The sequence below is a fragment of the Arachis ipaensis genome, chromosome B3 (assembly GCF_059453495.1).
Source record: "Arachis ipaensis isolate K30076 ecotype BB chromosome B3, ASM5945349v1, whole genome shotgun sequence".
Classification (NCBI taxonomy): Eukaryota; Viridiplantae; Streptophyta; class Magnoliopsida; order Fabales; family Fabaceae; genus Arachis; species Arachis ipaensis.
The window spans coordinates 141719817-141846451 of NC_142438.1; the positions used below are offsets into that span (position 1 = coordinate 141719817).

At 35.4% G+C, this 126635-nt stretch overlaps 12 protein-coding genes, 1 non-coding gene and 2 pseudogenes across 16 annotated transcripts; 5 read left to right on the forward strand and 10 right to left on the reverse strand.

Annotated features, from left to right (window-relative positions):
- The first annotated feature begins 4334 nt into the window (after positions 1-4334).
- LOC107631735 (acetolactate synthase small subunit 1, chloroplastic) lies at positions 4335-8112 on the forward strand. Its single transcript, XM_016335274.3, has 12 exons — positions 4335-4822; positions 4907-5120; positions 5229-5312; positions 5473-5541; positions 5820-5903; positions 6029-6181; positions 6439-6525; positions 6649-6753; positions 6847-6969; positions 7104-7256; positions 7748-7813; positions 7900-8112. Exons 1-12 carry the CDS (start codon positions 4590-4592, stop codon positions 7981-7983), a joined length of 1455 nt encoding a protein of 484 aa, XP_016190760.1. The 5' UTR covers positions 4335-4589; the 3' UTR covers positions 7984-8112.
- Positions 8113-10389: 2277 nt separating this feature from the next.
- Positions 10390-14382, reverse strand: LOC107631733 (guanosine nucleotide diphosphate dissociation inhibitor 1). The gene is made up of 13 exons (XM_016335273.3): positions 13941-14382; positions 13762-13824; positions 13590-13673; positions 13335-13442; positions 13044-13216; positions 12591-12702; positions 12386-12466; positions 12225-12287; positions 11993-12094; positions 11610-11734; positions 10938-11148; positions 10778-10852; positions 10390-10658 (listed from the first exon to the last, which is right to left on the reverse strand). The coding sequence occupies exons 1-13, from the start codon at positions 14025-14027 to the stop codon at positions 10608-10610; spliced, it is 1335 nt and encodes a 444-aa protein (XP_016190759.1). The 5' UTR covers positions 14028-14382; the 3' UTR covers positions 10390-10607.
- Positions 14383-20362: 5980 nt separating this feature from the next.
- LOC107631732 (zinc finger transcription factor YY1) lies at positions 20363-22970 on the forward strand. Of its 3 annotated transcripts, none has more exons than XM_016335272.3 (6): positions 20363-20652; positions 21093-21195; positions 21311-21510; positions 21591-21680; positions 21984-22127; positions 22231-22970. In XM_016335272.3, the coding sequence occupies exons 1-6, from the start codon at positions 20650-20652 to the stop codon at positions 22777-22779; spliced, it is 1089 nt and encodes a 362-aa protein (XP_016190758.1). In that variant the 5' UTR covers positions 20363-20649; the 3' UTR covers positions 22780-22970. The 3 variants fall into 3 exon arrangements, with proteins under 3 accessions (XP_016190758.1, XP_016190757.1, XP_088365666.1); XM_016335271.3 differs by having other exon boundaries at positions 20403-20652; positions 21137-21195; XM_088509540.1 differs by having other exon boundaries at positions 20516-20652; positions 21148-21195.
- Positions 22971-23660: 690 nt separating this feature from the next.
- On the forward strand, positions 23661-25889 carry LOC107631731 (ubiquitin family protein). Its single transcript, XM_016335270.3, has 6 exons — positions 23661-24050; positions 24154-24298; positions 24391-24505; positions 24609-24672; positions 24756-24921; positions 25330-25889. Exons 1-6 carry the CDS (start codon positions 23776-23778, stop codon positions 25573-25575), a joined length of 1011 nt encoding a protein of 336 aa, XP_016190756.1. The 5' UTR covers positions 23661-23775; the 3' UTR covers positions 25576-25889.
- An 879-nt stretch (positions 25890-26768) lies between these two features.
- On the reverse strand, positions 26769-30295 carry LOC107631730 (uncharacterized protein At4g06598). 2 transcript variants are annotated; one of them, XM_016335269.3, is made up of 6 exons: positions 30017-30182; positions 29840-29901; positions 28180-28916; positions 28002-28077; positions 27731-27857; positions 26769-27475 (listed from the first exon to the last, which is right to left on the reverse strand). In XM_016335269.3, exons 3-6 carry the CDS (start codon positions 28896-28898, stop codon positions 27264-27266), a joined length of 1134 nt encoding a protein of 377 aa, XP_016190755.1. In that variant the 5' UTR covers positions 28899-28916; positions 29840-29901; positions 30017-30182; the 3' UTR covers positions 26769-27263. The 2 variants fall into 2 exon arrangements, with proteins under 2 accessions (XP_016190755.1, XP_016190754.1); XM_016335268.3 differs by lacking the exon at positions 29840-29901 and having other exon boundaries at positions 30017-30295.
- Positions 30296-33539: 3244 nt separating this feature from the next.
- On the reverse strand, positions 33540-35908 carry LOC107631729 (magnesium transporter MRS2-4). Its single transcript, XM_016335267.3, has 4 exons — positions 35342-35908; positions 34592-35034; positions 34084-34353; positions 33540-33951 (listed from the first exon to the last, which is right to left on the reverse strand). Exons 1-4 carry the CDS (start codon positions 35700-35702, stop codon positions 33673-33675), a joined length of 1353 nt encoding a protein of 450 aa, XP_016190753.1. The 5' UTR covers positions 35703-35908; the 3' UTR covers positions 33540-33672.
- Positions 35909-40568: 4660 nt separating this feature from the next.
- On the reverse strand, positions 40569-43071 carry LOC107633908 (magnesium transporter MRS2-4-like). The gene is made up of 4 exons (XM_016337499.3): positions 42682-43071; positions 41843-42285; positions 41491-41760; positions 40569-40882 (listed from the first exon to the last, which is right to left on the reverse strand). Exons 1-4 carry the CDS (start codon positions 42995-42997, stop codon positions 40604-40606), a joined length of 1308 nt encoding a protein of 435 aa, XP_016192985.1. The 5' UTR covers positions 42998-43071; the 3' UTR covers positions 40569-40603.
- A 1312-nt stretch (positions 43072-44383) lies between these two features.
- Positions 44384-45309, forward strand: LOC107633907 (GDP-fucose transporter 1 pseudogene; annotated as a pseudogene).
- A 1342-nt stretch (positions 45310-46651) lies between these two features.
- TRNAR-UCG (transfer RNA arginine (anticodon UCG)) lies at positions 46652-46725 on the reverse strand. Its single transcript has one exon. It is a non-coding gene; the product is annotated as a tRNA-Arg (tRNA).
- A 307-nt stretch (positions 46726-47032) lies between these two features.
- On the reverse strand, positions 47033-51265 carry LOC107631728 (phospholipase D delta-like). The gene is made up of 10 exons (XM_021119803.2): positions 49956-51265; positions 49758-49874; positions 49471-49665; positions 49061-49339; positions 48897-48965; positions 48669-48816; positions 48437-48585; positions 48165-48338; positions 47845-48042; positions 47033-47616 (listed from the first exon to the last, which is right to left on the reverse strand). Exons 1-10 carry the CDS (start codon positions 50856-50858, stop codon positions 47323-47325), a joined length of 2526 nt encoding a protein of 841 aa, XP_020975462.1. The 5' UTR covers positions 50859-51265; the 3' UTR covers positions 47033-47322.
- Positions 51266-52004: 739 nt separating this feature from the next.
- LOC107631727 (2Fe-2S ferredoxin-like superfamily protein) lies at positions 52005-52779 on the reverse strand. Its single transcript, XM_016335265.3, has one exon. The coding sequence runs from the start codon at positions 52703-52705 to the stop codon at positions 52256-52258; it is 450 nt and encodes a 149-aa protein (XP_016190751.1). The 5' UTR covers positions 52706-52779; the 3' UTR covers positions 52005-52255.
- Positions 52780-56303: 3524 nt separating this feature from the next.
- LOC107631726 (transmembrane 9 superfamily member 1) lies at positions 56304-61962 on the reverse strand. The gene is made up of 12 exons (XM_016335264.3): positions 61660-61962; positions 59998-60196; positions 59809-59913; positions 59299-59316; positions 59084-59181; positions 58750-58902; positions 58488-58622; positions 58209-58375; positions 57942-58036; positions 57445-57818; positions 56952-57225; positions 56304-56781 (listed from the first exon to the last, which is right to left on the reverse strand). Exons 1-12 carry the CDS (start codon positions 61744-61746, stop codon positions 56714-56716), a joined length of 1773 nt encoding a protein of 590 aa, XP_016190750.1. The 5' UTR covers positions 61747-61962; the 3' UTR covers positions 56304-56713.
- A 1093-nt stretch (positions 61963-63055) lies between these two features.
- Positions 63056-71417, reverse strand: LOC107633906 (uncharacterized; annotated as a pseudogene).
- Positions 71418-76399: 4982 nt separating this feature from the next.
- Positions 76400-77251, forward strand: LOC110269539 (uncharacterized). Its single transcript, XM_021117464.2, has one exon. The coding sequence runs from the start codon at positions 76400-76402 to the stop codon at positions 77249-77251; it is 852 nt and encodes a 283-aa protein (XP_020973123.1).
- Positions 77252-91253: 14002 nt separating this feature from the next.
- On the reverse strand, positions 91254-92609 carry LOC107633905 (uncharacterized). The gene is made up of 2 exons (XM_016337497.3): positions 92091-92609; positions 91254-91982 (listed from the first exon to the last, which is right to left on the reverse strand). Exons 1-2 carry the CDS (start codon positions 92448-92450, stop codon positions 91332-91334), a joined length of 1011 nt encoding a protein of 336 aa, XP_016192983.1. The 5' UTR covers positions 92451-92609; the 3' UTR covers positions 91254-91331.
- Positions 92610-126635: the final 34026 nt, after the last annotated feature.

A 126635-nucleotide genomic window follows, 5' to 3' on the forward strand; every position in this document is an offset into this window, starting at 1 on the left:
AATTTACGTCCAACTTCGAGGGTTTTAAACGATTCTAGCAAACCCCAAAATTGAACCCAAACTGAAAAATTGAAAATAATATCTTCATCACAGTTCTGATCTTCCTTCCATCTCTTGACATGGAGCACATAATCTTTGAATAGCCATGGAGAACCACGTTCAACACGCAAGACATCCACTTCTTTATTAAAAAAGAATTGGAAGGAATTATCCCTTTGTCACGCTAAATCCTTCCGGGTTTCCCCATATAACCTTTAAAGCATTCCCCATGGTTCCAATTGAGAAGGTTTTGGAAGCAAATATTCTGCCATAGAGACTATTGGAGCAAGCGTTAATACCTTCTGATATGTCTGCCTCTTCTAGTAGAATCACATTCCTACCTCCTTTCCGGTTGTCTTCCTCGATCCGATCTTCATCCCTCGTTGTCTCAGCCATGCAGATTACGTAGACTTGTATTGAAATTTAATTGATGTTAATAATGTAGCCTTGACGGCACTAGAAACTCCGTTAAAAAACCCTAACAGAGCACTAAGAAACCCTAACAGAGCACATACTTAACCTATTATTATTATTATTATTATTATTATTATTATTATTATTATTATTATTTGAAATATACATAGAAGATTAATGATTAAATTATATATATAAATAAAATATATATTAAAAATTTATAAATAATATATATTTGTTTATAAATATATAATAATTAATTTGATGTGTAATTTTTTTAAATACATAATGTTTTTTTATTATTTATTATTACACGTATTCAAGTGCCATATCGTTGTATTTACTAGGCTTAACTAGATCCACACATATCCTCTTAGTTGGCACTTATGAGTGCGATTGAATTGACCTATTTGTAATGAAACAAAAAAGAAAAAGCAAATTGACCTATTTATATATGGAAAAAGATAGCAACAAGATTGATAATTGTAACTTTTAAATACGTGTAAATTTTATCATTTTAATTAAAAAAAAAATAACTAAACTCTCACTTGTTTACTCTATTAATTTCTATTTCACTTTAAAAGAGTTTAATTTTTGTAAATTACCAAAAAGTATTTCCATGCTTTAAAACAATTATGTAACAAAATTTATAATAATTAAATTTACCACTCTCTTAAATAAAGAAAGTTCAAATTGGATAATAAATTGTCTTAAAATAACCATATAATTAACTGAAAACGTTGATAATAGTTTTATTTTGATAATATCATTTTTATATAAATTTGTGCAAATATATAATAAAAAATTATATATAAAACAATATTATAAAAAATAAGAGCGATAATATTATTTTTCTAAATTATGTCCTACTTGGTACTTACGTTAATACTTAATAACTTATAAGTGCTCTTTTATTAGCAAACACTTATCCTTTTATGTAATGAAATAGAGTCAATTTAGATGCATTTTAGAATCGTAATTTAAAACAACTTTAATTTTAATAGTTCTTTTTTTGGTCTTTTATAATATTTTTTTAATTTAATATGTCAATAATTAATTATTTGTGAATTTGAAATCTATTTAAAAAATTTATAAAGAGGAGTGCTAGGAGACCAACAGATTTTATGATTTGTAGCTATCAGTTAGTCATTATTAGTGATTTTAATAGTGTGAGATTACATCTAATGGTGTGAAATTATTCACTTTTCTTTTGGAGGCCTGCTACACATACAAGTCTTTTTGACTTACAAATCCTACAAGTTGGCATAAGTCCAATAAAACATACGCATTACACTCCCACATTCAAGAGTAAATAAACGCACGTTATTCAACCACTTCCTGTTTCCAAAGTGCGCTACTCACCATGCATTATGAACGACTCTTCTTCTTCTTCCTCCATGAAAATGATTTTTTTGCCAAATTTAAAGATAATGGAACTTCCGAAATACACCCAAACGATTATAGAAATACACCAAAAGGATTATAGAAATACACCCAAAATTCGTTGAAGTACACCTTATGCATAATTCAGAACTCTTTCTCTTTCTCCTCCTCATCTTCTGCAGCTTCTTCTTCTTCAAAAACGATTTCAGAGCTTGATGTCAAAAAACAATAGAAATCGATAATAATGAAGAAAGAAAACAGAGAGAAAAGCACGTAAATAAAGAAGGAGAAAGAGAAGGCAATAAACGAAAGAAAAGAAGAAGAAGAGGAAGAAGAACGTGCAACAAGAATAAGAAGGAGGTGCAGTGAAAACGTGCAGTAACGATTGAAGAAGGATTGAAGAAGGAGAAAGAGAAGGCAAGAAACGAAAGAAAAGAAGAATAAGAGGAAGAAGAACGTACAGCAAGAAGAAGAAGAAGGTGCAGTGAAAATATGCAGTAATGGTTGAAGAAGGAGAAAGAGAATGCAAGAAACGAAAGAACAAAAAGAAGAAGAGAAAGAGGAAGAAGAACGTGTGTAAGAAGAAGAAGAATTGGCACTTATAAAGACTTATAAAAAAATACTTATATGTGGAGAATTTTTCTTTCTTTTAATGGTTAAGTACTTACTAAATTTTAATAAAAATGCTAACTTCATAGATTTTCCCATTTATGAATCCGTCCCTATCCATATAGTGTTATTTATATTTGTAAAACAATGGAGAATTTCTTTTACCACATGGTCCCAATTCACTATGGTGTACTTGCTTATAAATAACAATGTGATTTATATTTGTAAAACAATCCCAAACTCACAATATTTAAATACATATTCGTTAATGATCTGGTTCCATACTAGTAGCATTAGTAAGTATAATTGCTTCTACAAAATATTCAATATTCACTATCAATATCAAATACCATGGACAAATGCCAAAGCTTCCACAAATTATAGAATATTAAGTATTAATTTTCACAAAAAAAAAAAAAAACAAATGTCATGAGTTGTGCAAAATACATGGACGGTTAATAACCAGTATCATAAACAAATTACATGAATTCCAAGTAAGCTTAATAATGATCATGTTTCGCAGCGATAGCACAAGTAAATGTCAATGCTTCCACAAATAATAAACTGTTAACATTTAGTTTTGTACAAATATTCTTTCTGTTTCAGATGTTGAGTATGCTAATTCCCCAATTTGACAGCTATTGTGTTTTTGGAATTTGAAAGTATTTTCTCTTGTGAATAATGGAAGATACCGAGCAAGCATTCGGAGAGAAATTTGATTCAGAAGGTATTCCATTTGAAGCTTCGGCGACGGCGAGGATCTACTGCACCACTGTCAGCTTCGCCTTGATTTCCCGTGATGCAAATATGGCCGCTGAAAATTGTTTTTTGGGTCTTGGGCCAGATCAAACAAAGGCCCGACCCGGGAAAGTACACAACCGGTGCGACCCGGTTCATCCTCCTTCAGAGTTCTCATGCGCCGCACCATATCTCCATTGGTGAAGAGATTCTGATCGCAGCTGCCGCTCCGATGCCACCGTTGCCATATCCTCCGCTAGACTAGCCTTACGATACCGCTGAGCTATAGATCGTTTTCTTAATCTAGATCGATGCGTCACGACTGTTTGACTGTTTCTGGCGTTGCCTCCACTACTGGTTCATGCTGCCACTGTTGCTCGCTGCAAGGACTGTGTTCCTTATGGGTTGATGAACGCTCTCCGGCGTCAGTCTCGGCCACCTCGTGGATTAGAATAGATTATCCAACAAGACTGATTAGGGAGAAAGACTCTTGTTAGTCACAAAAAAAAAAATGTTTGAGGTTGTTTTACAAATATAAAAAATTTTGTTGCTCATGAGTAAATATACCATAATAAATTGGATCACATTAATACATTATAAATATTTTAAGCAGTTCCATCAGGATCAGATGGAACTTTTTTTTGAGAGCTCCATCAAATACTTTGCCTGATTTGTTATTGAACCCATTAAGAGTATATTAGCTTATTTTGAGCTATGATCTTATTCATTTGGACCATAGTATGAATATATATAAAATTTATTTTATTTTATTTTTAATATATATTTTATTTTTTAATATATATTTTTTAATATATATTTTATTTTTAATATATATATTTTATTTTTTAATATATATTTGATTGATATAAAATAAATTATGCACAAAATAGTTTTTTATATACAGCAATTTAAACTTTAAATGTCAAAATTGTAAGCTAAAATTAAAATAAAAAATAAAATTATATATATATTAAAATCAATTATTACATATTTATATATAAATATATGTATTATTTAATTTATTAAAAATTAATCATATTAAATATATATTTAAAATTGATTTTTAATATAAAACATACTTAAAAATATAAAATATATATTAAAATTAAGTTAAATTATATATATATATATATATGATAATTGGTTTCAGGGGGCAGATTTTATTATGCAAATATTACTTTTGGTAAAAAAAAAAATGATGGGAAGTAAGTATTTACCACTAAACCAGGGGCTCAACTATTATTTTGCCAGTTAACAATTATTTGAGGCAGAGTAGCAGTAGAAGCGCCGCCTCTTGAAACCCAATATCGGAAGTAGCACCTTACTACCGTTAGAAGCAGAACTAGCAGGATAGCAAAGTAGCCACCCTACACTCACTAACATCATTTTCTTACACACTGTTTGGCATGGCTGTAGCTTCAGCTCCAATCCATGCCTTCAAACTCCATTCCTCATTCCCTCAACCAAACAAAACCTTCTCCCTCTTTCCAAACCCACCTCCCGCTCCTCCATCCCGCTCACTCATCCGCCACAATAAACTCTCCATTCGCGCCGTCAGCTCCGGCGGCGCCGGAGGAAAATTCGCCGAAGATGCAGCTCTCTCTTCCAACGGCCCTCCCCCTCCCGCCGTCCGATCAAAGCACGTTCCCTCCCTCTTGTTCCACGCTCTTGTTTGGCGCGTGTGCGCAATGTCGTGATTTCTTTGATTGTGTCTGTGATGCAGGGTTAGGCGGCACACGATTTCGGTCTTCGTTGGTGACGAGAGCGGAATGATTAATAGAATTGCGGGGGTTTTCGCGCGAAGAGGTTACAACATCGAGTCTCTCGCAGTTGGTCTCAACGAGGACAAGGCGCTCTTCACCATCGTCGTCTCCGGCACCGATAGGGTGCTCCGGCAAGTCGTGGAGCAGCTCCACAAGCTCGTCAATGTTTTAAAGGTATTGTTCATTTTGTAATTATTATTGGTGATGTTGGATGAATTTAATTTAAGCGAAACTGAACATGAGTGGTTTGTGACTGCAACATGTGTCAATGGTGTTGATTAGGTTGAAGATCTTTCGAATGAGCCACAGGTGGAACGTGAATTAATGCTCATAAAAGTGAAATCCGACCCCAAATACTATAATGAGGTATAAGTTATATGTGTCTGCGTGCATAATTTGTTGCCAAAAAGATTCATGTTCTATAAAGTAAGATTCTAGGGGAGTGCGCACGTGTGGTGTTTGTTTATTTTCCTAGCAGAGCTTTTTCTTTACTATTTTTCTTTTCCATCCGCTTGGGAATTTTCAGATAAAGTGGTTTGTGGACATCTTCAGAGCTAAGGTCGTGGATACCTCGGAACATTCTGTGACGATTGAGGTTATTGCTGAACAACTTTAGATATGTTATTATTAATGTTTAACCACTGCTTTTTTAAGTGTCTGATTTATTCTATGCATGTGAATAAACCTTATTATAGTTGAAGGCTGGTCTTGGCTGGGCTCTTTATGCATTTCATATACTTGTTACTCTAGTTTTTTTTCAATTATTATCCATCACATTTACCAAATGATCCTAAAATCTCAGAAAGCTTAGTGTCTCGATAAACTGTCATATCAAGTCACAGTTTCAAGTGAATTTTCTTACAAATGTTACAGGTCACTGGAGATCCAGGGAAGCTCGTTGCATTTGAAAGAAATCTAAGCAAGTTTGGAATTAAAGAAATAGCTAGAACCGGAAAGGTTGGGAAGTTCAATTTAGTACCTTAGAAATTTAGTTTTATCTTGGTTACTTTGACATACATTATATTGTTGGGTTACATAAAATTTAATAATTTGTCATTGTGTCATGTTGTAACTGCAACTAGATTGCTTTGAGAAGGGAGAAGTTGGGTGCCTCTGCTCCATTTTGGCGGTTTTCAGCTGCTTCTTATCCGGATCTTGAAGTAAAACCAGTTGTTAATGCCCTTGAGGCAGCCAAAACTAGCAATCCTATTACCAACACTGATACACCTGTGGGGGTACTGTCTTCATGCTCTTTAGTTGTTCCATTTACCTTTCTAATTCCATTTTTGGACCAAAAACTTTAGATTTGTAACATATTGACTTGAAGCTATAATGACTTAAATATGTTCCACTGTGTTCAATATTTTTCATCCCTTCTCTACTTGGATTTATTTAAACCCTAATAAACTCTACTTGGATTTATTTAAACCCTGATAAATTCTTATCTAGTCTCTGTCCTTTTCTTTTCTCTAAAATTTTTGCTTATGTGAAGGGTGATGTTTATCCTTCAGAGCCTTCAGATGGCTTTATAGTCAAGCAAGTACTTGATGCTCACTGGGGTGTTCTCAATGATGATGATGTAAGATAGTTAACTCCCTTTTTATGTATGTATAGTTAACTCCCTTTTTATGTATGTACTGTAGATGCAATAATGTTTAGTTCATCCTCCCTTCTAATATCTTTGATGATATGATGCCTTCAGACCACTGGAATTCAATCACACACTTTATCCATCCTTGTGAATGATTCTCCTGGAGTTCTCAACTTAGTCACAGGGGTTTTTGCTAGAAGGGGATACAACATTCAGGTTTGCTTCCTCAATTTGATTTCTACTTATATTTAGGTGTAATATTAGATATACTTGTAGTTTATTTGTTCTCTCATGCTCATATGTTGCCAGAGTTTAGCTGTGGGACATGCGGAAGTTGAAGGACTTTCTAGAATTACAACCGTGGTTCCAGGGACAGATGAGTCAATTGGCAAGTTGGTGCAGCAACTGTATAAGCTAGTAGAACTGCATGAGGTTCGAAATCTTTACCAAAACTTCTCACGTCCTAAACTGACTTCCCAGCTTTACAATATTTGCAGTGGTGTTTGTGGCACTGCATTTTAGAATTTGCTCACTATTTCGGTCATATTTAATTTACTTTTCTCCAGGTTCATGATCTCACCCACTTACCATTTGCTGAGCGAGAATTGATGCTGATAAAGATTGCTGTCAATACTGCTGCACGACGTGATGTCCTCGATATCGCCACCATTTTTAGGGCTAAAGCCGTTGATGTATCTGATCATACAGTAACCCTTGAGGTGATATTTTTTTTTGTTAGAATCTTTAACCAGGGGCATGATCTCATATTTGGCATCAACTTATATTGATAGCTGAGAATACTATGTATCCTTAAGAAAAAATAATAGAAAGAAAGATAGAAACTCAACTCAATGCTACTTTACTAACAAAAGAATGTTGAATTAGCAACTACAATGTACTTAAACGAAAGCAATTTATTTTAGTTGAATTTACTATTAATAGGAAAGTTGAGACACAAGATATGTTTCTCCTGGACGACTTTGATGACACCATATAGACACAAACTTGTTGATATTTGCTTCCACGTTTATTAGTTCTAACCCCCAGTTGGGGTTATGTAATGGTTATCAACAGCTTTGCATTCAAATTAATAAGTATTGGCTGATAGACAAAAAAATGTTATCCTAGTGAAATTTCTCTCTTTTATTTATTTACTTCAAATATTGTTTTTGCAACCTGTGAAATAAATCTAAATATAATTTTGTTCTAGGTTACCGGAGATCTGGACAAAATGGTGGCGTTGCAGAGAACGCTGGAACCGTATGGGATTTGTGAGGTTTGTGCTTTCATCAGCATTGCATTTAGAATATGGTGCTTTTTTTTCAACCAACAAAACTTGTAATCATTGTGTGTTTGTTTCAGGTGGCACGAACTGGGCGCATAGCACTGGTGCGCGAGTCAGGGGTAGACTCCAAATACTTGCGTGGATATTCCTTTCCCTTGTAAATTGTAATTGTTTAAACTGCGTTGAACCTTGTGTTTTTCACTTTCTAAGTTCGGCGTGTTTGTTCTTGACTGGAAATTTTGACGGTAACTAGTAATTTCAAAGCTGTTCTCTTTGGTCAGGGAAATCTAGCCTAAATTGCATTCAAATAAAATGCAACTAGGAAAAATGTTTTTAAACCATTGACGGGTAATGTAGAAAGAACAGGAACAATTACTTATAGAATTAAGCTATAAAGGTAGTCTAAATTAAATTGTTGGATAAATAAAACTATAGATAACTGAGTTATCTAACTTTAAAATTTGTCCAGTCTCGAGTTCCTTTTTTGGTCTTTTCCTTTTTCCTTTGATCATTGTCTAGGTTTTCTTCTTTTTATTTTAGGTGGTACCACTGTCTACACTATTATGAAGACATTGGCTTATTTAACTTGAAGAATTGTAGTTTTATTTTTCAATAAAAACTGTTTTAAAAAGTTGATCTCTGGATTATTACCATTGAAATGCCTAGCCAAGGATTCATCAGTATGAGACAACAAAATATCATATGTACACAAAAATTAACTATTAATCAGTCACTGTATTTATGTATATTATATATATTTTGCTTATTTTTAATATATATTTTGTATTTGAATATATATTTTATATAAATAATTGTTTTTATGCATGTAACAGGATTGATTTAACTATAGATATTTCAGTTGACAAAAAGACCCCTCAAGACCATAATGAAAAAGGAAACAAGCTTGCATCACCTTTAGAGTGCATTTGAACAGGTAATTAAAAGAGGGAAAGTAACTTTAGAGAATATTAAAAATTTTAAATGATAAAATAAGTTGTTTGGAAATATTTTTTTGGAAAAAATTTTAAAATTCAAAAATTTTAATAAGAGATCTTGTTAAAAATGAGAAATTTTAATTTTTCTAAAGAAAATAATATCCTTCCTCTCTACACTTAAAAAAATATGTTTATATACATTAATTCATACGTAAATTTATAAATAATAAGATTAACTACATATTTTATGAATGAAAATAATCTATCTTTTTCAAACAATATTTTAAAATACAAGTATAGTTATCTCAACCAAACAAAATTTAAAATTTAATTATAACATTTAAATTTTCCTATACTTAAAATATACTAAAATCTAAGAATATTTTAATAGAGGCCTGCTACACATACAAGCCTTTTTGGCTTACAAGCTATACAAATTACTCCAAGTTCAAGAAAAAAACGTGCGTCCCTTCCACAATACGTTTATTCTTCCTCTTCTCCCTCAATCAAAACGCAAACCATCAAAATTCAAGGGACATTCGAAACAATCTATTACGATTCTGGAGAAACGTTCCAATTCCTCGCGAAGAGTAGAAGAAATCAAGAAGAAAAGATACAAATCTCCATAAAAAATCACCAGAAAAAAGGAAGAAACATTATTCAAGGTACTATTTTACTGTTCTTCTAGTTTTTTCTTCTAGATTTCCTTTGTCATGTGCCTCATTCTTAACTAGCAAAATATTAAAAGATTTCAAAAAGAAATATATTGTCTTCCCTTGTTGTGGGTGTATTTCTGTAATCATTTGGGTGTATTTCTGTAACTGTTTGGGTGTATTTCTATAATCCTTTCTGTAACCGTTTGGGTGTATTTTTGTAACCATTTGGGTGTATTTATGTAATCGTTTGTGTGTATTTCTGAAATTCCATTATCTTCAAAACGATTTCAAAGCTTAATTTCAGAAACCATGAAAATAAAAAAAAAAACGAAGTAAAGAGAGAACGCATGAAGGAGATCCAACAAATTTGGCAAGAAACTCGAAAAAAGAAACGAAATCTTTTGAAAAATGGAAGTTATATATTTACGCGTTAATTGATTTGAATTGATTTAAAATTCTGTTAAAAAGGCACGTAACATAAGCAGCGCGATTAATGAGTGGATTTCGTTCAGATTTGTAAAGCTTGTAATTGCAATTAATGGGTGAATTTCGTTCAGACTTGAAAGCTTGTAAATGCAAAACACTTGTGCGTAGATATTAATCCATTTTAATAAACCAGATGTTGGATCCAAATTCACAATTACAATAATCTTGTGTTACCAATTATATATAGTAATTATAGTATGAGCCCGTAAAAATGTAAGTTCAATTTTTATATATAATTATATACGGTACAAAAATACTGTGAATAGTAAATTGGTACTAGCAGCTTAAATAAGTTGTTAGTAACAAATTAAAAAAAATGATCGAGAACATAATGAGTGACGATGTTGCTAATAAAACTCCAATTAACTGTGTCAGGTCGATAGTATAGGAATGATATAGGAGCAATCGTCCACTAGGTTTTTGAGAAGTGCAGAACCAACTCCTCAGTTGGAAAATAACAAGCAACAATGCAAAGCAGCACCTGAGATCATATAAGAACATAAATGTATAAATGTAGTACCATGGACAACCCCACAAAGTGTGCTTGGGTAAGCGTTTTACAAGTCGACCTTCACTGTTTACTTCTTTTTTCTTTTTCTTTGGAAAACAACAGCATAAAGTACTTATTATAAACGTTAATAACAGTTGCCAAATAGATAATACATTTCATACACCAGCAACAGAACTTGATAATCCAGTGTCCTCTCTTTACTCTTCAGCAGCACTAGCAGCACTTAGATCCACACTGAGGTCAACAACCTATTCATAATCATCCAATAAAGAAATATATCAACCATAGAATACCCCGGAAAACTATCAGGAGAATATCATGAGTAATGGGATCATAAATACAAAAGGAAGTAAGTGCAAAAAACAACCTTTCCAGTTATCAATGTATACATGTTGAGAACGTCCACTACTGTTGACTCAAAGTGAGTAGTAGCATCATAACTCTGCCAAAGATGTTAAATATATTGATTATCGACCAATCAACATAACATGGAAAAGTATATGGTATACAAGACAGAGTGAACATACAGTTGATATAAAGCAGTTGTCCAAAGAGGGTTCATTGACTGGTTCATATCTGTCATATATATCGAAAAATATCTCATCAACTGGTCCTAGAAGTTCAATTCCTGCCCTTAGTTCACTCTCAGGATTATCAGTCTCTGCCTCTGCTGATACAAATGCAATAAATTTTCCTTTGGGGGCAACGTTGTGAGTGTACGAACAGCAAAACACATACCTGCCAGGACAACAGAAATTAGCATCCAATTAAAAGGTAAAACTGAAATCTGTAATTAATAGGATATCAGATGCTCCGATGTCAAAAGATTACTTATTTAGATAAGTTTTGAAGATGACATGGTTGCGATTTTAGTTCTTCACTCAATCACAACGCTCATTATGAAGCAATTTCGTTAAATTTAGTAAATGTTGAAATTATGCTTTTTAGGTGAAGAGTACTGAAAGTGAGATACAAGCCATATATATGATTGACATGGCTAGTTTTTTATCTTTGCTAATTTAATAGACTTTGAAATTTCCTTATTAAGAAGTTCTAAAGAATAGTCCAAAATGCAGAGCTCAGGTTAATTAACAATCTCTATATCAGCATACATATTCTTGATTTACTGTATGTTCATTGTAATGAATTGCACAAATTTAAGTGCATTTTTATATTCAAAGGATTGCATGAGAACTTACATGTCAGACTTCCGTCCCAACTGCTTCTGAGGTAGAATAATTTGCACTGAATGAGAATCACCAGTGTTGGGGATTGGGTGGCTCATTATGGCTATTGCCCTTGCAACCCTTCCAACCTTCCTCACCTGTTGAAATGGTTAAATTTTTTTTAAAGGATGCAATCTCCAATCAATAGAAAGTGAAATGATATTATCACCTTTCACCACTAATTTTATTTATTCTAACAAGGACATGGCTGAATACAATCATAAACTGATCAACAGAACCAGTATCATATTTTAGCATGGATATTACACTTTAAGAGAAATTTTTAGGACCAAACAATATTCCGTACACTTATCATCACCTGAATTGGTTACAAGTAGTTATGATGAAAATATTACCTTGTTGGGCAAGTATGACGGATCACAAACAACTTTTTTACACTTTGCAGTTTCACCTTCAGATGTTACCCCTATAACCTTTCCTTCCTCATTAAATTCTACCTGGCAGTCCAGCAAAATAAATGCGTGTTAAGAAAATGCTAAAAAAAAAAATCAAACAGAAGAGATAAATTTGCTGGGTCAGATTCTTTCCACGGTTTTGAAATATTCATAGTTGTCATATAGGATCTACCTTGCATTCAGGTTTATTCAACATATATGTTCCACCATACACAGCACTAAGACGTGCAAATGCCTGAAAATAGAAATGAGTTTTCAAACTGTAAGCTAAAAAAATCCACATCCCCCCAAATAGGTAAACAGATGGATAACAAGATATGTATACAAGGATACCTGGGGAAGCTCTCCTAAACCATACAAAGGATATATGTAAGGTGATCCTCCTTGAAAGCGTGCTAGAGACTCAGAATATAACTACAAGTAGGAAACACATGCATGATGACGGAGACAAGAGAAGCTTCGAACAAAATGGAGCAGATGAATCATCAATTTGAGAAAGATCCATAGTAGGAAAGATGAAAAGATCCTGTAGACTTACCTTCATTCTCTTCACGGTGTCCAGTGCTGGCTGATCCAAATAGCGATCATCTCTATGAAGGGCAATAGCATGACCGATGAAGTCAACAGTGTCATCACTGAGGCCATATTTTCTGTTACAAGTCAACAAGAAAAGCAAGGAAACCTCAAAATATTTTCTATGCCCATCAACACACCATTCCAATTTCTTTTTCATCAAAAGGATAAAGAAATCTATATAATATATGGTGAAGGATGTATATAAGTAACATGCAACAAAAATTTTATATGCTATAACATGAGTACACAAACAAAAATACCAAAATTTGCAGTTAACTATGGTGCCAGTTCGACTTCAAAATGTTGCAGTCAAAATGCTTAAGCAGGGAATCAAGGCAATACAAACAGTTAGATCATAAATCTAGAAATGAAAACCCTGATAGTAGACACAAGACGAAAACTAGAGTACACATACTCTATCAGTTCTCTGGTAGACACTCTTGTCAAGTCCATCCCCTCATGAGTTTTAGGATCACTCTCCTCATAATTTTGAACATAGATGAAAAACTTGCGTGCTCGACGCTTTTCAAACAAACCCATGAGTGGGGATTTCAAGGCCTCCACATCATTTGATGGCACCTTGTAAACCTATATGGAAACCATGGAAACAGTTAATACACCAAAATAATAATCTAGAGAGAGAGAGAGAGAGAGAAGAAAAGAAATCCAAGTACAATGGATGATGTAAAGTAAAACACAAGCATACCTTTCCTTTATTAAAGACATAGCTTCCATCCACAGCTTTGAAATAGAGATACTTAGTGACATCAGTGTGTATGAGAACCCTCACCAATGTTCCATTTGCCATCATAAACTAGCTCCCCCCAAATATGAAGAAAAAACAAAACACGGATCACAGAAACTGAAATTGGTCAGCACATTTATCGAAATACCCAAAAATGGTCAAGGGTACATGTTAAACAAGTAAAAAAAAAAAAGATGAAAATTGAAAATGACGAACCTTAGGGATCATATCAACATTGTAGTCTCTGCTTGAACCCAAATGCGCAGGGGGCTTGTCTTCTCCCCTGAACTTCTTCCATAGCTGAACAACACACACAAAAACATCATCCTTTTGCCCTCGATCACAGTTCACAAAAAAAGATCTTATTTACATAAAATAAAAACAAAACCTGATTAAGATTAAGGGAAGTGGATTCTCCTCCGTAATAGTCATTCCTATCCATGTGAAGAACCTGGCGCAGCGAACACATCAACAACAGAATCATCAAACACTACACAATTATGCATATCATAACAAGAAGTAACAGTGATCTGAAGTGAAGAAGTTGGATCTGAGGAAAGAAGAGACCTTGAGGCCATCAACAGAGAGAAGACCACTGAGGATGCATTCTTTGAGGCCAGTACCCAAAACGATCACATCGTACTCTTCATCCATCTTCTTTCAATTTCGATTTGGATTCAATCAAAAAAAGCAAAGAAAGAAAGAAGCTTGCAAGTCAGAAGAGAGTTGAGAGAAGGTTGACACCAAATAAAAAGGGGGTTTAGGGTTTCCTTTTCTACCGGCTATGGCTCCGTGTAATTTTAATAGTAGTCCCATGGAACAAGGGATTGCAACAAAATCATTATTAATCAATCATCTTAAAATATGAATTAAAAAATAAAGAAAATAAAAACCTTAAAATAATACATATGTTTTAGTCAAATTTCTCTATCTTTATGGGTTTAAACTTTAAATTGGATTTAGTCTATGCAATTTCTTTTAGTCTAGCACGTCAAACAAATTTCCTTTAATTTAATGATGATTGTATATTTTTGGAAGTTATTTTTACAACACAAATATGATGACATTGTCTAAAGATGGCAAAAGCTTTCTATCTTCTTATGATAATATTTTTTTTAGAGGAAAGTATTGTTTTTGTCCCAACGTTGGGGTAAATTCTATTTGTATCCCTAACATTTAAATCGTTCTATTTGTATCCTTAACGTTTATAAAAGTGATTCAATGTTATACTGCCGTTAATTACACATCATGAACGCTTTAGTTTGAGTTTTAAAAATCTCTTCTTGAAGTTAGAATATAAATGTTTGGGATAGAATCGATGATCTACTTCGAAAAATAGCTCATCAAATGTTAAAACTAATTCCTATAACATTTACATAATTCACTTTTCTAAGGACATGATTGAATCTAAACACAAATAGTGGGTATAATATTAAAATCGACCACATCTAAGTGAGTCCTAATTGAGAATGAATACATCCAAGTAAGAATAATTGAAAAATATAATCTGATTTGTTAATATAATTAATAGTAGGATACAATTAAATCACTTTTATAAAGGTTAAGGATACAAATAGGACGATTTAAACGTTAGGGACACAAATAGGACTTACCCCAAACGTTGGGGACAAAAACGATACTTTACTCTATTTTTTTATCTTCTATTCTAATAATAATAATAATAATAATAATAATAATAATAATAATAATAATAATAAATAATAATAGAAAACCAAAGAATTATAACTTAAATGACATAATCTCTCTATCCTCACATAAAAATCTTGAATTTGAGTCTTACTCTTAACTTAAAAAAAATAAATAATAATAATAATAATAGAAACAAGACCATTACAATACAAATTTTGGTCTATCTCTCTTATATTTATTTTACCGAACACTCGATATTAGTGTAAAATTATTTTATATTATTATCTCATAAAATAATTATATTTGTAAAGTTTTTAAATAATAAATAATTAAGTTAACTATTTTTATAATGTAAAATATAAATTAATTATTTTGTAAAAATATTTTATACTAATGCATATAGTTAAATTTTTTTAATCTATTTTTTATTATAAAATTCCTTTTCACCAATGTTCAATTTATAACTGGTTTTTAAATTCACTATATCAATATTTTATAATAAAATTTACTTGATTAATATTTTTTTAATTTTACCTTAAATTTTATAATAAATACACTAAACATTTATACTATACATAGAATCAAACCATACAAATTAAGACAATTATTGTAACTATTTTTTAAATTAAATGAATAATATATTTCTTTTGTACATTAATCATATAGGATCAAAGCAGTTTACCACGAATAAAGTTGCTTTTTTTTTTTTTATGAGATAAAGTTATTTGTTAAAAATTTTACATTTGGTCACTCTTGTCAAAGTCACTCTATTATGGAGAGAATAACTTTGATTCCTAATTGATTGATTGAAGAATGAATGCAAAGAAGAAGAAATGGATCTGAGTTTTCTTAGCATGGTTGTCACCCGTATCATTCCCGCTTTAAAAAATAAATAAATAACAAATTCTTTCCTTGTGGCATCTACTCTACTTCTTTACAACCCATACCACATTATTAAATCTATTAATATTTAAAACATTAATAAATTTATCTAAAAAAATTAACTTTATATCCATAAAAAATTGACTTCTTTAAATAAAACTATTAAAATTTTAAAAAATCATAAAAAATTATCAAATTATCTTCTAACATAATCTAATTGAACCCTAACTCTAATTCTATTCGATCGCTAACTATTTTTCTACTTCTTACTCTCCTTCTCCCACCTCTATTTTCACCAATCTTTTTGGTCCTTCTTCTTCTTCTACACACCTTCAATATTTTTTCCCTTCATCAAACTCATTTGACATGTCTGCCATGCCTTCTTTTTATGACTTTGCTTTTTGTCTTGACCCCATCATCATCAAGGTTCCATAACCACGACCACTACTACTATTTTAATTACTGATTTCGAAGAATTTCATCAAAACTTAGAAGAATCAAGTTTTTATTTTTCTTCTGGAACAATCATAGCACCACCACCATTATTCTTGAACATATTTAAGATTCTGAAAATAGAACTATACCAAAATTATTTTAAAAGAAATAACATCATTATGACATTATCATCCTCGTCACAACAAAATAAAAAGTTGGTATAATAATAATAATAATAATATGAAGAGAAAGGTGATGGAGATAGAAGATAATGGAATCCTTAATGGGTCATCGAAGTTCAACTATCATTCAAGTGATGACTTGATTGAAACCAACAAGAAGGATAATAGTGAGAAAAATTGGGGTTTGGGAATGGAATAGTATTATAATTGGGGTTAGAGAATAATATACAGATTTTTAATATTTGTTAGGGATGGTGTAGTTTTATAGAAAAGAAATTCATCTTTTGTAAATATCATGTTAGTTTTATTTTTGGCTTTATTGTTTTAAGGTATAGGTTTTTTTTTATCAAAAATAGAGAGACTCGAACCTACGACTTGTTAAGTGAGTATGAGGAGATTATACCATTTGAACTATAATTTATTGGCGTCTTAAATTTTATTATTATTATTATTGTGCATTATTTTGTATTTATATTTATACGTTCGTTTTGTTATGCTTTTGCAGTTTGTGTGGAACCATATAGTCATGAACGTATGAGAAACATTGTAGTTCCTAATGAAATCTTGCAACATCGCTTAACATGGAGTGTAACCGTGCCACTGATATCTGATATCATTTGAGTGCATTGAATAACATGCATCAAATAGGGTCAAAAGACAATTCGATTTACAGCAGGAAGTTCCTAGAGAACCTAGTAGACTTGCAGAAACTCAACACCATCTCAAGTCACCACATGTGTGCGCAAATGAATAAGAAAGAAGTGTTATGTATCAGAAGTCTCACCCTCAACAACGGCAAATGCAAGAGGCACAATATTGCCATTGCCATCTTGAGAAACTGCAACTAAAAGAGTTCCTTTATATTTTTCGCACAGATGTGTGTCATCTACCTGTATAATTAGTTTGCAGCTCCTAAATGCTCTGATGCAAGGACAAAAGCTCCAAAATATATGCGTCAGTATCCTAACATCCTGGACTACCTCATCTCCTTGGTATGCTGGTGCAGTTTCGATCTCGACTGCTGCTAATGTATATTTTTGTACCATTGCTTCAAACCACGACGGCAAAGCTTCATAAAAAGCTTCCCAACCACCAAAAAAGTTCGCAATTGCCTTTTGCTTAGTGAGTCATACTTTGCGGTAACTTGTCGTATAATTGAATTTTGACTGCAATTCAGTAATCTCGTATTTTACTTTCAAAGATGGATCAACTTGAACCAATGGCTTTATCACCTTTGCAATCATGTCTGAATTTAGCTTGGCATGATCTTGAGAAATTATAGTTCTGGTGCATGTGTAACTACCATTGTATCGCCTTATAACCCAACAAAACTTTCTCTTAATAAGACTAGCCTTAATAAGCCAATCGTAACTTATTCCGTATTGTACACACTTAGCATAAAAAGTGATTGGCTCAGATTCACACACCTAGTAATCAACTCCCCTGCGAACGGTATAATCTTTTAATTGTTGCAATAATAGTCTCTCTAGAACTAAATTCCATACCAACAACAAATTTACTGTCCGTAACAACAACAAGATCTACAGCAATAACAACAAGAAAAAATTCTAACTATTGCTTTATGATTCAATAATAATAATAATAATAATAATAATAATAATAATAATAATAATAATAATAATAATAATAATAATAATAATAATAATAAGGGTAAAGTATATTTTTTGTTGCTGAAGTTTGACAAAAGTTTTAAAAATATCCCTAAATTTTATTTTATTTTATTTCAATTTTGTCCCAAAAATTTTCGATTTGCATTAAATATACCTCTAACGGTTAATTTTCAATAAGTTTAAGACCAATACAACAACAATTTCATAAGAATAACCCTCAACACAAACAAATCAAACATAATTTTCATGCATTATTGTTAGATTGGTCTTAAATTTTTTGAACATTTAGGTGTAGATGATATATTTGATGCAAATCGAAAACTTTTGAGACAAAATTGAAACAAAATAAAATTTAGGAGTATTTTTGAAACTTTTGCCAAACTTCAGGGATAAAAAGTATACTTTACCAATAATAATAATAGACTACTTACCTGAATTGACATACTTAGGAAACTCTAGTGCATTCATAGCGTCTAGATCCAAAATGTGCATAAAAGAAGGCTCTCCAGATGGATGTTGGCTCACCAGTACATTTGCCACATCTGCAACGTTAGACTCAACTATTATATCATCTTCATCCACTTCTTCAGTTGGACCAACAATATGGTAAGTGCCCTCAAATTCCTCTTCGCTTTTAGTGTTATAAACTGTCTAGTCGATATTAGCCTCTGGTAAATCAACCTCAACTAATTCTTCAAATTCAACATACAATTCGATAACGGACATTTGTGTTCGTGTTTGCTATTAGATTGAAAACATCCCTTGCATACTTGCTTCATCAGCCACATGCATTATTTGAAACTGAACAAAACTACCAAATACTAAAACAGACTGTCTACAAAGAATATTTATGACTCTCTTTAATATTTGATTATCAACACATTGACAAAGTATACTCTTAAATTTCTCATATGTTATTGCAAAATGAATAACAATGCCACATGGATTTTCACATACAAAACTCACATCCTTAAATGTTTGGGAAAAGATTTGACCGTTATAATATATTTTCAAACTAATACCTCTCTCCATTTTTTATACTCTTACATTCTCAAGAAAATAAAGCATTCTCACACTCAATCAACCTAATAGGGGTGTACATGGCCCGGCCCAGTCCGAAGATCCGGCCCGGTCCCGAACACTTTAGGGCTGATTTAGTGTGATTTTATCGGGTCTAGGGTCGGATAAGGGTCTCAAAAATAGACCCGATCATTGTTTCGGGTCGGGTCCGGGCCATAGATCGGGTCACCCGAACTCAGCCCGGTGGCCCAGTCATTATACACAATTAATATTTTGTGTTATTAGTGATGGATGATAGCTATTCTTATGTGAAATTTAAATATTGTAAACCTTAATATTTTGTGTTATTAGTTATTATAAGATTATAAGTTAATGTTTTATGTTTAAAATGCATAAGACTTTAGACTAATGCATAATATTGTGTTATTTGTATTGATTTTAATATTTGGTGTTGTTAGACAATATTAGTATTGATTATGGTTATGCTTTAATTTTAGAGAAGGGTTAGTTCTTGTTATATTTTTTTAAGTGAATTTTACTATGTGAATTGTGAAATAATTGTTGGAGATTAGGTGATTTTTATATGCTAAACACTCGGTTTTTATCCGGTTTTCATCCGCTCCGAAGGTGCGTAGGTTTCGTTGGGTCTAGGATCGGTTAGAATCTAAAAATTAGACCTAGTCTATATTTCGGATCGGGTCAGAGTTGAGCCAAATTCGGTGTGGCCCGACCCATGTACACCCCTACAACCTAATACCGTTCCTCCTTTTATAATACTCTAATTATAATTTTTTACTCAGAAAATTACAATACACAACCTATGTATTCACAATACGCAGTTTGTGTCTTTACAATACACAGTCTGTGTATTGTGGTGTATTATGACTTTAATATTTAAATAATACAATACGTATTCTGCGTATTGCTTTATAAATATTTAAAAATTAAATCCGCCCACTGCGTATTGTCTTTATAAATATTTAAAAACAGAATCCACCTTCTAAAAATTTGTCCTCTGCAAATTTTACAACCACCATAAATTTGCAAAATACCCTAACTTCCAATATTAAAAAATTACACTAAATCTTTGTCAATATCTAAAAAAATGAACCGTCAGATTTACCTATGAACCGAAAAGGAAAAGAAAAACAAAATCTATTTCGGTCTGGTCGGTTCCGGTTCAATTTCTGGTTCGACAGATCAACGAACCGAAGCTGCTTGAATTCGATGCGAACATGGAACCCCAAAGCCGACGCTCTCTCTGTTCTTCGCTTCCCAAAACTCTGATCTTTTTCTTTTCTTTTCCTTCACTGCTTCCCGCTGACCAAACCCTAATAAATTGTCCGAACCAGATAGCGTAGCATCGGAATTTTTTACCCTGGTCTAGAAATCGATGGAGATTCACTACAGTAGCAGTTACTTCGAAAGGCGCCCCATAATCAGGTCCAAGGCGCCAGCTGCTAAATGGGTTAAAGAATGGTACCATCACTCTCTTCTTCAATCCAATGTCCCTTTTGTTATTTATTTTCATTTAAAATAATTGTGTTTCTATGTTTATGGGGTTTTTAAGTTCATAAAAAATATGCTGCTTCTTTGAATTCATTTTTGGTGCTTATGTGTGCGATTCATTCGTGTTACTGTTCTGAGCGTGGTTTTTAGTGTGCTATACTGAGATTGATACTATTCATGTACGGAATTTGGTGTGAAGTGTGAACAAATAGTGGTTAATTGGAGAATGGAGAATGCAATTGTCTTTGTCTGAACAAATTGAAGTTGTATTTTATTTATTTATTGAGCAGGCAATTTGATATATCTAGGATCAAAAAGTAGTTTTCTTGAATAAGAAGTGGTTTCTTAGTTTGCAATTAATTCATATATTGCTTTCAGTTTGCATTTTATAGTCTTCTTTTTGTCATCAGTTGGACATGTATTACCCTAACGATCGGCGCAATGTTCCTGCCAGGGTTCCCCAAGATGTTGTAGCCACTGGGGGGAAATGCATGCTCTTAAGATGGGTTAGAGGTTAGTACTGTAACTTGTGCTGCTATTCTATTTTTGTGTAGCTTCTAGAACTAGTATTCAACCTATGTATAGATGTGACTGTTGCCTAACGTTTCTCTTGTTTTACTTTGCTTAGAGGATGCCTCGAAGGCATTGCAGGAAAAGGAAAAAGAACCGGCTGTACCTGAACCGGAACCAGAGCCAACTACTGAAGTGCTTTTTCTTTGCAGCTATGAAGGATGTGGAAAGACGTTCATTGATGCCGGTGCATTGAGGAAACATTCTCACATTCATGGAGAGAGACAATTTGTTTGTCACTATGAGGGGTGTGGAAAGGTACTGATTTTGTTACTTGGGACACACATGCATCTCTTGTATCTATATACTGTTCTATTGATAAATTGTTTGTGTTTCAGAAATTTCTTGATAGCTCAAAGTTGAAAAGACATTTTCTCATTCACACAGGGGAGAGGGATTTTGTTTGTCCCCATGAAGGCTGTGGTAAGGTAATAATCTATCCATTGAAAGGGCTTGTTCTTATTTTTTTTGAGGACTTTCTTTTTTCCCTGGTTGCTGTTACATGTACTGTTTTTAGTATGACAATTGTTGATGGATGACAAAACTTCTTCAAAGTCTGCATTACTCTTCACAATGGATAAAATTGTGTTTGTGTATGTGTCTTGATTAGTCATTTACTATTTCGTTCTCTGTTGAACTCCATTATTCTTTATCTTGAGATAACAAGCCTTTTTGTGAGTTTATGTGTATGCATTCAACATCTTTGTGACCAAATTTATTGATCTATATAGGCCTTCTCTCTGGATTTCAACTTAAGGTCTCACATGAAAACACATTCACAAGAGAACTATCATATCTGTCCGTACTCAGATTGCGGAAAGAGATATGCTCACGAATACAAGCTAAAGAATCACATTGCCTCTCACCATGAAAAGGTAGGGTAATCTTTTCTGTTTGTGACTGGTGCATATCTCTAATTCAAAAGTCCTGAAATATATCACCTTAGACAATCTTTTGGTTCACAATTTCGACTTACAGAACACAGCAGTGGAGGTGCCGAAGTATACTCCGCCTTCAGAAAGACAACCAAAAACTACTAAACATTCTGGCGCAGCATATGGTTCTGCATCGTCAGATCGCCCCTATGCATGCCCTTATGAAGGATGTGAAAAAGCCTACATTCATGAATACAAGCTTAAACTCCATTTGAAGAGGGAACATCCTGGGCATATGTCTGATGAAAATGCAGAGCATGCTCAAGCTAATCTTGATAATGAAATGGATGAAGCAAGCGATCAAGATGCCTATGGTGGCAAACGGTCAAATGGTAAAATTCAGAAGCAAAGTAAGCTAAAACCAAACCTTAAGTTGCCTCCTTCCAAAATCGCCAAACGCAAAGCACCGCTGCCTACTCCTGCCACCATAGCTGTAACAAAGAAACCTTGGTCTGTGAATGGGAAAGGGGAGGCTTACAACGAAGAAGACAGCGAAGAAACAGAAGAGGAGGATCGCGACAATGTTGAAGATGGTTGGAGATATGCTGGCAACAATGACGACGATGATGAAGAAACAGAATATGAAGACTGAGATACTTGTGGCATCCTCTGCCACTATTTGAATATTTGTCTTTGTTTTGTTCTTCTACAAATTTTTTCCCTCAATTCATTTAGTTCACCAAAGGACAGTTTCATGTTATACAAGACTGTATTTGCTGTTGGAAAATTAGAATTGTTAGGAAGAAGAATTATATTAGTTAATAAAACGTGAATTTAACCAAAGTCTTTATTGTCATTCTTGTCAATAAGCCTATACATAGGTTATAAGTCAGCAACCAATGTAGTTTATAAGTCAAAGAAATCCGACATTGAGTTTATCAGAATCTTAAGGAGAGCCTTAAGAACAGTTTGAACTTTGAAGTTTAGGTGTTTTTTGGTCCGCTTTTAGAATTTACAATTTTGGTTCATTTAATAAGAATACTTTTTTAAAAAATAAACTACTAAATATTTTCAATTGAGCAAACAAGTGAAGGTTCCGTTTTTTGTATATTATAAACTACTAAATATTTTTGGTCCGTTTTTTGTGTGAATTTTTTTTTTATTTTATTATAGGCAAAACGTCAGTAATGTATTGTATATGGATTTATTTTTTTATCCACGTGTTAACCATGCACGTTTTGTGCAAAACGTCGCCAACGTTTTTTCTGTAGCAGTCAATAATCCTCCACAACGACGTTAAACACATTTTTTTGGACATTTCAGTGGATTATACCCATCTAGGCCTCAATATTAAAAATAAAAAACTCACAAGGGAACAACCATTTTGTAGCATCATAAAATGGACTTCAAAAAAGGCAAATAACAAAATAATTTCCAAATATATATTATGTTTTACAAAATTAACTAACGTTTAGTTTAATTTCTCAAACAGAACACATTTTAATTTTTAATATTTATTTTGTAACGTGAAAAATGACTGTTTACTCCATTTTTAATCAAAACCCTCGGTTCTGAAGAAAAGAAACCTAGTTTAGTTTGGGTGAAGGGAAGCTGGGGAGTTGAGTACTGGACAGTGCAGAGGACAAGCATGGCTTCTTCAGCATCGCCGGCGGCAACGGCATCATCTTCTCTGTCTGAGGAGGAAGTGACGCTGACAGTGAAGTGGAGCGGCAAGGAGTACACAGTCCGGGTTTGCGGTGACGACACCGTTGGGGAGCTGAAGCGGCGCATCTGCCAGCTCACCAACGTCCTCCCTATCCGGCAGAAGCTTCTTTACCCGAAGGTTGGTTCGAAGCTCAACGACGACAACCTCCTTCTCTCCACCCTCCCCCTTAAGTCCTCCTTCAAGATGACCATGATCGGGTGCGCCTCGCTCTCTCTCTCTCTCTCTCTCTCTCTCTCTCTCTCTCTAGGGTTTCCGATTTTCCCCTTCTCTCTCTCTCTCTCTCTCATTCCTCAAATGCAGGACCACCGAAGAGGACATTCTTGTTGATCCCGTGGAGGCTCCGGAGATTGTTGACGATTTCGAGCTTGGTCGGGAAGACGTTGTGGACATCAAGGACATGGAAGTCAACAAGCAGAAGCTCAGAAGACGCATCTCTAGCTTCAAGGTTACTACTACTTTCTTCCATTCTCACTCTAATCTATTTTTTTGGAATGTGTTTTCTGATTATTTATTTTATACATACACAATTACGTGAAGATTGAGCTTCAGAATCCGTGTCGGAAAGGAAAGAAGCTCCTGGTTCTTGACATTGATTACACCCTCTTCGATCATCGTTCCCCTGCTGAGAACCCTCGTCAACTCATGAGACCATGTATAACTATAACCTCCTTCTCTTTCTAAAATTATTCTTTTTTCTTTTTGTTTCAATTTAGATTTGTCATTTTCTTATTCTTCTTATTCTGTTTCTTCTGCAGACCTTCATGAGTTCCTTACATCCGTTTATGCTGAATATGACATAATGATATGGTCTGCCACCAGGTCAATGTTCATTTGATGACAATTCTCTTCTCATGGAATGTGGTTACTATTTCATGGAATTGAATTATTTTCTCTTGCTGCAGCATGAAGTGGATTAACCTCAAGATGGGACAACTTGGGGTGCTGGACAATCCCAACTACAAGATCACGGCTCTTCTTGATCACTTGGCAATGATCACTGTTCAGTCCTCATCTCGGGGGGTCTTCGATTGCAAGCCACTAGGTTTGATATGGGCTCAATTTCCTGAGGTATAGTACATACGAAATACAATGCTCCTTCCATTTACTCTATCATTTGATAAATAGAATTGTCTTAAACATTTTCATATCAATCAGGCAAATTAATAGTTTACTTTCATTCTGGGGAGAAAATGGATATCCAGAAAAACAGTAAAAGACATGTAAAAGTGCAATAGATCCATGTATTGATTCAGTTGGAAATACACTATTGCTGCAATGTCATCTTCCTGAAATCTTTAAAAGATGTTTTATGTTGTTTCATGCTTTTGAGGATAGTAATGGATAAAATGTATGAAACATAAAAGTACCTGTTTAATGTGCTGAATTATTGCAATCTATATCTGTTTTTCATTGTTTTTTTTTTTATTCTCAACCGTATTCCACTTGTCTCATTGGTGGGTTTTAATTTCATTTCAGTTCTACAATGCTTCAAATACTATCATGTTTGACGACCTCAGAAGAAATTTTGTGATGAACCCACAGAATGGTTTGATAATTAAACCATTCAGGAAGGCTCATGCTAATCGGGACAGTGATCAGGAGCTTGTGAAACTGACTCAATACTTGTTGGCCATTGCGGAGCTTGATGACTTGAGCCACCTTAATCATAATAATTGGGAGTTATTTGCAGAAGATAATACAAAAAGGCGCAGGCAAACATAAGTGACGACGGAATGCACTTAAAGGAATGTGGTAAGCAAGATGCAGCTTCTAAACTATTCAAACTGCCATTTATAGACTGTTAAGCTAGATTATTTCAATTTTTCGTTCAAGTGGTTAGTTTAGGAAACGGTGAATGAAAGAAAATTCCTTGTAGCAGCCGTGTGGGGTTATCTAAGATGACTGATACTGCTTGAGCAATCTCTATGCACCAATTCCAGAACAGATTTTGAATTGATGCCAGAGAAAATGATGTTTCCATATTGGATATTGTGGCTATTTCTTAATATATATTGCTTCTTTTATATTGGATTATGGTTGCCATGGTCTGGCCATAATGCATGTTATGAAAAACTTGCAAAATCAGAATGAGGTACTTGTGAGAATCTCTCCCTTGTGGCTTTTTATCTCATTCTGTCTTATGTTTACGTTATATCATTACTGAAAATGGTGTTTGTTAGTAATCCACATCCAAGTAGGAAAACTTCAATATTGTCTAGATGAGCAAAGGAAGCATGTAGGAAAATTTTCATGTAAATAAATTAAATGGAAGTAGATGCTATGGTCATATATGTTTTGGCGATGACGAAAATTTAAAACTTCTTAATAAAAAAAATAATTAGTGGTTGTATCAACGCTCTTGTTTTATATCTAATTGAATGCAAGTCTAGATTGTACTTAAAATTAAACAATGAAGAATCAAGAAGGAAATGATGTGTTGATAGCTTTATCCATTTTCTTCTCTTTTGTTTGCGAGGATCTCTTTTCCTCTAATATTCTTGTACCATTCTTCTTCCAATCTTATGATCTTAATAATAAATTAATAATCTATTAAGAGAAAGAAAAAAACTGTTCAACCATCATCATCTGCATTGACCCAAAAAATAGCAGAAAGAAAAAGAACTGTCACCATCGGCAATGTCATTAAGTCTAAGCAATGTTCATACTGTATAAATAAAACACCAATCTACAAACTGCTTTTTGAATACCCGAGAGCAAAACTTACCAATTTTAATCATGATTAATACTAGACTCGGTAAAAAATTTCGATCCATTCAATATATACAATTTTGTGTACTAAAATTGCTTGTACATCATCATTTGCTTACAATTTACAATTTTCAAAGCATTGCCTAAATTCCACATTGTGAATAAAAAATGTAAAAATGGTAAGTGCCCTTCCCCAACATCTCAATGCATCAAGCAAGATATGTTGAAAAATCATAAATATCAATAAGATCATATTACACAACATTAGCTTAACATAATCCATACAAATAATGCACAATCAAACAGCAAGGAGATATCAGCTATTTGCTATTTGCACTAGGCTAAATTCCACAGCAGTGGAGATTTTACAAGAGGGGAGCATACAGTTACACAATTATCACTGAAAATATAGTGAAGGCCATAGATTTGAAACTGTTGCGTTACCACCTCTGGCAGGTCAACCTGACCGAAACTAAGATTTTGGTGATGACCACTAGGCACAGATTAAATGGCAATAATTTAAACAAGCGGGGAAAGAGGGAAGACCAAGAGAACTTAAATCTGCAAAGCGGGCAGAGAGAAGGCATATGCTGTATAAAATCTCTGCACAATCCCGCACCAATAAGGGGATGAGTCTGTTGCACGTGTGCAACACCTGTTGAATCTAGGCAAAACAGAACAAAGCTGCAGTCACTGCAAATTTAAATTCTAAGCGCACCAGTTGCAGGGTCATGCCCTGAGCCGCTGTCCTTGTGTTTGAGAGAAAGGTTTGTAAACTGAGACTCAAGGTCTCTGCTGTTGGTGCGTCTGTGACTAGCAGACGGTTGTTGTTGTGGCTGGTGCGAGAGCTGTTGTTGCTGCTGATACAGTGCGCGTAATCTTCCAATCTCTCTTTCCAGCACTTCCTGCTCCACTGAATTTCACATTGCACAAGCATTAGTGTCCCAAACAAATACCTTTTATATCTGGTGAAACTGAATACAAATAAACTTGTATGCTGTACAGCAAAAACTTGGATATAACGTTTCTATTAATATATCTATGCAATGAAATGTGCAACTAACAAGGATTCCTCTAACAGGGAGATGTAAGCAATAAGTGCAATTACTTGAAGTAGTACCATTACTTGAAAATTGAAACGGTCAATTCTCATGTTATGGAAACTTACAGTATTTGATAAGCTGCTCCTGCGCTGTACTTTCTAAACGATGCTTGAGTGCTTTATTCTCCATACTCAGTATAAGATTCTGCTGGTTGAGAAATTCCAGTTCAGCTGATATTTCACACCCTTCTGCCTATGTATTGACATATAAAGAACCAGAATCAGAACTCTCAAGTTTTCCAGGGTGTATATAAAATGCATTAAAAAAAATAAACCAAAAAAAAAAAAAATTGTCAAACAGCAATCACGAGGAATATTGCCATATGCTGAAGCTTACCTGTAGAGCTTGTACATTTCTTTCCAGCTCAGCTATATATTGAAGTTTACGAACCCTTGAACGTTGAGCAAATTGCCTGCAATTTAACAGAAACAGTGCAAGAATTAAACTGTAAATTCACCAATAGCAAAATCAAGTAATAGGCACAGAATCGGATATAGAGAAAATAACTACATACTGTTTGGCACGTTTTGTATCTGTTTCAGAAGCAGATGACTTTGCATGTGAACCATCCTTTTTCTCAAAAGATGATTTTGAATCCTGTATGCCAGATTCCGCTGCATCATGGTTTTCATTTGCAGTTGACGGAAGCCCCTCTGCTTCATGTGGTGGGGGGCATAGTGATCCCGAACCCTGGAAAGCAACACTGTCTTTGCCAGAGAGAACACCAGCTGGATGATTTGTAATATTTGAAAATGAGTCCCATGATCTAATGTTCTGTTTTGCTGAATTCATCTCAGCATGCATGAGTATATGATGAGCATCTTTGTTATGATCAAAGTCTTGAGATGACCAAGATGGGAAAGATAATAAGTTCTTATATTTATATTCATCCTGATCTCCATAAGTGATGTTAGACATATTGTGTGTGTCTACGTATGCAAAAGAATCACTCGATGAGCGCCGATGGACGCCTCTTCGAACTGGTGTCTCTGGCTCATTAAGGAGATCATCAAGCCATGAAGGTTGCTCCTCTATGACAAGACTCTCAGATGAAGTACGATGGTGCTGTATGTTTCCTTCTCTAGGTTTCTGACCAGAACCAATCGCAGGATTTGGGATATAATCAGCATATGCTTGAGAAGCACTAGGAAATGGGATTTTAGGAGGAAGCAGGGCATGTTTTCCAGGATACATCAAATTCCTATAATTCGATGAGCCTTTTGAATTTGCCATAAGAAGCAGAACCAACACCTGTCAAATATCATGCTTTGAATTACCAATGAATGCAACCAATATGTTAAAGAACCAATAAAATAGAGACATTATGGAATGATATTCCAATGGAAATTTAAACAAGCCTGATTCAAATACGATCTGCTGTTTTCACCGAATGATCTAATATACTTACAAAAAATAGTTAAAAATTCCGTTTTTACTCAGCATAAAGGTCCTACAGCACTTTAAGTATGCCTGTAAAGGCTTACAAAATTTTATAGTTGGTGCAAAAGGATCATCTCAGCTCCCCTATAATCTTCAAATACTAGTGCACCAAGGAACTCCCATCACATGTAGCCAGGCAGTTTCGGAACAAAATAACAATAATAACGTATTTTGCCAATCTTAAGAATTTTGAATGAGTAAAAATAGATACTTTATTAAGAAAAATTCTTGTGTTAAGCGACAATTAAAAATCCCATAGCTCCACAAAGTGTATATTTCCTAGGATGAAGTTCTGAAAAGAAGAAGGTCCAATCATCCTGCTACGAAACCTTGAAAAACAACAGTTCGCTAATGGAACAGAGAAGTTTTTGGGAAGAAGAATTTTCCAAGCTTATATAAAGGGATAAAAGAAATTTAATAACCCAGAAGCAACTAACAGAAAAGAAAAAAAAGGAGAGAAGGGGGGGACGTTGAAAAATGCATAGATTGATTAAAATAAATGGGAGATACACTTCTGTTCTATTTGAGCAATTAGCTGAAATTCCTGTTTTATCCTCGCAGGACCCAGATGAGAAAAAATTCAAACATAGAAACTTTAATTTGCTTCCTTTCTTGTACAAACTCAACGAAACATGCATATGCATGCATTCAGAAAATACGAAACTCCCACAAAAAAGAGGGAAAACAGAGTTCATGGAAATGAAAATGCTGCAATGTACGACAGATTCTGGCACCTAAGAGCCAATGGTTCCAAGCTGATTGAACGAATTGAGATTGGAAATGGAGATGGATTCGTCTGGTATGCAAACAATGGACCAATAATTCGCTTAAGCTCGGAAGAAAAAAAAAAATCTGAACCAAAAACTCGAAGCAGAAGGAACAAACGGAAAGAAGGGGGAAAAATATCTGACCTTTGGTGACTGAAGATTCGAGATCCCAAAAATGCAATGCTAAAAGGGGGGGCTTGAAATCAAAGCAAAGTTTTTCTCTTTCTCTTTCCTGGTCTCTAGGGTTCGTTTATTTTTCTTCAAACTACCTTTGTATTTCTCTCTCTTCTTTCTATATCCCAATTCCTACGAATACGATTATGTGTCTCTCTCTCTTCTATATATCTCTGTCTTCTCGTTCAAGCTGGGGCTCCATTTGTGAGCCCTTGTTGACAAGTAATACTGTTCCTTTATTTTTTTCTCATTTCTCATTTTCACCCCTACAAATCTTACTTATTTCAAAATGAGTCAAAATTTTATATAAATTTAATTTTGATCAAATGTCACTCTAAAAAATTCATATGTAAATTTAATTAAATGATAATATATAATTTTTTATATTGTTGATATATTAAAAAATAAATTTTTTATATTTTTTTTAGATTGTGTGTATAGTTATTTAGTTTGAGATAATAGTATCTCTAAAATACAGAGGATAATTTTTGACAAAAAAAATACTTGTTAAAAAAAATAAATTTAGCCTAGGAAAAAATATTTTAATTGTGTTTCTTAAATATGTCACGAGATATAATGTTTATCCAAATCAAATTAACTAGGGTGGATAAATTGATCTTAAAAATGTAACAAAGAAAATTGATAGTTTTATTTATTTTTTAGTCAATACTAACTTAGCATATTTAGTCGCAATAATGTTGAAGGACAAAACTTTAATGACAAAAAAAGAAAAGATTTTATTTTTACAAAATTCGGCCTATTTAATTATATTGCAAATTTTAGTTTGGTCTTTATATTTAGGCATTCACCATCTTTATTTGTTTAAGTTCTTATAGTTATCTTGTCTAATTTATAGTTCTTACCAAAAAAAAAAAAAAAAAGATTTTAAGTCTCTAAAGAATTAGTACAGTTTAATATTCTTGAAACTAAATTATCATATTATTTCAAGGATTAAACCAAATATATTTTGAAAAACCTTGAGTCTGTATCAAAATATGCTTTTTATAATGATAAAAATAAAATATTTTTGAAATGTTTAGACTAAAATCAAAATTCAATATTTACTTTAAAAAAAAAAAAACACACACACACACATGTATTAGACCTAGGGGTGGCAAAACGGGTCGAGTCCGTCGGGCCGATCCGCTAAACCCGCTAAAAAAGGCGGGTCGGACTAGGAATTGGAGCCCGCCAAATTAAAAAAACCCGCCAACCCCGCACCGCCAAATTGGCGGGTTTTGGCGGGGCAGGGCGGGCCGGTCCGCCGTGCTGAAGATTTTTATTTTTTTTTTTTTAATTAAATAAAAGAGTGATTACTATTATAAAATTAATAATTATAGAATTTTTAAACACTTTTTTTTCATTTTTTTTATTCTTTTTTGAGTTATTAATTTTATTTATTTTATTTTACAATTTTGTATATATGCTCAAATTATGTGACTTATTTTTTAAAATAAAGATGATTCTATTGACAAATATTATTTTGAACAATTTTATTGAAGTTAAAAATTAAAAAAAAATAGTAAAAAAATCATATTATAATTTGACTATTTTTTATTTGTATTTGATTTTTTAATTATTATTTTTTGGTTAATTTTAATGAATTTATTTTTCAAAAAAAAGAAAAGAGTCAAGCGGGCTAGCCCGCCAATCCGCCATAAAACAGGGCGGGCTAGCATTTTGAACCCATTTTAGTTGGCGGGGCGAGCCGGTCCGCCCCGTTTATGTGGCGGGCCTAGGCGGGGCGGGGCGGGTTGGGGCGGGCCATCCCGCTTTGACACCCCTATTTAGACCTTTCTTCTTCTTTGAAATCCTTATCATTGCATGCATGTATATGCTTATATCCTATGCCTAAATTCTCAACTGTTAGATCAACAAATTAAATCCATATTGATTAATTTCGCAATAACTGAAATGTCTTGTTGATGCCATATTGGCCTTTCTCATTGCAAAATGAATCTCTTATCTCTTATATATGCTGTCTTTTCTAGGAACACAAACCTTAGAGCCATTTGATTCATTGTAAGTGCCGTTATGAAATAAAAGAACAATTAACAATGCTCAAATCCAGATTGAACAGTTTTTAGGATCTTGCCCATACATATAGGAAATGTCAAAAACCAATATGTAACATGCTACACGTCAACCAATAAATCATTACATAAATTTTGAAATTAAAACCAAACAATAGCTTAAATCGAAGCATGTGTATGATCCAATTAGTTTGTACTTTGTACCACCATTTTGCATAGGCAAAAAATAAGTATGAGAGAGCAATATCCTAGGTGTAGATATGTTTCCAATAAAGATAGCATGTCAGCATGTGTTCCATTTATATCATATAGTAATGGGCACTGAAGATTCATACTAAATACACCAGAAATTAAAGCTCTAGTGGCTATACTATAATAAATTAATGCAATGGTCAATGTCAAGCTGTCAGCTTTAGCTGAATTCCTAAATTGCTGAATACTTTCATTTAGTTTCTATAAATATATGGTTTTCAAAGTTGGACGTTGACATGGTCTTCTGTGTTACCAATGTACTTCCTTACCTCTAAATCAATAGCCAATAAGAATCAAGAAATATTACCAATTCACATAATTTGGTGTCTCACTTGTTTGAATCCAAACTTTGCTGACATTACAACAATTCAATGTACATGCATCACTATGGCCAACAAGTTGGTTAACTAAACGAGTTTCCTTCACCTAAAATTTTGAATTAAAACAGCGACCAACAAGAATTGCAGCCTCTATCGAGGGCTATAAATAATTTCTGAAATTGTAAGTAACTAATACTGTGCAGATCGAGTCATGCATGTAAATAAAATTTGTCCATGAATTTCATCATCTAAAAGTACGAGAGGATAGTATAAATTGGAATGTGACTGATAATAAAATCAAAATAACGCATGACAGTTTCAGTTTTCAAATTTGGACAATGGCATGACTTAACTAGAATCTGGCCACAAGAAAACACCTATCTAACACTGATCAATATATGACCCTTACAGACAATATTTTGTTAGGAGCTGTATCTAACTGAATAAATGATGCCTCAAGCAACATCTCAATATCCTTTACATCATTATCATTCTAATTCTAACTAAAATTTAAAACATTCTTGAAATTTCAAGTATAAGTAGTGAAACCACACATTAATTAATAATAGATTGAGTGAGTATATAATATGGAGAATTGCAATGTGATATCCAACTCACTATTGGTTTTTTTTTTTTTTTTTTAAATTGTATCCATTGATATTGTTCAGGCACTGATAGTGGTTATGGTTTCTTCTTTCTGGTGTTCTGTAACAGAAAGAAGCAGCGGAGCATATTTGATGTCTTTCAACCAAAAAAGACACCAAAAATAGAATATTGATATTAAAAGGACAGTTGACTCAACCTCGTAAGTTGCATGCATCATGATGTCATGCATATCTTGAGCTACTAAACACGTTTTGAGGTTATTTTACAGACCAGTAAACAAACTTGTGACAAATTGAGATTATTATAAATTTCACAGTACAGGTAATCCAGGCTATGTTCGCATCTATAATCACTGATTGCTGAGATTAGTATAGTCAATTGTAATGACAAACCAACGGTCAATATCAATTTACACTTATGTTCCTAGCAACTTTTTCCATCTTGCATATGCCAGTATAAGCAGGAAAATCAAGAAGCAACCAGCACAAGTGCTCAAAACAAAGGGCCAAAATATTCCATGTACGTTATAAAGTGAACAAGGAATGTTCATACCAAATGAACCGGCAATCGCAGTCTCAATAACAATCGCAAATGATGCAATTGTCAATGTCAACTGCAGCTGAATAAGTTCGTTTCTGTGATTATCAAGTTGGATGTTGACATAGTCTTCTGTATCATCAATATACTCCCTAACCTGCAAATCAGGACTTTATCACTTCACAAGAATGATATCATGAAAAAACATTTTCCAGAATTCAATATGCTTCACTTGACATCTTGGATGAAGAGATATGATTTAATAGAATTTGGTAATAGGTACACTTACAGACAATATCTTGTTACGAGTTCCATCCAACTGCATAAAATATGCTTCAAGCAACATTTCCAGATCCTCCACGTCATTATCATCCCCCAAGTTACTAGTTACCAGACTTCCACTTCTGGTAGAACCAAGTCGACGAGTACTAGAAAGGTTGTTCAAGGTTGTGGCCCCCACATGAGCATCAAGTTGCTGATTCTGCAACCACTTCCTTGTCAAATATAGTTGCGCCATGTCTTCGTTGTCATCTAACAGATGTTCAATTTCATCCCGTACCTGTAAAAATTGGGCCATAAAATTCCTAAGAATGATATAAGTATACGACTTGGTTGATGGAAATCATCGTCAGATAAAACTACTGCCTATCATGGAGAGTTCTAGGTTCAGGCAACATTGGAAATATGAAAATAAGGCATAGAGACAACTCTAACAACAAATGAAGAAGGAAAAAGAAACAAAGGGATAACAACAGGAGCAACAAATGGGAGAAGATTATGGTAATTATGCATTGTACCTTCTGCACCCGTGCCAGCAAACGCGTAAGATTGCTCTTCAAACTTCGCACATGTTCAAGATTCTTGGTACTAACATTTCTAGCCAAATCATCTAATACAGGGTAAGCACCTCTCTCAAGGTCTGCCACACTTGAGTCCAGAGAGGTACACACAACTTCTAAAGCAATCTCCAAAACCTGAAACTCAAATGGAAGCTCAGATTGCAACCCTTCAGCAGACTCTGGCACAGGCAACCACTGTCTGCCGGTCGGAACCTGCATTTCACTTTCTTGTTCACCAGCAGGCCCACGAAGTTGAGGTTGAGTTTTATGTGGAATTTGTTGCCTGAGTTGTTCAACGAACGGAAGAACTTCCTGGCGTAGAGGATCAAGCAATAGCACGTCTTCAGCTGTGACTATAGCCTTTATAAACTCCAAATTAACCACCATAGCTTTCTCTCTAGCTGCAGAGAACAGGGAAGTATGTGCATGTTAACAAAGCAACTAATTTCCTCATAGTTGAACGCTACATAGGTGAATCAAACCTATTCTGAATAACAAGGTTCCAGAAAATTATTATCCTAATTCACCAAACCTATTCGTATAGCAGGCAATGAATCATAGCGTCAAACGTGTAAGATGGCAAATAATCAAAGTGAAATCTTTCAATACGAAGACCAAACAAAATTTCAAGATCCAAACGTTCCATAAGAAGTCAAAACAATCACAGAAACCCTAAAAGCCAGATAAAATGAAGAAAACCGAAATTACCAAGAATATTGGAGGATTGGGAGAAGACAGGGCCCAAGATCCTGAGGTCCCGGGTAGGAATTGCGGCGTGGCGGATGATGGCGTTCTTATCAAGCTCAACCAGCTCCGATCGCCCCGACCGATCAAACCGCATCCACAGCCTCGCTCCGCTGGCCTTCTTCTTGACCTTCGTCATCGCGACGGCACCGCCACCGCCGCCGCCGCCGGAGATCATTGCGTTACTGGCGTTGTCAGCGGGCGACATGGCGGTAGTGGAGGTGGGAGGGGGAGGAGATTCGGGCGGGACGATGATCTTCCTGTGGCGGCGGCGGGAGCCGGAGCCAGAGCCGGAACGGCGAAAGGAGAAGGGGCCCTTGCCCATGGTTGAATCCTGATTAGTAACAGCTAATAAGAGTGATTAAGTGATAATTAAATAATAATCAGAATTCTTGGGAGAGTAGGCCTGACACACACAACACATCACATCACATCATCGTTTTCTCAAACACCTAATTTGTTTGTATAAGGCCTCAGCAGCAACCTGCAGCTTTGTAACAGATGACACTACCACCCTTCCAATTTTGACATAACTTGACTAGAATTTCCCCACAATAAATAATAATAATAATAATAATTAGTTTTTTTTTTTTTGAAAAATCTAAAAAATGGTTTTCTATTAAAATCAGTTTTTCAGTTTTTACTTTTTATTAACTATATAGAATTATTTTTTAAAATAAAAAACAAACACATCCATAAAAATTCACTCATTTAAAGTTGATTTGATAAAATTTTTATATTTTTCAAGTAGTTTCTTAAAATTTCTTTTCTTACAAAAATTATAACACTGTTTATTTAATAAATCAAATTAAAAATATTTTTCAATAAGTAAAAGCAACAAAATTATATTTGATAAAATAATTTAAAAAATTTAAAATGATCATAATAAATATAGAGAAATAATTTTGATTGTGAATAAAATTTGGCATCAATAATTTAATTAAGGATAAATCTAAGTATTTATTAATGTTTAAAATTTTATTAGGCCAATAAGTTATAACTCAAATAACATAATTTTTTTATATTCACTCAAAAGATTGCGGGTTCGAGTCTCTCTATCTTTGATTAAAAACAAATTAAACTTTTTTAGTTTTGATAAAATAAACTTGAAGGTTATAGAAGACTTAGAGAGGAGGAGTTGAATTTATAAGGGGTAAGTACGATTTTGGTCCCTTAAGTTTAGTGCCAGAATCGAATTCGTCCCTCTTGTTATTTTGCCATTAAAATCGTCCTTAATATTTTTTTTCGTATTAAAATCGTCATTTTTAATAAAATTTTTTATTTTATTCCTAAACTACCCCTATTCCTATTTTAATAATAATAATTATAAAATAAAAAAAAAACGAAAACACAGTGTGGGGGGGGGGAAGAAAACGCGTTGTGGGAGGGGAGGGAAGGGGAGGGGAAAGGAAGAGGGGGGAGGGGGAAGGGGGGGAGGGGGACGGCGCCGGGAAGCCTCCGTTGTCGCCGCCATGACCTCGTCGTCGCCGTGACCTCTGTTTCTGTTTCTGTTTCTCTTGAATTTCTGTTTCTCTGTTTCTGTTTCTGTTTGGGGGTAGGGGAGAGGGGAGGCGGAAAGGAGAAAGGGGAGACGGGGAGGGGGAGGGGACGCGTGGGGGTAGGGGTGGGGGGGGGAGGGGACAGTGGGGGTGGGGGGAAGGGGACAGTGGAGACGGGGAGGGGGAGGGTACGCGTAGGGGTGGGGGTGGGGGGGAGGGGACAGTGGAGACGGGGAGGGGGAGGGTACGCGTAGGGGTGGGGGTGGGGGTGGGGGGGAGGGGACAGTGGGGGTAGGGGGGAGGGGGAAGGGGACAGTGGAGACGGGGAGGGGGAGGGGACGCGTGGGAGTGGGGGTGGGGGGAAGGGGACAGTGGAGACGGGGAGGGGGAGGGGACGCGTGGGGGTGGGGGGAAGGGGGAATGGGAGGCAGGGAGGGGGAAGGGACAGTGGGGGTGGGGAGAAGGGGGAAGGGGACAGTGGAGACGGGGAGGGGGAAGGGACAATGGGGGTGGGGGGAAGGGGAATGGGAGGCGGGGAGGGGACAGTGGGAGTGGGGGAAGGGGGAATGGGAGGCGGGGAGGGGGAGGGGGAGGGGGAAGGGGAAAGGGGAGACGGGGAAGGGGAGGGGGAGGGGACAATGGGGGTGGGGGGAAGGGGGAAGGGGAGGGGACGGTGGGGGGAAGGGAGAAGGGGACGGTGGGGGTGGGGAGAAGGGGGAAGGGTAGAATTGTCATTAAAAAAAATTTTAATTACAAAGGACGAAGTTAAATACAAATGCAACATTAAGGACGATTTTAATTACAAAATAACAAGAGGGACGAATTCGATTCTGGCACTAAACTTAAGGGACCAAAATCGTACTTACCCCAATTTATAACATTCTTTTACTTTAATTGATTAAGCCTTAAAGCTAGTATTCAAACTGCAAATCTGTTTGAACTGTGCAGCGGAAAATTTATAAGACAATTTTGTTTTGTCTCATGAATTTTAAAAAACAGAACAGAAACAGAAAAGAAAAAGATGACACAGTCATGTATCCTGGTTCGGCTGCTCTGTACAATGCAACCTACATCCAGTTTTCACCATAATGTTAGTAGAATTTTCACTATGTTAAGATTATTACATACACCAATTCCCTAAGACTTACGTAATCCTATTTAGACACACAAGTTTTAACCTAAATTTGACTTGATTATGCTAATACCTAAACTCTTTATACTAAGTGCTTACCCAACTTAGCAAGGAGCACCTCTCAAGTACATGACACAAGACAAAAAATACAACCAAATAATATCTGAGATTACTTTTGGTTTTTCTCTCAAGTGTTTCTCTCAACCTTTTTCTCTCTATGATTTTTTCTCAATGCCTCTCTTTCTTACTTTTTAGTTTTTACCTCTCAAAGAAAATACAAAAAAAAATATATATTGAAACTGAAATATGATATATGAAGGAGATTGATGATTCACAGCTTTAACTCTATGCACTGAACTCAGCATCTGAACTCATAACTTTGTTCTTCATCTTGGCGGAGTGCTCCCTATAGTGTAGATGCAATATTTCCAAGACTTCAAACTCAATAGTAAGGATTCACTCTTTACTCTCTCTCACGGGTTCTCTCTCCTTGAGTCCTAGGCCCAAACATTTTTTTCTTTTGTACCTTATTCTAAGTCTCAACTCGAGTTTCTCTCAAGTCAATTTCTTAGATTTTGAACTTTGTTAAATCATCCCATCTCTTTCTTCAATCAATCCATAAATTAGGGATTTTAAATCTGATTTTCTTGTTTGACCGAGGTCAGCAGAGTGGCAGAGATGATCTTCTTCAGTAATAATCCCAAATCCAAACCTTTGAAAATGTGCTTTGACTCCAAGTAATGTTGTAAGCCATTGATTTTCAGCCGAAGTAACTAAACATCACTTTCTTCATTTATCTAAGAATGGTGTCGTAGAAAGTTGGAAAATGAGTGAAGAAATTAATATGCATGCAAATGGAAATAAATTACCTTTATCTTCTGATTTAGCTTAATTTTGATTAGGGCGATTAGACATTTGCTTTCTTGATTTACTTTTCTCTTTTTTTCTTCTTCGGTGAATGAACAAAAAAGAAGAAGCATTCTCTCTCTTTCTTCTTGAATCTGTCTAAAAAAAGTTTGTGAGTGTTGGCTTTGGTTTGATTCATCTTGGATGAGTTAATTTGGGTTTGGATTGACTTGACTTTTCGCTTAACCCAATTGATTTGTTTGTTTTTATTGGGTTTGGGCTTCTGTTCCATCACCTGGGCCTGCAACACTTTAAATAAAATATTCAAACCCAATTAGGTGTTTAACCCAATAATTCGTCAATGAGTCTTAGTTACACGGCATTCCGCCCCTCTTCATCTCAAAGGTCTTGGGCTCAACTCCTACCAACGGCAACCGAGGAAGAAAAAATGGTAAGTATGTAAAGAGTGTGTGGGTGTGTGTGTTATAACGAGGATTGTAGGTTGTTCAATCCATTTGAAGTACCTAGGATTGGGGGTTGTCCAATCCACCTGATAAAAAAAAAAAAAAGCCCCCAATAATTCAATATTTGTCATCATTATTTAAGTTAATTTTATTTTTAACTCAACAAAATTAATTTTAAAAAAAATTAAATACTTTAAGAAATATTTCTGACTTTTTAAAATTATAAGCACAAACATATGATTTTGATTTATCAAATATAAAGTGAAAGTGATTGTATTTTCACAAAAAAAAAAAAAAATACCTCTCCAACAAGTAAACCTTGCCTTAGTCTAAGATTTGAACAAAAAGGGATTTTTAGACTTGCAATTATGCGTTCTCACTAATCCATTGATTTAGGTTAGCGAAAAAACTCAAAAAGTAGTGCTGCGGTATTTATAATTATTGATTTATTGTTAATATAAGTTGAGTCAACCTCGTAAGTAGAATGAATCTAAGACAGCATGAAAACTCTTGTAAATTACTTAATTTCTGAGATAAGATGTGTTATCCTTGTTCGGACTCCAGCTTTTTTTCTTTGATCTTGGTTCTTGGATGTGATCTGCCTCAGCTTTTGCATTTAAAATTCTACCCTTCTAATTGTATGATACATTTTTTTTAAAAGCAAAAATATGTATAAATTTACGTAGAATCGCGAGCCCGTAAATTGAAAAGGTTAACCCGAAAAAAAAAAAAAACTATTAACAGAGATGCAAACTTGAAAAATAATACCATATAGTTCTTTGAAGATCCATATACCGAGCTACTAACTTTCACATACATTGTACTATCCAAAAAATCTTCACATTGTGTGGTTATATAAAGTATAAACTGATGATAACAAGAAACATATTATTTGACCCCATAAATTTGGCAAGTGAGAAATTACAATGACTATCACCTATGTATACAGTATACGAAAATAGATCATCTTAATTGTTAAAAAAAATTGAAAGAATAAAGTGTGATCTCTAATATTTTAATACTCTCCCACTTATAAAATTAATGGTAAAAAATCACACTTTATTCTCTTCAATTGTTAACAAAAATTAAAAGAATCCATTCCCTATAATACAGTGTCGATCAATGTTGGAAGTTTGGAACATCCGAAAACACCAACTAACAAAACTTGTATCAAATAAAATTACAAACTTCACAAGGCAAATTATATTGTACTTCGTATCATTGATTTGTGAGATTCGTATGGCCAATTGTAACAACAAACCAACGATGGGTATCAAATTTACAATTATGGCCCAAGCAATTTTATGGATCTTGCATATGCCATTATAAGCAAGAAAAGGATTAATGAACCAGCATTAGTGGTGCAAACAAAGGGCCAAAATAGTCCTTGTACTTCATATAGTGAACAAGGAATGTTCATACCAAATGTACCGGCCAACAAATTTTCAATAGAAATTGCAAATGAGGCAATGATCAATGTCAATTGCAGCTGAATAAGTTCGTTTCTGTGATTATCAAGTTGGATGTTGACATAGTCTTCTGTGTCATCGATATACTCCCTAACCTACAAATTAGAACACATTATTTGCAACATTGCAAGCTTCTTAAAATAATAATTAACTGACATTTCAACAATTTAATATGTTTCACTCATGATCTTGGTCCATGATCCATCAACATAAAATTGCTTCCTCCTTTCACGCCATTGGTGATCAAGATAACAGCATTATTTCTACTTATTTAATAGAAACAAGAAATGGAAATCAGCTAGACAATAGCATATTTCCTAAATTCTGAATTAAGACAAATTTGAGAGCTACCAATACCACTTTCTGGTATGCATTGTCTCTCATAGTAGGGTAACAAAAATTTGATGTCCCCTAATGAGGGCTAAATCTAATTAGTTTCTAAAAAAGCTTGTAAATTGAAACTAAAATAAAATAAGATACTGTCCATCCTCATTACAAGAGAAAATAAAATGATCGCCGTATTATTACTAACTACATTAAGGATGATAAGTGTTTGTCTAAACTAAGTCATACAAATAGAATATATGAATGTGAAAATTTATCATCAAAAAGTGCCTAAGCATATAATCCAAATCAGTTAGGACCATAGAATCAAAATATAGAATGGCAGTTTCAAATAGAATTTGTTTATAGGAACACTTACCGACAATATCTTGTTGCGACTTCCATCCAACTGCATAAAATATGCCTCAAGTAACATCTCTAAATCCTCCACGTCATTCTCTTCTCCAAAGGTGAAGTTTACCAGACTTCCACTTCTTTTAGAACCAATTTGACGGATACTAGCAGGGTGGTTTGAGGGTGTGGCCCCAACATGAGCATCAAGTTGCTGATTCTGCAGCCACTTCCTTGTCAAATATAGTTGCGCCATGTCTTCATTGTCATCTAACAGATGTTCAATTTCATCTCGTACCTGCAAAATTTCATGGAGAATCCTTGGTTCTGGCAGCACTAGAAATGTGAAGATAAGCAGAATATGGTGTAGTGCATTGTACCTTCTGCACTTGTGCCAGCAAACGAGTAACATTGCTCTTCAAACTTCGCACATGTTCAAGATTCTTGGTACTAACATTTCTTGCCAAATCATCTAATACAGGGTAAGCATCTCTCTCGAGGTCTTCCACACTTGATTCCAGGGAGGTACACACAACTTCTAAAGCAATCTCCAAAACCTGAAACTCAAATGGAAGCTCAGATTGCAACCCTTCAGTAGACTCTGGCACTGGCAACCATTGTCTGCCATCCGAAACCTGCATTTCGCTTTCTTGTTCACCTGCAGGCCCACTAAGTTTAGGTTGATATTTATGTCGAAGTTGTTGCCTGAGATGTTCAACAAATGGATGAACCTCGCGGCGTAGAGGATCAAGCAATAGCACGTCTTCAGCTGTGACTATAGCCTTTATAAACTCCAAATTAACAACCATTGCTTTCTCTCTAGCTGCATAGAAGAAAAATACATGTTAATATGTTATTCCATTCTTCATCACCAACATAATAACTTCAAATGTGAGTTAACCATTGTAATCTACAATTCTGAAAAGATTTGAATAACAACAGAGAACAGGTAAGCATCAGTATGTTACTTGCGGTTGAAGAATTCATAGTTCAATGTTCCTCTTGTATTCTTCACAACAAGGTTTCATAAAATTATATTATACCTAACCTTACAATACAGCAGGCAATGAATCATAGCATAAGCATGCATAAAAAGTGGTAAATGATCAAACACATGGAGAGCAATGTACAAGGCATAATGCGAATTTCAATTTTTAAATTGCAATAAACTAAATTGGTTCCATCAAAACAACTACAGAAACCATAAATCGAAAATTACCAAGAATATGGGAGGACTGGGAGAAAACAGGGCCCAAGATTCTGAGATCTCTGGCGGGAATTGCGGCATGGCGGATGATGGCGTTTTTGTCAAGTTCCACCAGCTCCGTCCGCCCTGTCCGGTCAAACCGCATCCACAGCCTCGCCCCGCCGGCCTTCTTCTTGACCTTCGTCATGGAAATGGCACCGCCACCGGCGATCATGGCGCTGCCGAGCGGCGACAAAAGCGGCTGGGGAGGAGACTCGGACGGAATGACGATCTTCCTCTGACGGCGGCGAGAGGCGGAGCGGCGAAAGGAGAAGGGGCCCTTGCCCATGGTTGAAAATTGGTTAAAAAATAATAATAGTAATTAATTGATAATTGAATAATAATTAGAATTCATCGAATCGATCATCATCATCAACATTATCTTCATTTGAATCATCCGATAAGCTGAATGAGAGGTGTGATGTGCGTCTTGAAGCTCAAACAGCTAAATTGGTTAGTTAGTTAGTTAGTAAAATGGCGCTAAAACGGAAACAGACTTGCTTGTTAATTTATTATTCATTTTCTTTGTTTGAGGAAAAGACAAATAGATTTTTTAAGTTTTAATTTAAAAATATAAAAATATTTTTTATTTTTTAAAATAAAAATATTTAAGTTTTTTTATTCAAAATATATAACCACAAATAAATTATTCGTAAGAACTTAGATATTTTTTTAAAAAAATATATAAGAAATATTTTTTTTTTATTTTTAATTAATCAAAAATTTATTTATCATCAAAATAACAAATTAAGAACCTATTTATTATTTTCTCTTATTTTAATGTAACTCAACTTTTTTAATGATTTGATGTGATTTAGTCTGGATATGTCTGTTTTTTTTTTTTAACTCATTTATCTACTTAATTTCACTTGTAAATTTTAAAAAATTAATTAAATTGACGTAAAAAAATGTTGGGAAATTAAACTATGTAAACATATATCATTTAGGAATCAAGTTGATGTAAATTATTTTTGAAAGACTAAATGAATATCATATATTTGTGGAACTAAATTACTGGTGTATTAGTTCATCAATTATCATTCATTGTAGATATAAATGATGCATCAAGGTATACGGTTAAAAATGAGCTCTAAATAGCGATGCTATTCGAATTTGCTATAACATTACAAGTTACAACACAAAAGAACTATTAATCTATTATTGTATCAATAATTGAATAATCAATAAAGTTATGTGACTAAATAATTTATTAACTTAGTCTCAACTAAATTAGATAGGCACTTTTTTTTTTTAATGTGATAATTTTTTTTATTTTTCTTTTTCTGCAATTTTTTTTTTTAACAATGTCATCCTCATCATCATTTTCTTCTTCCTTTTTAAAGTTTTTTTTATTTAATTTTTTTCTCCTTATCCTTTTTTATTATCATTATCATCATTGTTTTTATCATATTCTTCTCTTATATATATTCAAAAAATTAGAACACAAAAATTTTGATACACAGTACAAAAATTTTGATGCAAAGCACAAAATTTTAGTATACAACACAAATTTTTAAATGACCACATATCTAAAACATTGATATTCAACAAATAAAATATACACAATATAAAAATTTTGGTACATATGAAAAATTTGGTGCGCAACACAATTTTTGAAATACTATGTATCTAAAATATTAACACTCAACTAACGAATAAAGTATCATTTGTACCCATGAACTTTGCGAACAGTAACAAAAATATCCATTAAACAAAGAAATTAACGTTGTATTCATGAAAGATGAGTTCCGTGTGGCAAAAGTATCCAAATCCTAATATTTTATTAATTTTTTAATAAAATTTCTAAATTATCCCCACATTTTATTTTCTTCCTTAAATTTTAAACTTTCTCAATCTTCACCACTACCAACACCTTTCTAATTACTACTGCCTCCCCTCCTTCCTCTCCACAGAATCCCCTTTTTTTGTGGTCGGTTACGCACTCTGCTCCAGTCTCCTCGCCATCATCAATAAGTACGCCATCATCCAATTCAACTACCTCGGCCTCTTAACCGCACTCCAATACTTTACTTCCGCTCTCGGCGTCTACCTTATCGACAAACTAGGGTTCCTCCACCACTACCCCTTCACTATCGACATTGCCAAGCGCTTCTTTTCTGCCGCACTCATCTTCTTCCTCGTCATCTTCACAAACACCAACCTCCTCTGCCACACCAATATCGATACCTTCATTGTCTTTCAATCTATCGTCCCTCTCTTCTAGTCCTTGTGGACACTATCTTCCACCATTAGTCTTGTCCCTCTAAGTACACATTTTTCTCCTTTGTTGTTATTCTCGTCGGGCGGGGTATGTCAACACTGATTCTGTTTTTACTCTCACTGTTTATTCTTTGGCTTTTGCTTATCTTGTCACAAGCATATGGTCATGAATTTAAGGTTGAACACTCGAATTTTTGTTTTGTATAACATTTTTTGTCTCTCAATATTGCACCCTTATTCTGGTTCCTTACCAGTAATAATCTTAAAGTTTTCAATGCTTTGAGATATGATTTCGAGTGCTTGTTTGATCCCACAAAAAAAGAGATAATGATGACAAGAGGTAATGATGGTGGTGTTAGCGGTGGTGACGATGGACGGTGACAGTAGAGAGAGAGAAGAAGAAGTGGTGATAATCAGGAAAAGGGTTGGTGGTGGTGAGAATTGTAAAAATTTAAAATTTGTAAAAAAAGATAAAGAATGGAAATAATTTAAGAATTTTATTAAAAAAGTAAATAAAAAAATTAGAATTTTGATACTTGTCATACGACATAAAGTTCAAAGTACAAAACTACAAATAATAATTTATTCCTCAACTAAAAAAATACATAAATTTTTGATGCATTATAATTAAACTATTGAATCATAGTTATTAAAATCAGACCAAATTAACCGATTCAACCAAAAAATTGATAAATCGAACCTAACATTAGTTCGGTCCAAGATTAGGACTACTTAAGATAAAGAACCGGTCAAATTCAAAGTGAATCGACAAAAATCAGACCAGACCGAATCGCTCGGTCGCAGTTAAAGACAAATCTACGATGCACCAGCGTTCTGCAAGTCCATCGTGCTCCATGTACTCCACCGCTGCCAAGTGTCAAGATTTGTAATTTTTGAAAATTTTTCTAAAATATCTCACATGGATTTGAACCCTTTGCCCCAAGAATGCAACAAGGATGAGTGTACCACCAAACTGCAATGCTTCCTACTAATATATATATATATATATATATATATATATATATATATATATATATATATATATATAAATTATGATACATATAGCAATTTTTTAGTTTACTTATATTCAATTTATTTTAATTTTAAAGTTAATTATTTTTAAATCAATTATATTTTATTTGTGTTGAGGGTTGTTCTTATGAAATTGTTGTTGAATTAGTTTTAAATTTTTTGAAAAATTAGCCGTCAGGAGTATATTTGATACAAATCGAAAACTTTTAGGATAAAATTGAAACAAAATAAAACTTGAGGGTATTTTTAAAACTTTTATCAAACTTTAATGACAAAAAATATACTTTATTTTATAATTATATGATATCTATTAATATTATTTTTTCAATAACTACTTGTAGTATATAATAATAGATAAAGACTCCTATACAATTATACAAAATTGATAATTAAAAATTATTAAATAATATTTAATTAAATCTATTAAAATATTTAACAATTCTTAAATATCAATTTTATATAAAAATAACTACTAATTTTATATAATTATTTAATTATACTAAAATAATCAATTTAACTAATGATCCACCAAATAAACCAATAATTCAATGAGCCAATAATCTAATAAGTTCAATCATGGATTCGTTCTAATAAGTAATAACTATAAACTGAACCAATAAATATGACCGGGCTAGATGAAATTCATAATTTAGAGGTCACATTATCCTGACATTAAGGAAATTACTAAAAACGACCACAGTGGGAGTCGAACCCACGACCTTCTGATCCGAAGTCAGACGCGCTAATCCACTGCGCTATGCGGTCCTGCGTGTTAGTCATTCCTAGAAACTATATATTATAGAAAGATTCATCTTGAATTTCGAACACGAATGTAAGTAGTATATGGTGATTAAACCATTCCTTTCTTCTCATTGCCAAAATTTACCACCAAAAAGAAAATACAAAACAAAAAACCATATTCAATTAAATATAAGCAACAGGTATAACTTTAGAGAGACAAGAGACAATAATGCCATGACGATCACATTTCTATTGTTAAATTTTATCATTTTTTTAATGTATGAACAATATGGACAATAGATTTATTTACACTATGTAAATATTTAAGAAAAATCTACATACAAAAAAACAATAAATTGTGACATCCCAGTTTACTCATTTGTGATATTGTACACTTAGAAGTCCCTCACGGTTTTAAAATGTGTCACAACAAAGAATCATATATACCCTCATGGCCTCGTCATGTTTCGTTACCCTGTCCAACCAACTTAGGATATTATGTATTTATGTTACACCTCTAATGTTTTCTTCAAAGATACTCCACATTCTATATTACAATTTTCTTGTGCTGCAAGCAATTCTTGAAGAAGTTTTGGTTAATGATCATTGACGATTATTTCATCACGTAGTTAAGGTGTCTGGAAGAGAATTTGCAGCTCCAAGAATTTTGCCACCAACATCAGGAAATGAATCACAATTATCAAGTGCAGTGACTTTTCCATCTCTGCCAACCTTAACTGGATACAGCATCAAATGCCCTTTCATATGACTGATTCTATCGGATGCAAATGTGTTCCAGTTTTGTTTGGCTATGTTGTTCATAGTCCTCACACATTCCAAGCTATGGGGCTCTTTGAATCTGTCATCAAGACTGCCAAGGTGCTCGGCCCACAGCGACATCCGGTATCCATACACCTACACCAGTTGATAGATTTATAGAATTGATAGCATGATGTTGCTTAACCTCCAAGTAATTGAAGCATGCTAGTTCGTATTTGAACTATATGTAATGTAATGGACTAATGGGTGACTTTGGTGTTTGATTTTGCTAAGATTGGCATGTTTTATAGATTGCTGATACTTAGTGTTCTTTTCCTTTTTAGTAATGAATTTGCATACAATTTGTCTTAGAGAGATTCAAACCTGGCCATGTGGCTGCGACTTTTTTTCTTTCCAAGTATATTTTGGTTGATAAGCACCCATGGCTATTTCTGTGTCTCTTGAACCATCCATTGATCTCTGGTTAATGTTTGCTGATCCAATGATTACGTATTGATCATCAACTATCATTCCTTTGGCATGAACATAAATCATGAAACGTTTGAATTTCTTGACTGATCCCTGTGTTAGTAATCATCATAAGCTTGAGTGGAAAATATATTTTTATGAAATCATGGCATTTTGGTTGAGAAAATAACAAAAGGGTATTTGATATCATATCATAAATTATTCATATTTCATACCAAACCACGGTTTTCAGATGATTCTCTATGTGGTGATGGAGTTGGTGTGGCCTCAGGTTCTCTATTTCCAAGGCAGAAAAAGTTGAGAAAATCATGTGGATGATATATATGGGAGACTTGAGCATCTTTAAGTGCATCTGCAATGATCTTATACATCATAGCCATTGTTTGTCCCTGTATACTCATTCAAATTCCAAAAAGAGAAGGTTGTTATAACCACCTTCAATGGTATCCATTCATGATTCCACATTTGCTTAGAAAATTAGACTAACCTGCCAGAATAAGATTTCCTGAACAGCATTACTTGTTGGAACCCCCTCTGGCCACATTGGTATAACTATGTATACAGCAAAACGTTCATTCGCTCGGATCTTGCTAGAAATTTTTAAGGCCAACTCCATTGGAATCAAGTGATTTGCACCTGCCCAAGATAAACAAAATCATTAACTGAATTATGAATACTTGCTAGCTGAACATCAGAAATTACTCAAATTCTTAATGTACCTGCTTTTTCATATGAAGGCCAATGATATGATGAGCCCAGAAAATACTGATTCTCAATATAAATGAAGTGTTGAGCTGATCTTATTGCTTTAACATAAGCAGTATGAATGCTTTGGTCTACTTTTAAATTCTTTCCACATAAAAGATTCTGCAGTACATTAAGGTTACAACTTACAAGTTAAGACTAAGTGAAAATCAGGTTAGATCAACTAAAAAATAACTAATCACCTGAGACTGAGCCTTGTCGAAATCCTTTGGAAAACCCTTCACGGATCCTGAATCTATGGACCGAAATACCTGTATTAAATGCTTGTTCATAACCTTTATTTAAGTTTTTACAAGAAGATTTTAGGACATGGCATGAGATTCTATCAACATATTTTGCTTCTTACCTGCACATTCCAAGTTTCAGGATCATTTTCATCGGTCACCTGGATAGCTTTATCATCACCAGAACTCGAAGATGGACTGACAATCCATGATATCCGGTCTAGCCTTAGCAATGCATCGTCGTGCCAATTCGTGACCTTGTTGAGTCTAAAGTCTCGCCATTTTTTGGCTTTCCTCCATCTTTGTTCAAAATTGGTTAATATATCATAAGCTGCTGGCCCTTCAACCTTGCAATGCATGTCATGCCATGGCTCTCTTGGTCCACCTCCACTAGAACCTACCTGCATCATATGATACACAATTTCAAACCTAAGATGTGAAAAACTAGTCCTCTAAGAAGGAGGTCAATGTTTTATGAAAGAGTTTGATTGAATAACAAACATGATTCCAAAGAAGCAAAGTAAGCACTAACTTGAAATGTAGGATTATGAAAATCCTCTTTGTAAACGGTTTCTAAATCGCGAAATAGCCTATGCTGAGGTGTATCATATCTGCCATCACAGAGATCCAGACCACCAATAAAAGCAGATATTTTCCGATTATTCCCTGCACCTTGTGAGTCAACAAGCACACATTTCTGATGATGAGTAAAGAGGGTTCCCACAACCTGAACCAAGAGACTCAATCAATTAAACTAGTACTAATGTCATAATGTGAATGTGAATGTGAAACAAGATATCAAGTGCAGGAAATCCATGCCTGTTGCTTGAAAATACTGAGCTTATTGCTTGCATAACGCGGAGATAGCACGCAATGAACAGCAGAGTTTTTAAAGAACTTTTTGGTCTCCTCATCATGAGTTTGCATCACTCCATCCTGCAATGAACAAGATCAGCTTTAGAACCCATCTTGCACTTGAACAAAAATGAATGAATGAATGAATGAAAGAGCAATTACAGTTTTGATAAGGAACTTGTCATGTGAAGTTCTGTCATCCCAAATGAGCATAACAACTCTAAGACCTTCTTGTGATTTGTACTTCAACAACTCTCCAAGTGAAAGCTCTCCACCACAAGGCAATGGCCTTGTTGGCTCTCTAACAAGCTTTATTGGATGATAAACTGACCAACCAATAACATATATCAAATGATGAGCTTCCAAAATTGCATGGCAAATGTCCTCCCAACATTTACCAGCTTGAAACACTTTCCCACCATCCAATTCAATATCAGGTAGCATTCCATCAGGAACATGTGCATCTTGATACAGAGTCACATTCCCTCCTTTCCTCAATGGAAAATATGTCTTAGGAACTCCACTATCACCACTACAAATATCGTCTTTAACGCCTCCGACCGGCCAAAACTGAATCGAAATATGCAGCTCAGGATAAGCCTGCAAGCAATTCGAGTACTGTCCGATGATTGGAAACCAATCATCTATGTTTTCCCCTGAGACTACCCTCTGAACAGGAATATCAACTACACCAATTAACTCAGCACCAAGAACATCATTGTCCTTCACAATGAACTCAATCTTGTGAGCAGGGTGAGCAACCGGCATGATGAAATGCTCGTCCCAAATCGGGTTTTCGCTGTTTGGAATCACTCTAGTTTGAGCTATGGTAGCACCTGCTATGACTACAGAGACATAAGGGTCACTTGTTATCATCTTATCTTTCCCTGAACTCCTCATTTTCTTTGAGAATGGTGATGTGAAGAAGTTCCCCATGCTCAGGCATCTTCTTACTGCTTCTGAAGAAAGATCCAAGTTTGGAAGAGATTTTGCTTCTATTACATAAATATCCAAGTCACCATGTAAGAAGACTTGTTCTTTCTTGATATTATTATTATTATCCATTTGAATTTGATGCTTGGATTCTCAATCATCACATCATGATGATGCTTTTTGTCAACTTTTTATCATAAAACAGAATCTGCTAATCAACAATTTCTTGTAATAATGCAAACATGGATCAACCCAACCTAACATGTCTCCTGTTTCTAACTGATTCCAAGGTAACTGAAACAAAAATCTAGGGTTACCTGGAAAACTTAACAGATATGATGAAGAAGAAAATGAGAAGAAAAAATTAATAAAATGTCGAAAAAAGAAAAGAAAATGCATGGTTTTCCAGATAACAAATTTGCAAAGTATGACGCAACACCACATCCACAAGGAGGCCTAAAATAGTGCCAGTTTTCTTGGAATATGTGACCCTTTTCTTAGTCATCTTTTTAAATACTCAGTAAAATTTCAGTTATCTTATTAAGAATTACGGACAGATCAATATATCACACAGATATGGAATATGTTCCAGTTGTTTTACCCATCGATCTAAATTATAAAAGATATATATAATATATATTAATTAAAATATTTTTAATACATTTAAAATTTTTCCTATGAAATATACTTAATGAATCTCTGCAATTATATTTTTGTTTTTTTTTTTACATGTTGCAGTTTCATAACAGAAATTGAAGATAATAGTTCAAAACAGTTATATAATTTAATTTGACATGTTGACTAAATTTATACAAAAATATTAGTTATATACTAAAATATTTATGTATAAATACATATTAATTTAATTTATTTTTAATATGTATTTATATTTTAACATATATTTTATATTAATGAATGAATTTGCTAACGTAATATAATCAAAACTTATAACATAATGCGTATTCTACGTTTTAACTACCATCTTCGCGCGAATATATCTTATAAGAGGAAGTATAGTACAATAGAGGTTTAGGACGTATTAGAGATATAACCATTAATATTACCTTTTTCTATCAGCTTAAGCATGAGCTCTATTCGATAATACTGGCGATATTCACTTTTTAACTTATAGCCCATTATACACATTCTACAAATATTTCATTGGCTCCACGAGATTCATAGTATAAAGTAGCCAACCAATAACAATTGCCTTATTTCCCCATTTTAAAATAAGAAGATGCCATTCAATTTCTACCAAATTGTTGTTTAATTTGTAGATTACTGCCTAACTCAGAACTCTTATTAAACCTCATAAAAGAGGAAAGAAGAGGAAGCAAAACCAAAGAAACAAAGATTCCCTGAACCTGCCTCATACAAGCATGTGCAGAAACAACTACAACAGCTTTCACTTAAATTTAGTAATGTAAAATAAGAAAGTCAACCATTCATTCTATAACAACACAAGAGATAGAAGAACAGAACAAAACAACCCCATCAAAAGCAATATAGCAATATTCATTTCTGTGTTCTTAGCCAGTGAGTTCTTCCTCCTTGTGAGTCTCAATGACAACATCAGACTGAGGGTAAGCAACACAGGTCAGAACAAAGCCACCATCAATTTGATCATCATCAAGGAAGCTACCATCAGATTGGTCAACCTTCCCGTTGACAACTTTTCCGGCGCAAGAAGAGCAAGAACCGGCCCTGCACGAGTATGGAAGCTCAACACCAACTTCTTCAGCCTGGTCAAGAATGTAAACATCATCAGGGCAGTCAAATTCTTGAGGACCTTCAGGGGTGATCAGCTTCACCTTGTAAGATGCCATGGCGGTCACACGGCCGCCACGGCCGCCCTTCACGCCAAACAGAGCCTGACCCACGTTTGGAAATGCCTTGAGGCTTGTGGTGGTGGCCACTGGCTGCCTCCTCAAGAACGAGGTGCTCACCATGGTTCCAGAGAGTGCTGGTGTGGTGGCCATTTTCTCTTCTAACAAACAAAGACAAAGAAGAGAAGTAGTTTAGATAGAAGGGTGAGAATGTGGAAATAGCGTGCTCAACACAAGTAGTTGAAGGCATGAAGAAGCCTTATCTGCTACGTGGCAGCATGCAGGACCTTGTTTTATTTATCTCTATTGTCACCACTTGTTCTTAGTGAGTGACTGTGGTTGCCACAATCCTCTTGTCGTCCGTGAAAATTAGGATTGAACGTTTTTGTGGTTCTTATTTGTGTAAAATTTGTAGCCATTGGATACGAAGAAATCTATGCGACACTTTTGGTTTTCATAACTTCACTTCAGTTGCTAGCAGGGAACTAAGTATATTGGTGCCACAAAATTTAGAATTGCAACTAGTAATCGTCACAGTAACAAATATTTTTCAGATGTTAAAATAACATACAATTAGAAATAGATAAAATAATTTTATACCTAAATTCAATTACTTAATATTATATCAACTAAAAAACCACATATTATATTAAGAGCAATGTTAGGACCAGCAACTTTTGTGATTAATAGCCATCAATGATAATTTAATGGTGTGAGATTGGTGTGAGATTTCATCTAATGACTCACCTTTCTCTGTTAGTTACACCAAAATTCAATAAAATTGCTGACCCTAGACTTTTTCTTATATTAATTATATAAATAGTCTTTTAAAATAACGAATATAATAAACTAATAACGGTGTAAAACGTTTTATAGTTTATCAAAATTAAACTCCTAAAAATAAATTCAGGAAAAATGAAGTAGGAGCACAAAATGAGCCAACCTGTCAAACCAAGCTACCAAGCTCGCCAAAAAACCATGTCGAATTGAAATTTTGAGCATATTGTCAAACGGGTTTTGACGGGGCGGACCTACAGATCGGGTCAATTTTTTTTAGAAGAAAATAGAAGACTATATGAGTATTTATACGAAAGTTTTTTTTTTTTCAAACATATCTTTTTCATTATCGTTCTATTGTTTTCTTTATTTATCTTGTTTTTCTGTTATTTATTTATTTTGAACTTCCATATATATGTTTATTTAGCTTGTTTTCTTAAAACAAAAATGGTTCTCTTGTTTTTTCTTTTATCATAAAATCTTGTTTCTGTTTTCGTGTTATATTATGCCATAAATTTTAATTTTGTTTTAAAATTATTTGTTAATTGAAAATTAAGTTAAAATTGATATTTTTTATTCTTTGTAGTAACTTAAAAATAGATATTATGATGGATAGTTCTATTAACATTAAATTTTTTTAAGAAATTTTGAAAAAAAAATTGTTATAGATTTAATATTTTTTATTTATATTTAAAATATAATCAAATTTTTATTTATTATTTTTATTATATTAATTTTAATTAATTGTCTATATATATTAAAAAAAGTTAAGCATACTAGCCACCAATCCTCGATAAAACAACAAAGACTAAGGTTCAGTTTGGCTAAAAGACTTAAATAAGCTCTTTTGAAAAAAGAGCTTAAAGTATAAGGATTTTTATTAATAATAGTTTATAAATAAATTATTTTGTATTTGAATTTTTAGTTATAGAAGTACTTATTTTAAAGTTGTAACTCAAAAAATACAATTTTTTTTTCACAAAAAATGGATGTTAAAACCATGATGATAACAAATACTTTTCAATATTGAATATTGATTTTCTATAACCTACTCACTAAGATTACAATTGTTTAGATAATTAATTCTTTATTTGCTCTCTTATTAGTTCCATTTTTTAGGTAGAAACTGGTTCTTCTACTTCATCTTTACCCATAACGGTGTTCTTGTATATGGTAAATAGTAATAAAATTTTAATTTACAATAATCTTCATAACAATGCCAAAGAAATTATTGTGTAATTAGTGTTTGCTATTTTATTGTGTATGATATGGTAGTTAAAAATAAAAGATAAATGTGAAATGTGTTTCAATGTATATTTTGTTGCTGTTTTTTATTTTTTTATTTTTTTACTTCTATTAAAATTCCCTCCTCTCTTACTGGCGTCAAGAACTTGCTATAACTAACTATAAAAATAATAGCAGTTATATAAAAATAAAATCACATGGAAAAAATAAAATTAAAACTGAGATGTTATACCACACACAATGTTAAATACAAATTTAATAATAATAATAATAGAGTGGTAAAATGATAAAAAAAAAAAATTAAAACTGAGATGTTATACCACACACAATGTTAAATACAAATTTAATAATAATAATAATAGAGTGGTAAAATGATAAAAAAAAAAAAACTAGAAGGAATATATGCAATAGATAGTTCAAATGGAACATTGTTTTAAAATGGTGGTGGAAGGTCAATATTTTCAACAGATAAATCATTACATGAAAATGATAGTGGAAGGCCAATGCTTCTAGCAGGTGGAACTTTGGGTGAAAAAGGTGGTGGGGGCAACATTTCTAGTATTTTTTTACAGAGACAATAATGAAAGTAGATTTTTTTTGTTTTGAAATTTTTTTTTTTACGAAAATAATAGAATGACTTATCGAAAAGGAGAAATCATATATTTCTACTTCTTCGTAAAGCTATAAATTAACTTTTCGAAAAATTAAAAAAAATTTTTAAAATAGTGCCAAAAACACACTTACTGTAACTTTTCATAATTCACAAGTAAAAAAAAAAAAAAAAAAAAAAGTAGCTTCTGTTACTTCTAAAGGGACTCTAATACTTAGACTCATCTTACTTTGGTAGGTCCATTTTTAGTGGTGAGTACCTCTATTTTGTCACCTCTAAGATTAGGGGTGTTAAAAAGTAAAAATCTAGTCCAGCTCAAACACAACATATTTTGAGTTTAAATTTGTCATTTTTATCAGTTATAATTTTTAGACTCAATTTGAGTCATGTTTCGAATGGACTTGGCTCCGGCCGAAATCATGTTTATAGTTAAAATATATATTTTGCGTTAAGATCAGTAATAAGGTATTATTTTAGTTAATATTTTTAATATATGATTTTTTGTTTTAAATTAATTGACTCGATATAGATATTATGTAACATTTATTAAATTTAATATTTAAGGATAAGATTATATTAATGTTATATAAAATTTGCAAAATTATATCCATTAATTATAAATCGAATCAACCCAATTTATTTTGAGTTAATTTAAAAACGAATTTAGATAATAAAATCCAATGGTCCATCTTTAGTCGTCGTAAAATGCCGTCCAGAACTGCACCATTAGTTGCCAGTTTGCCACCCCTAAAATGACCAATCAGCAAATTTATAATAACCTTTTAACTTACCAATTCAAGCATAATATCAGCAAGAGAAATAAGCCTGGTTACAAAAGTTGGTGGTAGTGCAGTACACTCTAAAGAACTGCAGCATTAATTGTTTACATAATAATAATAATAATAATAATAATAATAATAATAATAATAATAAAACACTGTAATATCACTATTAAAGAGCAGAGCATATTATAAGATTATCTGTGCAGTGTCCTACATTTCCATCCAGAATGCCTTTTGTTAATTCGATTATGGGCAAACTAAAAACATTTTACACAGCCAAAAGGGTCAAATACATTGGAAACTTGGAAGCATTAAACTGAAATGTAAACATATGGGGTGTGCGAAGGAAGCAGATAGGAATGATATTCAGATCTTCATACAAAATTCAGACTTCATCCCCCTCTTACATACATTGAATAGTTAACCACTTAACCATGTAGGGGAATCAAAGACCAGTTCTTGTTCTTGAATTGGCACCTATCTTATAAAGGGATGAAATAGTAGGCCACAAGAGTTTGATATTAAACTATCTATCTAAATTATAAAGACAATCAATTACAGCCGGGGAAAAAAAATCTCAGGGCCCAATACAGAAAGAATTCATCCTCAACATCCTCAAAACCCTGTGATTCTACCTGTAAATGTTGTTAGGTTCCCCACATATAACCATAGGCCCCCTCCAAAGTGTTCATTGTCTCCAACAACAAATTAATGGAAGTGCTCCGCGTCTGAACAAAGAAAAAATCCTTAATCGCACTTGATGTTTCTGTAAATCCTCCTCACAAACAAATTTGAACCAAGAAAACCCACAGCTCCTGCACATTAGATGAAAGTCGGAAACTCAATGCAGGTGACAAGAACAAAAGTATATATCAAGGAAGTAGGACAGGAGGACATGGGGTTTTAATCCTCCATTTTTCATCCCTGCAGAGTGAACATCTGCCAAAACAACAAAGAAAAAAGGAGAGATTTATAGAGAACTTACCACATAGAATTCCTAGCCCAAGAGAAAACATCAAAGTGTATCCGAAATAGAAGCTCGTCTGGAAGAAGCCTGACATCTTCGTCTTCACATAGTAGTAGTATATTGAGTACAAATACACATAAACAGCTGTCGAGGCAGCTGAAAAGAAAGACGTCCATTGCCAGTGATAGTTCTCAGCATTTAACAAGAAGTATGTACCCACAATTGTCACACAGACAGTAACGATCATAAGAATCAGAAAAACCAGTAGCATGAAGCCGTACACATAGTAAACCTGTCACCACAAGGGAGGAAAATAATAGGTAAGCTAACTAACAGTGCATGCTCACATCTTTCACTTAACTATAACTATTTTTAATTGAAAACATCAACATCATGAAATATTTTCTTGATACTGCTCTTCTCTCCAAGGCGATAGTAACCTTTCTAATGATGCCAAGTTCAAAACCATCAGTGTTGGTATTAGCAAATAAATCATCAGGTTGTAACTCACCTTGTAATTCCAGAAGGAAGTGAATACGAAATACATTTCAATAAATATGCTTCCAAAGGGTAGCAGCCCTCCCATCATAGAAACCACAGATGGTGTGAGGTACCACTTCTTCTCAGGAATGGGGCGAGGAATGGTTTTCACACGACAGGGATTATTTGGAACACCACTCCAGTTCCTTCCAACAACTGTACCAAGAAGTGCTAGAGGGAAAGAGATAAAAGCCCAAATAACAAAAACCACCACCATTGTGCCAAATGGGATGGCAGCTAGAGACCCATAGAATATAGCAATTGTGTTTAAGATAAATCCAATTCCAAAGCACATGAATGGGAACAGTGAAGCTGTAAGAATCATTGATTTAATCCAGCTTTTCCCTACCAAGTAGATGACAAAGTGTTATAATCAGAGAAACAAAATTAAGAAATTGAGAAGGCCGAGACAAAGTGACCCAAGCAATCTTGAAAAGAAAACTGCAGCAGCTTAATCTAAGATCTTACCCCCATTCCGAGAATACATTCCCCCACTTACGTAACCAGAAATGAATGATGTGAGAGCATAACACACAATGAAGGTTGTGACAATTGCTCCTCGCCTGTGATACAGATGGGTAATGAAAGAAATTAATAACAAGGGACAAAAAACATAAATTTTATGACAAAACCAGAATGATGAACAAATAGCCAAAATATGCCATAGCAGTGGAGGCTGTGCACACACTAATGAAGTAAAATTCGTTGCCAAGAAGTCAAGTTTCACGTACATACCCAACATATAACATCCCAACAATAGCCAATAAGATGACAAGAAGAACCAGCAATGCAAGCTGGGCACCTGTGCCAACAACAGCGGAAAGAATAACTAAACCGCGAGGAGGGCGAAATACATCACCATGCACAAGTTTCCAGCCAGATTCTTCACTAACATCCCTCTCCTGTAAACATGCGAGTATTGACCAAAGTTTTACAATCAGATCTACAGATTTTTCTAGGAAGACTCCATCCTCCATAAATACATAGAACATAAAAAAGGGAAGAAACTATCACCAGAGTTTCAAGATCATCATCTTCCCGAGCATATTTGGCATAGTCATTTCTCAGAGTTCGCATTAATATCATTGACACCAATCCAGTAAGGAAGATGACCATCATAAAAGAGTTAAAAATGGAGAACCAATGGATCTGGAACAAGGCCAAACGAGCAAAATTCTCAGAGGCAGGGCCAAACTAGGATCTATACAGCAATGAGAACAATTGAAAATAACCAATCATAGAAATTATTAAAACAAAGCTGTTGACATTTATTAACCTGATGCTCAAAGAAAGGATAGTCCAGGTAAACATCAAAACGTCGTCCAAAGGTGATATTAGTAGGAATCCATTTAACAGCATATGTCATGTCCAAATGTCTCCCTACTTCCAAAGGTTTTGGTATATCCTGAGTGAGATTGACATGAATGATCTGCAAGTCGAGAACAAAATATGACACTTCATGCATACCAGAACTTCTCGCAAGATAAATTTAGAGTATAGTTTTTCACTATTTTCAGTTTTCCATCATAATCCGAGAACAAAAAACACCGGGAAAAAATGAAAATGAAAATAGAAACCAATCACCCTTAGATGTCAAAAAATATTCTGACCTGATCTTTGTTATATTTCACTATAATATTCTTGTGTGTGTAGAGAACATGCTTGCCATTATCACTGTTTTTGTCAGGATGTAGCTCACCAACATATCCTTAAAGATTGGGGGAGGGGGATAAAAAAAAGAATCATTGATAATGATTAACAAATAAAATGCGAACTCAAGAAATCACATATAGGAAAAAGAAAGAAGTGGTTGTTCTAGGCATACCCCACAAAGGAAGGTCATCTGAACTTGTGTTTAGCACATAGTATCCCAAAGCAATGACCATGGAAAGAACAAGTGCACGTCAGTTAGTCAGTGAAATAATGGAAAGGAAAATCAAGATATGAAAAATAAACAATAAGGAGAAAACCTGCAGAACAAATCCTCACTAACATCATTATCTTAATCATTATAGAATAATTCAATTATTAATGTTTAGGTTACTAAAAGATGCTTAATAAATTACTTCACACAAAATCATTAATTTGCTCGCTCCAGTTCCAAAGATAATAATCTGTAATTATATAACAGTACGCGCAAGTCTTTGTTTATCATGTTTTACGTGTTTTCTGGTGGCTTATGTATAATATCTTCGTTAATGTGTTTTAGCTATGTCATTGATCAAGTTAATGCCACAGCAAGCAATGGATTCTGCCAGCGTCTGGCATGTCTTGAACAAACAATCATGCTATCAGTTTTCATATTAATGAGTGCAAGAAACAATGCAAAACATACCCATGAAGAATTCAAACCAGTAATTATTCTCTATAGCATCCTTGAACTGTTTAACCTTTGCCTCATCCAGAGCTATCTGGCAGAAGACAGTCTTTTCCACATGTTCTGAATACAGGAGTATTTGTTAATGTTAGTTTGGCCACTGACAGCTCTTCTATAACATAAATGGAATAACAGAAGCCTTCTTACTCTGGAATTTTATCTCAAGTTGGCTATCAATGAGTTCATTGCCACCAAGGACCTCACCAAGGCCACCCCACTTGTGTGCAGCTTCAGAAGTACTAGATGGATGACAAAATGGGAGGCTGTAATAATTATATGTTTCTTGTGGATTGTTATAAGGACCAACTTTATTCACCCAAAGGGTAACCTGTTCATCTTGTTGATACTGCAATAAAATGAAATACATCTTACTATTATAGAAATCATTGACTCACAGTTATGAGCAAGAATATATGTATCAGATGATAAAACCCCTTAGGACGAGTAACAAAAACTTAGATTTCAATGGATTTATAGCTTAGGTTGAATGCACAATAGTTAACTACTCAAGTTAAGGTTGATTTCTAAACAAATATTTAAGCCACCGAAAATTGGAAGTTTGGAAGAATGTAGCTTGAGGCTTAACATTTTAAACCTTCCAACGAACACATGATAGAATGATGTTGTGGCTGTCTAAATCAAGTCAACATGTCAAACTCAAATTCTAGCTTTAAAATTCCAAAATTTAACTGAGCTAAAAGCCAGATTTAACGGTTTATATATTCAGAGAATAAAGTAACTTTATTGTTACACGAACCAATAGACATCACAAGTACTGCACATTCAAAACTAGGCCAGTAATAAAAACCTGTCACATAAGTACAGAATCTGGCATATAAAATCTAGTTCCCCAGAAAACCTAACACACTGAACTCTTTTCAAATCAATCTTTCCCATTTATACATTTTCAATTCTGAAATATCATTACCAGACAACATAAGTAAAGAAAATAAATAGGGTTGTCAGTTTCCCTAAATACTGAAAATATATCCACGGATAGAGCAGAAGAACAAAACTATTTTGCTTCTATACTGCCATTATGTGTACAAACTATGACTAAATCTAACAACAGAAACATGTCGAAATTCAGCAGATGCTCTATAGCACTCATCCATCCTTGAGTCAAATAAAAAACAATTGATAAGAAACTATATCTTGGAGATTAATAATCAGCCAAGTCAACCTCACCTCACACCTCTATACCTCTTCCTTAAGTCTATTCTCAAATGGAAACCAAACAATTGCTACATGCTGAACTAACACATTAGCCGCCTAGCTCAGCGTTACATTCCATCGTTACAAAAAGAATGAGGCAAATCATGAAGAGTTGTCAAACCACTACTCTGGAAGCATTAAGCATGTACATGATAAAAGTAATCAGCTTAATTTTATATCCAATCACATCAGGAAATACCTGAAAACATCAATTAATGATAGTACCATTGGTGGGATAACAAGTTAAATTGAATCCTATAAGCAATGAAAATGCTCAGCATTGACCCTAACATGCATTAATCACAAGCACAAAATGCACGGCAGCAGGCAAACACAAAAAACCTAGTTGAGATCTAAAAGATACAACACCCATAACCATTTACATTCTGAAACAAACCTAGCACACAATTCAAAGAGAAAATTTTAAAGCTAAGGGATTCAAAGTGAGTCGTAGCCAGTGACCAATAGCAGCTGAAAACCCACACGCGGTGCAGATCCAAATCCCAATTCAGCAATCAAAGTGCAGATCGAAGCCAAAAAAAAAAAAAAAAAAAAAGAAGGGTTCAGCGGATACAAGAAACGAAGTAAATTTACCTTGTGATCTGATTCGGAAGCAAACGCTGAAGAAAGGAAGAGAGAGAGGAAGAAGAAGAAAATGGATCGGGATTGGAAGAAGGACATGGTGGAAGGAGAGAGAGTGAGAGAGGGTTCGGATCTCGGAACCTCTCAGATTGGGGGAGAAGACTTGGAGAGAGAAACACAGACACACAAGTCTCACACAAACACAACACAGTATATTTAGTTTAGTATTATTAAAAAAAAAAAAAACGTTGTTTTGTTGAGGATTGAAGAATTGATGCAATTGGCGAAACGTTTCAATAAAGAGAAGAGAAGAACGTAGATGTTAATTTTTTTTATGAATTTCAGGTATGAGTTTCCAGATTGGGCTTTAAAATTTTTCGGTAAATCGCATTAGGCTTTTCTGTCTGTTTACTTCTCGCCTTATTCTTACGGGCCATGTTTACATTTTGGGCCCTCCACCTGCAATCCTAAAGAAAAGGGTTAAAACTTAAAACTTGGCAAATTATTCACCGAAAAAAAAAAAAAACTTGGCAAATTTTGTAGCTTTGATTTTTCTTTTTCTAAATTATTTTCAGTTTTATGATTTTATCTGGTAATTCTGGTTCGATTAACAAAAAGAAATATTTTTTTGAAAAGTAAATATTTATTTTATTGAGTCATTTATTCGTATTTTAAAAATAAAAAAAAAAAACAAAAATAAGCAATTTTTTGCCCTTTTAGAAATATATGAAAAAATAATGTAAACATTTATTATCATTATTTGTGTCTTGTTAAACAATATTTATATTTAACTATTGAATATTATTTTAAACTATTAGCATTATTATCTTTTTAACTGAAGTATTTGGAATATAAAATTTATAAAAAGAATTGTTTATTATTAGTTATTTAAATGATTAAATTATTTATCGCAATATTAAAATGTAAAATCATTAAATAATTATGTAATACAAATTACATTTGTCATAACCAAACAAATTAATTGCTTTTAATTTTAATGAAAGGTATTTATATAAATATATTTAAATATATACAAAATATTTTTCAATTTCTATTTCCACTTCTAAAAATATACTTTTCTTAACTACACAAACAAATGAACCCAAAATGTATTTCCAATTTAAACAATTGTATCTACATATTTGATTCTTTTACATTACGAAATATTGGAATATCTTATTAAAAGTTTTAGGTTTAATTACTTTGTAAGTCTCTATAGTTTTACCGAATTTTCAATTAGGTTCCCATACTTTTTTATCTTTTCAATTGGGTCCATATACCATAATTTTTTTTTCAATTTAGTCCCTATCGTGATAAAAACATTTAAAATAACAAAATATTCTGTTAAAAAGATGAATATTCTTACCATTAGGGTTGAAAACCTAATTGAGGACACCTCCATATTTTTTTAATTCCAAGATAACCTTTGGAGGAAGCTTGTAATGTTGAAGTTCACCCGATCGTTCAAAAAAGTCTGCACGGCACAGCGTGCCGGAGAAAGAACGATGGATACTCTCTAAACCGATTCATCATTATCTCGTCCGGCAGAGCCAAGAACGACGCCATGGCGGTGTACCCTCCAAATTTCAAGGTTTCGATGGCTGGGAAGGAGGAGTCAGAGAAATTATTTGCGGTTAAGTTCCTCACTATGCAAGAGGCATTGGAATTAGGTTTCTGGTTGGATCCGCTGTTGTCCTCGAAATTTGGATCGAAGAATTGATCTACGTCAAAGACGAGGAGAATGTCATCATCGTAGATCAGAAATCCGGTGATTCGGATGTTGTTGAGGGAGGTAATGCGGTAGGAGAGAGAGGTGGTGACGACGAGGGACTGGCCGGGGAGCATAGTGGGAACCTTGGCACTAGCTGGGAGGAGGCGGAGTGTAAATCCCGTAAAATTAGCGAAGAATTAATCAATAAATTAATTTTTAATAAAAAATTAGAAATGAGAATTTTATAGTTTAATTGGATAGAGCTAATTAAAATAAAAGTTTTGACACTAATTTAAAAAAATTTAGCCCAAGATTGAGCTGACAGATCGAACCGGTTGAACTGAGCCCATGGGCCCAACCAACTCATAAAACAAAATGAGCTCGACTCATTCTTCATCATTCAAAGCTGCTCCATGCTGAAGAACACAAGGGAAGGTGAAGAAGGGTTTCAAAACCCTTGAATTCAATTCAAATCATTATATCTTTACGCTCCGAGCTCCGCTCGCCGCATCGTTTGCAGCCACGCGTCCGCGACGTCGAACTCTACAAGGTCCGGTGCATAATTTAGTAAGGAACTTTCATTCTTGTTCTCAGCCTTACTTTCCCCTAAATTTTCGAAATTAAATAGAGTGGTGTTGAGATTTTGGTTCTTTGATGTTATAGGGTTCGATTAGCTCGAGAAAATCGCTCACTCTTGCTTCTTTGGTGCTTGGGTAAGGTCAGAATCTTAGAACTCTAGCTAATTCCTTAATTTAACGTGTTAGGTATTGAATTTTGGGTATGTATATAAAATTATGTGTATTAGATGTGTATATATATATATATATATATATATAAATTGGAGCTTGGGTGTAAACATTAGAGACTTGTGGAGTTTGGGTGTCATTGCTTTGGAGATTTTGGATCCTTGGGGCTGTGTTTGGTGTCTTTTGGTGGTGTTTTGGGTTATACATAAAAATTGGTCAATGTATGATTTAGGTTTCTCTTATTTAATATATAATATCCTGTGAAAACTTAGGTTAGAGGACCATTGGATATGTTGGAATGATTAAGTATGTTGTATGTTTAGTACTTGTGATAATGATTGTTGATATGGATTGAACATGTGTTGGAGATCATTGTTATGGTGGAAATAGGATGCTAAATGGTGAATGAATAATGATTTACTAGTTGATGATATTGAATTATGCAAGTAAGATAGATTGTTGATTAAAGTGAGAAATTTAGGTGTGAAGTTGTGTAATATTGAAGTATGATTGATTGTGGTATGATGTGGGGATTTTAGTGCTGTGTTGGTATGCTATGATATGTTGTTATGCTGAATATATGTATAGGAGGTTAGATTTGAGTTTGTGTTTTAATGAAAATTGAGGTTTGGTTTGAGGTTTTTGTGTAAAATGAATTTTTAGCCGAACTTCAGCGAGCCATAACTCGGCTTCCGAACCTCTAAATTATTTTAAACCTATTTCATATGAAAATTTAGTCAGTAAAATTTACGGCATTTGAAGAACGGATGAAAAATATTTTAAAACGAGAAAGTTATACGCGTCGAAAGTTCGGTATGTAAAATTGAAATTCTACAAACTTAGCCATTTTTTACTAATCTGCAATGTATGCGTACGCGGACCCCTCCATATGCGGATGGGCGTTTCTGTCTGGCATGCATGCATACGCAGACGAGGTAATGCGTGCGCGTGATGGGCAAATTGCACTCCCACGCGTACGCGTGCCCCCTCCCCCCACCCCCGGTTTTCAGAAAAAAAATGCACGCCCACGCGTATGCGTGACCCCTGTTTTCAGCAAATGGGATTTTAGTGTTTTAAATATGATTTTAAACCTCTAATTTCATTCTTTTAACCCTAGATCTTAGTAGTATGCCTAGTAATTAGATGAAGGTAGGAATAGGTAGTAACTTGGAGATAAAGAAAGTTTGAGAAGTGATGATTTAGGTATGAGGAATAGGTAGTAACTTGGAGATGAAGAAAGTTTGAGAAGTGTATATATATATACACTTCTTATATTATAAGGCTGATTAAAGAAAGGAATAAAAGTTACATCTGAACACTCTTTCTTGAAAATGCGACCCCAGGAGATGGTGGAAGGTGAGGATCTCCTTCTTTGTTCGTCCTTGTATTGTAAAATCGCCCTCAGCAAGATGGTGGGAGGTTAGGATCCCCTCCTTTGTTCCTCCTGGGCATATGAGAATGTACCTCCTAGGTAGACGCAAGGGTTGTGGTTTCGCCCCACTTGCTCTAGGTTGGTTGGTATAGAGGCTCGCCGGATAGATGCAAGGGTATGGTTCGCCCCACTTGCTCCAGGTTATGATGAACTATGTACAAAAATGCAAATATATGATATATAAGTAAAGTTATGGCTATAATGAATGATTATGAAATGATAATGAATGATTATGAAATGATTATGAATGAATATGAATGAAACGAGGCTTATGCACTTATGTTATCTGAGATACGAGTGTCCTTGGGTAAAGTATCGTGACTTGCCACCACGTGTTCCAAGTTGAGACTTGATACTCTGTTGACCCTACGACGTAAGAGGTGACCGGGCACTTATAAATTCCCAGGAAGGTTAACCCTCATTGAGCAATTTTATATATATGAGAAAAAGTTGTGCATAGACTCTTGGGGATACGCATCGGGGGACAGTTCAGGGTTTAGCAGCCGGACTTGTCGGGTTGGCTTGATAACCGACAGATGAGACTCATCAGCCATAGGACAGGCATGCATCATATGTATATTGTTTGAATTGCTTGCTTGTGCATTAATTGGGATTGCCTAAGTAATTATAATATGCTATCTGTTATATTTGCTATCTGTATTACTTCTATTCTACCTGTGTTTGTCATTGTTTGCTTGTCTGTATGTGCAATTTCATCGGAGTTGGAGGAACGGAGAAAAGGCGGAGAGATTGGGGGTTTTAGTTCGGATTTGGTTAAGTTAGAACCTTAGAGAACCACCCGTTTATGGTTTTTGTTTTAGCTCTTTAAATTTTATAATCTGAGTGTTGGTGTTCTAGAATTGCCTCTGGTATTCCTAGGGCCTTATATTTTATGTACGTGGCACCTTTACCATGCTGAGAACCTCCAGTTCTCATCCCATACGCTATTGTTGTTTTCCAGATGCAGGTCGAGATGCACCTCGCTAGGCTTCTGGAGTTCTCCGCAGCGAAGTGGGCTATTCGAGATTCTACTTTTGTTCTATTTTATTATGTCTATATGTATAGACTCTCCCCATGTATATATGCTTTACTGTTGCACCTCATAGAGGTTTATGGTGAACTAGGGTTACTTTTATGTATTTTGGGTTATGGTTCCTTATATGTATATATATGACTATTCTCTGGCCAGCCTTAGTTTCGCAGGCTGAGTTCGGAGCTTGATATTTTGTACTTTTGACCCTCTACTCTTGCTTTTATATATATGTTTATGAACCTTAGCTTTCTTCGTATGCAAGTAACCTTTTCTTGAGCGTTGCGCTTTTAATGTTTACGATTTTGTTTTACCTATTCTTCAAGGCTCCTAGTATACTATATTCTTTCGACTATTATACGTATATATATTTTATTTTAGAGGTCGTAATACCATACCACATCTGTTTTATGATTTAAGCGTAAAGTTCTGTAGGTGTTACACGGAAGCTCTGCAGCGGTAAGGGAAGAGGAACAAGGTGGAAGCGGAGGAGGTCAAGAAAGGGCTAATCGGACTTCTTGAAGACAGAGTTGGTGGGGGCGAAGATGGTGACGGAAGCGGACTGCTCCAAGAGGGATTCCGCTACAACTTGGAGGGTGAGGGCCATGGAGACGAAGCTTGAGTCGGGGGAGGATGTCGGTAACGTCGGAGATAGCTTCACTTGAAAAGGCGGTGAAGAGAGAAATGAGTAATGACAGAGAGACTAAAGATTAGGAGGAAAGGAGTGAAGAAGCTAAATGGAGGTTGAAAGCCTCTGAAAATAAAGACAAAGGCACATAAATAAATTCATAATTCATTAATATTTTTTGGACGTTTAATGTTAACAGGAACTAAATTAATATATATATATATATATATATATATATATATATATATATATATATATATATATATTTTGGTGACTTAAAAGAAAAATAAACAAAAACTAAGAAAGAAAAAAAAACAAGAAACTGCTTAAGAAAGGCAGTCCCGCTGAATACTACTCTCAAACTCCTTCCAAGGCAATGGAAGCTCCACTTGGGGAGAAATAGTCCTCATTGCAGTCTTTGCCATGATGTCTGCTACTGTATTTGCATCTCTCAAGATCAACCGAAGATCAGCACGCTATTTCCAAGACATGATATCTCAGATTTTTAACACCAAGGGATCAGTAAACCCAGAGCAATCTTGTAAATTATTGACAATAGTAAAAGCCTCCACACAGTCTGTTTCACATATAATGTCTCTTTGTCCCGAGTCCCATGCTAAAAGAAAGCCTCTCCAAATAGCAAACAACTCTCCTTGTAAAATGCTACGACTCTCAATTGTTCCCAGACAGCCTCGTTGCCACCTTCCCTTCCAATCTCTGCTAACACAAGCAAAACCAACTCGAGCACCACTGCCAGGATAGCTAGCATCACAATTAATCTTAAAGGTACCCACTGAGGGGTGAATCCAAGAGCCACTAATGGTTGAGGGGATAGATAGTCGTTGCAACTCAAAAATATTTCGGAGCTCCTTTTCTAAGGACAAAGCCATACCAATCACCTTGTCTGTGGTCCAATGCTCGTGAGGATGAAAGATCTCGTTGTTTCTCGAACACCAAATCCACCAGAGACCAGAAAAGAATCTAAAGGGGCGCTGTTTGCTATTATGTAAGAACCAACTCATCAAATCCACTGGTTGATCGGAGATCCCTAAAGCTTGCCAAACAAGTTGGGCTTTTGGACAATCCCGAATACAATGTAAAACCGACTCCTGACTTGAAAAACATCGTGGACAGCTATCCGTGTGCGAAATGCCCCTTCTAAAACGAAATGCAGCAGTAGGAAGAGCCTCCCAAAGACATAGCCAGGCCAAAAATTTGTGCTTTTCCGGAACATGTTGACGCCAAAGCCAAAGCCAATTACCCCTATCCTCCCAACTAAACATCTTCTTACTGAGCCATAAATAACCACTATGAGCATCATAAACCTTTGAGGCCGCACCAGTCCAACACCAACCGACCTCTGAACCAGCTTGAACATCTGGGTTGTAAGAATTAATGTTGCTCTGCAGAGACTGATTCAGAGGAGAATAGATATTCTCAAGGTTCCACTGTCCAGATGACCAAAGGTCCAAGATCCTGAGATCCGAATCAGAAATGTGAACATAATCCATCTCCTGACACAATCGCCCCTCTCTTATCCATTTAGAAAACCAAAAGTTCTGTTCCAAATCCCCAATGCACCAACTAAAACCTTCCTTTAGGATATCCCAAGCTCGACATATACTCTTCCAAACATAAGATCCACTTCCTCGAGACCGACTAAAATAATCATCCTTAGAAGAATGGTATTTCTCCGTCAACAGTTGAACCCATAGCTTGTTGGGATGGTGAAAAAGTTGCCAAACTAGTTTTCCAAGAAGAGCAATATTGGCACAAAAGGGATCTCTAATTCCCAGACCTCCAAACTTCTTAGGAGTGACCAACACTTTCCAGTTAACTAGATTCAGGCCTCTACCATCAGCTTGACCCTTCCATAGAAAGTTTCGCATCATGGATTCTATCTTATTAGTTACCCCTTTAGGGAAGAGAGATACTTGCATGCGATAAGTAGGAATCGCAGTCACTACCGAGTTGAGCAAACAGAGTCTGCCTGCCTTATTAAGCAATCTTCCTTTCCAGCTGGCTAGCCTTCCCCGAATCTTGTCCAAAACATCGTTGAAAGTTGCGCGTGTCACCCGAGAGTGATTAAGGTTCACCCCTAAATACTTGCCCAAGTTCTGAACGAATCTGATGGAGGAGACTCCAGTGAAAATCTCTTTTCTTGTAGCTGAAACATTCTTGGAGCATAGCGCTTTAGATTTTTCCACATTAACCTTCATCCCAGAGGCTCTGCAGAAATTTTCCAAAGCTACCATTACAGTTTGAACTTGCTGTTTTTCAGCTTTACAGAAAAGAAGCAAATCATCGGCAAACATCAAATGAGAAATTCTTGGACCCCCTCTAGAAACCGCAACTGGCTTTCACATGCCCTTATCAACTTGCTGATTAATAGAACAGGACAATCTCTCCATACACAACACAAACAGATACGGTGATATAGGATCTCCTTGCCTAAGACCCCTGCTCGGAGTAAAGCTATTTAATCTATCCCCATTCCAGAGGATAGACAGTGAGGAAGCAGTGACACAACGCATAATCAGATTGACTGTCGGAGGAGGAAAGCCAAAACTCACCAGGGTTTGTTTCAGAAATCCCCAATCCACTCTATCGTACGCTTTCTCCAAATCAATCTTAAAGGCCAGGGTGCCTTTCTTTGACTTTGTCTTCTTCATGAAATGGAGAACCTCTTGTGCTACAATGATGTTGTCAGGGGTTCCTCTCCCCAGGATAAACCCCCCTTGAAGGGGCCCAATAATCTCTTTGAGATGGGGACGAAGTCTATTGACCAGGACCTTCGTTATAACTTTGTAAACCACATTACAGAGACTAATTGGTCGGAAATTCTTCATGGAAACCGGGTTTTCTACCTTCGGAATAAGAACCACAAGAGTTTCCATCATCCTTGGATCCATATCCAAACCAGAGAACGCATGACGAACCATAGTCCAAACATCAAAACCAACAATCTTCCAGTATTCTTTAAAGAAGAAAGCCTGAAACCCATCAGGGCCCGGCGCCTTAAAAGAATGCATACTGAAAACAGCCGACTTAACTTCTTCCAGAGTAACTGGCGCTGTGAGGCTACAACAGGCTTCATCATTCAGGGAAGGCAGTGGCACATCACCAAGACAACCTAAGTCTACATCCTCCGACTGGCAGAATAGGCGTTTATAGAAGGATTCAGCTTCCCTTCTAAGGACATCCGGGTCCGTTTCCCACACCCCATCTTGAAGAAAGAGACCATGAATCTTATTATGCTTTCTCCGCAAAAGAGTCTGGACATGAAAGAACTTGGTATTTCTATCCCCAAATTTTACCCACTGCTCTCTGGATTTTTGAAACCATAGAAGTTCCTCCTGCACAAGCGTGTTATTAAATTCCTCAATCAGCTGTTTTTCTTTTTGCCGCATAGACAAATCTTCCATTACTTCAAGTCGCTTCTGAAGGAAATTAATCTGTCTCTCCAATTTGCATTTCCTAACGAAAATATTGCCGAACACTTTAGAATTAAACTCCAAAGAGTTCTTCTGCACTTCTGAAAGCTTGCCGTGCATCTCTCTGTAGCCAGCCTGCCATGACTGGTTCACAATATTTCTGTACCCCGGATGAGTTGCCCAAGCTGCAATAAACTGAAAAGGTCTATTCTTTTTCGGTTGGGGACGACCTGTACAGCGTACTAGGATAGGACAATGATCAGATTGAAGCCTATTTAAAATTTCTGCGTAAGCCTCTGGAAATAGAGATAGCCAGCCACTATTGATACAAACCCGGTCAAGTTTTTTCGCCACCTCAACACCATTTTTAACCCTTCTGTACCAAGAAAATTGTCTTCCAATAGTCTTCAAGTCAAACAGATTACTATCCCCTAGAGAGGCAGCAAGCCGATCTGCATGATGACTCGAGAAGAGGCAACCCTTAGATTCATGAGAGAATAGTACTTCATTAAAATCACCAAGAACAATACATGGCCCGCAGAAAGACGAAGACTGAGTAACAAGATAATCCCATAGCAAAACTCTGGTATTAAATTGAGGACTACCATAGATACCACTGCACCTCCAAATCACATTATTTACCTGAACCTCAACTGTAACACACTGATCGAAAGCATCAACCCATTTGCAGTGAACACCCTGTATTGCAGAAAGGAACCAAATACCCCCCTTGTGTCCTGACGCCTCCACTATACCAATAGGGTGATAACCAAGTCTTTCCCAGAACATTTTCAAGTGTTGAAAAGGACAGTGAGTTTCAACCACAATAAAAATTACAGGTTTAAATTTCCTAACCAGCTCTTTACAATTCACCCGGGCTAACTTAATAGAAGCACCCCTAATATTCCAAGCTATTATATTTAAACTATCCATAATATAAAATATAAAAATATAAAACAAGGAAATCAAAGTGCTTCACCAACCTCAAACCGAGGCTTGCCCAGCGGAAGTGACTCCCGTGACCTTCAGGTTTGCCGGATCTCCCTGGAATATCTCCTTAATCCCGCCTACCGACGCAGTAACAGCCGGCAATGTGCCTTCCTTCTCCAATGGAACCGCCACGGTAACACCCTCCTTCACGGTTGCAGGAAGACATGACGATGCTTCCACCACCGTGCCTCCATTCTTCTCAACTGGCGAGCTCTGTAGGGACCCCGGCCTTGGTCGTTTCCGGAGAGAGGACCCGCAAGGCACTGGGGTGTGTCGGGTTGAGGAGATCGACGTCTCACCAACATGGGAAGCGCTGTGTCCGACCTTGACTCGTGACCCGACCCTAGCACGATAGGAGCTTGATCCATTCGTGTGAGAGAAGTGAATGGTGGGCCTGATTACTCTACCCGAATCGATTCTGGATTGAATGCCTCTTTGGACCTTGTTAGATTGCTTCTGACCCAGCTTGGTTTTACCTTTCCTCACAACTTGCTCCCAGCCTGGTTCATCATGCATGCAAGCCTCCTCAACATTATTTCCTTCCAAATTATTAGCCTCCAAATCTTCTTGCAAATTCAATGCAGGATTCTCGCCAGTAACGCCACCTACCACATTAGGTTCTACTTCATTTGAATTGTGACTTTTGGTCTCAGGATGTGGCACTGCCTTTGTACCGTCCCGTGGCTTGGTGGCATCGGAATCAACACTCTTTCCTTCCCTAGAGTCTCTACCCAAGCACTGTGCCATATCGTGACCATAACGTGCACAAGAGTTACAAATTAAATTTAAACTTTCATACTCCACTACATGAGTTACGCCTTCCACAATGATATGCTTGATCACTGGCAGTCCTAAATTTATTTGAACACATACTCGGGCATATCGTCCTCTCTCAGCCAATTTAGTGGCTAAGTCCACTTTGATGGGAACTCCTATTGCAGAAGCAATACGCATCATGGCCTGTTCCTGATAGCACCAGATTGGGAGCCCCGAAATCCGAACCCATACAAGCGTAGACCCGAAGGATCGCTCACATGGCCGAAAATCTATATCCCACGGTTTTACAGCAACATAGTGCCCCTCAATCAACCACGGACCACCAAGCATGACCTTCTCACGATCTTCACATGCATCGAATTTTACCATGAAGTACCCAAACCCCACATCAAGCAGATCAAAGCCACCTTTGATGCGCCAAACCATCCGAAGCTTGTGTGAAAGAGCTGTGTAACTATAATTTTTATCAAGAACCTTAATCACTAAAGCTTCTCGATAAGGCTCTGCCAAACAAAGCTTGGCTTCTTCAGTGAAGTTTACACATGGAGGTTGGGAATCGCCCTGCTTGCCCACCACCGTGGCTATACTATCCCCAGATAGAGATCCTGCAAGTGCAAACGCCTTCGATTTCTCTGGACCAATGACTTTATCTCTAAAGGAGATCTTTGTAGGATTTAAAAAACCCCCTCGTGAAAAACCCTCCTTGACACCGGATGCACCCCCACCCACACTCTCCCCCTTATCTCTTCCGACGGCATGGCCGCCATGCTCACTGTGTTTCGCCCTCAAACACTCGTTCCCGCTCTCTCCTTCTCTCATTCTCTCTGAGTCTAGTTAAATTAATATATATATATATATATATATATATATATATATATATATATAGACTTAATTAAAATTTTGATAAAATTATAAAGACCTGCCAAATAATTAAACCAACTTTTTAATTTATTCAAATACAATGACAAATGTATTCTTTAAGCAACTACTCTAAGATTCAAGTTCCCTTTTACTTTTGTTGGATGCAGTCAATTTTCCTTCTACTAATATATTATATCAATTGGTTTGAAAACTTGATTTTCTAACAAAACCGTTTCATGTCTCGCAGCCTCGCAGGTGGTTTTGATTCCATGGCGAATACTAATGCATCCAGGAAAAACTAAAAAGTATAAGGTTTTTAAATTTTAAATCATAAACTTTAAATTCTCAATTCTGAGTTTTATATTTTAAATTTTAAATCTAAATTCATAAATTCTAAATTTTAAATATAATTTATTGATATAAAATATAACAAATAAAAAAAATAACATTTGTTTAATTAATAACGTGTTCAATATTCCTTACTTAAAAAAGAACGAACTTTAGAATACGTATTTGGTATTGATTTATTTTACTGACTTATAGCACATAAAAATGTTTTATTACTTAAATGATATAATGTATTTGACTAAACTATTTAATATAATTTAAGATAAAATATTATTTTAGTCTCTAACTTCTCAATCAAATACTAATTTAGTTCTAACGTTTTAAACGTTATATTTTTATCTCAAAAAATTTTAAGTAAGTTTTATATTGTTCTCCTATTAAATTTGACATAAATAATTAATAAAATAAGTGAATAAACATTAATAACGTTATTAACTAAATTAGAGTCACTCTAATATACAGATTGCAGATATACAGAGATATATGGTTCACCAACACGTGTTGTGGATGTGTGGTGTCAGGAAGCAGGTTAATAGTAATATTACATCTGCAAGACTTGGTAGAGGCTCGGCTTAGGCGGCTTTTCTTTATGTGTAACGGGATTTCTTTGGGTCGTCTCTATCCAGCTTCTTATTGGGCTCTTTGGGCTTGCTTATAAGATTGTATGGCAAGGGTCAATTTGTGTTGGGACAGGAGGAAGAGTATCCAGCTTCTTATTGGGCTCTTTGGGCTTGCTTATAAGATTGTATGGCAAGGGTCAATTTGTGTTGGGACAGGAGGAAGAGCTTGTTTGAAATAGCTGCTATTAAGTCGGTTTCGGAGAACCGCCCTGTTTTCTCTCATGGAGAACTCTTCTCTTGTATGGAGTGTTTCCTTGTAGTTAAGCTTTGTGCTTACCTGTTTCTTATTCACTCTGTTGTGCAGTTTTTCTATTTACCTACCTTTTATATTATTACAATTCTACATATGGCCAATCACGAGGACCAGTCCATTGAGGGCAAAGTTATCTCTATCAATCCTGATGAGGATGCTAGTTTTGCTGCTGAAAATCTCAATCTGGTGGGAAAGATTCTTTCTAACAAAGAGGTTAGCTTCAGCACCTGCAGAGCAGCTCTTTTGGGAATCTGGGGTCACCCGGAAGGAGTTACCATCTCTGATGTTGGCAGGAACAAAGTACTCATCAGCTTCAAGGATGTCCGGAAAGGGATCCAAATACGGAATGGAGGACCCTAGAGTGTTCGAGGCAGTCTTCTTAATCTGCAAGTATGGAACGGGCGTGAATCAGTTTATGAAGTGGACCACAGGTATATGGAGTTATGGGTACAAATACATGGACTTCCACTCAGTTATATAACAAGGAAAACAGCAGAAACTATTGGTAGAAAAATCGGCACTGTAATGGAGGCAGAAAATCCTAGATTGAATGATACACTGCAGAGAACATTCTTGAGGGTGAGGGTAACAATGAATATCACTAAACCTCTGCCAACTGGGTTTTGGTTAGCGGCGCAGGAACATCAAACTCTTTGGGTGGACTTCAAGTATGAGAGGATCCAGGATAGTTATTGTCTGAATTGTGGTATCCTAGGCCATACCAAGAAGGAATGCAGAAACCCTATGGCAATGGCTAGCTGGGACCACATGAAACCGAGGTATGTGCTTGGTTTAGGAGTTAATCGAGCCAGGGCCATCTCAGCTAGGGGAAAAGCGGAGGATGAGAAGGAAATGTATAGGGAGGGGACTGAGGCTAGGCAGGAATGGCAGGAAGAGCGTGCTAGAATGGAGCACATGGAGGAGCATTTGGCAGCAGCGCGTAGTATGAGCAGGGGATTACGATCAGGGGTTCTGAGAAATCTTGAAGTAAATTCTGATCAGAAGTCGGCATTAGGAAGGGAAAGCCAGGGATCTAGAAAGCATGGTGAGGATGTCTCAGGAAATCTGCTGATTGAACAAGCGGTTTCAGATAGGGAAGCTTTGGGAAGGGGACACAAGTCGGTAAACACTAACACTGACATCAAGAAAGGCAGCGACAAGTTTCATGAGATAGGCGAAGTTAGTTCCGCATTTAGACCCAATGCCACTTTGTCTGTGGAGCAGGAGGCCTCTGGACCTTGTAATTCTCAAAATATTCATAAGCCGTGTCAGGAGCATCTTGAGGTTGGGAAGAGCGAGGGGCGGCAACCTTTTCATAACAATGCAAGGCTAAATGAGACATGTGTGAATGAGCTCAAGCAGATAGAGGATTGGTTTCAGCACCATCAAGTGGAGGGTGTTGCTTGGGGGAGTCCTGTAAAGCTAACAATCGCGGAAGAATTGCAGAAGTTTTTTGGTAAAAAAGAGGCCCAACCTGAGCAGCATAGCGATATGATAATCAATGAGCAACCAGAAAAGGGGGCGCAAATTGTTAGGCATGGTGCAACCCAGTTGTGGAGCTATAGGGAGAAACCGAAAATGAAGAGAATTGTCATTGCAGCTGGTAGAACCATCATTCAGCGAATGGATAATGGGGAGAAGTATTATGTTGAATTACCGGAGGAACACCAGGACACGGAGGAGGCGACTGCTGCTGCGTCGGAGCAGAAGGACGTGAGTCAACGTGGGTTGGAGCTGGCTTTTGATGTGGGGTTAAATCTGAACTCTAAAAGATTTAGGGATGCAAGCAGCCTAGCTGTCTATGTGGACTCCTTGGAGGATGGTGCACAGCAAGGTTTGGAAAAATCAGGTAAGAAGCTCAAACATGTTGCTGGACTCGTTATGGCTGAGGAGGCGAGCCTTATCATGCCCCACCAACAGCCATGATCGTTGTCAGCTGGAACTGTCGTGGAATGGCGGCCCCATCGGCAGTGTCTGAACTAAGGAGTATTTGTAAATATCTTAGGCCGTCTGTTTTGTTTCTTATGGAGACTAAAGCTAGCAATCTTAGCTGTGTTAGGCTTAAAAGAACTTTGGGTTTTGATAATATGTTTTGTGTTGAATCCCGGGGGTTGTCCGGGGGGCTGTGTCTGTTTTGGAAAAATAATCTAAGTGTTAATGTTTATGCCTGGTGTGATAGCTTTATTAAAGCTCGGATAAGCGTTACTAATGATATAGATTGGGAAGGGATTTTTGTTTATGGCCATCCCAATTATATGAGAAGAAAGGAGTTATGGAATGAGTTAACTTATGTAAATAATAATCTGCATGTACCAAGGGCTTTTATTGGGGACTTCAATGATGTAATTTCACAGCATGAGAAAGTGGGTCTGCATCCAAAGCCGACTAGTCAGATTGATACTTTTAGGCGTTTTGTAGATAAGAATGCTCTCATGGACTTGGAGTTACAAGGGACAAAATATACATGGTTTAGTAACCCTAGGAATGGTTTTGTTACTAAAGAAAGGATAGATAGAGTGCTTGCTAATTGGGAGTGGAGGAAAGCTTTCCAACATGCCACCCTTTCTGCCTTACCAGCTGTTTCTTCTGATCATACGCCTTTAGTTCTCAATGTCAAACCCAGGGGAAAAAGGAGTGGATGCTTTAAATTTGAGGCTTTTTGGACTGATCATGCTGATTGTGGTAATATCATAAAGAGAGGATGGAACAGTGTCTGTAATACTACAGTTGATCATTGGACCAATTTAACTCGAAGGATGAATAGTTGTAAATAAGAATTGGTCAAATGGAGCAGGGTTAACTTTAAGAGGGCAGATGTTGAAATTCAGAAGCTAATGCATAGCCTTAAGCTAGCAGAGGAAAGAGATTATTCCGATACTCGCAGCAGGAAATTAATAAATTAAAAATGGATATTACTGCACTGTGGAAACAGGAGGAAAAGTATTGGGGGCAGAGATCTAGAGTAAAATGGCTGAAGTTTGGCGACAAGAATACTGCCTTTTTCCATGCTTCTACCATTCAACGTAGGGACAGGAATAGAATTGAGAGGCTAAAGGATACTAGTGGAGAATGGGTGTGTGGGGAGAATGAGATACTTAAGTTGGCTGTTCTTCATTTTCAGAATCTCTTTAAAGCCTCTGATAATCTTGTTATGTCTGAATGCATTAGCAAAATCCCTATTAGAGTCACTGAAGGCATGAATCGAGAGCTAATGGAAGACCTTTCTGATCAGAAAATCAAAGAAGCTACGTTCAGCCTTGGAAGTCTTAAGGCGCCTGGCCCAGATGGATTAAATGGCCTTTTTTTCCAAAAGCATTGGCCAATTATTGAGAAAGAGGTTTGTGCTGTTGTTAAGCATTTCTTTCAGGAAGGGGTCCTACCAAGTAGCATCGGTGACACTATTATTGTTTTGGTTCCTAAGGCTAACTACCCGGAAACGCTTAATCAGCTTCGACCGATTAGCTGTTGCAATTTTATATATAAGATCATTTCTAAGGTGTTGGTTATTAGGCTTAGAAGGATAATAGATATGATTGTTTCACCTATCCAGAGTGCTTTTGTGGGGGGACGCCTCATCCAGGATAACATGGTAATAGTGCAGGAAATGTTTCATGCTTTAAACAAAAAAGGGCAGCATGCTTCCAGGAACTTAGCTGTTAAGATTGATATGAACAAAGCCTATGACAGGGTTGAATGGCCTTTCCTAGAGGCTACTCTGAGAGCTTTTGGGCTTAATTTGCACTGGGTCAGGATGATTATAATGTGTGTCTCGCAGGTCTCTTATAAAATCAAGATCAATGGTATTCTGTCAAGAAAGTTTGTGCCACAGAGAGGACTTAGGCAGGGAGACCCCCTTTCGCCATACCTGTTTATCATAGCAGCTGAGGTTTTTACTGTCCTTATGGACAAGGCTAAAGAAGAGGGTAGAATCTCTGGTGTCAGAATTGCTCCTACTGCTCCTGCCATCTCTCATCTCCATTTTGCGGATGACTGCATCATTTTCTCGAGGGATAGTGAGGAGGAAGTTTATCAGCTTATTACTATTTTAAATATGTATACAGAAGCCTCCGGGCAGCGAATAAATGTTGACAAGTCTGGGATTACTTTCGGCTACCAGGTTCCAATTAGAAACAGAGTAGAAATAGAAGAGATTTTAGGATTGCCTGCTTGGGATCAACCAGGTAAGTACCTTGGTCTTCCGGCTCAGTGGGGCAGATCTAAGAATAAAGCTTTGAGATGGATTGAGGAGCGAGTGTCTGATAAGCTCTGCGGCTGGAAAGAAAAACTTCTTACTCAAGCTGGAAGGGAGGTTCTCATCAAATCGGTTATCCAAGCGATGCCGGCCTATGCTATGAATGTTGCTCTCCTTCCTAAAGGTTTTTGTCACCGGCTATGTCAAAAAGTGGCTAAATTTTGGTGGGCCTCTTCTGGTAAGGATAGGGGTATTCATTGGAGGAGTTGGGATAAAATTTGCGCGAGCAAGAGGGATGGAGGAATTGGTTTTAAGGATTTTTATAGTCAAAATTTAGCTCACTTGGCAAAGCAAGCTTGGCGGGTTTTTGAGTACCCTAATGCGGTGTGGGTGCAGGTGCTTAAGGCTGTGTACTTTCCGAATGAGGACTTCAAAATGTCTAAGGCTGGCAAAGGAGCATCTTGGATCTGGAAAAGTATTGTGCATGGTAAGGACTTCCTCTTGAGAAATGGTAGATGGTTGATTGGGAACGGAGATAAAGTGAGGATTTTGGAAGATAATTGGATCTTGAACATGAATACGAGCCCTGTTATTATGAGCAATGATGTCACGTTTGTAAAGGAGCTAATTAGTGAAGGACAGGGGTGGAATATAAGTGAGTTAAGGAAACATTTTGATAGGGATACCATAGGGAAGATCATTAGGACTCCAGTGAGTGTTATTGGTAGAGAAGATAAATTTAGTTGGCCTCTAAAAGCAGATGGGAAGTACACCATCAAAACGGGATACCATGTTGCCAGGAAAGAGCAGCATATCGACAATGGCAGTATTCCATCAACTAGTGATGACTTCAAGGACCTATGGAGGGACATTTGGAAACTGAAAGTGCCTCAAAAGATCATAACCTTCCTATGGCGGGCCTCGCATAACATTTTACCGGTCTTTCAGAATCTTTATAATAAAAAAATTTCTAACACTTCTAGTTGTCCTATTTGTTTGCAGGAACCAGAGTCCACGGAGCATGCTCTGCTGCTTTGCCCTTGGACAAGGGCTGTGTGGTTTGGAGCCCAAATTCAGTGCTGTCCTACGGCCAATACAGTCACATCTTTTGGAAAATGGATAATGGATCTTTTTAGAAAAATGAAGGTATGCACAGGTACTGATTATGAACTGTGTTGTAGCAGAGTAGGTTTTTTGGCATGGGAAGTGTGGAAAGCAAGCAATCTAGCAGTGCATCACAGATCCAAACCTAACCCTTTCCTAGTGATTAACAAGGCCAAACAAATGGAAACAGAATTTGCAGATTTCGTAGAAGTTCCAGCAATAACTTCTATGGGTGCTAGGAGGACAGTTAAAAGGGTTACCTGGAGGCCGCCTCTGCCAGGATGGATTAAGTGCAATGTTGATGCAGCGTTTCTTGAAGTGTTCTCTGGAGGAGCAACAGCAGCAGTATTCAGAGACCATGCTGGAAACCTTCTCATAGCCTCAAACTCTAGAATTGTGGCCTCCTCGCCTTTAGCTGCGGAAGCTTTAGCGGTTAGGGAAGCATTAATATTAGCTCAGAACTTTCAACTAGAACGAGTTATTTTTGAATCCGACAGTTTAATACTCATCCAAGCTCTTAAATCAAAGGCATCAATTGCAGAAATTCAAGTTATCTTGGATGACATTTTGGATTTAGTGCGTAATATCTCAAATTTTGGGTTTACCTGGGTGCCTAGAGAAGGGAATGCCCTAGCCCATGAGGTAGCTAAGCTTACAGCTCACGGCTCTCTTGGACAGAATTGGCCCAGCTGCAAGCCACAATCCATCATGAAAATATTGAATGAAGAGCGTTGCTTGTCGCTGCATTGGGCGAGCAGATCATGAGCATGGCAGTTTATTTTGGACTAACTGAGTTTCAATTTAATTAGATAGTGACTTACTTTGATTGCAGGTTGAAACTTCCAGGGCTTGTTGAAAGCAGAGGTTGGCACCTTCCTTGTCGGGAGGGGATGGAATAGCAAGCATGCTGTTTCCTTTTTCTGTTGGATAGCAGATTGGATTTGTTGCTTTGTTGAATGTCAGGAGCCTTGTAGGGTTTGTGTCCTGTTCTTCGCTCTTCTGGCTGTGTTCTGCATTTTCTCCAAGTTTAGTGAATTGCGGTCCCCACACATAATACAGGAATCGAAAGGAAAAGGGAGGTCAGAGTAGGAGGAGTAACTGACCGGTTGCCATGGCGGAAGAGAGATCATTGTTTTTGAGACTAGGAATAGAGGCGCAATGAATGCGAATGATGATGGAAGTTCCTCACGGCGGATCCACCACCAGGGGCTTCAACTTTTGGGGTCGGCGATGGGGAGCGGTAACGGACATCCCAGGATGATTCCAGGCAGGCTCAGCTCGAGATCAACGATGACAAACGAACGCTGCAGACTTCAGATCCATGCATCAATATCTTCAATCTGTATTGGAGCTTCCGGCGACAATGGCAATCTTAATCCGAGAGCTTTCGAACAGGATGAGTGTTACTCCTACAGTCTGGTCAAATGGTTTCCTTATTCTGGTGTAGCAGAAGCTGTATGAGGGGCAGCGATGGTGAAGCAGATTTGCGGCAAAATTTTCAGCGACAAACATTTCTCCGGCAACTCTCTCTGTTAGTATAACAGCGAAGTCCACGCGTTATCCTGCCCAACTTATTCAGATCTGAAGACAATGATTTTTGCTTCACCGCATTGGAGGGGATGTATCTTCAAAAGCCATGGGAAAGCTTGAATTGGTTACATCTATGTTACGAACTTAGAATAGGGAACAAGGTTCTGGGTCTGGGTGGGTTGTGTGTTCGGGTTTGGGAAGGGATCATGGGCTAGCCCAAGGTGTCAAGAACTCAAGATGCAAAAACAATCATGACCAAAAAAAAAAAATAGCTGCTATTAGAATATTGTTCATATTTCATATTTCCATTTCGAAGGGAAAAAAACATTATTCATATGTGTTAATAATGGTGACATGTATATAATAAGAAGGTTTTTTTCTTTTTTCCATTTTAACTAGGTATCCTTTGACTCTCATAATAAATATAATTATACACACTAATAAGTTATTTTTTCATTTCAACTAGGTATTTTTCAAATGTAATCTTTTTTCAACTTATTTTTAAGTAAATTAAAAAATAATTGTAACAAACCATACATAATTTAATGTTTCATGCATTATCTTTTCGATATTTATATTTAAAATTTTAAAAATCTTGTTTGTCTAAAACTAAATTCAACACTTAGAATAATAACCCAAACAAAATTCGAATTACAAAAACAACATCATAATCAAATCTTAAATAAACTAAACTCTAAACTCAAACACACTCCAAATTACAAACACAACATTAAAATTGCACAATCATCATCATCCTTGTATCCTTTTTCACATTGCATATCATACTATAAACTCTCATCCACTCATAAGGCACTGTCATTAGCTGTTTCAAATGCATCTGAACCTTCATCTTATGAGAAAGCTATAACCCAAAAGATGTTGGGAAGAGGCCATTAATGTAAAATTAAATGCTTTAAAGTCAAACCAAACATGGAACCTCATCCCTCTTCCTTATGGCAAGTCTACAATTGGTATTAAATGGGTTTTTAAACTGAAATTGAGGCTTGATGGATCTGTTGAACGCCACAAGGCCCGGTTGGTTGTAAAGGGTTACACCCAAACTCCTGGTTTTGATTTTTTTGACACATATAGTCCCGTTGCGAAGATGGCAACCCTTCGGACTCTCTTGGCAATTTCAGCAGCTAAGAATTGGTATTTGCAACAACTCGATGTCAATATGGAATTTTTACATGGCGATCTAGATGAGGAGATCTATATAAGACCCCCTAAAGGCCTTCATCTACTAAGACCGGACCTAGTCTGCAAACTCAGAAAGTCTCTCTATGGCTTAAAACAAGCCAGCAGGTAATGGAATGTGAAACTGACTTCAATGTTAGTTAGTTTGGGGTACAAGCAATCCATCAATGATTACTTTCTCTTCACTAAACAATCTGCCAAGTCATTTACTGCTGTTTTGGTTTATGTGGATGATTTAATACTGACAGGGGATGACCAAGATGAAATAAGAAAAACAAAGATGGCTCTAGACAAAGCATTCAGCATCAAGGACATAGGTGATCTCAAATAGTTCTTAGGATTGGAAATAGCTAGGAGCAACAAAGGTATCTCTGTTTGTCAAAGAAAATATGTCACTGATTTGTTGAAGGACTATGGCTTGAGTGATGCCAAACCAGTTAGTTCTTTTATGGAGTATACATCAAAACTATCCAGATCAACTGCACCTCCGTATGATGACATTTCAGCATATCGCAGACTGGTTGGGAGATTGGTGTATTTGACCACGACAAGGCCGGAAATTTGTTATACCTTTAGCAAGTTAAGTCAGTGTTTGGACTGCCCCACAACAGCCCACTATCAAGCAGCGATTCGTGTGTTGAAATACCTCAAGAATGCCCCCCGCTATTGGCCTTCTATTTCCTATCTCTTCTGACCTCTATCTGAAAGGCTTTACTGATGCTGATTGGGCATCTTGTCCAGATACCAGGAGGTCAATTTCTGGGTATTGCTTCTTTTTGGGTGATGCTTTGGTTTCTTGGAAGAGTAAAAAGCAACCTACTATAGCGAGGTCATCCTCAAAAGCCGAGTATAGAGCCATGGCAGCTGGTGTGTGTGAGGTTCAATGGTTGTCATATCTTCTGTACAATCTTAATATTCCTATTACTTAACCTATTCTCTTTTATTGTGATAACCAGTCTACCCTTTATATTTCATGAAAGGACTAAGCACATTGAGGTAGATTGTCATGTGGTGCAAGAAAGAGCTGTGTCTGGGTTAGTTAAGTTGCTACCTATCTCAAGAAAAAATCAAATAGCGGATATCTTCACCAAGGCCTTAGCACCTGGTCCTTTTCAGAATTGTTTTAGCAAGTTATGCCTGTTCGATTTGTATGCTCCTCAATTAAGGGGGAATGGTACCATTGATTTTGTTACTTGATGATTGACATCTTCCCTTATTGCAAGTTAGTGATATGAAATTCTCCATTTTCCCAACTTGAGGGGGAATGTTAGTTAGTTAGATGGTGTCATAGTTAGATTGCAGTTTTTTTTTTTTTACTCCAAGTTGATATTATGACAGTATGCATAACTATCAACTTAAGGGAGAATGTTAGTTAGATAGTTAGTTTGTTAATTATAGAGATTAGTTTGTCATAGTCAGGTTAGTAAAATTAGTTATTCTCACTTACATGTATGTATATATATGTGACAGCAGGATTTGTAATAGTTAAGAAAAGTAAATAAAAATATTGAAGGCAGTTTTGCTCCCAATCTTCTCTCTCTCTCTCTCTCTCTAACTGTCTCTCTCACCTTCTACAATCTCCTTCTTCTTCTAATCAACAATTGATTCAGCCATGAATGTAGAACATAACAGTTTTAACAGGAGGAGAAGCCACCGCGATCTGAGCCAGAGGGGTGTCAACGACGGAAGTGATGGAGCGCGGATCGTCCAGAATCCCAGCGCGGCTTATAACTGTCGTTCATGTTGAATGACCAATGCAAAAACTCTAGTTACTGAAGGTAATAGGTCAAGAAGAAGTATTTGAGATCATACCACCAAGAACCGTTCATCCAATCCCTTGAGAAAACGAATTATGAAATATTGTGATCTGTGTGATGTTGCTGGACAGAAACAGACTAGGAAAGGGCAAGAATTGACAAGTTTCTCCTAGAGAGACTTCAGTGTCCTACTTGAGTATATAGACTTCTTGTAACTCAACAATCCGAAAAAGATTACTTTGATCAAATCAATCCAGACAGAAGAGGCAGTGGCAAAATAGATAACACTTTGGGTTATAAAAGAGGATAGAGAATAAAACAGTCAAGACAAGACCAAGTTATTGTAATGTTCTCAAGTCGAGAAAAGAGGATTAGACAGAGGAGAGGATATAGTAAAATTCATATTTATTTTTGAAATTCATAGCCATAGTGAATTATTCATTGTGATAGGGAGGTTGAAGGGGTTTTAGGATTTGAATTGATTAGTTTATTCATGAATGTCAACAAAGTTCATCAAGAGAAGTTCTGATACCATGATTATGTATTTTTTTAATTGAAAAATTAAAAAGGTGAAACTAAATATATATGCTAAAATTGTAATCGAATTTATGTATTCTAAATTTATGAGCTGTGAGATTTTTTATTGTTGTCATGAACTAAGGAGATTTTTTTATTATTGTTGTTATAAACTAAAGTTGAAGAGTGGTTTAATAACACTATAGGTCAAATATTAGGTTAAATTTAGTATGGATCATCATAACCCATTTTGGAAGATGAAGCATGTAGGGTAACGTACCTATATTATGGATTCTCTGTTGTGTCAAAGAAACTTCTATATTGGCCACGTTTTCGTCATCATATCTTCCTCAAAATGATTTCACCAAATTAAAAGTTGTGGCCTCCATGATATTCCTTTCTAATTATTTTGTTTTTCCGTTTAGAATTCATCAAGATACGTATCTTAATAAGTAGACTTTTACAATAATGCTCATGACAACCTATATAGCGAGCAAATATTTGAATATCCATGCCACAATACCATGTGCTTATTTGTGTTTGTACTTGCATTTATTTATTGATTTTTTTTCCTTCTTCCACAACCATTTAGGTGATATGATGATATGATATAAATACTACTTAACACTTGATCGGTTTTAAAAAAATATATCTTTTAATTTCAATATTTATTGTTTAAGAATTTTATTAAAAAATATGTTGAAATATTATTTTTTCGAAAAAAAAAAAAACGAAATTTCAAAAAATAAAACATTAAATAAGGGCTTTTCCTTTATGTGCATATATATATATATAGTTGTAGTAGTTTAGCTTAAAATCTGTTTTGGTGTCATGGTAACGTAAGCATGCACCAAAGGAAATGAAATGAAAAAAATATCATTGAGGATGGATACCGAGATTTTAGTGTATTGGAAATTGAAGAACATATCCATGGACTAATTATTTTAAGATTGAGAATATATTAATTGAGGTGTATACAATATAAAGGAATTTTGTGATTTTGTTGTCTTGAAAGTTTGGATCAAAATATGGTGTTTCACGACTGCACTTGTTTTAATGATTACTCATTTAATCTATTAGGTGTGTTTGTGAAACACGTTAGAAAGGATAAAAGTGCGTTTCAATGCTTTTAACGCTGTTCTTTAATATTTGGCAATTTTTTTTCTCTAAATGCCAATGTGATTCTGCATCCCAAGAACAGTAAGAAATTATAGCTTATGCGTTTACTCAACTTACGTTTAGGTTTGTTGTTAGTTATTATTGGTTTTTTTATAATTTTTTCTAAATAAATACGGAGAATATTAAAACAATTATTCTAATTTGTGTGCACTATTTACTATTTTAATTTTTTATAATATGTATTATTGTTCCTATTAAAAATGATAAACTAAATAAAAAATTAATTATAAATAATAATAAAAATATAACTTTTAAAAAATTAGAACTTAAAATAATAATAAAAATAAGATTATTAAAAATACTTAAAAAGAGTACTAAAATATGTTATTTTATATATTTTTTAATTTAATAAATAAATATTAATTTTTACTATAAAAAAATATTTAAAAAGTTATTAATTTTTGTATGTTATTTTTAATTTCATAAATAAATATTAATTTTTATTATAATAATAAAAAATTATAATATACTAAAATAGAGTATTATAAAAAAATATTATATAAAAAATACTAAAAATATAAAAAAAATAAATATATTTAAAAAAATAATATTATAATTTAATATTATATTTTTTAGTAATTAATTAATTATTTATCTAAAAGTGATTTTAACTAATATTATCTAAATAATATTTATTTTATCAAAATCAATTTTATTAAAAAATTGCCAAACATAAATCATGTTGACATAAATTCACTTCTATTCAAAATCAATTCTATAAAATCACTTCCATCAAACTCTAGTTTGTCCAACGTAATTATTCAATACTAGTTAACCATCACTTAATTAGTTAATTATAAACAAATTCATTTAGTAATAATTGATGTTCACCACTACCGACATATTTTTTTCTTATTACCACGTGAATATTGAATTCATGCCGACACATTTATTTTTCCCACCCTTGTTAGGTGAATTTTATTCACTCTCAAATAATACTCTGCATATATATGATAAATTTCTTGCACGCATAATTTATTTTAATATATTATATATATTTGATTTTAAAAAATACTAAAAGATCAGCAGTGTTTATTATTTTTTATTAATGATTATATTGTTAAATTATTAAATTAAAAGAATTAAACTAATAATTAAAAATAATAAATTCTACTGTCTGACATTTTTATTTTTTTGTTTGCAAAACCTTATAAATTTTGATTACATGATGCATGATCTCGTATATATATATGATAATAAGAATAAATTGAATAATGATTAAGAATGGAGGGAAAATTGGTGGTAGTCTCCATTAGGAGATATGAAATGTCAACCTCATTTGTCACATGAAAAGTGATTTCCACCATACTCCATGCTTATTGACAAGGAAAATTAATTAAACACTTTTTACAAAATTTAATGGAGCCACCAACATGACTTCGATAGTGACCTTCAATTCATTGACAAAGACAAGTGTATGTATATGGTTTTCGAATGAATCCTGGCATCTTTTTTTATTAGTTTAAATTTTTTTAAAAAATAAAAATTATAATATAATATTAAAATTTTAGATTTTAAAAATAAAAAAATAATATAAGACAAACAAAAAAATATATATACAAAATCAAATAATTTTTTTTTATTTTTATTTTAAAAATTTATTAAAAATATAATTATTTATATTTTTTTTATCAATTTAAATTTTTAAGAGGAGTAGAATCACGATAGATATTTTATATATGCATGTGCTTGGATAGCTGATCTTTGAGATAAGAGAATGAATGTGTCATATCTATTATTCTGATCTTCCACGTTTGAGATTTTGTTATGCTGAACCCACAATTCGTGTCCATTTTTATGGATTTTATTTTTCTTCGAAATGATAGTGAATGTGTTTTTAAGAAAAAATAAAAAAGAATAATTACGTCTTTATTTAATATTTACAAAAAAAAAAAAGTGAAACTATATACGTACTAGTTATTAACGATTCACGTGGACTTCATATTCTGATTAATGATTGATAATTTAATTTCAACTAATTGTAATGGGCTATTATTATTATTATTTAACAGCCTTAAAAGAAAGCCCTAGATAGTTACTTTCCTTGTAGCCAAAGTACCATCATCATCATTTTAGAGTGGATTTTTTTCAATGAAAAAAAACTAGATGCTGTCAAGTATTCAATCTAATTTTTTATTATTTTTTTTTATTTAATTTTGGTTTCATTTAAAAAATAAAAAATAAAAAATTACACTTTATTTTTTTAAGTGTTTTTTCTGCTGAGGAGGATCCATTTCTATCATCATTCATAGTATGTATGAAACAAGTTAACCTCTCATTATTTTAATTATTGGTTATAGCTGGTGGAATGAGAAAGGGACTTTTCAAGGCACTTTATTCAGTTTGATTCTTGAGTTTTCATTCTTTAATTTCCTCGACCATCATAATTGCTTTGGTTATACCATGCATGCTCTATATATTTGTTTTTTTTTCCTTCTTATTTTGTTATTTATATATAATTTGTATCTACATTTACTCACTTAAAACTGTGAAAGAAAAAGAAGAAATTTTTGTATTTCATTAAAAGATATATGATGTTTTTTAAGTTAGTTTATCACTAAGCAGGCATATTTTTTTTTGTGAATGCTACTATACCTTCTCTAAAATAAAAGGTAAATTACTCCTGTGATATATATAGTATTTATAATTACAATTAAGTTGAATATTAACCATAATAATTAGGTATATGTTCTTTTTTTTTCTCTTGTGATTATTTAAATTTAGTTTAGTTTATGGTGTGGTGGTAGCTGTCACCGCGGGAAAAATCTCTTTGCGGTGAACTCACAAACCCATCAACAAGGTGCAAGTACGTATTCAGCTCGTTACACGTGGTAACATTTGTGCTACTGAGGTACGGAGAATTCCTGCTACATAGGCGCAACTCTTTCCCAACTAACTTAGCATACACCCATTGCGCCTTCTCCACCCTCTTCTGTATGGTGATAACATCGTTGGAGTTCACTATCCGCAAAATTTTTGTCCCATGAAAGTGATTAAATTCTTGTGCATAATTGTCGCCTCATCTTGCAAATCCTATTGTCTACAATTGAATTCGACTTGATCTCCACCCCATCGACAATAATGTCTTTAATCTCATGAGGATCCGAATCTACCATCCATTGAAACTTATATTTGACATCATTAACAACAATGTCTTTAATTGTGTTTATGACTTGAGGATATGAAAAATCTTTCCAAATGTCTTTATGACTTCTATCATTACGGATCATAAGCTCTCCTCTATCTTCAAGTGTATCAATTGCATTTGTAAAGATCTCTTTCCTTCATAAAACTCATCTAGTAAATTACTTTCAATATATATATCACAAAGAGTAATTTATCCTTTATTTTAGAGAGGGTATAATAGAATTCACCTTCTTTCTTTTGTGTTATACTCATATTTACATTTTTTATTTTTATATTGGGTTGACAATAGTATTTTTTTTAGATTATAAATTATTAAGAGTGTTAATCTCAAATATGGCACCATTTAATTTGTGGTAAAAAAATTAGACCTCTAATTTTAAGACATCCAATTTCTAAAATACAAAATCGAATTATCCAATTTATATTTTAAAAATATTAAAAAATTTGAAATATAAAAATTAGATTTTTTAATTTATGTATTTTTTATAACTTTAAAAATACTAAAAATTATAATATTTAAATATATCACTCGTTTTAGGCTTTATAGGTTGGTCAATTGTATGAATGTTATAATGATATGGACAATGTTGTCACTTGGCACTTTATTCTTTACCTAGGAGGAATCAACTTTAAACCGAAAACAGGGGGAAGATCTCTCTTCTTGTAGTTTTCACTTTTCACATTTGCATAGCTGTTTAGGCTTTATTGGTAGTCAATCTTGTGAGAAAGTTTTTCACTTACTATGTCTTAACCATGTCGGATACTGTTAAATTTTGTTTGTGACTTCCATTCTTTATAGAAATCAAAGGTTCTATTCACTCACATTTTGTTCACTATAAAATCAGATATTATTTACACTATTTACACAATTAATAATAAATGTGATGTGAGTAATTGATTTTGCTGTTTTTCTTTTTTTTTTTTTTTGTTACTTGCAAAAGATCATTAAATTATTCTTACAATCAAAAGAATTGAATTGTAATTTTATTCACACTTAATATTCTACCAATACATTTTTATTTATTATTAATCAAATAAAACACAATATTTTGATAATTATCATTCATCAATGGTTTCTTTAATTTGGGAACATAATATTTTGATAATTCAAACGTTTTTGTCCAACTTAAAATAATTTAGAGACCTAATTGAAAAAAAAAATATAAGAATCTAACTATAAATTTGGTGAAACTATATAGATCACAGAGTAATTAAATTTTAAATTTTTTTATTGTAAAAATATTTTTTAACCTTTATTTTTTGAAGGATTTAAAATTTAAAATTTAGAATTTAAAATATAATGTTTATAATTTATAATTTTAAAAAATAATTGATATTAAATGAAAAAAATATATTGCTAGTTGAACTCTTTTATCTAAGAGTATTACATTTTATCTAAAAGTAAAAGTATGTAATAAGGGAGTGAGAATATGGCATTTTATCACTTTTGAGTATAAAGAAACTTGTAAGAAAAGCCAAGTGTTCATTGTGTACATATGACTGCTCCATTCCCTGTTTCATTCTTGATAAATCTAAATTCGGTTCTATATATAGTGGCAGATTATGCTATTAGATTCATCCACAATAATGAAACATTTAAAAGAAAATCAATATAACTTTTCAGAGAATACAGAATTGTAATTTGTGATATTTGATGAGGGGAAACTTTAATACACAACAATAGAAGAATAATTAATACTGATCTGTAGTTATTCTTTACAAATATTCCCATTGACTCCATCAATATAATAAGGGAATATAAGTTTCATTCTTTAACTCTATTCAAATTGTATCAAATTCTATATTATAATTATTTCTCTGTATTCAAGTCATTGGCTTCTAAACAAAAACCTCTGGTTTTTCTCATCTATCTATTTGGAGCAGAATAATAATGTTGCTTTCCTTCAAAGAAGGAATCACATTCTCTCTTGAATTTTTCTTTTCCTTTTTTCGGTTTCATCGGAAAAGCTTCTTCTAGGTGGCAAACACCAAAAGGCTAGTACCATGCAAATCAATTCACTACTGTCGAGTTTCGAATCTCGCCTTGTGCATGTAGTAATTCATTGGCTAACGATAAATTCTTAGATAAAATTTCAATCTGCAATGAATTAGTCCTTAATCTATCGAGTTTGAAAATACCGTAGGGAAAAAAAAAACTAAAATGAGATGTTTTATTTATACTCAATTCAAATTTATATAGAAGAGAATGAGAATGCAAAAAATTCTTAAAATCTAGTTATGGGTGCAAATATCCAAAAGCATCTTCCTTGATTGAACAATGTCATCAAAGAAATCATCAAGTTGCCCTGTTATGGTCTCAAGCCCACATCTCAAAAACCCAAAACAATGCTTCAAATTCTCAACTTTCTCTTCAATCACAACCTCTTCATATTCTTCTTCATACACCATTACTCTCTCCAACTCCACTTTCACTTCCTCCATGGCAACCTTTGCTTGTGTGAATTCATGTAGCAAAATCCCTGCCTGCCCATTATTATTAATCTCATGTTCAATCTCTTCTGCAACCTTGTGCTGCAACCTTCCCATTGAAGCCATGAAGTTTGATCCAAAACCCATGTTGTTGTTGTTGTTGTTGCCTTCATGATGATGATGATGATCATAACCTGTTTGTTGAAATGCAAAGCAAGAAGAAGAGCAACAATATGCAACCCCACATAGGAGAATCATGAGGAGCAATGAGCTAACACTCTTCATTGCATAAAGAACACCTCTGAATCCATTGAACTCATTCAACTTTGACTCACTTGTGATATTCTTGTTTATACATTCACACAATGGTTGAATCCTTGCCTCCATCAAGCTCTTGTTCTCCTCTTCCAATCCTAGAATCTCCCTTTGACAAACTTTTATTGCCCTAATAACCTGCACATACATAAGAACATTAGACAATATTGTTAAAAAACTATATATTTCTATGTGGTCTCTGCTGCCATGATTGATTTGATTGTAAAGAATTGTGATCATGGCAACCTGATGTGAAAGCTCAGGAGTGAAGTGATGGTAGTTATCCATTGAGGAAGCTATATTGGAGGCAGAAGAGTAATAGTTTTCCATTCCAGAGATGGCAGATTTGAGGGCATGACACACATCCCAAAGCCTAGAGCTTTCATCCATGTACTCATCAAGCCATTTTCCTCCAACAGGCAAGCAAAGCCTCTGGACAAGAATGGTTAACTGTGAATGAAAAGATTGTAGAGATGAAAGAACCTTTGACATGAACTGCATAGACATGAAGTTGTTGTTGTTCTGGTGAAGGTTGTTGAGTCCTTGAGTAAGGAAGTTGTAGAAGCCATTGACAGAAGAGTTGTTGTTGTTGCATGGAGAAGCCATAAGCAAGATTAATAAGAGAAGAAGAAACAAGAAAAGAGAGAGAAGGGTTTTGAAGGAAAGTTGATGGAGATTGATGGGGTTTATATATAATTGGAAAGGTTAAGGAAAAATGGGATTGAGGGCAATGGAAGAAAACAAAGTTGTTAGTTTTTAGAGAGATTTCATTGATTTAACTTTGTATGGTGAAAGTTACTCTATGTTGGGTGCAATTATGGCTGTTTCCTTTAGAGAGTGGAGAGGATGATTGAGAATCTATTGTTTTCTTAATTTTTTTTAGTTAAAACTTAGTTAATTTTATGTTAAATTAATAGTTGGTGGTTGAGAATTATTTAAATAATAATTTAGTTAAATATATCAAATTATTTAACGACTTTTAAAGTTTTATATAAAATTGATTGTACTTAAGTGTTTTTTTTTTTTTTTTTATGTAAAATAGTCTTCTATTAATGTAAAGAGATTGTGAGGGAAAATAAAAAGAGTAATTCCTCTTACAAGACCCAAAAAAAAGGTATTAATTCCTTAAGAGTAATATTATTACAAAATGTAAAATGCATGTGTAATGGAAACATAACTATATATATATATATATATATATATATATATATATATATATATATATATATATTTATATGACTCTTTTTTTAATTAGCAATGGAGCAAAAGCTAAGAGAATCTAATTACATAGACATTGTTTTAGGAAAAGATATCTCTTAATATCGGGGAAAAAAAAGTAAAATCATAAACAACTAAACAAAAAATTTGGGTGTATCTATTATCTAAATTTATCTTGATACAAGACTATCAAATATAGGTAGATAAAGAGATGGAGAAAAAGAACACACACATACCTTTTCTTTCGCATATAATTGTAATATATGACCAGTTGTATTATGTCATCTCTGCTAATAGTAATGCACTAATGCTGACTATGTCTATGAAAGTAATTAAGTTTTTACTATAAATTAGAAATAAATGTGGCATAATTTTATCTTTATATATAAGTAGTGTCGTTTTTTAACTATTGATTTAATCATTATAAATTAATAATAAATATTATTAATTAATTATTTTAACAGAATATTTTTTTAATTATTTAAGAAACTGAATTCAAAGTAAGAACAATAAGTTATTTTTCTAAAGCTAAATATAGCTATTTTATTAATTAGAATTTTAATAAATTTTAAATTTTAGATTCCAATTTTTAAGTTTTAAATATTTCAAAAAAGTGAAGGTTACAAAAATAATTTTATGATAAAATATTAATAATTAATATATATAGAGAGAGAGAGTAAATTACCAATTCTGTCTTCAAATTATTAGAACGTTGACAAAAATAACCTCCACTTTTATTAACGACAAAAATACATTTAAAATATTGAAAAGCGCTACAAAAATACCCGATCGTAAATAAAAATCTATTCCGTTAATAGAATTGGCTGAGCTGTCAAATGGATTCCGTTACACCTCTTCCTCTACTTTTTCTTCATTCTCCCTCACTCCCTCCCTCCCCAATGCAACTACAACAAAAATAAACATCATCTGTTGTCACTCTTTTCCTCCTTCAAACCTCCCAGAAGCTGCTGCAAGCTGCAACAACAACATATCTCAGCCACTCCGAAATTGCAACAACGACAACAACATCATCTTCCTAGTTGTAGCTCCTGTAACAACATCTTCCTCATTATTTCTCTCCTGAAATACGATGTCGCCTCTGTTGAGTTAAGAAATTAACTAAATTAATTAATGATGACAAACATTATTTTTGAGCAAAATAAATAATTAGTGTTGATTAATTATATCTACCTATTAACTAATTGTTTATTGTTGCAGACCAAATGTTAATAGCCCAAATGGAATAAAAGGCATTCAGCAAAGAATATTGGGCTGAAAGTAAAATAAAGAGCCCAAGCAAAAGCAAAGGAAGAAACCAAAGAAATTAAAACGGGCCATGCATACTAATAACCGATCCAAGCCCGAACTGATTTCAGAATTGAAATTCCCTCTCTCCTGCTTAACCAAAAGCAACGTTCTTCTTCCTTCTAATCAAGTCACATCAAGATTTCAGAAAAAGCAAGAAAGAGAAAGAGAAGAAAAGCTTCTTCCATAAGCCATTAACCAAAGAAGCAAGAGAGAGAGAGTGGAAGCTTGAAGCACAGAAGCTAAAACAGAAATCCCAAGCTAAATCAAGCTTAAGAAAGGTAATCCATCTCATCTTGCATGCATCAAGATCCTCATCCCTTCTTCCCAACTCTCTGCACTACTCGAAAATGGCTTTGAAGGGAAAGTTGTTTTCTGCCCCATTCTGCTGTGTATCTACGGACTTAATCAAAACTTGGGGACCAAGTTGCATCTCTATGGTTCAGATTTGGTTGACCAGTGGAAAACAATTCCGGTTACTTCTTCATGGCTTTCGGTCAAGTTGGAAAAGTCAGAAGCAAAGGTTCTACTTTGATGCTTGAGAAGAAAAAGTAAGCTTGTGGGTTGGTGAAGCTCAAGGCTCAAGGTGTTGACCTTGGAAGAAGAACTCAGCCACATGCAAGGAGATATAAGAAGTTTGCTGTTCATTCAGAAACTAAGGAGAGAAAACCAGAGTGTAAGAACAGTGTTCTGTTAAGAAGTTCCTCTACTTGGATAATGCTTTCTTTCAAAGAAGCATTCGGCCAATACTGAAGAACTCAAGCTGAGATTTGTGAATCTGGTTTTGCACATAGCAAAGAAGCTGCTGATGAAGTCAATCTCCTTCATGTTTTACTGATTGTAATGTTCTTTTCAATGTTTATCATTCTGTAATTTCTAGTGAGAAAAGGCATTGTGAAAAAAACTCAAGTAAAAGCCATGAGTGAAAAAAGGCTGAGTGAAACACTTGAGAGAAAAGCCTAGAGTTATTTTCAGATTTCTTTAAGTGTGTTCATGTCTTGTATCTTGTACCTGTGAGGTATCCCTTTCTTAGTTGGGTTAGCACTAAGAGGTATAGTTAGGTATTAGCATAGCCAATGTCAAGTTAGGTTAGAACTTGAGTGTGAAAGGATTGGGTCAATCCTGTGTTATTGGTGTATGTAATACTGTTTACTATAGTGAAATTCTTCCATAGTTGTGGAGGAGACTGGATGTAGGTTTCATAGCACAAGGCAACCGAACCAGGATACATGCTGGTGTTAGCTTTTCTCTTCTCTGCTGTGTTCTGTTTTTTGATATTCATGAGACAAAAATAAATTGTCTCATAAATTTCCGCTGCTAAGTTAAAACAGAATCAGAATTGCAAATTTGTTCTAAAAGGGTAACAACAGTAATTAAAAGGAAGGCATAGATTCAACCCCCCTTCTCTAAGCCTACCACAACCTTCAATTGGTATCAGGAGCTAAGGTCACAAGAATCAAGCTTAACCGCTTGGAGCAAAGATCCAATGGCGAACAATTTGGGCACAACCACAATTGCCTACACCCTCACTGAAGGCCAGTCAAACAACCGGCCACCTTTCTTTAACGGAAAGAACTATTCCTACTGGAAAGAAAGGATAAGGATCTTCATCCAATCCATTGACTACAACTTATGGAAGATCGTTGTGAGTGGTCCCAAGATCCCAACAAAAACAAGTGCTGATGGAGTGGTGACTCCGAAAGAAGAAGCTGAATGGAATGAAGATGACAAGAAGAAGATAGAGCTGAACGCTAAAGCAATCAACCTTCTTCACTGTGCTATCAGCTTTGAAGAGTACCGGAAGGTGTCTAGATGCAAGACAGCCAAAGAAATCTGGGAAAAACTCCAGGTTACACACGAAGGCACTAAACAAGTCAAAGAAACGAGGATTGATATGCTGCGAAAAGAGTATGAGATGTTTAGCATGAAGGATGGAGAAAGCATTGATGAAGCATTTGAGAGATTCTCAATCATAATCAACAACCTTGATGCTATGGGTACAAACTATGCAGAACAAACCTTGGTGAGAAAACTCCTTAGAAGCCTCACAAAAGAGTGGGAAAACACTGCCACTGTCCTAACCGAGAGTAACAACATAAGTCCCATAACCTATGATGAGCTGAGAGGAAAACTCCTTGCCTATGAAGCCACACACACAAACACAGACTCAAAGAAAAAGGGAATAGCCCTCAAGTCACAAATAGAACCGAAAGAGAGTGAGTCTAGTGATGGTATTTCAGATGACGAACTTTTGTTTTTTGCTAGGAGATTTAGAAGGATGATGAAGAACAAAGGCAAACACAAGGGTTCAAGTTCAAAGGAGCACAAGATAGACTTGAGCAAAGTGACGTGCCATCATTGCAAGGAGGCTGGACACTTCAAGTCAAACTGTCTAAAGCTCAAAAAGGAGGACAAAGGCAAGAAGGAAAGGAAGAGAGTACTCATGGCAGCTTGGGAGGATCTTGAGAATGACTCAAATGAAGAAGAAGAATCTGAAGGAAATGACAAAGACTGTTTCATGGCTGGAAACAACAATCTTGATGAGATTTGCCTAGCATCCAAGAACAAAAAGGACATGTGGTACATGGATAGTGGATGTTCAAGGCACATGACTGGAAGGTCAACCTACTTCATCAAACTAAATAAGTATAATGGAGGTTTTGTGACCTTTGGAGATGATGGTAAAGGTAAAATCATTGCTGTTGGAAAAGTAGGTAATGAGCAATCTACTTTCATTGATGATATACTTTTGGTTTGTGGTTTAAAGCACAATCTTTTAAGTATAAGTCAGCTGTGTGATTTGGGATATTTAGTTGTTTTCAAAAGGCTTGAATGCTGTGTTGTCAATGAAAAGACAAATAAAGTGATGTTTGTTGCCAAGCGTTTCAATAATATGTATGGACTTACTCTTGATGAACTAAAGAATCAAAATGTAGCTTGTCTTCACTCTAAAGAATCTGAAAAGTGGTTATGGCACAAGAGATTGGGTCATGCAAGTATGTTTCAAATAAACAAACTTGTAAAGAAAGAATTAATAAGAGGTCTTCCTTTGATAAAGTTTGACAAAGATATCACCTGTGATGCTTGCCAAATGGGAAAACAAACAAAAAGTTCTTTTAAACCAAAGGAAGACATCTCCACTAAAAGACCACTTGAGTTGCTACACATTGATTTATTTGGTCCAACAAGAACTCAAAGCCTAGGTGGTAAACATTATGGTTTAGTAATTGTGGATGACTACACTAGGTTTGGTTGGGTTTTATTTCTTGCACACAAAAATGAAGCCTTTTCGGCCTTTGAACCTTTTTGCAAGAAAATTCAAAATGAAAAGGATTTGAAAATCTCATCTATAAGGAGTGATCATGGAACTGAATTTGAAAATAATTTGTTTGAATCCTTTTGTGAGGAATTTGGAATATCTCACAACTTCTCTTGTCAAAGAACACCACAACAAAATGGTGTTGTGGAAAGAAGAAATAGAAGCATACAAGAGATGACAAGAGCTATGCTTTGTGAGAGCAATGTTCCAAAATTCCTTTGGGCTGAAGCAGTTAACACAGCTTGCCACATTTTAAATAGAACAATCATAAGGAAATTTTTGAAGAAAACCCCTTATGAACTTTGGAAAGGCTACCCACCAAACTTAGATTACTTGCACATCTTTGGATGCAAATGTTTTGTTTTAAATAACAAAGAAAATTTGGGAAAATTTGATCCAAAGGCTTATGAGTGTTTGTTTGTAGGATATTCCACAACTAGTAAAGCATATAGGGTTTATCATCAAGATGCTAGAATTATTGAAGAGTCCATACATGTTACATTCTGTGATACTAACTTGGTGCAAAGCATTTTGGAAGATAGTGATGCAGGAAATCAAGCTCAAAATGAGGATGAAACTGCTCAGAATCATGGAAAAGAAAATTCTGGACAATCTGAACCAGAAACAGCAAACGCTGAAAATTCAAGAGATAATTCCATTTTGTCTTATGAATCTGAAGGAAATTTTGCAGACAGCAGCACACAGAATCCCTTGGTGACTGAATCTGCCTCCAAGTCCACCAGACCTCGTGAATGGAGATTCTTGAAGAATTATCCTGAGAAATTTGTCATTGGGGACGTCTCTCATGGAGTGCAAACTAGGTCTTCCACTAGAAAGGCAAATGAAGGTTCAAACATTGCCCTTCTTTCACAAATAGAGCCTCAAAACGTCAAGGAAGCCCTTAGTGACCCCTCTTGGGTTAAGGCTATGGAGGATGAGCTTCTTGAGTTTGAAAAGAACCAAGTGTGGACGTTGGTTCCAAGGCCAAATGGAAAGAAAGTGACCGGCACCAAGTGGATATTCCGGAACAAGTTGGGAGAAGATGGTAGCATTGCAAGGAACAAGGCAAGGCTGGTGGCACAAGGATATGACCAAGAAGAAGGAATTGACTTTGATGAATCCTTTGCCCCTGTTGCCCGAATGGAAGCCATAAGACTTCTCTTAGCTTATGCTGCATTTTGTGGTTTTAAACTATACCAAATGGATGTGAAATGTGCATTTTTGAATGGTGTGATAGATAGAGAAGTTTATGTGGAACAGCCTCCTGGTTTTGAAAATAAAGAGCATTCTAATCATGTTTTTAAATTGTCTAAAGCTCTCTATGGTTTAAGACAAGCTCCTAGAGCTTGGTATGAGAGACTTAGCTCTTTTCTTTTAAAAAATGGTTTTCAAAGAGGCACCACTGACACAACTCTATTTATTAAGAACTCTAATGATTCTTTTATTCTAGTCCAAATATATGTTGATGACATTATTTTTGGATCAGCAAATGAATCCCTTTGTTCTGAATTTGGAAAACTCATGACAAGTGAATTTGACATGAGTATGATGGGTGAACTTAATTTCTTCCTTGGGCTGCAAATTAAACAAACTGAAAAAGGTATTTTCATTCATCAAGAGAAGTATGCCAAGGAATTAGTTAAGAAATTTGGTATGGAAAATGCCAAACCCATGGGAACTCCCATGCATCCTAATTCTAAATTAGATAAAGGAGAAAATGAGAAAGATGTTGATGAGACTAGGTATAGAGGAATGATTGGTTCTCTTATGTACTTAACTTCCTCTAGACCCGATATTGTGCAAAGTGTTGGATTGTGTTCTAGGTTCCAATCCAAACCAAAAGAGTCACATCTTTCTGCAGTTAAAAGGATCATTAGATATGTTCATGGCACATCCAATTTTGGTCTTTGGTATCCTAAGATTGATGATTTTTCTGCAGTTGGTTATTGTGATGCAGATTTTGCTGGTGATAGAGTTGATAGAAGGAGCACTTCTGGTTTATGTTGCTTCCTTGGGAAGTCCTTAAATGTATGGTCAAGTAAGAAGCAACCCACAGTGGCCCTTTCCACTGCAGAGGCTGAGTATATAGCTGCTTCTTCTTGTTGTTCTCAGCTTTTATGGTTAAAAACACAACTTGCTGATTACAAATTAAAGGCTGAAAATATTCCCCTGCTGTGTGATAAATATGAGTGCCATTAATATTTCTAAAAATCCAGTTTTGCACTCTAGGACTAAGCATATTGAAGTGAAATTTCACTCAATAAGAGAACATGTCCAAAAAGGGGATATTAGTATTCAATTTGTTAAATCAAAGGAGCAATTAGCAGATATTTTTACAAAACCATTAGCTGAGGATAGATTCTGCATACTTAGGACTTGTCTAGGAATTTTGAGTTATGATTCCTTGCTTGAAAAATGCTGATGTATTTGCTGGAGCTTTTTGTCTCATAAACAGGCATGAGACAATTCTGGGCAGGTAATGAACGTTTCCATCAAGTCAACGTGTTCTGGGCTTATTTCAAATGAACCTCAATCTGGGCCAACCTCAATATTCAGATCAAGAGTGGTCCAAATGTGTTTCATTAATCTCATATCACTTCAAGGCCCCAACATGAATGTTACAATATTGTTTGTTATTTTTTGATGACCTGTGTTTCATAAAAGGTTTTCAATAAATGTTTTGTGGCCCAAAAGGTTTCAAGTGGATTTATTCTTGGCCCAAAAAGTGTTTCAGGTTAATATTGTTGTTTTTCAAAATTTTAAAATTAATTTTTAAAATCAAATAAAATCTTTCTTGAATGAGGTCATGTCTTTTCAAGTCTTTTCAAATGGTGATGCAGTTGCATGGTTTTGGAAATTTGCTTTTGGGTACGGTTACCAACACTCCCTCTCTTCCCTCCATAACTCCTTCTCCATCACTTCGGTTTTCACCACTACCCTCACTACTCCTTCATCTTCTTAAATTGAAACTAACCAAATGAGGAAGAAAACCATTGCAAAAAGGGCTCCTCGTGAAAAGGTTTTCAAGCTACCCACAAAGCCATCCACTCGCTCTCAAGACCGCACCTTTACCCCTTCTCCTTCTCCTCCTACCTCTCCTCATCGCTGTGACCCCATGGCTCGGACCAAAAACACTCCAAGGTTTCTTGCCTCTGCCAAGCCGACGCCACCACCAAAGGCCACACCTTCCAAGCCTGGCTCCTCAAAACCAAGTTCAGCAAAGCCTGGCTCCTCCAAAGGCAAACGTCAGGCGACTGAGGAACCCATACCCGAACCATCTCAACCAAAATCCAGGTCGGTTCCAATGCGCTCTCAACGAGGTAACACTCGAGTCCTTCTCCAGAATGTTAAAGAACCAGACATTGGACCTTTTGATCACAAAGCTCACTTTTTGACTTCTCATTCAAACTATAACCCTTATAGATTCAAATCTGCCATGAACAATAATTTTTATGAGAAGGTTATCCAGTATCGTACCCTATGTCCCTCTTTTCTCGCTGATTTGCCATCTTTGAAAAGAAAAGGTTTTCCTTTTGTTGATAACTTGATTTTTCTGGACTGGAATCACCTTTTTGATATCAAAAAACCTGTTTATCCCTTGTTGGTCAAAGAGTTTTATGCAAACATGACTTATCATGAGGGCACTGCTCATTCGTATGTCAAGGGCCGAGATATCGTTTTAAACAATGAGACCATCAGTGATGCTTTGAAGTATACTGATGTTGGGCCCTGTGCCTACACGTCAGTTAAGTGGGATGAAGGAGTTGGTGTTTCTTACAATGATGCCCTGGCTAATATTTGTGAACATATCTCTTTAATAGATGGCATTACACCCACTCACAAAGCCCTAGGATATGAGCGTGCTCAACTGCACCGAATAGTCAATCATATTATTCTGCCTCAAAGCGGCTCATATCAAAGGGTTTCCTACACTGATACTCTTGTTTTATATGCCCTTCTCACCAAAACTGAAATTTCATTTGCATATTTGATGGTTAGATACATGTTTGACTCTGTTAGAAGTGAAAAGGACAAAGCTCTTCCTTATGGCATGTTTCTAACTTGTATTTTTGAGTATTTTGGTGTTGACTTGACCAATGAGAAATATGAAAATAGACATTCATATCTAAAGGGAGGTGGTTCAGTGAAACAGCAAAAAGGACCAACTCAATCTGAGAGAGTGGTTCTAGATGACGATGATGAAGAGTTCATTCCAGATGATTCTACTGCTCCGTCCACTGAGGGTACTTCCATTTCCACTGGGAAGAAATCCACTCTGCTGAATGTGGTCAGGGATGTTGCTCAAGAGTTTGTCTCTCAATCGAACCACTTGATTGAATTGAGCAAAGAGAAAAGGAAGCTGGCTAGCAAGCATGAGAACTTCCTGAAGAAGTCAAGGGATAGGGTGGCTGTACTGATGACCTTCATTGATAACCTTCAAAATGATGAAGATGCTGCCACTGATGTTGAAGAGGATGCTGTTTCGGAAGGGAATGGTTCTGATGCCTAGGATTTGTCTCATAAAAACTGCTGCTGCTCTCTTTTTGTCTCATGATTTCTGCTTCTTTTGCTACTTCTGAACTATTTCTTTTTGGATGACTGTAATAACTCTTACTATTGATGCTCTTTAGACAGCTTAATTAGTACTTTGATCTGTGCTCTAACTCTTTTCTGCAGGATACAAGACTTTGTTTTTGTTGCTCTTATCCGCCCTTGATGACAAAAGGGGGAGTAAAATAGCAATAGGATAGGATAGTAGATCCTAGTACTAGTACTTGTTACTTATTGTTGCTGCATTAATACTTGTTTTTTCTCACATGCTGAATCTGTTTGCTGATAGTAATAGCTTGATGTTGGGCTGATTATGTGATATTGCTCATTTGATATCCCTTGTACAAGATATATTGTACATAACTCTTTATTGTACTTTCTTTAAGTACAATGTGAAACAGGGACAAAGAGGAAAGCATAGATTCAGGGGGAGCAACATAAAATCAAAGGGAGTTTTCTAAACCTAACTCAAACTTACTTCCTTTTGATTATTGCTTAAATCATGTTTGTCATCAAGGGGGAGATTGTTGAGTTAAGAAATTAACTAAATTAATTAATGATGACAAACATTATTTTTGAGCAAAATAAATAATTAGTGTTGATTAATTATATCTACCTATTAACTAATTGTTTATTGTTGCAGACCAAATGTTAATAGCCCAAATGGAATAAAAGGCATTCAGCAAAGAATATTGGGCTGAAAGCAAAATAAAGAGCCCAAGCAAAAGCAAAGGAAGAAACCAAAGAAATTAAAACGGGCCATGCATACTAATAACCGATCCAAGCCCGAACTGATTTCAGAATTGAAATTTCCTCTCTCCTGCTTAACCAAAAGCAACGTTCTTCTTCCTTCTAATCAAGTCACATCAAGATTTCAGAAAAAGCAAGAAAGAGAAAGAGAAGAAAAGCTTCTTCCATAAGCCATTAACCAAAGAAGCAAGAGAGAGAGAGTGGAAGCTTGAAGCACAGAAGCTAAAACAGAAATCCCAAGCTAAATCAAGCTTAAGAAAGGTAATCCATCTCATCTTGCATGCATCAAGATCCTCATCCCTTCTTCCCAACTCTCTGCACTACTCGAAAATGGCTTTGAAGGGAAAGTTGTTTTCTGCCCCATTCTGCTGTGTATCTACGGACTTAATCAAAACTTGGGGACCAAGTTGCATCTCTATGGTTCAGATTTGGTTGACCAGTGGAAAATAATTCCGGTTACTTCTTCATGGCTTTCGGTCAAGTTGGAAAAGTCAGAAGCAAAGGTTCTACTTTGATGCTTGAGAAGAAAAAGTAAGCTTGTGGGTTGGTGAAGCTCAAGGCTCAAGGTGTTGACCTTGGAAGAAGAACTCAGCCACATGCAAGGAGATATAAGAAGTTTGCTGTTCATTCAGAAACTAAGGAGAGAAAACCAGAATGTAAGAACAGTGTTCTGTTAAGAAGTTCCTCTACTTGGATAATGCTTTCTTTCAAAGAAGCATTCGGCCAATACTGAAGAACTCAAGCTGAGATTTGTGAATCTGGTTTTGCACATAGCAAAGAAGCTGCTGATGAAGTCAATCTCCTTCATGTTTTACTGATTGTAATGTTCTTTTCAATGTTTATCATTCTGTAATTTCTAGTGAGAAAAGGCATTGTGAAAAAAACTCAAGTAAAAGCCATGAGTGAAAAAAGGCTGAGTGAAACACTTGAGAGAAAAGCCTAGAGTTATTTTCAGATTTCTTTAAGTGTGTTCATGTCTTGTATCTTGTACCTGTGAGGTATTGACAAACCCCAATTTGACGGTTTGTTTTGCATTGAATTTAGAGTATTTTGATAACCTTTTGTCACATTTAGCCTAGGAATTAGCATGATTTTGTTATCTCTCCCATGTTTGTGCTTAAGTGTAAAAACATGCCCTTTAAGCCTTATTTTGATGAATTCTAGTTCTTCTTTGATTCCATAAGATGCCTTGATGTGTTCGCTAGTAATTCCAGGATTGAAATAGGCTAGGCATGGATCAAAGGAAGCAAGGAAGGAAGCATACAAGTGGAGAGAAGCATAAAAAGTCAAAGAAGCAAAGTCAGCCATGCACGCGCACGCGCACAAGGCGCTCACGCGCACATCGCAGAATTAGCCAGGGACGCGCACGCGTACCGTGCGCGCACGCGTCGATGAGGGCACATGACCTCACTAATGCAACACGTGCCTGGTGATTTGAGAGGGTTTCTGAACCCATTTTTGGCGCCAAATTGCTAAGGAAAAGGAATAAAAGGATGAAGGATTAAGGGGAAGGCATCATCATCATTATCATCACCTTTTGACCAATAATCACTTTTAGTTTAGAGTTTTAGAGAGAGAAGCTCTCACTTCTCTCTAGAATTAGGATTAGGTTTAGTTCTTAGGTCTAGGTTTAGATTCATGTTCTTCTACTTCTACATCTCAATTCCTTGTAGTTACATTGATTCTTCTTCCATTCTTTTGTTGCAATTTCCTTTATGTTGTTCATATACTTTGTTGTAGATCTAGTATTGTTCCTTCTACATTCTTCCAATTCAATAAGAGGTAATTCATAATAAATGTGTCTTCTTTGCTTTTCTATTGTTGATCTCTTGTTTTTGTAGTTGTAGATTCCTTTAATTCTTGCATTTAATAATGTTTACTCCTCTTGCACTTTATGTGTTTGTTGAAATGTCTCTTTTAGTTTTAGTGTAGATTTTGTTCCTCTTGGCCTAGGTAGAGTAATTAGTGACACTTGAGTTATCTAATTCCTTTGTTGATTGATAATTGGAGAGATTGCTAATTGGTTTGGGGTGCACTAAAGCTAGTCTTTCCTTGGGAGTTGGCTAGGACTTGTGGCTCAAGTCAATTCATCCACTTGACTTTCCTTTAATTAGTAAGGGTTAACTAAGTGGTAGTAATGAACAATTCTCATCACAATTGAGGAGGATAACTAGGATAGGACTTCTAGTTCTCACACCTTACCAAGAGCCTTTTATAGTTGTTAGTTTATTTTCATTGCCATTTACTTTTCATGCTTCTTATCCAAAACCCCAAAATAACTCATAACCAATAACAAGACACTTTATTGTAATTCCTAGGGAGAACGACCCGAGGTCCAATACTTCGGTTTATAAATTTTAGGGGTTTGTACTAGTGACATACAACTTTTTGTATGAAAGGATTAGTGATTGGTTTAGAAACTATACTTGCAACGAGAATTCATTTGTGAAATTCTATACCATCAAAAATCCATTCGTCAGGTATCCCTTTCTTAGTTAGGTTAGCACTAAGAGGTATAGTTAGGTATTAGCATAGCCAATGTCAAGTTAGGTTAGAACTTGAGTGTGAAAGGATTGGGTCAATCCTGTGTTATTGGTGTATGTAATACTGTTTACTATAGTGAAATTCTTCCATAGTTGTGGAGGAGACTGGATGTAGGTTGCATAGCACAAGGCAACCGAACCAGGATACATGCTGGTGTTAGCTTTTCTCTTCTCTGCTGTGTTCTGTTTTCTGATATTCATGAGACAAAAATAAATTGTCTCATAAATTTCCGCTGCTAAGTTAAAACAGAATCAGAATTGCAAATCTGTTCTAAAAGGGTAACAACAGTAATTAAAAGGAAGGCATAGATTCAACCCCCCTTCTCTAAGCCTACCACAACCTTCAGCCTCTTCTTCCACGGTTTCTCTCCCTCAAGTACGACAATGGTCTTGCTCTGTCATCTTGCTCATCCACTTCTCCTTCTTCGATTCTTCTCTCTCGCCACCACTCTCTTTCTCTCTCCTTGTTGTTCTGCTTCTCTCTCTCCTCAACGACGGCACCTGCGGTGATACTGTCCTCTCCTCCCGTCCTCCTTCACTCCCTAAAGCAATTACAACAACAATAAGCAACATCTCAGTGACTCCCTCCCTCTTCCAAACCTCCCAAAATAGACCTTACGCCTCACCCTCTTCATCTCAGCCACAGTAATAATCAGCCATAATTAGTAATAATCATCTATAATCAGTAATTCTACAATTTTTCATTATATTTTTTTTTAATAATCTAATAAAAATAGAATCCAAAGAGAAAGAATGAAAAAGAGAGAAGTTGAAGAAAGAGCTCCTCACTGCCTAGAGAGAGAGAGGGACTATCCACTGCTGACTTACTGTAAGAGAGGAGAATAAGGTGCTGCAAGACAGGTTTCTGACAGCAATGGAGGGGCGGCGAGCAAGCAGTGACGGCGATGGCGAATCTGAGAGGAAAGATCGAGAGATCTGCTGAGAGAGTGAAGAGGGCAAGGAACTGTGAGATCCTCTTCTGACAACAATGGAGGGGCAGCGAGTAAGCAACAGTGGCAACAACGAGGTTTTGCCGTTGAAGACAAAGAGACAACGGCGTGAGTTGATGAGAAATTGTTCTGTGTGTTGGAGAAGTGAAAGTGAGAAGAAGGGAGAAGAAAAAAACGAGCGGGGAGTGGGGTGTGAGAGCGTGAGACAGAGAAGATCGGAAGGCAGCAGCCATAGATTCAGAGTGAGAGTGAAGAGGGTGAGATGTAAGGTCTTTCTGGGAGGTTTGGGGAAGGAGGGAGTGAGGGAGAATAAAGGAGAAGCAGAGGAAGAGGTGTAACGGAATCCGTTTGACAGCTCAGCTAACTCTATTAACGGAATAGATTTTTATTTACAGCCGGATATTTTTGTAGCATTTTTCAATATTTTAGATGTATTTTTGTCGTTAATAAAAGTAGAGGTTATTTTTGTCAGTGTTTTAATAATTTGAGGACAGAATTGGTAATTTACTCATATATATATAGAGAGTGAGTGAGTGAGCGGCGGAGCTTAAAAAACAAGGGTATTTTAACATAAAAAATATATATTAATATTTATATTAAAATAAAATTTATAAATATAATTATTTTTAAGTTTATTATTACTAATATGACAATAAATAAATAACTATGTAGACAGATATTATAAAATATTTTAAAAATTTTAGAATTTAAACTGTAAAATAAATAATTATATAGATGAAAAATTAATTTTACTATAACTAATTTGAACATTAAAATTATAAAATCTAGTTGATAACAAGAATAATAAATAATAATGAGAATGAGATTTTAATTTGTATAAATAAGTCAATAAAATTTTTAATTTATAAAAGTTCATTCAAGTGAAAGTCCAAGATGTTATTGTAAAATAAATAACTATATAGATAAAAGAAATTAATTTTACTACAACTAATTCCAATACTAAAATTATAAACTCTTGTTGATAATGAGAATAATAAATAATAATAAGAATGAGATTTTAATTTGTATGAATAAGCCAATAAGATCTTTAATTTGTGAAAGTCTATTAAAGTCAAGTCTAAAATGTTAATGTTTAAAATTAAAAATGATTGAATAAATATAAATAGTGAGAGTAAATATCACAAATTTAATATAAAAATATAAGACATAAACTAATTGAGTCACATTTGTTCTTTTGTAATAATAATACTAGTTCTTTTACAAAAATCTTGGACCTCCATTGCCGAAACTAAGCTTCCCCCCGGAGAAAGGTGTTGTTGGATCCAAATCAATCCGGTTGTAAATATAGCTCTAACTCAGGGTCTTCAGATTTCAAAGTGTTCAACTTGCTATCAGACGACATTTTGCGTGTCGGACACATTTCGAACACGATATTTATCGATATCGACACGCGTGTCTGTTGTATTCAACTGTGTCTTAATAAAAAATAAAAAATTATTTTTTAGACACACTTGGATACACCTAAATAGCATCACGTGTCAACGTATCCAGCTTTATTCATAACATGTATTTTTAAAATGGGTTTAGAAATAATATATATTATTATTATTTATTAAAACAAAAAATAATTTTATATTTTAATACCAGTAAAATATAAAAAATTCATTGTAATTTATTTAAAAAATATTTTATATTCTATATATATACCGTGTTCCCTGTGTCTTATAAGATTTTAAAATTTGCATGTCCGCGTATCCCATGTCGTGTCATGTCATGTCCCGTATCCGTGTCAGTGTTTGTGCATCATAGCTTCTTAATAATAAATATGCTATTTAATTAATATATAGTAAAAAAATATAGTTAAATTATTTTATATTATTTTAATTTTATACTCTCTTATTTTTAAATTAATTATATTTTTTAATAATAAATAATTATTATAAATATAAATTTTATTAAACATCTACCAAAAAATAATAAATATTTTTATCAATTATAACATAATTTTTTAAATGATTACATAATATTTATTAATGTTATTTTTTAATAATTACACATAATATATAACAATATAATAGGTATAGAATAATTAATTAATTATTAAAATTTAAAAAATAATACTTACATACTTACTTTGGTATAAAAATAAAATAAAAAATATTTATTAAGAAAAAAATATGAAAATTTTATATAATTATTTAAATAAAAATAATTTTACTGATTTAATCAATGATTTATCAGTTAAACTAATAAATTTATAATCTAATATTTTAAATAATTAATAAAATAAAATAATATATTTTATTAGATGTTCATCTTTTTATATGTTTTTTTCGTAATCCATTTTGGTTTTAGTGAAAAAAGATAAAGTACTCAGTCTTATACAGATTACAATGTATTTTTTATTTTTAGTTAGCATCCATCAATCTCATCTTATTAAATGAATAAAGAACAGTAATATGACATACACACATCTAGAGTTTAAAAATAACATATTATAATTTGATATTTTATGAAAAAATTAATTATTTAACCATTTTAAATTGAATAGCATCTAAAATTTTATTCTTCATTTTTTTCAATATTTACTTAACCAAATAAATAAATTGATTATTTGACTCTAATATTTATAGTCAATGATGATAGGATTAGTACTATACAAATTATTATAATGTACATTCTCTTTTTAATTAGCACTCAACAATGTAAATCTTGTTATTTGTAAAATAAATTATGTGGAGATATAGAAGTTCAAAGAATAAAAAATGAACAAAATATTTATAATAGAGAACTAAACTAAGAAGACAATGAAGCAGAAAAGAGTATATTAAATCTGATGTGATTAATAAGAAAGCAGCGTCACGAAAAGAGAATGAGATTTAAAGAAGAGAGTGTGTTCTTCAGAGTAATTTTGACTGAGAGTGTTCTTCAAAGTTCTGAGAAGTGTGAGAGGAGACGTTAGGGATTGTTTTGTATTTAGTATAGTGGTATACAAATTACAATGTACATTCTCCTTTTAATTAGTACTCAACAATGTAAATCTTGTTATTTGTAAAATAAATTATGTAAAATTTTTTTGTAACGATCCAATTTTTAGTATATAAGAATCACACTAAAAAATTAGGCGGAGTTTCAAAAATTTGGAGAGCGGATTTTAACATAAAAGTTTTATAATAATATTTATATTAAAATAAAATTTAAATATAAATATTTTAAAGTTTATTACTAATATAACAATAAATAAATAACTATGTATAGATATTATAAAATATTTTAAAAATTTCAGAATTTAAATGATAAAATAAATAATTATATAGATAAAAAACTAATTTTACTGTAACTAATCCAAACATAAAATTATAAAATTTAGTTGATAATGAGAATAATAAATAATAATGAGAATGAGATTTTAATCTTTATAAATAAGTTAATAAGTAAAAGTGATTTGAGGGGGGATACATCAGGGGTGGTGGAAGCAAGGGAGTATATTCGAGATTTAAGGATCCGAGGATTTGGACTAAGGAAGAATACCGTCGACTAGAAAATGATTCTTTTACTGTCTTTGTAGATAACATGTCGGAGGATATCTCTAGGAAGGAATTATATCAGCTATTCTGCTGGACGGGGAGGATAAATGATATTTATCTCTACAGAAAGCAAAAAAGGACGATGGCACATCTATTTGCATTTGTTCGTTACACGACGAAAGGTGGTGCCCTGAAAGCTATTGCAGAAATGGACCAGTTGAGGCTACGTGGTAGAACTGTTTCGGTGGGGGAAGCTAAGTTTCGGAGGAATGTGCAGGCGAAAACCCAACCAGTGATGGCGGAGACCAGACCACATATACAGCGGAGGCCGGACAGGATCCTTATGGAGCATGAGCAGGCCAAGAATCCTGTGGAAGAGCCGACCCAGAATCCTGTGGAAGAGCAAGAGAGGGCAGTGGACCAATTTCATGTGAAACAGGGTAAGGGGGGTACGAAAAGGGTTACAGTACCGGTAGTGACAACGAATATGGAATGGTTGACCAGAAGCTTAGTAGGCCACACATTGAAACTAGTGGAACTTCAGTCTTTGAAGAGGGTAATTCACACAAATATGCCTCATGTGGAAGATGTCCGTGAGATCGGGGAGACAAAAGTTTTATTAACCTTTGATACGATGGATCATGCTGATGAGGCGTACACGTTTAAACTGGATACTATGCTACAAGTATTTCATAGGATCAGGCGATGGGAGGAATCAGAGTGTGGTGGGTCTCGCAGAGTATGGTTGGAGTGCTATGGCTTGCCTCTTCATGTATGGTCGACCGAAACTTTCAAAGTGATAGGAGGTCTATGGGGAGACGTCCTCCACTGTGCTGTTCCAACGGGAGCAGGGGCTTCATTTCGGATGGGAAGGGTTCAAGTTGATACCTGTGAGTTTGATGAAATTAGAGAGTGGGTACGAATTGCTATTGGGGAGAAGGAGGTCGCAGTTTATGTGAAAGAGACGGGATGGGTGGCGGGGGAGACTGGGCATGTGGTGGAGCAGAAGCAGAGCTATAAAGGGGGAGCTGGAGAAGGGTCTTGTGAACATAGCCGGGGGAAGGGAGGGCTGCTGTGGGATCCGGCGGCGGACTTGATCGGCGGAAATGTACAGGGAGGGGACCAGGACAAGGGCAGCATAGTCAATTCGGAGATTCTGTTGACTGATATGAACGTTGAATTTTTGAATTTCGAAAAGATTGGCGAAGCAATAGAATCGGAAAGTAGTACCCGAAATAAAGGGAAGGAGGTTGTGCAGAGATACGGTGGGTGTGAGGAAGAGGACTCTGACAAAACGGTTACACAGGAGTTTAGTACTGGGATAGGGAGGGTGATTGGATCTAAAGATATACTTGTTGGGCCTTTGCACATAAGGAAGCCAATAAAGGCAACAACTGGGCGCTACTTAGAGGGATGGGAGATGGGCCTCAATAATTTAAGCCCAATACTAGCTAAAAAGGGAATGGGGGCATGTGAGTATGAGGATATCAACGAAAGGTGTGGGAAGCCAGGTGGGCCGTTGGTGGGCTGGAAAGAAGCAAACCGGGTTGCCCTAACCCGGAGATTGATGAAGCGGGCAGAGGACAGGGGAGGTGTGCAGGGTTCGGCTGGAGTGACTGGGTGCGATGTCACCAGTTTGGACAGTGGGGAGGGGGAAGCCGGACGAGCCAGGAGAGCGGAACAGATACGGTTGCCGGCGGGCCTTGAGGATGGGGTGGCTGGTGGGCACGGTCAGGGGAGGAGCGAAGATGTGGAGAGTAGGAGGGTTGCGTGCGCGAGCCATGCCGCGGCAGAGGGCGACGGTGTGACGAGGGGCTGGGTGAGTGCGGAGGGGGACGCCGGACGGGTCACTCTGACGAAGCAGGGGCGGTGGGTGGCAGTACCGGATAGAGTCGAGACTGGCGGCCAGGGGTATGAACAGGCGCCGGTTTTGGGTGTGGTCGCGGTATGTGAGCCGTGCGATGCTCCTGAGGGCATGTGGCAGATGAGGGCGGCTCGGGAAGGATTTGTGAGCGGAGGGAGGGCTGACCAGGACACACAGAAGCACATGGATGGAAGGGGCGGGCTGGCGATACACTTGGGGGCGGCCCAAGGAGAAGAAGCGGACGTACAAGGATTGGCTAGGGAAGCTGAAACAGGTGAGGAAGGGGCTGGATCTGGAACGGGTAGTGGCGGAAGCTCAGAGGGAGAGGATAAAGGGGTCTCCATGGAAGCACAGGCGAAGGAAAATGAGGCTACCTGGACACTGGCGGTGGAATCTGGTGCTGTGCTGTATGATGAGGAGGTGGATATCATGAGCATATTAAAATCTCAGAATGAAAAAATAGAGAAAAAGCGGAAGTTGGCAAAACAAAAAGAAAAGGCAAGAAGAAGCCGTCCAAAGAACAAACATAAGGTGAGCAATAATTTGTTTAAATGATTGTGAGTTGTTGGAATATAAGGGGTTTGAGGGGGGATGGGAAGTTGAGCATGGTCAAAATGTTAAAGAAAAAGTATAATCTAAACATGTTAGGCTTGCTTGAAACAAAAAGGGAGGATATTTTGAAATATGATGTTGGTAGGATTTGGGGTAACAGCTCTGTAGATTGGGAGTTTGTGGAATCTGTTGGGGCAGCGGGGGGGTTATTGTTGTTGTGGGATGATAATATGTTTCAGAAAAGAAATTGTTATAAAGGAGAGAGATGGTTATGCATTGAGGGGGTGTTAACTAAGAATAACTTTCAGTGTGCTTACTGTTTGGTCTACGGGGCGCATGGTAGGGAGGCAAAGCGGGGGGTGTGGGAGGAGTTGAGCTATATAGCAGGTTTGTGTCAGGTTCCTTTTTGTTTTATGGGGGACTTCAATGAGATTTTGCAAGTTGAAGATCGAAAAGGATTGCAGAGTTTGCCGAGTTCAGCGGAAGAATTTAAGAGTTGGGTGCAAGACATGCAGTTGGTGGATTTACCTCTTACTGATAGGAAGTTCACTTGGTTCAGAGGTCAATCTTGTAGCAGAATTGATAGGGTGCTGGTTAATATAGAATGGGTGGAGGAGTTCCCAGACATTAGGCTGAAAGGGGGTCCAAGGGGATTGTCAGATCACTGCCTGTTGATTGTGGAGGATATAAGAGGAAGACGGGGGCCTAGACCATTCAGGAGTCTGGATTCTTGGTTTACCCATGAAGGTTTTCTGAGGACGGTAAAAAATGAATGGAGGACATTGGGCGAAGGTCCGCTTCTTGGGAAACTGAAGGCGTTGACAATACCGTTGATACAATGGCACAAGGCAAACTTTAGTGATATGGAAACCAGACTCACACAGTTTGAGGAAGAGATTAGGAAGTTGGACGAGAAGGTTAGTGAAGGGATTTATGATGGTACAACGGAGGCTAGAAGGAAGGCGCTGGTGAGATTTTGTGAAAAATGGTATATTAGGAAGGAAATCCATTGGAAGCAGATGTCTAGATCTAAACATGCGAGGGACATGGACAGAAATACTCGGTACTTTCATAATATTGCATCGGCTAGAAGGCGGAATAACAGGATTGATGCTCTGATGATCCAGGGACGGCTTGTGAGGAATCAGGCAAGGATAAAGTATGCAATAAGGGGCTTTTACAAGGAACTGTACCGGCAGGAGTATGTACCAAGGATTGGGGTTCGGGATGGGTTGGTGCCGCAAATTGATACAGTTGAGTCAGCAGCCTTGGAGGTTCTACCATCTGCAGAGGAAATTAAGGAGGCAGTATGGGATTGTGAATCATCGAAGGCCCCAGGTAGCGATGGCTACAATATGAATTTTATCAAGAAATGTTGGGAAGAGATTGGTCAGGAGTTCACGGCGGCAGTAATGGATTTCTTTCAAAGGGCAACGTTACCATCAGATGTGAATATCACATGGGTGACGCTGGCCCCAAAATTCTTGGGTGCTAAGGAAATTAAGGATTTTAGGCCGATTAATTTGGTGGGATGCGTGTACAAGGTGATTTCGAAGGTGATGGTGAGAAGAATGAGGTCAGTTATGCCGGGCTTGGTGGGTGAGACTCAGACTGCATTTGTGAAAGGTAGAAAAATACATGATGGTGCTCTCATAGCTTGTGAGATAGTTCATTGGCTCAAGGCAAGGAGAAGAAAGGCGGTCATTATTAAGCTAGATTTCCATAAAGCGTATGATAGAGTCAGATGGAGCTTCGTGGATATAGTGCTACAGAAAATGGGATTTGGACCGCGCTGGAGAAATTGGGTGAAGGAGTGTGTCAGTACGGCCACGATATCTGTTCTGGTGAATGGGTCACCTTCTAAGCCGTTCAACATGGAAAGAGGTCTCAGACAAGGGGATCCCCTTTCGCCATTTCTGTTCGTATTGGTGGTCGACGTGTTGAATCGGATGGTAGGAGAAGCGGTAAGGAATGGGCGCATTGAACCGCTGCTAGTAGGAGGTGAGCATATTGAATTGTCGCACTTGCAATTTGCTGATGATACGATTCTGTTTTGCCCCCCAGTGACAGAGACAATAGTCAATTATAGGAGACTGTTGCGGTGTTTTGAGTTGATGTCGGGGTTGAGCATTAATTTTGAGAAGTCAAGTTTGATCTCGGTAAATTGTGAGCAGGAATGGGTAGATAGTGCCTGTGGTTTGTTGGATTGTAAGCAAGCGGTTTTACCTGTAAGGTATCTCGGGATCTCGTTGGGTGCGAATCCTCGGTTGGCAAAGACTTGGAAACCGGTAATTGACAAGGTGGAAGAAAAACTCAGCCTCTGGAAAGCGAAGGTCCTCACCAAAGCGGGTAAGCTTGTTCTTATTAGATCAGTATTGAATAGCCTTCCTATATACTACCTCAGTCTATACAAGATGCCAAAGGCCGTTGCAGATAAGCTGATTGCATTGCAAAGGAGATTCATGTGGTGTAAGGGGGATGGTAATGACGGTATTCCACTAGTTAAGTGGGAGTTGGTTCAGGCACCACGAAAGGCTGGGGGTCTGGGGGTTGGAGATGCGGTACTCCGGAACACAGCGCTTTTATTTAAGTGGTGGTGGAGATTTTCTAAAGAGGAGTGTCCCTTATGGAAAAGGATTGTCTGCTCGTGCAACAACCTGAAGCCTGATGTAATGCTAGTAAGCCAGAAGCTACCAGATAAAGGAGGGCCCTGGAAGGACATATGTAATCTTAATGTCAAAGATCAGAGGATAAAAGACAAAATGCTTACTGGCCTGGCAATGGAGGTAGGAAATGGGAGGAATATCCTGTTTTGGGAAGATAACTGGCTGCAAGGGGGCCCCTTGAAGGTGGCTTTTCCAAGATTATTTTCTGTTTCAAATCAGCAGGAATCGATGATAGGGGATTGTGGTTTTTGGGATGGACTTGAGTGGATTTGGAATTTTCAGTGGCGGAGAGAGTTGTTCCAATGGGAGCTGGAGCTTGTCCATCAACTTCATGAGTGGCTAAGGCCAGTGAAGCTGTCAGATGGTAAAGAAGACAAGTTGGTTTGGAAGTTTGATAGTAAAGGGATTTTTTCTACTAAGTCGGTGTTGCAGGTCCTACAATCGGAGACTCTGTCAGATGAGATAACGAGCTACAGTTTCACAAGCTCAGTGTGGCGAGGGATGGTACCGCCAAGAATTGAGTTGTTTGGGTGGTTTGTGCTCATTGGTAGAGTGAATACTAAAGAGAGATTGAGTAGATTAGGCGTTATTAGACTTGATGATACTCTCTGTGTACTATGCAAGAGAGAGATAGAGTCGGTGGAGCATTTGTTTCTTCTCTGTGAGTTCACATGGCAGGTGTGGTGCAGGTGGTTGAGGACTTTTGGGGAGGTTTGGTCTATGCCTGGAACCGTAAGGGAACTGTTTGAGAGGTGGACTGGTCGGCATAAGCGGAAACAAGAGCAGAAGAAATGGTTGCCGGGGTTCTTTGCAGTTATTTGGAATATTTAGGTGGAACGCAATGCTAGGATTTTTCAGAATCAGGAAACAGTGGTGGACTGTGTACTAAGAAAGACTTTGCTAAGCTACAACGAATGGACTGAGAGTGTATCCTTGGGTGGTTGATGGAGTTGCCGGAAGATATAGGGATTTTATGTTTTTACGAAATTCTTGTTGTTCTTGTGTTGCTCCACATTAGTGTGTTGAGCTTATTTTGATTCAAAAAAAAAAGTTAATAAGTAAAAGTCTATTGAAGTTTAAATCTAAAATGTTATTGTAAAATAAATAACTATATAGATAAAAAAAGTAATTTTAATACAACTAATTCCAACACTAGAGTTATAAAATTTGATTGATAATGAGAATAATAAATGATAATGAGAATAAAATTTTAATTTGTATGAATAAGCCAATAAAATTTTTAATTTGTGAAAGTTTATTGAAGTGAAGTCCAAAATATTAATGCTTAAAATTAAAAATGATCGAATAAATGTAGAGAGTGAGAATTGATCCCGTCATACTAAGCTCAGCCCATGGAGAGAGGTGTTGTTAGATGATTGGATTCAAATCGAACTGGTTACAAATGTGGCTCTAACTCAAAATCTTCAAATTTCAGAGTGTTCAATTTACCACGAGGTTACGATACTTTTTAATAATAAATATGTTATTTAATTAATATATAATAAAAAAATATAATTAAATTATTTTATATTATTTTAATTTTACATTCACTTATTTTTAAATTAATTATATTTTTTAATTATAAATAATTATTATAAATATAAATTTTACTAAACACTAATAAAAAAATAATAAATATTTTTATTAATTATAAAATATTTTTTTATAATTACATAATATTTATTAAGGTCATTTTTTAATAATTGTACATAATATATAACAATATAATAAATATGCAATAATTAATTAATTAATTATTAAAATTTTAAAAATAATACTTACTTTGGTATAAAAATAAAATAAAAAATATTTGTTATGAAAAAATATTAAAAATTTATATAATTATTTAAATAAAAATAATTTTACCGGTTTAATCAATAGTTCATCCATTAAACTAATAAATTTATAAACTAATATTTTAAATAATTAATAAAATAAAATAATATATTTATTAGATATTCATCTTTTTATATGTTTTTTCCGTAATCCATTTTGATTTTGGTGAAGAACAAGAAATAGGATGAAGCCGTATACAAATTACAATGTACTTTTTATTTTTAGTTAGCACCCAACAATCTCATTTTATGAAATGAATAAAGGACAGTAATATGACATACACATCGATAGTTTAAAAATAACATATTATAATTTGATATTTTATAAATAAATTAATTATTTAACTATTTTAAATTGAATATAAAATATGTTGGGGCCACCGTGGGAGCTCTCAACCACCGGGGAGATTTCGGAGAGGAATCAAGCGAGAGAACATAAGATGAGAAGACACTACATCCAACTCAAAACCTTAAGGTGTCAAGTTAATGGGTCTCTCATCTTATAAACTCCTCACTCTTCCATGCTTTCTTTGATGTGGGACTAATTTCAACACTCCTCACACTTGCAACACTAACAAATATCTATGATCAATGATGATAAAATCACTACTCAACCGTGTACAAATTACAATACACTTCTTTTTTAGTTGGGACCCAACAATTTCATTTTATTAAATGAATAAAGGACAGTAATATGACATACACATCTAGAATGTAAAATATATTATAATTTGATATTTTATGAGTAAATTAATTATTTAACCATTTTAAATTAAATAGCATTTAACATTCTATTCTTCATTTTTCTCTAATATTTATTTAAATAAATAAATTAATTAATTATTTGACTTTAGTATCTATAGTCAATGATGATAGAATCAGTATCAGCGATATACAAATTACAATACACTTTCTCTTTTTAGTTAGTACCCAACAATTTCATTTTATTAAATGAATATAGGACAGTAATATGACATACAAATTTAGAATGTAAAACATATTATAATTTGATATTTTTTGAATATATGAGTAAATTAATTAGTTAATCATTTCAAATTGAATAGCATCTAAAATTTTATTTTTTCATTTTTCTCAAATATTTACTTAAACAAACAAATTAATTAATTATTCCACTTTAGTATCTATAGTTAATGATGATAGGATCAATAATCAGTGTAATGGTATACAAATTACAATGCATATTCTCTTTTTAATTAGTACTCAACAATATAAATCTTGTTCTTTGTGAGAAAAATTATTTGAAGGTTTTCTATAAGGATCAAATTTTTAGTATGTCATCTTATTTATTAGCTCATATTTATTATATGAGCTTAATTCGTTGTTAAAACACAATTGTTTCACAGATATTTTTTTATAAAAACACCTTCGGTTTGATTCATAAATACAATCACTTGTTGTCTTATTGGACGAGGACGGAGGCTATATGGTACAATACGAACTCATCTCCATTTTCAAGTTGGGTAAGAATTGACGGCTGATTCAGAAAATTTTTAAAGTTTTGAAAAGTATGTTCGCATTCTTGAGTCTATTCGAATTGACATATGATCCGTTACTCCGAAATCGGTCTATATCAGCAACTTCGGAACCAGAATCAGCATATAATTTCCCCGCAAATTGTAACGACCCAACTCCCAATATGCCATGGTCATACAAGAAGCCAAGTGTTACCAACTTGTTCTTCCTAATTATTAACTATTACTTAATATATGAACCTGTTCCTTGTTAGAACGTTGCCAATTTTACGAGTAAGTTTTTTTTTTTTTACATCGTTGCGGATGATAAGGTAAAATAAACAAACATACATTGAGAAAAGTAAACGGAAGCATAAAGAAACATATAACACAGCTAATAATATACATCATGTACACTATAACATAACATGTAGCATTCACAAAAGATCAAGTCAGTTTACATCCTCTTCATCCTACGTAGCTAATATATACACGACACTCCCAAGGCCTGGCCTATACAAAAAGTCGCTAAACTGGCGCCCAGACTAGCCTAACCACTATATAGCTCCTAGCTCTCGAGTGTACTAACACAAGTGAGAGACTAACTAATAGATAATGTCAGACTAGAGTGTCATCAAAAGAATACCCCTACGGCTGTCAAACTATATCTACACGTGGCCGTTCAGAAGATCGTCGTGAGGCTCACCCATCTCCTCATTCTGCTCTATCTCTATCTCAGGGATCCTCCTCCTCCTCATCGTCTGCGGCTACAGCTATACGCTCAGATCCACCAGAAACACTGCTGTCACTATGTACAAAACCATTCGCGAGCATAGGTCCGTTCGCGTATATCGGAGCTACCCTGTCATCCGGTAGTGCCGGCTCATCAGGCTGTGGAAAGTCAGGGATCGGCTCAGGGGAAAAGTCCCACTCTGGTAGTATCACAGATACGTAGTCACCAGCTAACTCGGGCTCACCAGGAATGATAGGCTCAGGTTCCACCACATTCAAAGATTGAGTTGGTATAGAGTGTCCGTGATCATCGGAAAAAGGATGTCCAGGTGCATCAGGGTGTAACCAGGATAAGGGAAAGTCGTAGGGATCATCAGGATCAAAAAGCGGACTACACAAAGGATGTTGGAAGGGACGGTTTTGTAACGTATAACGTCTCATACGAAGCTCCGCACTCAGAATGTAGTAACCATAGTACACTGGATCCTCGTAAATGTATAGGTCTTCGACTTCATAGAATATCACGCCCGAGTCCATCTGAAGGGGAGGAAGGGAGAGAATGGGGTAAGAACTGGGGAGTTCTTAGTAGGGCCGGGGTTATTAGTTACATTCATTTACACGGTGTCGATTAGTAGACGAATAACAGAATATAGCGAAGCAGTAAACAGAAGGTAAAGATAGAAAGAGAAAGTAGAGACAATAGAAAGCAGAACATAAACAAAAGAATACAAAAAAATGTAACACAGAAATAGCATACAAGCAAATAAACATAAGGAAATATATCACACAGAGAAAGGAATGCAACAGAGAATGATGCGCAGACAAGAATGATGCATGTCTAGCCCTAGCGCAGGCCATGAGCTCATGTGTCAGTTGGCTGCCTGCAATCCCGACATTTATCCGGTCACGAGTAATCCCGATTTCCCAGATACGATTTTCCGTTCCTAAAGGATAGTAATAGCCGCTCATTCGAGACGGCCTCTGCTTAACGCAGGAAACTCTGCTATGCTCTGGGAAATCAGAAAATGGCTGTAGGTAACTTAGTATCCCTACAGAAACTCTGGGTTGCATCAAGCAACTAATATGTATTAAATATAGCTCTGGGTTGCGTCAAGCAACTAATATATATAAATATAGCTTTGGGTTGCATCAAGCAACTAATATATATATATATATATATATATATATAGCTCTGGGTTGCATCAAGCAACTAATATGTATATAAATATCTCTTTATTATATTACTCTTCTCTTTATATCTCTTTACTCTGTTCTGGTTTCTCTTTTCTCTGTATCTCTTTACTTTACTCTGGTTACTCTGTTCTCTGTATCTCTTTACTTTTCTCTGATTACTCATTCCTTTATATCTATGTTACCCTTCTTCTCTTTATCTTTTTACTCCACTCTGATTACTCTATTCTCTGTATTTCTCTATTCTGCTATGATTTCTCTGCTTAACGTATATATTTAAAGCTTATGTAAATTTCGGTATGAATAGTTAGCTTGTCCCAAGTATAGGTTCATTAAGTCTATACTGAAACAGTTTAACTTTTCATATAATACCTAACTCTATTCGCAATTCAAGGACTAACTATGTTGCCCTAGTTCGTTCGCTAGTCTCTGTCTGTTTTTCTGTTGTTAAAACTTTACAGACTTTTTCTTTGGTTTTTATCTTTTCTTTAGCTTTTATCTTTCTTTTATCTTTGTCTCACTAATATGTTCTTACCACTCCCTAAATATTTTATGAAGGTAATTAGGAGAATTCTGCACTTAAAGTTGTATTTCTAAAGCTTTTACAGAAAATAGCCTTTTCACATTATTTTATTATTTTTATTAAAATATTATTTTTAATTAAAAAATATTATTTAATATTTTATTATTATTTATTATTTTATCATTAAATTTTCAAAAATTACCTTATCTTTACCTTTAACCTTTAAAATTCACTTTTTACCACCCATAACTTTTAATATTTCTACTTTTACCACCCTAACTTTCAGAAATTACCATATAACCCCTTAAACACCAAAAATTTTACTTCCTTGCCCTTTCTAAGATCTAAAAGGTGTTCTTCAATGTTCTTCATCACACTCAAAGTGTTCTTCGTGTTCTTCGTAAATTCTTCAGATTCTTTCTCTATTTTTACCCGTTTTTCAGTCTTTTCAGCAACCGATTTTTACCATAATTCAAATTAAATTAGCAACCACTAAAACCCCATATTTTCTACATGATTTTAACACAAATTGAACCTCAATTTAGGCCTAGGTTTTCGTTTTTCCAGCTGCTCCAAGAACATGAACTTTAAAGCTCGAATTTTATCAAATTTCATCAAAATTTCACCAAATTTTCACCAAGAATCAATCATATATGCAACCAATTTTTAGCACATCTAAATCATACAACATTCACACAACTCAAACACAATCAATCAAGATTAATTTCGTCAAACCCTACCTTGATTTGCTGCTCCAAATCTGGTTACCCTTTGAAGTGTTCTTAAAGCACTTTTTCCTCCTAAAACACATCAAGAACAACTTTAAAACTCTAAACCATCAACTAAACGAACTTCAGCAGCATATTAGGAAGGTTATCCTCACCTTAAACGTGTAGGAAATCAAATATCTTTGGCCCACAAGTCAAACTAAGCAAGAGATCTAAGGAAGAACATCAAGAAAACACTTGTTTAAGCATGTTTCCTTGAAAACCGAATTGAAGAGGAAAGGAGATAGATATCTCACCTTATTTCCAGCCTTGATAAGTTACATGGTTATGTAGATGAAGAAGAGAGGATCATTTTGGTGAAATCGGTGTTTTGATTTGAGTTTTAGTTCAGAAGAAATCAAGCTTTGAAGATTAAGTGTTCATGAAAGTTTCTCTCTTTTCTCTCTTGTTATTTTCGTCCAAAATGATGAAATGAGATAGCCTTGGAGTGTCTTGGGGGTGTAGGGTGAGTTGTGATTGGTTGGCTTGGAGGTGGATTAAAATAATATTAAAATATCTCAGGTGTATAACTACTAAAACTAGATGTATCGGAACACTTGTAAAAACATCTCTAAAAATATTTTCTGAGCTACTAGCATAAATGATACTAGTAAAATATTTATATGAGAATAAAACATGTATAATGAGGCCTTAGCATTGCTAAAGTCATCAGAGAGTGCTGGTGCTAAGCTGCACCAGTAAACTGTGAACCCGGTTAAACCGATTTTCTAAATTTAACTAAAACTAACCAAGTAACCTTATAATATAATTCAAGAAGCTTCTAATACTCATATAATGATAATATTATCCTATTATCTCTCTTCTCTCATGAATCGAGTCCAGTTCGTCAAACTGGGACTATTTACGAAAATTAGAATGAAAACTCCTAACCGATACGGTTCAAAAACTAGGTTCTTCGTGACCGCGTTATCGAGCTTGCCTCAGAAAAGATTCTAGCTTAAAGATGAAATAATAAAAATGAGGATCGAGATACTTGATGATATATCAGAGGTTCTCCCCTTACTGATCTTCCAGAGAAATCCGTACTTTCAGAAAAGATCTCGCGTACTCGAAAACCGGGGTTGTTACATTCTACCCTCCTAAAAGAAAATTTTGCCCTCAAAATTTCAGTTACCTGAGAATAGATGCGGGTAATCAGCTTTCATCTTATCTTCCAGTTCCCAAGTGTGCTCTTCTTCTCCTCTTTGTCCCCAAACAACTTTAACTAAACGAAAAGTCTTGCCTCTTAGCTCCTTATCACTTCTTTCTATGATCTGAACTGGTGATGCTTGATATGTCAAATCATTTCATAACTGTACTGTCTCTGGTTGTAAAATGTGACTCTCGTCGGGAATATATTTCTTAATTTGCGAGAAATGAAAAACATCATGAAGGTTTGACAGATATGGAGGAAGGGCTACTTGATAAGCTACTAGACCGACTCTTTTAAGTATTTGGAAAGGTCCTATGTATCGAGGGTTAAGCTTTTTAGTCTTAAGGGCTCTACCTATTCAATTAGTCGGGGTTACTTTAAGAAAAACATGGTCTCCCTCACTAAACTCAGAAGTCCACCTCCACGCTCTGAAAAGCGGCCTTCGCCCAGGGAAATTTCAAGAGACCATAGTCATAGCAAAGCCGAAAACAGTAGGCCAGACCAAAAGTCATTCATATTGACACCCAAATTTGACAGCTACACTCCCCTTAATACCAAAAGGGAAGACATTATCAAAGACATCCTGCATTCAAAATTCATCAAGTCCCCAAACAGGGCTGGCACATATCAAGACCAGCGATATTTAGACAAATCTAAATACTGCGCTTTCCATCAGAAATACGGACATACCACAGATGACTGTGTAATAGCGAAAGATGTTCTCGAGAAGCTGGCCCACCAAGGACTATTGGACAAATATATCGTTAGCCGTGGACGAAAGCGAAACACAGAAGACCTCGGCCAGCAGTCTAAAACAACTGACAGTCCCCGAGATAAAGGGAAAAAGGTAGGCGGTGATGTTAATCCACCCCGAAGAATAATAACTTGCATTTCTGGTGGTTTTGCAGGTGGAGGATGTACAAACTCAGCAAGAAAGAGATCATACCGAGCTATGATGACCTTGAAAGGGTCAACCTCGTCTCAACCCATCAACCATGACAAACCAAAAATCTCATTCCTCCCTAAGGACTGTAAAGCAACCGATCGCAACCTTGACGACCCCGTAGTCATCACTGCACAGGTCGGAGAGCCACTAGTCAAGAAGATCCTGATGGATCCGAGGAGTAGTGCAGACGTGTTATTCTACTCAACATTTCAAAAGATGAAATTAAGTGACAAAGCCCTCCAACCATCATCCGGGGAACTGGTAGGTTTCTCAGGTGAGCGAGTTTCTATTCGAGGTCACATCTGGTTATAAACTACATTTGAAAATTATCCTGACAATAAAACTATATACATACAATATCTTGTTGTTAATTGCAAAAGTCCTTACAATATAATCCTAGGCAGACCCTCCTTAAATGCATTCAATGCTATTATTTCTACTCTGCATTTGTGTGTCAAGTTTCTTTCATAGGATAACAAAGTCGCAACAATCCACGGAGACCAGAGGGAAGCCAGGCAGTGCTATAACGCCAGCCTGAAGAACGAATACTCAAGACAGCCCGAACAACAGTATGTTCAGGCAGTATACAATTCGGAACAATTACCTCTCCTGACCGACTTGGACCCTCGGACCAATTACCAAGAATGACCAATGCCAAGAGACGACCTCATAAAGGTTCAACTAATAGTTGAAGAAGAAAAGTATACATACCTCGGCAACGCACTAAAAATGAAGAACGCGAACAACTGGCTGAGCTATTATGGCAAAATCTCGATCTATTCGCGTGGACTCTGGCAGATATGCCAGGGATAGATCCCAACGTCATCTGTCACAAGTTAGCAATCAACCCATCAATCCGACCTATAGCCCAGAAGAAAAGACACCTCGGCACAGATAAAAGGGCAACTTCCCTGGAGGAAACCCAAAAGCTTCTCAATGCCGGTTTCATTAAAGAGCTCAGATACTCCACTTGGTTAGCCAACGTGGTAATGGTAAGGAAGAATAACAGTAAGTGGAGGATATGTGTGGACTATACAGACCTTAACAAGGCCTGTTCAAAGGATGCATACCCCCTCCCATGCATTGATAAACTAGTTAATAGTTCCTCCGGTTTTCAATGTTTAAGTTTTATGGATGCCTATTCTAGTTATAACCAAATACTAATGTATCCGGCCGACCATGATAAAACTGCCTTTATTACTGACAATGGAAATTTCTGTTATAAGGTTATGCCATTCGGACTCAAAAATGCAGGTGCAACATATCAAAAACTTATGGACAAGATCTTTTCAAATCAAATTGGCCGGAACATAGAAGTCTATGTTGATGACATGGTGGCAAAATCAACACATGCAGCAGATCACATCAACGACTTGAAGGAAATATTCCAGCAACTTCGAATATACAACATGAAGCTCAATCCAGAGAAGTGCGCTTTTGGAGTGCAGGGAGGGAAATTCCTCGGCTTCATGCTAACTCGCCGAGGTATTGAAGCCAACCCCGAAAAATGCCAAGCAATCTTAAACATGAGAAGCCCAAAGACGGTTAAAGAAGTTCAACAATTGACTAGTCGGCTTGCAGCATTGGCCAGGTTTTTACCTCGCATAGCTCACCGATCACACTACTTTTTCAAGACTATAAGAAAACAAGAAAGGTTCGAATGGACCGGGGAATGCAAAGAAACCTTCACCGAGCTTAAGACCATACTATCAGAACCATTAATACTTCAAACGCCAGAAGTCGGTAAAGTGGTAAACCACTATACCTCTATTTATCTGTTACTAACCATGTTATCAGTTCTGCCTTGGTAACAGAAATAGGAAAGCAACAACACCCTGTATACTTCGTCAGCAAATCCCTCTAAAGGGCCGAGGTCCGATACCCGAAACTAGAAAAACTCACACTGGCTCTTGTAACAATGGCCAGACGATTGCGGGATTACTTCCAAAGCCATACCATCGTGGTCAGAACCAAGCAACCCCTCCGGCAAATTTTAACAAAACCCGAGCTGGCTGGAAGGCCGATTAAATGGTCAATCGAGCTATCTGTGTATGACATCCAATACCAATCCCGAGGAGCCATCAAATCTTAAGTGCTGGCTGACTTTATAGCAGAACTCACTATAGGAGAATTTGATCCTATAGAGAACAAATGGACATTACACGTTGATAGAGCTTGAAACAATAAAGGCTCCGGCACAGGATAATTGCTTGAAGATGAAAATGGAACAGCTTTAGAACAATCCATACAATTTACCTTCCATGCAAGTAATAACCAAGTAGAATATGAAGCACTCATAGCAGGACTAAGACTAGCCCACACAGTAGGCGTAACGCAACTACATGTCAATTGTGATTCCTTACTTGTTGTGCAACAGGTAACAGGTAATTTCCAGGTAAAAGATCCACTATTAGAAAAATATAATGCTACTGTCAATGACCTTATTAACGGTTTTCAGAAATTTGCTATTTCCCATATACCTCAAAAACAAAATGACAGAGCAGATATCCTTTCAAAACTAGCAACAACAAGAAGTCAAACCAAAATACCTATATTATCTCAACTAACACTTGATGAATCCAGTGTTATGCTAACAACGATTTCAAGTATTTCGCAGGAAGATGATTGGCGAACGCCTTTCATACGTTGCCTGCAAACAGGTGATATACCCAACAGCATTCAAAATAAAAGAAAATTCAAAATGAGAGCAGGCTTTTACACATTACGGATGTGATGCCATGCTACCTGTTGAAATCTCACTACAATCGCCTAGGACCGAGAACATCAAAGAAGATGACAACAACCACAACAGACGAACCGAACTCGACCTCGTCGAGGAAAACCAAAACAAATCAGCGTTGCAACAACTCGCCACAAAGCGAGCTATAGCTCGAAAATATAACAGAAGGCTCAAACCGAGGACATTTTCAGAAGTCGACCTCGTCCTCAGGAAAATAGAGGATGTG

Excerpts from the sequence above, each read along its gene's own strand:
- LOC107633908 (XM_016337499.3), bottom strand. The coding sequence starts at position 42,997 with ATGGGCAAGGGCCCCTTCTCCTTTCGCCGCTCCGCCTCTCGCCGCCGT. Across the intron at positions 42,286-42,681 it reads CCAGTCCTCCCATATTCTTG|CTAGAGAGAAAGCAATGGTT; the intron begins GTAATTTTCGAT and ends TCTTCTATGCAG. Across the intron at positions 41,761-41,842 it reads TGCTGGCACAAGTGCAGAAG|GTACGAGATGAAATTGAACA; the intron begins GTACAATGCACT and ends GAAATTTTGCAG.
- LOC107631726 (XM_016335264.3), bottom strand. The coding sequence starts at position 61,746 with ATGTCCTTCTTCCAATCCCGATCCATTTTCTTCTTCTTCCTCTCTCTC. Across the intron at positions 58,903-59,083 it reads TGAAATATAACAAAGATCAG|ATCATTCATGTCAATCTCAC; the intron begins GTCAGAATATTT and ends CTCGACTTGCAG. Across the intron at positions 58,037-58,208 it reads GTTGGGATGTTATATGTTGG|GCGAGGAGCAATTGTCACAA; the intron begins GTATGTACGTGA and ends TCTGTATCACAG.
- LOC107631732 (XM_016335271.3), top strand. The coding sequence starts at position 20,567 with ATGGAGATTCACTACAGTAGCAGTTACTTCGAAAGGCGCCCCATAATC. Across the intron at positions 21,681-21,983 it reads CCCATGAAGGCTGTGGTAAG|GCCTTCTCTCTGGATTTCAA; the intron begins GTAATAATCTAT and ends TGATCTATATAG. Across the intron at positions 22,128-22,230 it reads TTGCCTCTCACCATGAAAAG|AACACAGCAGTGGAGGTGCC; the intron begins GTAGGGTAATCT and ends TTCGACTTACAG.
- LOC107631731 (XM_016335270.3), top strand. The coding sequence starts at position 23,776 with ATGGCTTCTTCAGCATCGCCGGCGGCAACGGCATCATCTTCTCTGTCT. Across the intron at positions 24,051-24,153 it reads TTCAAGATGACCATGATCGG|GACCACCGAAGAGGACATTC; the intron begins GTGCGCCTCGCT and ends CCTCAAATGCAG. Across the intron at positions 24,506-24,608 it reads TCGTCAACTCATGAGACCAT|ACCTTCATGAGTTCCTTACA; the intron begins GTATAACTATAA and ends TTTCTTCTGCAG.
- LOC107631727 (XM_016335265.3), bottom strand. The coding sequence starts at position 52,705 with ATGGCCACCACACCAGCACTCTCTGGAACCATGGTGAGCACCTCGTTC.
- LOC110269539 (XM_021117464.2), top strand. The coding sequence starts at position 76,400 with ATGATCGTTGTCAGCTGGAACTGTCGTGGAATGGCGGCCCCATCGGCA.
- LOC107631733 (XM_016335273.3), bottom strand. The coding sequence starts at position 14,027 with ATGGATGAAGAGTACGATGTGATCGTTTTGGGTACTGGCCTCAAAGAA. Across the intron at positions 12,288-12,385 it reads GTTTAGGAGAGCTTCCCCAG|GCATTTGCACGTCTTAGTGC; the intron begins GTATCCTTGTAT and ends TTCTATTTTCAG. Across the intron at positions 10,853-10,937 it reads ACAACTGCTTTATATCAACT|AGTTATGATGCTACTACTCA; the intron begins GTATGTTCACTC and ends CATCTTTGGCAG.
- LOC107631729 (XM_016335267.3), bottom strand. The coding sequence starts at position 35,702 with ATGGGCAAGGGCCCCTTCTCCTTTCGCCGTTCCGGCTCTGGCTCCGGC. Across the intron at positions 35,035-35,341 it reads CCAATCCTCCAATATTCTTG|CTAGAGAGAAAGCTATGGTG; the intron begins GTAATTTCGGTT and ends TGTTCTCTGCAG. Across the intron at positions 34,354-34,591 it reads TGCTGGCACGGGTGCAGAAG|GTACGGGATGAAATTGAACA; the intron begins GTACAATGCATA and ends CAATTTTTACAG.
- LOC107631730 (XM_016335268.3), bottom strand. The coding sequence starts at position 28,898 with ATGGCAAATTCAAAAGGCTCATCGAATTATAGGAATTTGATGTATCCT. Across the intron at positions 28,078-28,179 it reads GATACAAAACGTGCCAAACA|GCAATTTGCTCAACGTTCAA; the intron begins GTATGTAGTTAT and ends GTTAAATTGCAG. Across the intron at positions 27,476-27,730 it reads GGAGCAGCTTATCAAATACT|TGGAGCAGGAAGTGCTGGAA; the intron begins GTAAGTTTCCAT and ends TGTGAAATTCAG.
- LOC107633905 (XM_016337497.3), bottom strand. The coding sequence starts at position 92,450 with ATGGCTTCTCCATGCAACAACAACAACTCTTCTGTCAATGGCTTCTAC. Across the intron at positions 91,983-92,090 it reads CTCCTGAGCTTTCACATCAG|GTTATTAGGGCAATAAAAGT; the intron begins GTTGCCATGATC and ends ATGTATGTGCAG.
- LOC107631735 (XM_016335274.3), top strand. The coding sequence starts at position 4,590 with ATGGCTGTAGCTTCAGCTCCAATCCATGCCTTCAAACTCCATTCCTCA. Across the intron at positions 5,542-5,819 it reads AACATTCTGTGACGATTGAG|GTCACTGGAGATCCAGGGAA; the intron begins GTTATTGCTGAA and ends CAAATGTTACAG. Across the intron at positions 6,970-7,103 it reads AGCTAGTAGAACTGCATGAG|GTTCATGATCTCACCCACTT; the intron begins GTTCGAAATCTT and ends ACTTTTCTCCAG.
- LOC107631728 (XM_021119803.2), bottom strand. The coding sequence starts at position 50,858 with ATGGATAATAATAATAATATCAAGAAAGAACAAGTCTTCTTACATGGT. Across the intron at positions 48,339-48,436 it reads AGGAAATCTTATTCTGGCAG|GGACAAACAATGGCTATGAT; the intron begins GTTAGTCTAATT and ends ATGAGTATACAG. Across the intron at positions 47,617-47,844 it reads AGTCGCAGCCACATGGCCAG|GTGTATGGATACCGGATGTC; the intron begins GTTTGAATCTCT and ends CAACTGGTGTAG.